The sequence below is a fragment of the Manis javanica genome, chromosome 2 (assembly GCF_040802235.1).
Source record: "Manis javanica isolate MJ-LG chromosome 2, MJ_LKY, whole genome shotgun sequence".
Classification (NCBI taxonomy): Eukaryota; Metazoa; Chordata; class Mammalia; order Pholidota; family Manidae; genus Manis; species Manis javanica.
Genome location: NC_133157.1, coordinates 179,470,953 through 179,595,573, shown reverse-complemented (window position 1 = coordinate 179,595,573; position 124,621 = coordinate 179,470,953). Strand labels below are relative to the sequence as shown.

At 38.3% G+C, this 124,621-nt stretch overlaps 1 protein-coding gene, 2 long non-coding RNA genes and 1 pseudogene across 19 annotated transcripts; 2 read left to right on the top strand and 2 right to left on the bottom strand.

The window, feature by feature from the left end:
* Nucleotides 1-6,994: 6,994 nt before the first annotated feature.
* Nucleotides 6,995-63,938, bottom strand: ESRP1 (epithelial splicing regulatory protein 1). 14 transcript variants are annotated; one of them, XM_017657106.3, is made up of 17 exons: nucleotides 63,601-63,938; nucleotides 62,965-63,093; nucleotides 61,627-61,740; nucleotides 58,816-58,930; nucleotides 47,564-47,662; nucleotides 47,372-47,426; nucleotides 46,058-46,168; nucleotides 45,809-45,941; nucleotides 45,672-45,714; nucleotides 41,504-41,805; nucleotides 38,551-38,769; nucleotides 36,089-36,287; nucleotides 32,615-32,783; nucleotides 31,122-31,174; nucleotides 19,072-19,222; nucleotides 15,229-15,338; nucleotides 6,995-8,508 (listed from the first exon to the last, which is right to left on the bottom strand). In XM_017657106.3, exons 1-16 carry the CDS (start codon nucleotides 63,730-63,732, stop codon nucleotides 15,248-15,250), a joined length of 2,115 nt encoding a protein of 704 aa, XP_017512595.1. In that variant the 5' UTR covers nucleotides 63,733-63,938; the 3' UTR covers nucleotides 6,995-8,508; nucleotides 15,229-15,247. The 14 variants fall into 14 exon arrangements, with proteins under 14 accessions (XP_017512595.1, XP_017512597.1, XP_017512596.1 ...); XM_017657108.3 differs by having other exon boundaries at nucleotides 32,615-32,753; XM_017657107.3 differs by having other exon boundaries at nucleotides 36,101-36,287.
* Nucleotides 19,229-28,770, top strand: LOC140847963 (uncharacterized). Of its 2 annotated transcripts, XR_012128322.1 has the most exons (4): nucleotides 19,229-19,488; nucleotides 24,226-24,384; nucleotides 24,499-24,538; nucleotides 28,712-28,770. It is a non-coding gene; the product is annotated as an uncharacterized lncRNA (long non-coding RNA). The 2 variants fall into 2 exon arrangements; XR_012128321.1 differs by lacking the exon at nucleotides 28,712-28,770 and having other exon boundaries at nucleotides 24,499-25,075.
* A 456-nt stretch (nucleotides 63,939-64,394) lies between the features above and the next one.
* On the top strand, nucleotides 64,395-123,387 carry LOC140847962 (uncharacterized). Of its 3 annotated transcripts, XR_012128319.1 has the most exons (6): nucleotides 64,396-64,521; nucleotides 103,229-103,710; nucleotides 104,602-104,822; nucleotides 105,762-105,900; nucleotides 106,597-106,751; nucleotides 110,122-113,464. It is a non-coding gene; the product is annotated as an uncharacterized lncRNA (long non-coding RNA). The 3 variants fall into 3 exon arrangements; XR_012128320.1 differs by lacking the exons at nucleotides 103,229-103,710; nucleotides 104,602-104,822; nucleotides 110,122-113,464 and adding an exon at nucleotides 119,675-123,387 and having other exon boundaries at nucleotides 64,395-64,521; XR_012128318.1 differs by lacking the exons at nucleotides 103,229-103,710; nucleotides 104,602-104,822 and having other exon boundaries at nucleotides 64,395-64,521.
* LOC140847961 (nuclear distribution protein nudE homolog 1 pseudogene) lies at nucleotides 76,254-84,398 on the bottom strand (annotated as a pseudogene).
* Nucleotides 123,388-124,621: the final 1,234 nt, after the last annotated feature.

Here is a 124,621-nt window from a genome sequence, read left to right as displayed (position 1 = left end):
CCTGAGTCAAAGCAGAGAACAGTGTATGGAACTTGAAAACTGCAAGGTATGGTGGGCCCCTGGACGTGGACAGCAGATGCCACAGTGTCCTTATTAGATGAAGTGCCCTGCAAGAGCTTCACCTCATGGGAGAACAAAGTTCCCCCATGGAGGGAGTCGCAGGGCCACTGTTTCCCAAGTCAAGGGTTTTGATGTCTATTCTCCCTATGGTTCCTTCATGATTACCTTAAGATGACTGATGGACTTAATTGTAAATATACCTGCACTATACAGTAATGAATAGAGTAAAAAAGTAGCTTCTTAAAATGAAATGGAAATATGAAAGAAGAGAGATAATCATTCTGTCTTTAGATATAAATTAGTGGGATGATGTTTGTGTTCCCTAATAGAAACATTGTTGTTCTCTTGAGTCCTAAATAGAACTTCACATAAACCTAATGAGAATAGAGCATTGTGTTACCCTATCTTCCATCTTGTTTTGCTGTAAGAAAAATAGGCCATTTTTATTTCAAAATATATACTGTATCCAAAATACTCCTAACTGCTCAAGATGTTGCAGGCATTATAGCTGAGTCTTCAATTGGTCACTCCATAATTCCCTAAAACCAGCTCCTTCCATATGGTAATGCACATAACTCATTGATGCATGGTGTGAAGATAACTTCCAATGATAGACTATTCTACCGCTGTAAACCATGGGCTGCAGTTTCCTGTTCAAAATTAGAAGGGTCATTTCATTACCTTTGACCAATCCTAAATACCTCCCCTTTCCTCAAATAGTCTTTTATTTACAATCTAAACTCAAAGAACAATACAATTTTCTTCCACCTCTAGAAATTTAAGGACCCTTTTTGTATGCAATGGATATTTTTAGGGAGTGATAGAAAATGTTCTTTGTTTTAAGATTTTAAGTCTTTAGCAAATGTAGGTTAGGAAGGTATTGTGACACACTGGTTAAGGAATAAAGACCTGGAATAAGAAAATGGAAATAAAAATGTTCATAGAGAATGGATTCAAAAGATGTTGGAGACAGCAATTCCACTTCTGGGAATTTACCCAAAGAAAACAAAATTATTAATTTGAAAAGATATGTGCACACCTGTTTATTGCAGCATTATTTACAATAGCCAAAATACAGGAACAACCTAAATGTTCATCTATAAATGAGTGGATAAAGAAGATGTGATGCATCTTTATAATGAAAAATTACTCAGTCATAAGAAAGAATGAAATCTTGTCATTTGTGACAACATGGATGGACCTAGTATTATACAAAGTGAAATAAGTCAGAGAAAGACAAATACCATATGACTTCAGTTACATGTGAAATCTAAAAAACAAAAGAATGAGCAAAACAAATAGATTCATAGAGAACATACTGGAGGTGCCATAGGGGAGGGATGTCAGGGGATGGGTGAAATAGGTGAAGGGGGAAAAAATTAGTGACAATGTTTGGGATCTTGGCCTGGGGAATGGTTACATGAGTGTATACATATGTCAAAATTCATTGAACTGTACACTACATTTTAGTGTATGTACCTTGATTTAAAAAAAAAGATGCTGATGAAATCTAGAGCACCTGATGACAAATTGGATGGGATCAATGGCTGAACTGAAAATGTTTCCTGAGGTTTCTGTCTTGAAATTAATCATGTGCTTCTTTATGCCAAGTACAATGCTCTGCCAGGATATGAGAAGAATATGAAACAAAAGTCCCTGACGACTTACCTACTTGAAACCAAAAAAATACAGGCAAGGCTATTTCAAAAACATTCTTTTATCAAATGCTTCATCTTATTATTTGTAACAGTATTAGTGTGAAATCCTTGTATCAGTTCATCTTTTCTTCTTTTAAAGATAGGAATTTTATTTTATTATATAATAAAATCTTGATTATCCATTGATGAACACTTATTCTCAAACACCATCTCCTTTGTGAAGTCTGTACCTAATGTGTTCAGTTCATCTTTGAAAACACTTAACACCCTTACTGCCATTATATTTTGGCTTGTACTTTGTTCATGTTTTATCCCCATCTCTTCAACTCTTTAAAACACATTGTAGACAAGTATTTTGGTAACTGACTTAAAGGTTGTTGATAATTGCAAGAATTGCCTGTGGGTGTGGCTTAGATGATCATAAATTGTGTATTTTGCACTATCCATGAAAAATATCCCATGATTTGAAGTTGTTCTGGTCACTAGTTCTGATTTGACATTGGATTAAGGTGGGATTTTCCCGCTATACCTTTTCTTTAAAAAGAGGGGTAAGGGGGCCTATTTGTCCATTGCTCCTACAAGCAGGCCTCATTGTCTGAGGCTGTGCTTCTGTGCCTCCTAAAGAGATTTTCCCTATTATCCCTCATCATAAGGATTTGTTGTCTGTTTTTCCCACCTACTGGAAGAGCTACAATCATACAAACCAACAGAGTCAAACTAAACTACATAATTCCCTCAGGGTTGGATACATTAAACAATGTGTATTCTATTTATATATTTTTGATTTGGATATATTAGACATCTGAGGACATTTTCTGAAGTTCGGTTTTTTCTAGTTAAAACTTCTTTAGGAAGAGGTTTTTGACAAAATCGGTCATATAAAACAGTGCTCATAAATAAAGCAAAGCATTATTGGTGCTTAGTGGCCTATTATGGAGATTTTCCCAGGCAACACTTCCACTTTAGTAGACACATGCTGACTTTGTACCAAGATTCCTTTCTCTCTTCTTTCAGATAGTAAGCCTCTCAATATGTGTGAAATCGAATTGAATTGATATTAGGGTTGCCAGATGAAATAGAGGACATTTTAATATAAGTATGTCCTGTGCAATATTTGGGCAGTACTTAAAACTATTTGTTGTTTTTCTGAAATTCCCATTTAACTAAATGTCCTGTTTTTGTTTTGTTGTTTGTTTTTGCTAACTCTGGCAACCCTGTTTACATGGATTGAGACTGCCCCACTAGAAGCCACCTAGCATTGATTGCTCTCAGGCCTCTGGACACCTATAAATAACAGATTAAATTCTTTCTTATGTTCTTATGTAGGGGGAAGTCACTTAGATAGTAGATGGACTCTGAGTACCTCAATTGAAAAAAAAATTCAGAAAAAATCTGCCATCTGTAGAGCCCTGACACATGAAATTGCTTCTGCTGTTATCCCATTTACAAAGGCTCAGGCCAGACCGAGATGGGCCCGGCCCAGTGCAGTCCTGGGGCTGCCACTGAATTATTCCTCAAACAGCCCATGCATGTGATTTACTGGGCATATGTAGACCTACTGTGTTGAGGGCTAATCACTTTTTAAATTATGGGTATCCTAAAACCAAAACAGCCCAGTGATTTGAGGGGAAAAAATATTTCTCTCCAAAATTATGACTTATCACTATAACAGTTCATGTGTAATAGGGAAACTGCCATAAGATTTTTAATGTCATAAAACTGTTCATCAGTTGTATGATTTAAATACAGTATAAATTTTTTTAAAACCTGTTAAAAATCCTAGAGGAGCATTCTGGCTGAGATGCTGAAAAGCCAGATGTGTCCAGTAGGTGGCAGAAACAGTCACAATCATCACCTTTGGGTAAACTTCATACCAAACTCTGGATGTGTATAGTTCAGTGTAAAAATCATACCATTAATAACTGGTTTAATACTTACATTTTAAACGTTTTTAAATGGTGCTAAAGGAAAACAATTTTTGCTGTTTAGCAACATTTATTTATAAAGATTCTTTAAAAACCTGTGTAGAATCCCATTAGTTCCATCTGCAGAAATGAGCATAAATTTGTTCATTCAACACAGTTATTGTATATATCCCAAGCACTGGCTAGTCACTAAGAGTGGGAAGAAGATACACACAGTGCTGAGAACAGTTATGACATAGGGAGCTGATTACAGGGGAGCCCATCTCAGTGAGTCAGGAAAGGCCTTCTTTAGAAAAGTATTTCTAAGCAGCCGTTAGTTAAAAGAGGAGTAACAGAAAAGCAAGTGTTTTAAGCAGAGGAAACGAAGACTAAAGCATGTCACTCTTGCAAAGAACTGAAAAGGTACAACAAAGGGTTGAGCACAAGCAAAGAGTGCCTCGAAAAAAGGGCAGGAGTCAGCTCATGCAATATGCAGTCAGACGTGTGGATTTTTTTCCTGTAGCAAATGGGAAACTTTAATCAAAAGATTAAATGCTTATGTTGTGTTCTTGTCACACACACACACGCAAAGTGGACAGGGTGGGAGGAAATTTTGGGAGGTGATGGATGTTTGTGGCATTGTGATGGTTTTATTGGTGTAAACTTATCTCCAAACTCATCAAGTTGTACACATTATGTACAGCTTTTCATTTCTCAATTATACCTCATAAAGTGTTTTTTTTTTTTAAAAATATGTAATCAGATTTTTTTTTAATCAAAAGGCTTGTTTTTTAAAAACCATTTTGGCAGTAGGGGAACAAATTTGATGCAAGGAGTCCAATATTCTGGGGAAAAAAAGTGAGAGATTCTCATGACTAGGATGGTAAGAAGAGGAATTTAAAGAATGACTTTAAACACTCAGAGGTATATGGAGCTGGCGCCTAAAGTAAAAAGAATGCAAGGAGCAGCAGGTTTTTGATCCCAGAAAGATTAAGTTCTATTTTAAGCATGTTGAATTTGAAATGCCCAAGGGGATGTCCAAACAGAAATGTCTGTTATATTGTTGGGTGTAGTGCCGCAGCAAGTTGGGTGTAGTGTGCAAGTACGTGAATGAATTTGTCTAGAGAATGAATAGATGGAGAAGGTGGCTGAGGAAGGAGCTGAGACACACCATCAGGTAGGGAAGGAGGAATCACAAAGGAGGCTGAGAGCCAGAACAAGTTGACAATTTCACATTCATTTTTTAAAATGTTTCTAGTTGATATCATACAGTGTCAGTTATAAAACACTGGCTCAAATTCCAGTGTGTAACCAGCAATTTTGTTACCCGTTTATCAACAGTCATTTTTAGAACAGCAACAATATGCAGCTACTGAATAATTCAGCAGCCAAATTAATGTCACGCTGGCAATAAAGTTAAAAGGCAGACCAAAGAAAGGAACACTGTGAAGCCCTACTCTGAACCATATTATGTGCAATGCTAGGGAAAGAGCCAGAGCAGATAAAGGAGTAATGGTGAGAGCATTAGCTACATCAGTCTCTAAATCTTGCTTTAAATTCCAGTTCCCTTCCTTTCTGTGCAGATGTGAACAGGTTTCACTTAAGCTATCCTTCCATTTCCTAGTCTATAAAATAATAGTAGTACCTACTGTTAATAGGTTGCTGTGAAGATTCATTTAACCAACATAGTGCTTATTATTGCTGGGCATACATGTTCTCAATGGTTTTGTTGTAGCTTATAGCATATGCTTCCAAGGTAATTACTAGCTTGGGATTTGGCCCCAAGTGTCCCTTCACCTTCTACATGAAGGAATTGCACTGAATTGCATTGAAATAAGGACACTGGCTCTTCAATTTAAATCTCAGGCAGGGGCAAATCAAGCTGTTTGCATCTGAACTTTTTCCCTAGGCCTACACCTTGGGATCTTGGGCTACCAGATTTCTCTTAACACAAAGGAGGCAGCAAAAATGTGTAAAAGCTTTTTTCCTCAGGCACCCACTCAGTGCTTAACTCCTGAATTTCATCCTGGTGGCCTTCCAGTCCTCCAGGTTTAGATCACCTGTCCTGTATGTTTCCTCATATTAGCACATGGACCAGAGAATGGATTATAGAGCACAACTGTAGATTAAACCTTGAACAGAGGACATCCATAAACAGCATTTCTACCAGTTCAGTCCTATTCTCTACTCTTCTCATTAAGAGCATCACCACCTACACTCAATTTCAGACTTGGAGCTCCATTTTAAATCTGATGCAAAGAATTTGTTTCCAACTAATAGAACAGTAGCAAAAGTGGAAAGGAATATAATGGGGAAAGGAATATAAATAAAGCAAAATTGCCTTGGAGTTCATAATTGTTGAAGCTGGGTAAAGAGTACATGGTGTTCATTATTCTACATTTGTGTATGTTAAAAATAAATTTCCCCCCTGAAGAGCTGGATAAAGTGGGGAGAGGATGAGAAATTGTGCAATCAACTATAAACCTGAGAGATGGACTTGAGGTCTTTTATGCATTCTAGTCTTTACTGTCATTCTTCCTCTTGCAAAACCTTTGTTTTTGGTGAAGGCAGGGAAGAGCCTTGGGTAACATTTAATGCCTGCCAGACAGGAAAGCAAAGGGGAACCTGGTCAGAATCTCGGCTTTCTTGGGGATTGCAGGTGATGGCGGAGACCAAAGCTCAAGTACAAATCTGAAAACAATTGCTCTATTTTTGTAAATGATACTGGCAAGGACTGGGACTGAAAAGCTTTCCCAGGAGAATTAAACTTCATTCAGCTTAACAAAGGTAAACTGAGTAACAGAAATGTTCTAGATATTAAAGGAAATACAGGCATACTTCATGCCCTTAGGTTACAATCTAAATTCAGAATTGACACATGAATTCTGGAACAAGATTATGTATGTCAAATGTGACACTGGCAATATATATAGCTCTGAAATGGGAGAAGTCAGCTAAGATTCAACTGTGGTCCTAAAGAATGGATGGAATTTGGATTAGACAATACTGGAGAATTTGGCATGAGCAGAGTAACTGGAATAAAAGCGCGTGTGGGATTCTGAAGCAGAGTTCTTGAACTTTAGTTTTATGTGGCTTTAATAGGTTTTCAAACTGTCAAACAAATAGAACTCCAGTAATAAGATGCAAGGAACAAATATTAGTATCTATGATTGCCATAATGTTCAAAAATGTCAAAATCCAAGTTTCAATGATTTATGCTCAAAGGATGGTTGACTATCTAGAGTACATTTATCACTGACAGCTTTTACACATACTTAGCTTAGGAAAAAAACCTTACCACCTCAGTTAAAAGACAGCTTACCCACACCCTTCCACCACTACCATAACCCAAATAAACACTACCACAAACACTGAGATTAAACAGGCAAATTTTATTATCAAATGTAACAATTCTACAAAAACTCAGTAGTATTGTAGTAAGTATTACTGCCAATCTTAAAGTCTTTCAGAGCTTTGGGCAGACAGCATCATAAGGCATCAAGTATAAAGAACTTTTTTTCTGATCTTAAGTGCCAGTTATCAATTTTCATGCAAAATGTGTTTTTGTTTTTTCCTACTGCAGTTACAGGGCCATTGCTGGTCAGCTGAAGAGGGAATGTTTAGCTCTCCATTCAAGGTGTTAATCAAAGTAATGCTAAGTAAATAAAAATAGCAGCCACATAAATCTGCATGGCATTGCAATCCAAGCACAGGACAATATGAGTAACTTAAACATGTGCACTTAATCAAATCCTGTTTTTCTCTTTGGAGTTACTCAAGGCAGCAGTACTAGCTAGTGTCTAATATTGCACTTCTGTAGCATAAACACAACTAAACACATAGTTCTAAACACTGACAGCATCAGTACCTGCTCTAACCATATCAGTGTTTACCTCTCACTCTAGCATGCTGACTATAATCCTATGCTTTTAAAAGTTTTTATTATTTGACAGTTAAGGCATTAGAGAAAAAGGTTTAAGGCTATATTAATATATACAAGCATTCACTTCAGTTAGTATATTGCTTTCTAGAATATACTGTTCAAATATTCTCATTTTGGTGTTGTTAAAAATGATGAAAATTCTATTAATTAATAAGTCTAAACCATCAATAATGGAAAAGTACAATATAAAATAATACATATGAAGCCACAATATTCAGTATTCGGTACAGTTCAAACTAGAAATTACTAACTACATATAGCTGCTTCATTTTTGGTTTTGCATTTGGCCCCTAGTTCATTCTTATTTACAACTGGTACCTGCTGAGAGAAAAGATCCAACTTTTCAACTATGTATGCTTTGTGGTGGGTGCACTATTTCTTTTAATTTATCCCAAAGTATTTTAAAAATTGTTTTCATTGGTTTTCACCTATAAGATGGCTGACAGACTGGGAATATGTTAGTTTTAAGTCTTAAGTTTGTGATTTAAGTATTCCAAGACCTTATTCTTGAATTACCCAGTAAGAGGGCATGACTGTGCAGAAGACAGGGAGATGGAGAGTCAAGAGTGGGAACACACAAAAATGACACTTCCATAAGAGTTCTTGGTGGAGATGGTAGACACTAGTAAGTTTTTTTTTTCCAAGACTTAAAACTTAGGAAATACCTTTGATGCCATTTTAGCCGGAAGTAATGGAGACATCGGATTTCAAATTCACATTTTAAATGCCTATTTGCAATCAGCAAGGAGCCAGGCATGCTGCTTGCTCTAAGGATTTGGCTTCACTGGCTCAAATTTTTCACTCCACCGTAAGATAGGGCACAGGCCCACTGTCCAATCATGTTAGCTGAAAATACTGCAGCCTGAGTGTAGACAAACTTCACCTGAAGTTGCTAGATGTCTAAAGTCTGATGGTTTCAGGATCACCATACATCTTTCAAACACTGAAAAAAATGAATAAAAGGAAGTATTATAGTTAATAAGTTTTCCACTTTCTTAACAGCCAAAAAAAAAGGAATTCCAAAAGGTCTAAAAAAAGCCTCAAGGTCAGTAGTCCAAACTTTTATTTTACCCAGACACAGTCATTTACACAGCAAATTCAAATTCTCAGGGCGTACAGTGATGGCAAATGAGGTTTTTGTGACAAGTGGCATTTCCACAACTCCCAACTCTTTGTATTATTGTGTGTGGAATTCATCTTCCTAAGTCACTCAATTCCTTTGTGGAGAGACTTTTATTTATTAACTCTGTAGTCCAGATCCCCTAGTTATCACAGCACTCTTCTGATTTTAGCAGTTCAACGCCATTATTAAAATAAAACATTTTCAAAACATTCTGGTTTTAGAAATCACATATCAAACAAGAAGTATTTGAATCAGTGAAAAGCATTATGGCATGACATTACAGCAAATCTGAGCTCTACATGCCAGTGACTAGCTGATTAGCAACCTGTATGTGGGTCATTAATTTATTTCATCCTCACAACCACCCTATAAAATTACCATGATCTTTTCATTATGAAGATGGGGAAACTGAGGAACAAAGCTATTAAACCAGTAATGGGCAGATTCAGGATTTGAATGCAGATTTGTTCCACTATGTACACAAAGGCTTTAGAATGAAAGCTTTAACTAGTCATTGTATGTATTTCCACATGTAAATGAGAAACAGGAATGAAGACAGAAAAAATAGGCCTTCAGAGTTTAGTCTTGTTCATATAATCAATTTGTAATTGTGGCCAAGATTAGATTTGCTTTAGTAATGGAGATCCTAAAATCGATACATATTTAGAATTGGGTATTTAAAAATAGTGAAATACTTGTTTGTTAGAACTCAATTTTTAAAATGTGGTTTACAAATGACCATAATTTAGCACTCAGCATTAAACAGTGTGCATTTAAAGTTTCTCCTTGGATACTTAATACAAATAAGAAAACGTGCCAACAACCTATTCCCCAGTATTTATTTTACTCTTCTTTTGGCAATAGCACCTGGTTTTCCTTAAATAACTCCAATCTTGGAGCCCATAAAAAGGCAGCTTTACCACTGAACCCAACACTAACACCCAGGCATAGCCAGTTTAGAGCTCTGCATATCCCTGGCCACAGTCGTTTCTGAGATAGACTTAAGCCAGGCCAGTGAACTCATTCCTGCCCTCCTTCTGGACTTAAAATTGAAGGGTATAGAATGACTTCACTCAGATCCTTCAAAGCAAAACTGAAGGAACAAACAGCAGCAGACTCACAAAACCTGAGAAGGGGCTAGTGGTTACCAAAGGGGAGGGGCTGGGAACGGTGGGTGGGAGGGGAGAAGGGGATTAATGGGCACTATAATTCGCAATTACAATACAGGCAGCAGGTCCCAGGGAAGGCAGTACAGTGTTGAGAAGACAAGTAATGACTCCATAGCATCTTACTACGTTGATTAAGAGTTGACAGCAGTGGGTGGGGTGAGGACTTGATAATATGGGTGAATGTTGAAACCACAATGTTTATGCGAAACCTTCATGAGATTGTATATCAACGATACTTTAATAAAAATAAATAAATAAATAAAGGAAGGATGTAAGCCAAGAGTTGCTGAGGGTATCTCGCGGACAGTCTGGCTGAGGGTGAGCCCTTACAACTAGCCCAGTAGATCAACCCGGGGCCTGTCTGTTATCAAAATCAATGAATTCCACCCTCCCCATTCCCAGCTCATTATTATTCTAGTAGGCAACTCGTGTAAATGCTGCAAATTATACCTTCACAGTCTGGGAAAATGTAGAAAAGGCTTTAAGAAATTAAAAGTCTTCTTGGACTTGCCTTCTAATCCCAGTGGTATCCAATGGAATTTTAGTGTTTAGCAATGAAATTGCAGACGCCTAGCTGCTAGCAAAAAAAGAGACTCAAACTGATAAGGAGAAAATGTTCCCTATCCCCTTTTAGCTACAGAAAAGTAAACACTATTATGCACAGACAATTTTGAAGTTATGGTTGTAAACATTCACAAATCTCCTTTCTAGTAAGATCTGTGTTAAAACGTACAATGTTTTTTTATTTTGTACTAAAATGCCATTAAAAGTACCATGTAAAAAGAAGTCTTTTAAGATACCTGAATTTCACCAGGTGGTGTTATATCCTATGGAATGAACCTAAACCCCTCAAAAAGCCTGTAATTCTGATTAGTTGAATATATTACTTCCTTATGGCAAAATTTGACATCTCTTTTCTGAAAAGGGTAAGTCATTTGTGAGATTTCTTTGTTAGAACAGAGGAAGTTTCTTCTTCTTTATATAAAAGATTAAAAAATCTGAGTTACAGGTTTTATTTTATCAAAGTTTGATAGCCTTTTTGTTATTTAAATCAATAGAATCAGCATTTATTCAGCTGTTCTGGTCCCACTACAATAAATTCAAGTTGGAAGAGAGAAATCTTGTCTGATTTTGAATGCTGCTTATTTATCTGAGGCACCTTGAATTTTTTAGCCAGAAACTAAAATACCAATCATTCTATTGATTCAGAAAAAGAAGCAATACAAAAGACAGACCACTTTCACTCCACAAAATAATTCAGACTCTACACTAAACAGGCCAGATGTAAAAATATTCGCCAAATATGAGATATTTTTTTCTTTGCATAAAACTTAGCTGTTGGTACAAGATCAGCCTTAACACATTACAAGCGCCGTAAAAAACACCCAGTACAGACACAAGTTTCCCCCTCCAAAATCAAAGGAAACTGTAAACACTTCATCTTGGACTTCTTAGCTTCCAAAACTGTGAGAAATGAAATGTTTGTTGTTCATAAGCCATCCAGTCCATGGGATTTTGTTATGGCAGCCTGAATGGCCTAAGACATTCACCCAATGCTCAAGATTGGCATCACTAGTGATGTCACGTGGGTATGGTATCCCAGGTGTCATGTGATGAGAAGGGCATGTCACCTCTATGGTGTTCAGTCCTAACCCCTACTACCCCAGTCTAATCACAAGAAAAACATCAAACAAATTCAAACAGAAGGACTGCCCATAAAATACCTCAAAAGTAGTATACCTCGAAATTATAAAGGTCATGAAAAACATGGGAAGACTGAGAACCTAACACAGACCAGGGGACACAAAGGAGACAGGCCAACTAAATGCAGCATGGAATCCTAGACTGATCACGGGATAGAAAAAGGATATTAATGGAAAACTCAAGAACTCTGAATAATGCCTGGAATAAAATAGTTAAAAATCTTGCCCCTACAATGATTATTGTAATCATAGCTACAAAATAGTTATACATATGAGAGGGAAAGAACATTATAGACTGTAAAGCTTGATTACATTTCATTACATTCACCTCACCCCACAAAAAGGGTTACATTACATGTTTGGAAGTGATTTTATGCCCATTTTACAGAGCCAGAAAATAACATCTCTAAAGAAATCTCCATATGTATGTAAAATATAATTATATTCAAGCACTTACTGACAGACTTATGAGCTAACCCTGTGAGTTTGAGATCCTAGGAGTATGAGCCTTGGAGCTTGGTGGGATAGGGCAGTGGAGTATGGGTATGGGGATGGGAACTCTGGTCCTCTGAGGATATTTTTTCCAGCCAGCCATCAAACCTCCTTCCATGGAGGGCTTCTTGGGCAACTTCAATAGCTTGTGAGCTGTTGGGGGTAATTTCTGACCAAAAAAAAGAGGTATACCTGTAAAAGTCACAGATTCCAGGGATGAGGATGTGGACATTTGGGGCCATTCAGCTCACTATAAGCACTGACTCTGTCATGCCATTATTTGGTCAATGGAAAAAAGCATCAAGACTGAGGCTGGAAGTTATGTGTCTTTGTCAGCTTGGTCATTAGCTGCATGACTCTGAAAGTTGTCTAACCTCTCTGAGTTTAATTTCCTCCTCTATCAAATGGAGCCGTGGGCACATGCCCTGCTCCCTCACATGGCTGTGGTGAGCTCGAATGACACTGTGAATAGATGGTGCTTTAAAAGCATAAGCCACTCTATTGGTGTAAAAGATGGCTGGTGATTATGAATTTGATATTGATATGGATGGGGGGAAAATATATAAATATATAGTCACAAGGTCCCAAACTGCACAAGGGCCTATCAAATAAAACCTGAAAGGTAATATTCACTATGGTTATTTCTGGATGGTGGGATTGTTAGTGGTTTCTTTGTACCTGTCTATATATTCTAAATTCTTTATAATGAGCCCACAATACTTTTGTGATCCTTATCTCCCAGGTTTGTTGAGATAATTAAATGAGATAACTTATGTCAAGTATTTCACACAGTACTCCTTGTGACTTCTTAAAAATTCTCACATAAAGGCAGATTAATCTAATGTTATTAAATAAGAAAATGCAAACATGGATTTTAACAAAGCACCTTGTTATTCTGTCATGGCCCCAAACACATATACAGAAGGTACAATTAATTAGTGGTATTGAGTAATGGGTAGTCAATCTAGGACATTTCTAATGTAATATCAAAAGGTTCCATTTATAGTTATTTCTTGTTTAATATACTTATTTACATATAGTTTATATTCTATATAGTATGCTTATCAAATTCACAGTACATCTAGGACATTTCTAATGTAGTATCAAAATGTTCCATTTGTAGTTTTTCTTGTTTAATATACTCATTTACATATATAGTTTAAATTATATATAGTATGCTTATCAAATTCACAGTACATCTAGGACATTTCTAATGTAGTATCAAAACGTTCCATTTGTAGTTTTTCTTGTTTAATATACTCATTTACATATATAGTTTAAATTATATACAGTATGCTTATCAAATTCACAGACAGCCTAAAGGGTTGAAAAAAGAACACAGTGAAAGAATGTATGGACCAAAAAGAGTATCAACAGGCTAGAATATTGTGCTCTCACTATTGTGAGCTAGACGAGAAAACACCTCATTCCCCCTATGAAGTGTCTGGGCATGAAGCTCCTTGATACTTTTAAGGCATCTTAAAACCTCACTGAAAATGGCAGAGACTCATCACTTCTCACCCAGAACTGTGGTTTCTACAGCTTCAGAATGAAAGGCTAAGAGTCTAATTGCCATTTCTCAAGGAAAACACAGTACCAGCAACCCATTTCCAATTTAGAATCCATATGGTTGAAGCCCACAGGGTCGCTGGCCATGAAAATGATAACAAAATTTGAAAATGGCAGGCCAGCAGAACATTTTCAACAAACCAAATAAAAAAAGAATAAGCCACACGAATTCCTGACCATGTCTTTATAACTGCATTGCTTGAAGAACCTCACACAGTAAGCTAGTATTCTTTAAGAAAAGATAATGGAGTAACACAAAGAAAGAAAGGAACCTATTATCAGAAACTATCAAGGGTTCCTTCCTCTAGATTTAATTTTAGATGAGGAAAAAGTCATGCAACGCAAGCTTCACAATCATTTTGGAATGAAGCACATTTAACAGTTTACCCAAATAAACCTTAAAAACATTACGTGAAGTGAAATGAGCCAGTCATGAAAGGACAAATACTGTTATTCCACTTATAAGGTACCTAGAATAATTAAATGCACAGAAACAAAGCAGGATGGTGGTTGCCAGGGGTTAAGGGAAGAGGGAAATGGGGACTTACTGTTTAATGTATATATAGTTTCTGCTTGAGAAGATAGAAAAGTTCTAGGGCTAATGGTGATGATGGTTGCCTAATAATGTGAATATACTTATTGCCACTAAACTGTACCCTTAAAAATAGTTAATATAGTAAAGTTTATGCTATGTATAGTTTGCCATAATATTTTTAAAAAGGAAACTGGAAAAAAAAAAGTAAACCCAATTCCATAGAATTAACATATAACTTTGTGATTCTTCCCCTAGATATATACCCAAGGAAATTTTTTTTAAAACAGGTACTCAGTATTTGTACATAAATGTTCACAGCATCACTGTTCAAAATAGCCAGGAAGTATTAACAACTCACGTCCATCAATGGATAAATGAATAAACAAAGGGTGGTATATCCATACAATGGAATATTATTCAGTCATAAAAAGGATTGAAGTATTGATACATGCCATAATATGGATGAACCTCAAAAATATATGAAGTGAAAGAAGCAGATACAACAAAGGTCACATATTGTAGGATTCCATTTATATGAAACATCCAGAATAGGCAAATCCAGACAGGAAGCAGGTTGGTTGGCAAGGTCTATAGGGAAGGAAAGAGGGAGCTACTACTTAATGTGTACAACAGGGTTCTTTTTTGGGATGGTGAAATGTTTTGGAACTAGATAGAAATGGCAGTTGCACAATGTTGTGAATACACTAAATACCACCAAACTATGTACTTTAAAATGATTATTTGATTTTTACCTCAATTAAAAAACAAAACAAACAAAAACATATCCAACCTGTATTCTACATGAAATGCAGCAAATGAATTTCCAAATGTAAAAGGTTCCCCTTACCTCAAAACAACATACAACTGTTATCCAGCCATACAAATGTGGCTTAGATACTATTTACTTAGACGACAAGCTTAATTTCAGTCTCCATTTCTGCCAGGATTTCTGGTACTCTTACATCATACTAAAGAGAGGGAACTTCTCACCTGACTCCTAAAAAATACATTCAGATTCTTGATCTCTGTTGGTTTGGCCCTTTAAAATTTAACTCACATCATAGCACCTTACCTTCTTTTCTGAGGATGGTCTAACTGCTGGGGCCCTTAAATACAAACCCATTCTTTGGGTAGAGTCCTGGCCTGGTCATTTGTGTGTACAAGTCCATCCTCGGTTGCATACTAAAATGCAAGTTAAAACAAACAGGATCAAAAGACGGACAAATGATCACTACGGATGGTTAGTATTGATCTACCAACAGTATTATAGGACATCAGACCATAGGAAACAAATTAATACTGGTATGAGCCATATACCTAACTGCTAATCCCAAGTCTATATCTCTTACTTAATGTGAATTTATTTCTTACTTAATGTAAATACCATAAAAATCCCTTCTAGGAGGGAAGTCAGATTAACACATGGATAAAGAAAGAAAACCTTTTTCTTACAGTGGTATATCACAATAAACACCACTAAATACTTCAGATGTTGCTGATAGGACAGTTTCCATGACACCACTATTTACCACTATTACGCTAGATACCAAATATTTAAACACTAACTATTTGCAAGGTATTGTACAATAAAGCCAGCATCTCCAAACAACTTGGTGAACTTTAAATAGTATTAATGTATTTGTAATATTAATCTAATTCTCCCAGTAGAGCAGCAAGTAGACATCTTAGCAGTGAGGTGTCCAAAGAGATAATTATTAAAGTTAGTACTATGAGGAGAAACAAAAACTAGCATTATTGATAAATCAAAGCCATTGAAAGTAAAGGGTAATACAAAGAACAAATTAAAAAATTATATAAGGACACCAGAATAAGAAGCCCACCAACTAAAATACAGACACAAGTTTATTTTCATGATAAGAATGACATTCTCACTACCCAAAATTTCTATGGTAGTTTATTTTCACAAATTCAGTCACTCTTCTATTAATCTCATTTACCAAAATGGGCCTAACTCAGGTACTTTAACTTTACAAGATTGCAGATTTTGCTTTGGTCATCAGACTTCTTCCCATTTTTGTAAATCCTCCCCTTTTCCAGCTTTATACCTCCCCACCACAAATGAGGCTTGGAAAAGTTAAGCTGGAGTAGTTTTATAGATGGAATTTTGCTGAGAGGGTAGGGGAATCATATATCCAAATATTATATTTAAACATTTATAGAAAATGACATATGCCAATATTACATCAAGGTACATATATGTTTAAAAAGACAGAATCAGAAACCTTAAAGAGATTTCATTCGTTCAACTAATCATTACCAAGTATTTGCTTTATTATGTAAATAAATTATGATTACATGAAAATCATAAATAACCAGAAATCAAATGAAATACACTCCCATTAAGTCAGCAACAACAATAAATAGACTACAGGTAAAAATAGACACAGAATACACTTAAGAGAAGACAGTTTTCAAAAAACCATACACTGCTTTTGTCTTCCAACAAAGCTGTACCTAAGAATCTGGAATCCTAAGTACTTATCAAATTAACCAGGAACAGAAAAAAATAAAAAGGTATGGACTCTTGAGACAATAGAAAATCTGAGCTTTTATGTAATTGATATGAAATTAGGTCAAATACAAAAGATTTTGAATGCATGCACTGTAACTGCTCAAATTACTGAAGGAAGACATTGGAATCTTTAATATACTGAGTTGGATAAATGAAGTTCCTATGTAACCCTAATTCATTGATTGAGTTAATAAATTCCAAGGACTTCAGAAAAGGCCAAATAGCTTTGAGATGAAAAAATTTTGTACAATCTTTGTGCTTCTGATTACATCAGAAAACTACTCCAACCTTGAATGACTCCCTAGAAGCTACTAGAAGATAAATTTACTAAATTTATTCTATCTTGATTTTGAAGCATGTCATTCTTTTAGCTATAAATCTAGAAATAACCACTCTCATTTGTTTGTGATAGGGTAAGTACCCAGAAAAGCCAGCCACAGAACTCTTTGTAAGAACAACTTTGCTTAATCTTATAAACAGCTTATGTGAATGACTGCCTAATTCTATTCGGTGTGAATGTAAAAGTTAATTAGTTCGAACAAACACACATAGTTCAGCTGACCACCAAAACCCAAAACCTTGCTTGTACTTTCTAAGACTGGAAAAGGGAGAAAAATACAAAACTAAAAATGTTTTCTCTGTAAGATTAAGCAACTTTTTCAATAGCCTTCATTAAGATTCTCTATTTGTTTTATTACCTAATGAATCAGATACAAAGTTTGGACAGTAACGTTTTTACCCCTGCAAGGGCTTCCAACAGGCAGCATAATTATTTAGGAAAAAGGCAAAGTCTACAGTAGTATTTACAGTAGTTCCCCTTCATCAGTTTCAGTTACCTGCCATCAACCTCTGTCCAGAAGCAGATGATCCCAGTGCTATCTCACAATGCCTACCATTGTTCACCTCACTTCATCCCACCACATAGGCTTTTTATCATCTCATATCATGACAAGAAGGGTGAGTACGATATACCAAGATATTTTGAGAGCAAGAGAGAACATATTCACGTTTTTATTACAGTATAGTTATAATTTTGTTTTCTTAGTTATTTCTGTTAATCTCTTACTGCACCTAATTGATAAACCAAACTTTATAATAGGTATGTATCTATGTATAGGAAAAAAACACTATATATATATATATATATATATATATATATATATATATGGGGTTTGGTACTATCTGTGCTTTCAGGCATCTACTGGGGTCTTGGAAGTAAATGTATCCCCCAGGGATAAATCTTACTTCTGGTAAGAATGTGCTAAACCAGGCAGTAACAAAACATAACTTTTGTCCACCTTCAACTCAGTTTTTCACTATCAAACATAGACTTTCTTCACTTGCCAGAAAATATCCTTTGCATATTAAAAGTCCTTATGGTAACTTGGTAGGTTTGGGGCATCTCCACTGAGATAATTTTAGCTGAGCTCCACAATCTTGCATGATTCACGGATACCAAGCTTGTAAACCCATTATAATAGTGAAAGAGCATCTGAAGGCACAGCTCTTATGATGCTGAACCACAAATGCTCAAGGGCTATTTTAGAATTTGATGATTATTCCTATAAATGGTTCTCAACTCTGAAGACACAAGTTCAGCTCCAAGAGAAAAGATAATTTTTGCTATTAGTGCAACAAAAAGCCTGCAAGAGACTGATTTTTAGACATTGCAGGAAAGGAGTTCGGGTTCTAGGTAATTATGTGATTTGAGGAAGGAAATGTGTCTGCTCAGATGAGATGGCAAGAAGATTTTGCTCACTGTTAGAGAGCTCTTAAAAAGAAACATCTCATCCTTTAAGTCAGAAAAGATAGACACAGGCAGTGGTGGAAAACACTGGCAAGCATAAATATCAGTTTCACAAGAATTAACAGATAATTTCATAAAAGGTTCACACTGAATTTCTCACAGCTCATTTTAAGTAGTTATCATCTAAAGATTCACAGAGCTTCCTTTTTTTTTTTCCATGTTAGGCAGAAAGACCTCTTTTTAAAGACTCAACTTAAACTCCATGTTTAAGTATATTTTTTGTTAGTCAAGAATTTTGACTTTGAGGAAAATGCCTTGGCCAATCCTATTCCAGATGCAAAGAGCTTTCTTTCCCAAAGTAGCCCAGTTTTTTAAAAAAAAAGCACCAATAGATTATATTGAAATCATTAAAATTGCATGGAAAAGCCCTAACCTTGTCAGAGGGATGAATCTGAAGATAGTCCTTGACAAGTAGCCCTTGACTTTGACTCATTTGTTTTGCCTACAAGGCACATCTATTAGCACATATATACACAGGAATTTCAGAGAATCTGCTTCTTTCCTGGCTGCATTCTTTAGGCAAATCAACTTAAGTAATAAGGGCACTGAGAATTTTTCTTCTTCAAGCTACTGACCTGGTAACCTTGGAAGAAGTTAAGAATTTCCTTAACTCCAGTATTGTAGGCCAGGCCCTGCATTCTGACCACCGTGCCAGGCTGTGGAGGGACACCGCTAAGATTAGCAGCTGTAGGGAAGTAGCCAAGACTATTGGGCGAACCTGGGGGGCTAAAGGGAGAGAAAGCACAGTGAACCAATAGGAATAGACAATGTTGAATATTTACTCTAAAAACATTAGTTACTTAAGGAAACAGTCTTTCTCAAGGTGATCATTCTTAGAATACTCAGAGTTCTCTCTCCCAAAACAGGTAAGACCACCACAGATGTTCTGTCCCACATTTCCACAAAAGCCAAAAGTTGACAGGTAGAAGAAAAGATTAATGAAGAGTGAAACACAGCACTTCCCCAAAGATCCAGTTCTGAGATTCTTAAAGGTAGAGGAAGGAGAGAATTAAGCCTTCACAGTCACTCAACCACAAAGCACCACTTTCAAAGCCCAGCTCACTGATGATTAACTAGCTAGTTACCAGAAATACTAAGGCATGAAAAGGCATGAATTCACAGGCTAATAATAGGAACCGCAGGCACAGAGACCAAAGAGTGATTGCTCCAGACTGTTCTACCTATATATGAAAGCAAATGCACAACAGTGAGTGCAGCACAACACAGCGAAGTACGACAGCGCCCATCAATGATCTCTTCCAACCAGACTGAAAAAAAAAAAAAAAAAGAAAAAGCAGGATATGGGGAGAGAGGTGGCTACATGAGAAGGGGTGCATAACAAATTAAACCCATCACCATTAACATGAAGGAAAACTGATGCATGCGTCCTCTTGGTGTATCTGCAACATCTACCTCCAAGGAACACAAGCCAAGTGATTACTACATTATAAAATTAATTTCACCCTGTGTGCCACCCAATCTGTTTTCCCTTACTATTAATGGCTAGACACACATAACTGAATAATGTGTAGTGAAATATTTTTAAAAAGTTGTTAGTTAAAAGAGCAATAAGGACCAAGCTTTAGATTATTAACCCTTATAAATCTTCCTAAGTAGGTAATTACCCCATTTAAAAGACAAGTAACACATAATGGAAAGGACTGAAAATTCTGGAGATCTATCCTATGTAATCCTAACTGATGGTCTAATAAGAATGGTGCCACGTGTGACTCTAGTCCCAGATTCTATTTTTTCTTTTCTACTAAAGTATCACTGATATATAATATAATCTTATGATAGTTTCACATATACAACACAGTAGTTCAACATTCACCCATATTATCAAGTCACCCCCGCCCATTGCAGGCCCTGTCTATCAGCATAGTTAAGATGCTATAGAGTCATTAGTTGTCTTCTCTGTGCTGTACTGCCTTCCACGTGACCTACCTATATTGTGATTGAGAATTACAGTGCCCCTTAATCTCCTTCTCCCTCCCCAACCTTTCCCCCCACTTTGGTAACCACTAGTCCCTTCTTGGTGTCTATGAGCCCAGATTCCATTTTTTATTAGCACAGTGACCTTTAGCAAGTCACTTAATTTTTCTGAACTTCAATTTCACCCTTTGCTAAATGGAGGTGACAATACCTTTTTAGTTTCACACAATTTTTTTCAGATTCAATGATTTAATATACAGAATTATTACTCCATAAACCATAAAATGCAGTAACATGTATTATTTCATTCTTGCTATTTCTATAACCATCATCCTACTTCATCATTTTAAAACATGGAGCCTTAAAAGGTTACTTGACATCAGTTGCCCTTAACATTTTAAGTCTCTAAAAGCAGTGATCCTCAACTTGTTATATGGTAGTCACTTGGAGAGATTTTTATAGCCTTCTCTGTGGACTAAAAGTCAAGTTAGGTGCAATTGTGAGAGGAGAGAAAGAGGGAATGCTGCATTTTAGGTCTGAGTAGGAATGTAACCATTATTCAGCCACACTCCTCATTCTTACAGTCATGGAAACAGAAACTAAGAGTTAAGTCATTTCCCAAAGGTCACACAACCAGTTAGCTCTTTACCATATCAGAAGAACTACCCAGATACTCAACTCCAGGTTCAGTGCTATCTCCCATCAAACCACCATTCATTCATTCAAAGACAATATTTGCTCATGTCCAAGGCCTAATAGATACTAATTCTCAAAGACCATCAAGAGTTCATGTATTTCATTCAGTTACTCAAATTGTCCACACTGGATATAAAAGTCAGATCACTGACACAGTATAAAACTACTTCCACGACTCTGTCCTGGCATGTTCTATTCCTTTTGCAAAAGATCTCCTTATAGATGCAAGGATGGTACAACATTCGAAAATCCATCAACATCATCCACCACATCAACAAAAAGAAAGACAAAAACCACATGATCATCTCCATAGATGCTGAAAAAAGCATTCGATAAAATTCAACATCCATTCATGATAAAAACTCTCAACAAAATGGGTATAGAGGGCAAGTACCTCAACATAATAAAGACCATATATGATAAACCCACAGCCAACATCATACTGAACAGCGAAAAGCTGAAAGATTTTCCTCTGTGATCAGAAACAAGACAGGGATGCCCACTATCCCAACTGTTATTCAACATAGTACTGGAGGTCCTAGCCACAGCAATTAGACCAAACAAAGAAATACAAGGAATCCAGATTGGTAAAGAAGAAGTTAAACTGTCAGTATTTGCAGATGACATGATATTGTACATAAAAAAACCTAAAGACTCCACTCCAAAACTACTAGAGCTAATATCGGAATTCAGCAAAGTTGCAGGATACAAAATTAACACACAGAAATCTGTGGCTTTCCTATACACTAACAATTAACTAATAGAAAGAGAAATCAGGAAGACAATTCCATTCACAATAGCATCAAAAAGAATAAAATACCTAGGAAGGAATAAACCTAACCAAGGAAGTGAAAGACCTATACCCTGAAAACTATAAGACACGCTTAAGAGAAGTTAAAGAGGTCACTAACAAATGAAAACTCATCCCATGCTCTTGGCTAGGAAGAATTAATATAGTCAAAATGGCCATTCTGCCCAAAACAATATACAGATTCAATGCAATCCCTATCAAATTACCAACAGCTTTCTTCAATGAACTGGAACAAATAGTTCAAAAATTCATATGGAAACACCAAAGACCCCGAATAGCTAAAGCAATCCTGAGAAGGAAGAATAAAGTGGGGGGATCTCACTCCCCAACTTCAAGCTCTACTACAAAGCCATAGTAATCAAGACAATTTGGTACTGGCACAAGAACAGAGCCACAGACCAGTGGAACAGAATAGAGACTCCAGACATTAACCCAAACTTACATGGTCAATTAATGTACAATAAAGGAGCCATGGACATACAATGGGGAAATGACAGTCTCTTCCACAGATGGTCCTGGCAAAACTGGACAGCTACATGTCAGAGAATGAAACTGGATCATTGTCTAACCCCACACACAAAAGTAAATTCAAAATGGATCAAAGATCCGAATGTAAGTCATGAAACCATGAAACTTTAGAAAAAAATATAGGCAAAAATCTCTTGGACATAAACTTGAGTGACTTCTTCATGAACATATCTCCCAGGGCAATGAAAACAAAAGCAAAAATGAGCAAGTGGGACTACATCAAGGTGAAAAGCTTCTGTACAGCAAAGGACACGATCAATAGAACAAAAAGGTACTCTACAGTATGGGAGAATATATTTATAAATGACAGATCCGATAAAGGCTTGACATCCAAAATATATAAGGAGCTCACACAACTCAAAAAACAAAAAGCAAATAATCCAATTAAAAAATGGGCAGAGGAGCCAAATAGACAGTTCTCTAAAGAAGAAATTCAGATGGCCAACAGACACATGAAAAGATGCTCCACATCGCTTGTCATCAGAGAAATGCAAATTAAAACCACAATAAGGTATCACTTCACACCAGTAAGGAAGGCTACCATCCAAAAGACAAACAACAAGAAATGTTGGTGAGGTTGTGGAGAAAGGGGAACCCTCCTACACTGCTGGTGGGAATGTAAATTAGTTCAACCATTGTGGAAAGCAGTATGGAGGTTCCTCAAAATGCTCAAAATAGACACACCATTTGACCTAGGAATTCCACTTCTAGGAATTTACCCTAAGAATGAAGGAGCCCAGTTTGAAAAAGACAGATGCACTCCTATGTTTATCGCAGCACTGTTTACAATAGCCAAGAAATGGAAGCAACCTAAGTGTCCATCAGTAGATAAATGGATAAAGAAGATGTGGTACATATACACAATGGAATATTATTCAGCCATAAGAAGAAAACAAATCTTACCATTTGCAACAACATGGATGGAGCTAGAGGGTATTATGCTCAGTGAAATAAGCCAAGCAGAGAAAGACAAATACCAAATGATTTCACTCATCTGTGGTGTATAATAACAAAGGAAAAACTGAAGGAACAAAACAGCAGCAGACTCACAGAGTCCAGGAATGGACTAACAGTTACCAAAGGGAAAGGGACTGGGGAGAATGGGAGGGAAGGGAGAGATAAGGGCATGGAAGAAGAAAGGGGGTATTACGATTAGCATGTATAATATGGGGAGGGCTGTGCAACACAGAGAAGACAAGTAGTGATTCTACAACATCTTACTATGCTGAAGGACAATGACTGTAATGGGGTTTGTGGGAGGGACTTGGTGATGGGAGGACCCTAGTAAACATAATGTTCTTCATGTAATTGTAGATTAATGATAACGAAAGTAAAATATAATTAACCTTAAAAAAATAAATAAAAGATATATACCCTCCTATGTTTACTGCAACATTATTTACAATGACCAAGATATGGAAACATCCATTGATATAGATTGATAGATAGAAGTGACTCTACCATGCAAACAAGTTGAGGATCACTGTTTTTGGAGACTTAAAATGTTAAGGGCAACTGATGTCAAGTAACCTTTTCAGGCTGCACGTTGTAAAATGATGAAGTAGAATGATGGTCATACAAATACATCATCTACCAAACTTATTGAAAACTACAAGACATTGTTAATAAATTAAATCTCAATACATAAATGGAGACAGCCCATGTTCATAAACAGAAGATGTAATACTGTTAAAATAGCAATACATTCTAAACCCACCGAGAGATTTAATGCAATAGATCTCAAAATCCTTTTTTGCAGATATCAATGAAATGGAGCCTAAAACATATGTGGGAATGCAAAGGAACCAGAATAGCCTGACTCTCTTGAAAGTGACCAAAGAAGGAAGATATACATTTCCTAAATTCAAAACTTACTACAAAACTACAGCAATCAAGATGTTGTAGTACTCCCATACAGGTAGGCAATGATCAATGGAATAGAATTCAAGATCAGAAATAAACTCTCACATTTATTGTCTATTGATTTTTTAAAACTGAAATACACAATTGATATACAATATATTGTTTTCAGGTGTTCTACAGTGATTCAAGAATTACATACATTACTAAATGTAAGTATGGTTACCATCTGTCAACAAAGTTATTACAATACTGAATATATTCCCTACCATACTTTCATCCCCATGACTGACTTACTTTATAATTGGTAGTTTGTACCTCTTTATCCTGTTCACCTATTTTATCCATCCCTCACTCTCTACCCCTATGGCAACCACCAGTCAGTTCTCTGTGTTTAGCAATCTATTTGTTTTGCTTGCTTGTTCACCTGTTTTCTATTTTAGATTCTACATATAAATGAAATTACACAGTATTTGTCTTTCTCTTCTCTCGGCATAATACCCTCTAGGTCCATCCATGTTGTCACAAATGGCAAGATTTCCCTTTTTTTTTTTTTATGGAGTAATATTCTTTTGTATGTATGTATCGTATCTTTTTTATCCATTGATCTATCAATGGGTGTTTCCTTATCTTGGCTATTGTAAATGATGTTGCAATAAACATAGGAGTGTATATATCTTTTCTATACATACATCTATATATATATCTATATATCATCTCTGTGAACTATCTATATATCTTTTCTAACTAGTGATTTTGTTTTCTTTGGGTAAATTCCCAGGAGTGGGTCATATGGTCAGTTGATTTTTGACAAGGGTTCCATGACAATTCAATGAGTAAAGAATAGGCTTCAATAAACCATGCTGGAATGATCAAATACCTACCCCTACTTAGACTTCTACTTCATGCTATATAAAAAAATTTATTCACAATGAATAATATACCTAAACATAAGATCTAAAACTGAAAAATTTTTATAAGAACATATAGTAGCATATCTTCAAGGTGTTAGATTATAATATATTATATTATGTAACAAAAGTGTTAAGTGAGAAAAGAAAAATAGATAAATTGGACTTCATCAAAATTTTTAACTTTTCCTTTAAAGGAAACCCATCAAGAAAATGAAATGACAACCCCTGAATGGGAAAAAATACAAAGAAATTTTACAACTAAAAAGCATTTGCATTATGGTAGTGGTTTAGAGAATAAGGAATTCAAGCAGAAATTTTCTGACTTTACTCCAAATTAGAGCACGAGAAGAGCTGTCCATCAAAACCAGACTATACCAGTAACTCATCCTAATCTTTATGTTCAATCCTTAGGCACTGTTTTTTCATTCTTATCTCCATTATACTTTAGTTTTCAGATTCTCAAATGCCAGTATTTATCAATGTCTCTTGCATACATGGTATCAATAATGTAACTTCTACTCCAAAGTTAAAACTGATAGGATATAAAGGAACCAAAGGGTTAGGGCTAAATAAGCAAGTCAATGTAATACTGAATGCAAAGGTTCTACAGTGTTGGCAAGACTGTACCACAGCACATAAACTAACAAGGAGACTGCATTCGAGCTGTGTAAAAAATGCTGTTGCGATTGCCTGAACAAAGAATGAGGGGAGGTGAGAGGTATCAGGATGAAAAAATTAGCATGAGAGGGGCTTTTTCCTAAGGTTTATGCTCAGAAAACTGCTAGAGCACCATAGCTGTAAAGACATTACTTATGGCTACTTACTAAGGCAAGCTGTCCTGAGATGGTGTTAAGAAACTGCTGAATGAATCACAGGAGTGAATGTATTATAAAGCCATTGAAGACTTCCTCCACTGCAGTACTCCATTGTCCTGTAAGGTTCGGTTGCCAGACTAACCAAACACTTCTTCCTATCTTATGTTTCCCCAGTTCTTAATGTGTATCATTAATTTTATAATATTCAATATATCCTAATAAGTCATAAAAAATTATCTGCAGAACAGGGGAAGATATATGAAAATTCTGGGGGCCAGGAAGCCTACCACATCAGAACTCTCATAAAAAAAACATGATTTTAAACAAGCCTCATAATACCCTTCCTTCATTCAATTGCAAATTACAAAATGTTGGTAACACAAATTAGTGTTATCAGGTGACATTCCAAAATAGAGGTAATCATAATGTGACAATATCGATAATTTAGGAACTTGTATTTTCTCAACAGAAGAGAGGATCAAAGCATTATCTATCTTGTTAGAGCAACAGATTAAGTGAAAAGAAGATTAAAGAACTGTGTTCTCCCTTCTGGATGAGTCATAACACATCACCATAGGGAACACTGAGAAGTCCTGCAAAGATTATCTGGTTTCCACAGCCTTGTAAAATCACCACAGCCTTTTTATGAACCTTCATGAATACCCCTAGTGTTACAAAGATCATACATTTGAAAAATAACTGGGAAAATATGTTTTAATCCTAGCAAGTGTAAAGGCTGAAGTCAATTTTCATGTAGGAAAATTTTTAACTACATATTTTCATCTGAACTCAGCAATATTAAGGTTATTTTCAGTATTATTTGTGAATTTAATACTGTCCATGACTACTACATCTGGATCCTGGATTTCTGCTAGCTCTCTTAAAGGCTAGACGAACTTCTCTGTGCATGTGCATCTACCTACCTCTTAGAGAAAGGTTAAGCAATAGATACAAGAACACTTTGCAATGAATAAAGAAATCTTCCAAGAATCTTTCAGCTAAGTAGTCAGCAAATGTGCATATTGTCAAAAAAGTTTGATAACTAAACCTAAACTTAGCCCAGTTACATCAAAGATTATAAAATATAACCTCCTAAACTACAGTTATGATAATGTTCCAAATACACAGTGACAGACTGCTTACTCAAAACAAAACAAAAACAGCTTCCACAAAGCCCCATTTTTAAGACTGAATCCTGTACTAGCAACTTTGAAGTAATCTTGTTGTCCCATTCAAAGTACAAAATAACAACAGATCCTTATATGTTTAGAAAAAAATGACATTTTTTAAAGTAGCATTTTGATCAAGTATCTAGAAACCACAAGCAAAATGTACTATGATCCATGGACATTTTGTGCTCCCTGGCAAAGGGACAAGACTAACAAAGATAAAATAACAAAAGACAGAACCACATTCACAAGTTATTTTTGAAGATATTTTTTGGTCACTTTTAAAAATGGACTCTTGTCTTGTTGAATAGGAATAGAGAACAACACCGGACAGGACAAATATGAGCAAGCAGTCTGACTCCATCACGCCCTTCCCCACCCCTCAAATCAGAATCTTTCTCTAGAAGTAACCTGGTCCAGCTTCTTGGTTATTATTAAATATTTTTCCAGAGAGAATTCATTGATTATTTTTCATTTAAATGGAAAATATTTCCCAATAAAGCCATTTTGCTCTTGGTGGAAAAAAAAAAAGAGGATGTAGTTGAAAAAACCATATGTTATGTATGTTATATATACAGTAAAGAAAAATCAAAATCAAAAGTCATTAATCTGTATTGTTAAATAAAATCCAGAGAAATGCCTATTCTTTCCTCAGGGATGTAATGTCTTTTTCAATGTAATGTCTTAAAGATATACCAAGGAAACGTTCAAGTAGGGCAATGAGGCAAAATATGGTCATTTTGTTTATTATGTTTGGCATATGTGTTTTATTAAGTTCTTCTGCTTTAACTAAAGTCATTAGTACTATAACATGCTTAATTTAAAGATATATTTGGCATATAAATAGCAGGTGAAAGAAATAGTATCTAGGTTTTATGCTTTAAAATGTTCTGGGTAAAACAAATAGATGAAACAAAACTGGCAAGATATTGATATTGTTACAGTTGGGTAATAGTATTCTCTCAACCTGTATTTGAAAATTTCTTTAATACAGATCTTAAAAAATTATCATTGAAAACAGCATACATAAAATCATCCCAATTTTGAAAAAATTTAAAAAAAAATTCTGCAATGTTAAAAAGAATTTTAAGTATATCTACATTTTAATTCCCTGAACTGCTCATAATATGAATAAGGTCTTTAGCAAACGACTATTTCTTTCATGAAAGCTATACTGAATCCTCACTGAGTGGTAGTAGAGAGTGAACTGCCCCGAGCAGTTCTTGCTTACATCATTTAGAAATATTCAAATTAAAAAACCTGAGAGTTGTAATCATTCTCAACAAGAATTATGACACTCTTCCATTATTGTAACATCACTTGATATTGCATTATTGCAATATTTTAATGTCATTTCATTATTCTTAGTTTGCATTTGTGGAAATATATATTTAAGTCGTAGAAACAACTTTTTTTAAGCCAAGAAAAATATAACTGTATATTAAAGATATTTTATCTTTTTTTTGTGGGTCCTGTCTTTCAACAAGTAAATTACGAAGTAAACTGGTTGCTGCTATTGGGAAATGTTGCTATTGGGAAAAACTAGGTAAAGTGTATATGGGCTCTCTCTACTGTTACAACTGCACCTCTCAAAAAATTCAATTAAAAAAAAGTAAGATGGAACAGGAAAGCTAAGTGTTGAAAATACAAAATACAGGCATCTCTTAAAGGATAGGTATTATTTGGTTCAAGTGAAAAGAATTCCAGAACATATGTAATAACACTATCCAACAAACCAAACACTGTAAAGTGTTTCAATATTATTAAATATACATATTCACTGCTTAGGTAGAAATAAGATGACTTTATAAGAAATGGTTATTCCAAGGAAAAAAGCATTCCCCCCACCATAAACCTTTCACATGGATACACAAGTAAAGCATCATTCATGAATAAAGTAAAAAATCCCTTGCCCTCTTTTAATTCAAGGTGATATTTAAGAATCAGCACGTTTCTCACCTGTGCTACAACTTCGATGCCCAAGAGAATATTCTAAGAAAACTGAGAGGTCAGAATAAAGGATAGAACTTTATGTAGCGGGAAAGAACAGGTATGCTATAACTGAGTTTTGAGTGATTAGTAGGGTGAGCATGAACATACACCTCCTTCTCATTCTTTTGTATCCTAGGCTATGCTCTGGGATACTGGGTAACTCAAACCTTTTTCCAAGGGGGGGCGGGAAGGAAAAAAAAAAAAGGTCCATAAGCAGAAAATCACATATGCTTTTATTCCACTTGCTCTTCAAGCTGCTGTTGTCACAGCTACACATTGACACTGCTAAAAACTCATTTGACGATAACCAAAAATCCATTTTTTGGTTCATGTTTTCTCCCTAAGTGATCCTCATATAACCCACATCCTTATGATGAAATAAACTATATTCTCACAGCACTAACCACTATAGTTTATCTTCAAATTTTTAGATATACCAAGTTAGAAGAGAATGCCCTCCACATGAAGGAGGCCTTTGAATCACAGACTTTGCACAGGGACAAATTCTAAACCAAAAAGCAGGAAGCTCCACGTTTTTGAATCCTAATATTCCCAACAGGTCTCACACAGAATACTAACAGTTTGCTCAGTTAAATTCAAAGTTAAAAACAGTTAAAAACTAATCACCTTTTTCTTGAGGGGCATGATTTTAAAAATCTGCAAAACACATTAGCATCTTAACATTAAACTGAAGTCAAACTGACAAATTTCCTAACAAAGGAGGGAATTAAATTTTTTTAATTTGAGAAGAGACAAATTCCAGAATTTTTTATTAATATCCTTATTTAGCCTCACATATGCTACCTCAGACACTCCTATTTATCAGGTAATAGGCCAAAATATGCTTGAACACTTACAAAACAGTTTCAATAGCTTTAAATGCCTTTAGTCACATCAGGTTAGAAATTAACGGTATTTTACCAAAACTTAAATATTTTCCTGTTTTTGGAATTTGCTTTTTTATATTATTCTAAATTTCACAGTAAAAATAGGAGCATATCCCAATGTTTGGACACTGTGCCTTTGTGGGTAATTTCACCAGCCCTAGGGAAATGCAGATTAAAATAACCATACACTTAGGGGTTATTTAGAGGTACTAATTTACATATAATACATATGAACTTCAATTTAAAAATTCCAATTTAAATATTAGAAAATATTTAAGGATCTGTACAAGCTTTGTTTAATAGAGAAAAAATAGCTATCTAAAAATAAGGGAATTGTTAAATGATGATATATTTTCATTTTGGGGACATAATGTGAAAGTTGTAAGTTGAGGTCAATATATAAATATCCCTTAGGGAAGATGTAAATGACATACTGTCGAGTCAAAAAAAGGAGCAAGTGGGCAGTACATGTTAAGTATGCCACATTACTTAGAAGTACACACATACGTCTATGTTACCAAATAGTGGCTACTTCTGGACTTGGAGGTGTATAAAATGGGAATCTACTTTTACCAACTACATTTCCATGCTCTAAGATTTAATAACGAGGCCTTTATAAACTTTAAAACTACTAGTAGAAAAAAACTAACCAATTCTTCTTGTCTTTGGGGCTTCAATTCAAGACTTGAGTTCCCACCTTACTGTGACAGACACTATTTCTAAGAGATTCCTTCTTTTAAGAGTGTCCAGACAGCAAGTCAATGGTGGAATTGGATACTCTGAAAATGTACTGTAGGCAAGAAAAACTACACCAGGCACCCAGAGGCATAATGCATTCCACCCCTGACATTCTAATGGCGTAAGAAAGGTAGACAAAGATCTTTCTTATAACCAGAGCCCACTACCAGCAAGTGATGGTCACAGGGTCCAGAGAAGGTGACAGGTTGGGAATGGGCTAAGTGCCTGACACAGTACTCAACCATGAACAATTTACTCATGCTTCAGAGCCTTTTCATACCTTCAAAAGATGGCCAGCTGACAATTAGCATGGTTTCCTCCCTATTCTTCTTCCTCAGTAGAATAAAGAATATTTTCAATAGCATTAATGAATGTTAAAAAAATTCCTAATACGATAAAGCAAATGTAATTAACAGTGACTACAAGATTCCAAAGTCTTGCTCTCTACTGAGAAACTATGGATGGGAAGAAAAATACAACAAGACATTGCAATTGTGGGGATCAGATAGGTTACTTCCAGGTCACTCATCAAAAACCTTTCATACTGGTGGATGTAGTCAAAATATTTAATCTAAATATCTTATGAAGAAAAAACAAGGCCTGGTATAATTTTTTAAATTGAGCAATTATGCTTGTGCCAAAATAAAATTTTTGTTTTAATGAAGTGAACTGGTTATGGGCTAGACAATCTTTTTTAAATGTTTAAAAGGAAACCAAGAATGAGAGGTCATTATTATATATTCAAGTTAGAATCACTGGCAATCAGACTGGGAAGGGACTCCAAAAACTTGGCAACTCCCATCACTTTATAAGAACTAGAAAGTTTAAATGACTTGCTCTGGTTAAGCGATGAGACTAAAACTCAGGTCTTCCAACTTCCAGACCAACAACTTTCTCTCCAACTTACCTTGCAGCCTCCCAGAAATTAAGCACAACTACAAAGAATCAGATTTAAAATGCTAGATCTAATAATCTCATTCTAGGCTTGTCAGTACAGATTTAAGAGGGGAGGAAGGCCCTATAAAATTTAAAAATAGTTTTTATTTATTGTGGGACATAGGAATTCATGCTGCCTAAAAATATAAATGTTCTCCAAAGAAAAACTGAAGGAACAAAACAGCAGCACAATCACAGAACCCAAGAATGGACTAACAGTTACCAAAGGGAAAGGGACTGGGGAGGATGGGTGGGAAGGGAGGGAGAAGGGTGGGGTAAAAGAAAGGGAGCCTTACGATCAGCATGTACAATGTGGTGGTGGGGGCACGGGGAGGGCTGTGCAACACAGAGAAGACAAGTAGTGATTCTACAGCACCTTACTACGCTGATGGACAGTGACTGTGATGGGGTTTGTGGGGAGACTTGGTGAAAGGGGAGCCTAGTAAACATAATGTTCTTCATGTAATTGTAGATTAATGATACCAAAATATATATATGTTCTCATTATGGATTTCCCAGTTTTTTAAATCCATTCACATGACACTGCCACACTACTACAACGATTACAATGCTACTTACTTAAGGCCCTGAGATAGAAGGAAAAAAGGATAGTTGTACATACAGGTAATGTAAAAAAAGATCATGCTGTCAGTATACGGTTAAAAGATGAACTTATTTCAGTTTATGTTGAAACAACCTTCTTGGTCAGAGAGATATGACAGAAGCTATTGCCTGCCATGCTAACTTTCAATATGGCAAACAATATTCTTTTGTGAACTCAGACACTGGCTATCAAAGGAGTCCTTTGTTTCTGTCCCTCTTCCACCAGAATCTTACCTGGGATAGTATGCTGTGTAGTTCATGAAGAGCTGAGTGCCTGCTGGGTAGTATGCGGTGGAGGGCTGCAGTGCTCGTGGATTCAAAAGCACAGAGGGCTGATAAATGGCAGCTTCTGTAGGAATAACTGCCGCAGGAGCTGGAAATGTGTAGGAGGGAGGAGACAGGCCTAAATAAGCAGAGAGAGAGACTTTGAGACATTCTAACAGCTGATATGTGTGTGCTAGTACTAAAGCTTTAAGGTTACCACCCCACACACACATTTTAAAGAGAGACCAGTCCTTTATACTGCCCCAAGCAATCTCCTTTTGATTTTACAGATAACACCTAGAAGTAATCTCAAATCTCATACTCCAAATTTAAGAACCATTCTTAATCTGAAATTTGGAAAAACGAGTAACAAATGGACTTTTAAGTCTTCGTAACATGTGACCTTTTCCCCCAACTCCTGAGTCCCAGTTACCATAAACTAACTGCTTTGAGGAAATATGGAACTCACATTTAATAAAACCTCAATGTCAGAGCTGGGTTTTCTGGTTTTTTTTAAAGCTATACTGCTATTTCATCTTGCTACCTACTCTTACAGCAGCAGATGAAAACTGCTATGATAAAACACTAGTCATATATTATGCCAAAGCACAGAGTGTACCAGAATGAACTGACCTAAAAGGAGATTAACTCTGCCATTTCCACCTAAAGGCAACCCAGAAGATGGGCTAATCTACATCTTCAGACCTATAAAAGAAACAATCCAGCCTGGGAAATAACCCAGAAAAAATATATGTGCAAGTCTGAGAATCAGCTGATAAAAAGCTGACTCAGTTTAAATAGAAGTAGAAAGGATGAAATTACCTTGTCTTCTAGTTATTCAACATCTCTCCCAGGCCCAGTAACTCACTTAAATTGGACCAGCTGCTGGACACGAGCTTGCTGGCCACATGTGGAATGAACAACTATACAACCCATTTGCACCCAACAGAAGAGATAACTGAGAGGTTGCCTGAATCTGCAGTCTCTGGCTTTAATTTTCACACCCAGAACCACCTTATATATTTTGCAAATAGCAGAGGCCCAAGGGATAACTTTTCACAAGAAAATCCCTATTTTCTTTTGCTCTTCTTATGAGTTTCTGCATGTCTATGGCGATGAGTAAAAGAGTCAGGAGAATATGGGTATATGAGCCAAAGACCAACATAGTGATCTCATATTCAACTTTTGGGTGCCTCCTTCAACCTCAACCATAAACTGTGCTACATGTTAGATACCTAGTATAGATAAAATTTTAAATTACAGTCCCTGGCCTTTAAAGAACCCATAAAAGGGTGAGCAGGACGAGACACCTCAGTCATATAGAAAATTATAAAGCCTGTGCCCATATCCTGCTTTCAAAACTATCAAGCAATTCATTATACAACAGTGCTTCATGCCAGTAAGACAGGCATATATAGTAGGTATAAGTCTGTTCTGCCTCAAAGAAGGGTAGAAATTTGATGACCGAATAGATTAGGATGCTCAGCTATGGGTACTCCTCAAATGAAAGGACAGCTATTCTTATATTCCTAAAAGAGAATCAGATGTGTATATTCAGATTAGAAAAATGGAGTTAACCTTAAAATGTTCAACTTTTTGAAAACATTAAAATTTCAACAATTTAAAGCTTAAAACTTTAGAACAGACTTATCACCATTTCTTTCTCAAATTCAACAAGAAATTCCTCAGTGAAGAATAACCAATCACTATTTAATAAGTGATATTTATAATTTAAATAGTGATAACTATTTATAATTGGTTATAAGAATAACCAATAACCAAGGATTGCTTCAGTCCTTGAGATTAGGTCAAAAACACATACAACTTCTTTAAGTGTTTCTGGTTGCTGTATAAACAGGCAATCACCTGAAGGAGTTGGCAGGAACCTGTCCAGTAGAACAGGCATAACATGTATATACTGGAATTGATTTTTTTTTTTGGTAATGAGTAAACTCTTCCACTAGTCAAATGACAAGTGGCCAAATCTGAGTTTAATTTTTTGGAAAATATTGAAAGTAAAGATATGGAAACCTATTTTTTACAGGGAAAAATGCATTTTAATTTTTTTCTAATATTTTTAGGGCTTGTGAGAGGAAAGGGGAAGAAATTACAGTCTTATGAAGAAAGTCTGTAATGGTCAGTGTTCTACCAGAAAGAGAAGGAAAAAGCTGTTACAGCAGAAGAATCTGGGTTACACATCGAGAAATTCCCTTATTGCACAATGCTTGACAGATAGATCAACACTAAAGGAAATCGTAAAAGTTACTAACATTATCAGTGGTTTATGGACAGAATACATATGAATAAGATTTAAGATATCCACTTAAACCCAATCATAAATTTTCAAAACTTGATAATCATTAGTGATCAACTCTTATTCACCAATAACAGCAAGCAGCAGATAAATGGAATATTAGCATTTAGGAATTCCAAGGGGAAAAAAAGGATTAAGCCCCACTGAATGTTCTACAAATACTTTAGCAAATAAGTTTATTGGTACAGATCCCTCTTTACTAGGAAGTGACATCCTAACACTCCCCATTTTATTGGAATCAAGCACATAACCCAGTTTACTTTCTTAGTTATCTTTGGACTTTATTCCAGGTATTCCAAGTGCTACCTTCTTTAAACATACTCAACACGCCTCCTAACAAGGTATGTTTTATTCAAGTGGAAACTATATAAAAAAGATCCAAGTTTTAATGAAGATCCCCAAATGTTCCATAGTCACTAACCAGACTTGGTCTTCAGACTAAAGGGCTTATTCCTCTCATATAGGATTCCAGATGGCTTGCACCCAGGTGCCAATGAGCAAGAGAATGGCTTGAAATTAAGCACTGATCCTGCGATCCAATGGGAACGTTGGCTAATTTATTTACGCATTTACATGTACATGTATTTTTTATGAACTTGCTCTTTCCAGATATCCTGGAGAGCAAGAGAATGCTCCCCAAGTTATCCTTTTCAAAAAAGTACTTAATACTCAAAAAATTAAAAATGCAAAATGGGTATCAAATCACCCACGTGAAAAAAGGAAAAAAAAAAGCTTAATGTGTTAAAGAAAGAAGAAAAAAATAAAAGAGAAGAAAAAGGATCCAGCCATACTTATTTTACCTTTAAATGCGTATTAAAATATCTACATAGCCAGGTTGCCTCCCAGAGTCAGTGCTTATCTTGAGTACACTAAGCTTCAGAAATCAAATGCTTACCACTGGAAAAGCAAGAATATAATTTGAAAGGGGGTGTTTGCAGCATCTCTAATTATGGGTGTCCACAACCAGGGACTTAAATGATTACCAGATACTACAGATTTAAGGAGGGAAAGCCTTATATAACCACCTCACCTGCCTCAGAAAGAACCAGGGGCACAGAAAGTTATGAAAGCAGCTTAAGCACCTACCAGCATACAGCGTAGAATAGCGCCAAGACCCAAGAAAAACTTACATGGTAACTTACATGGCGGTGGGGATAAGCCATTTCGATTTAAAGTGCCCCCCATTAACACAAAGTTCATCTCCTCAGCTGAACACTGAAAGACTTCAACATATCTGTCCTTCATGGTTTTTTTATGACACTTCTGTGCAGCCATAAATGCTCTGTCCGCAGACTTCATCTGGATAAAGGCATCTCCTGATGGGCGGCCCTGAGTGTGTGGGGGAAGAATAAAAACAAAAGGAGACTGTCTCCTTCAACAAGGAAATGGTTGCTTACAAAACATGCAAAGTGACAATCACCCATAGTATAGACATTTTAGCCACAAAATCTGGGTGACAGTGTGGTCTACTGAAATCTGACTTGCGTTTCATCACCTAATCACCAGAATGGCCCACAAAACCTTGAAGAAACAGTTTTGAGGGCTCACAGCTGAAAGTGATCCTTTTGGGTTTCTATTAATTAGTATCAGATTTACAGGGTTTTGAAAGGGTCTCCTTGTGATTGTGGTTTTAAAGTATAGGATCATATATTGGGGTTTTTCCTTTCTGAAAAATCCGATTAAATCTTATTTGACTGAGAAAAGCTATTCACAGAACCAGTATCAGAGCTTTACGTATCCTCCTACAGGAAACTGGACGAACCAGTGTTCTCTTTTGGCTCTCAATGCTGCCTATCACTAACCCATCTCATCCCTTTCCCTTCTCCCTGAAGCCTGGATTAGAATGTGGCTTGGGGATTGGGAGAAGGGGTAAGTAATTAGGGGTAAGTAATTAAAGTTGCGATGCACAGTGAAGACTGGTGAGGGTTGTTATCAGTCTTGCTTGGCAGTTTTTCTCTATCTGTTCCCTTGCACCTCCACTTTAAACCTTGGTGAAAAAGGTGTTGATAGACATTTCCTCTATTACTAGTAGCTTGCTAAAAAGCTTATCTTAAACCAAGCTGGCAGATTTCTGTTCCATAAAATTAGAAACACCTTAGTTTTATTTGGCATGGACATTTTACAGGGGACAAAAAGGCACAACCAGCTTATAAGATTCCTTGTTTCACGGACTTCCTTAAAGTCCCTAAGGGACTATTCAGCGCAAATTATGACCATGCAAGTTACCATCAGAGTTATCATACCAGGGAAATTAGGGATACCAGGGAAACCCAGTCCAAGATGAAAACCTAACATCTTCTAGGCAGCTAAGAGCTTGTCCATCATTAAAGAAGCATTTCTCCAAGTGCAATCACCATAAGTCACGTGGGTCAGTGAGAGGCAAATCTGTCTATTGTTGTTAATCAAAGAGTAATATTAGTCCCTAGGTTATTAGAAATGGTGACTCAAAGAGAAACCAAACAGTTCCCTGGTGGTGTTGAATTGTGGGAAATTTTATTCAAAAAGATTCCCACCAATGAAGCATGCTGAGACAGTACCTAGTCAGATAAAAAGTTGCATAGCTTAATACTGATGTAAGAGTCAGGATGAACATGTGCTGGTGAAAAAACCAAGCAGGGGTTCAAGATGTTTTCTGATTCCTCATCCCCAATGACATGCACTCTCCAGCAAGACAGGATGATGGTTATGAATATAACCAAATCTCCATGGGAAAAGAGAAAGTGGGAAGCTAGCAATGTGGGAAAACATTGGTATTTCCAATACAGACATATTCAACCCATAATGCTCAGAAAAATCTTATTTTCAAACTAAATACAACTTTGCTTTTAATAAAGAGCTTCAAAATTATAATTAGAACTACTTGGTTTATGGGATTTTAGAATGCTGCCCTGTTTATGATAGCACAAAATATTGGCAAATTATCCAACAGCTAGTATGATTAATTTTATTTAAACAAAAACCAAGGGATATCAAGCCAGAACTACTTTTAGTATACACAGCATACTTATATACCTTAAGAAGTTGGTTACATTTTGATAGAGGCTTCTCAACAATTAATTAATGCATTTGAGTGGCTGTTATGACCACATACTGTTGTAGGTGGGACAGATCCAAGTCTTCAGTGACTTTACACTACTGAATGTGGTCTGATGCCTAACATATATATATGAAATAAAATAAGCCATTTCGAAACAGTCTATGGATACAGAGTACTCTGCAACACAGACATGCTCATTGGTTTACATGTTGCCTAGGAATGCTTTCACACTGCCTCAGATTTGCAGAGTCCAGTAGGTAATGGCAAAATGTTGTATCAGACTGAATGTATGTCTCTTACCTGATGATACTGATAATTTGATGGATATATGTAATGATGGAATCCGAGCTGAATTTAAATTACCTTGCTAATGAAAGCATTATTTCTGGAGTTCATTTTGAAGACCTCTTAACATTTACAGTTAAATCTTTCCTTAAAGACTATACAGCTGATGAACATTTGTAACATTTCTAATTTTCTTTTTTTACTTGGAAGAGAGACTTTGATAATCAGAAAGAATAAACAAATCAGTTTTCCAATAATCATCTTTCTTACCTGGTGATTCAATACCATGTGAACCCCGTGAGTTCGAATATCTGTGGAAAACTCCCCCAGAAAGTCGAGGATGTCCTCAATTGTGGCAGCATATGGAAGACCTCGAAGGCGTATACAGTCTCTAATGTTTGTAGGGGGCACGAATTGCTGAGGTAGTACCGGAATAATGGGAGGGGTTGGAAGTGGAATAAGAGGGGCCGAAGAGAATCGATTCAGCACCTGTACTCAAAGCAAAACAGAAGTGATTTAGATCCTTGCTATTCCAAGGCTGCCTGCAGCCCAGCACTGGCTGGTCTCTTAGAAATGCACCATCTCAGCTGCACCCCAGGCCTAGTAAATATGAACCCGCATTAACAAGATCCCAGGTGACTGAGAAGCATATTAAAAATTGAGAAGCACTCATGGAGAAAGTCAAATGCATGCTGAGGCACTCACTACATACAACCCAACTGCTTAGATTAAGGACTTGTCTACTGGACAAATGCATCACCATGTGCCTTGACACAAATATCCTTAAAGTCTGCTGCTTTTATAAAAATCTGGACATAATGCTAAATGTGGACTTTCACAGCAATCTATTAGATTTCGTTTCACTAAGTAGAGTGTTCCCTTTAATAATGTCTTTACATTCTACCTCCAAACCCAAGAAATATAATGACCCAGCAAAGAAACCATAGGGCAAACAACGACTCTGGACTATATTAAAATATAATGCACTTTTATAATGTTGCATAAAGCACAAGAAAGTTGGCTGGATAATACAAAACTGAATGAAATCACTGTGACCACACATATAAATCAAGTATAAAAATCAAATGAATAATCATAATTGACCTGATTGTGTATAGTTCATGATGCGTGATAAACGGAAAGTTTCTGTGATGACTGCCCTTGCACTGTTCACCATGTAAGAACTTATTCACTATGTAAGAACTTGTTCACCATGTAAAAACTTGTTCGGATAAAAAAAAAAAAATCACCGTGTCTATAAGAAAAATCTCATTCAGTTTCCATGTGAATTTGAGTTGCAAGACAGAGGATCTTCAGACAACTTTTAAATTTGTGGAATTCAGCTATCTTGCTAATGAATGAGACGTCAGATACATTTTGGAGAAAGGCAAACACATATTACAAGGTTCTTGTCTACTTTTGTCTTAGTTTAGAACATGCCTATCAGTTCGCATTACTGAGGTCCTTGGGCAAACACCACGTGTGGCATCTCTAGGTTTTTTTATCTTAACCTGTAGCCTGTATCATCCCATAAACTGAAAATATACATTGAACCCATCCCCAAATTTGCCCTAACCTCCTCACTCACCTCCTGTTCAGTTGCTACCTAAATAAGAGGTAACAAAAATCAAAGAACCAACATAACAGCCAAAGAAATTGCATGACAGAGACAACAAGACTTCTAAAAAATTATACAATCCAGACACAGCACAAACATCAGGGATGAACACGAATAAAACGTCAATGTGGTTATAGACAAGCTCAGGACAGGAAACGGTTATGCACCTCACAGTACTTGCTAAAGAGCAGACAAATATTTATTGAATGAAGTGATTATTAGTAATGAAAAGACAACAATGCAGAGCCTATGACTAGTTCAACATTTGTTAAATAGAACAGTAGGCATGAGGGGTGCCAAGGAAAATCATCCATATCCTAAACCCCCTTAAGATAAAGTCACATAGAGGCAGTGTGCTCTGCACACAAATAACACAGTTGCTGAGACGGGGCAATCCACTCTAGGCCATGATTCTTTAAAACCATTCTTCTAATTAAAGATCTAAGCTCTTTATTTTTCCCCCCTCTAGTTTGGAATGGATGTATTTCAAGTTTGAAGCTTCAAGCATGTCTGGCATATTCTAGAGATTCTGAATTGATGATACATATTTTTTAAAAGATACAGAATTTAAACTGCAATTACATTTAGGGCTCAAGAGAACCAGTAAAACAGGATGCAAACCTAACTTAAAACCTTGCCTATATTTATTCTAGGTATAAAAATCATCTTAGTATCCTAGCAGGAAAAAGGTTCTTTTTAACTTTGGGCAATTATTTTAAATCACAATATACCATGGGCTTTGCAGCAGCTAGATGAAATCATTTTCTAAACTCATAGAAATAATAGTACAATGTCCTAATTGCCTGTAAATAAGATCGAAGTAATCACTAAAGTGATTGTTCTTCTACAGACCTAAAGTAGAGTTAAGTTGAAGAGTCATGCCCCACAGTCCACATAATCCCAGTTACAAAGGAAATGCAAACTGACCCCTCAAGAAGAGGAATGTTCAGCTGGCTGTGTCAAGAAAAACAGCCAAAAGGGTTGAGACCCTACAGATGGTTCCATGCCTGGATTTTAGGACATTCTGGGGAACTGATTCCCCCATATGTGGTTCAAAATCAACTCTGAATTCTGAAAGGTAGTAACAGGAAAAGAGCACTTTACACTGTCAGAAATAAATTTCGTTAAGACATTAAAACCCTTAAGCGCTCACCCAACTCTAAAGAAATCAACCAGTTCTAAAGAAACAAATCATAAATTGAGAGTTTCATAAGCATGTCTATCTAGAAATTTCTTCTAGTAGGGGGGAAAAAAACTAACCCAAATGTATAATAGAATTTCTAAATAAATTATACTTCTCCATGAGACATAGTATTAAAGTGAAATTTTTTAGAGATGAGGGAACTACATAGCCAAGATATGTAGTTTTTAAACAATATAAAAGTGTGTCTATAGCAGTATTCCAGTTACATAAAAATATATATTTTTTCTGTGTGCATAAAAGATAATAGTGGCTATATTTTAGTTATGGAATGAGATTTTTTAAATGCACTTATACTTTTTGTATTTTTCAAGTTTTACTAGAACACGATGAATAATGTAGGATTCTCTTCAGAAAGAACAGAAATTCATACAAAGCCGCTAACATGCTCTTGAAAAACCAACCTGCTGAACTTCAGCTGCTGTGCTCCTGAAGAGTTCAATATATCTTTTACCCAGCAAGTCCTTGTGCTTCCTCAATGCGTTCTGTGCATATTCCTCACAGGCAAACAGGACAAAAGCATCCCCTGTTGGCCTACCGTCTGGGTAGGTTACAAAGAGGATGCCTTCCTTTCCCCCTGTGATGGGGCAATGCTGTCCAAAGAAGGCCACTACTTCATCAGCTGTGGCTGTGAAAGGGAGGCCCCGCATGCGGACAATGACTTGATTTTCCTTGGACAGAAACTGGGCTACCTCATTGGATGTACCTAGGGAAAGCAAACACCAGGGAACATGGGGAGAAATGGTTAAGATGTCAATTTTCCCAAATTTAAAAATGTAAAATTCTTGGCAATGTCTTGAGTTTACAATTTAAATTCACATTCCCCATGAACTCATAACATCCCAGGGATTGAAATTCTCTTCCCATAAATTTGAGACTTACCCCCTACCACTATCATAAAACACCTCTCTTAATTTAGGAAGATTGCCAGACAATCAAATCATGGACCAACCATGCTATTTCTCTCACAGAGAGGTAGTAAGTCATCAGCGTCATGAAGGGCCTAAGTCCAGGAGCTGGATAGAATGCCTGGGTCCAATCTTGGCTTTACCATTTACTAGAATATGACCTTAGTCAAGTTTAACCTGTGTTAAGTTTCTTGTCCATAAAATGGGGGTAAAATTACCTGTATCTCATAAATTATGTCAGTTAAATAACTTACTACACTGTTGCATTCCTATACATTGATGATGAACTAGCAAAAAGAGAAATCAGGAAAAGAATCCCATTCACAATTGCATGAAAAAGAATAAAACACCTAGGAATAAACCTAACCAAGGAAGTGAAAGATCTATACTCTGAAAACTACAAGACACTCATGAGAGAAATTAAAGAAGATACCAATAAATGGAAATATACCCCGTGCTCAAGGATAGGAAGAATTAATATTGTCAAAATGACCATCTTGCAATCTGCAGATTCAATGCAATCCCTATCAAAATATCAACAGCATTCTTCAATGAACTAGAGCAAATAATCCTACAATTCATACGGAACCACAAAAGACCCTGAAAAGCCAAAGCAATCCTGAGAAGGAATAATAAATCCAAGGGGATTATGCTCCCCAACTACAAGCTCTACTACAAAGCCATGTAATCAAGACAATTTGGTACTGGCACAAGAACAGACCCATAGACCAATGGAACAGACTAGAGAGCCCAGATATAAACCCAACCATATAAGGTCACTTAATATACAATAAAGGAGCCATAGACATACAATGGGGAAATGACAGCCTCTTCAACAGCTGGTGGTGGCAAAACTGGACAGCTACATGTACGAGAATGAAACAGGATTATTGTCTAACCCTATACACAAAAGTAAACTCAAAATGGATCAAAGATGTGAATATAAGACATTAATTAAACCATCAAACTCCTAGAAAAAAATACAGGCAAAAATCTCTTGGACATAAACATGAGCGACTTCTTCATGAACATACCTCCCCGGGCAAGGGAAACAAAAGCAAAAATGAACAAATGGGACTATATCAAGCTGAAAACCTTCTGTACAGCACAAGACACCATCAATAGAACAAAAAGGCACCCCACAGTATGGGAGAATATATTCATAAATGACAGATCCAATAAAGGGTTGACATCCAAAATATATAAAGAGCTCACCCACCTCAACAAACAAAAAGCAAAAAATCCAATTAAAAAATGGGCAGAGGATCTGAACAGACACTTCTCCAACAAAGAAATTCAGATGGCCCACAGACACATGAAAAGATGCTCCACATCACTAGTCATCAGAGAAATGCAAATTAAAACCACAATGAGATATCACCTCACACCAGTAAGGAAGGCTACCATCCAAAAGACAAATAACAACAAATGTTGGTGAGGATGTGGAGAAAGGGAAACCCTCCTACACTGCTGGTGGGAATGTAAATTAGTTCAACCATTGTGGAAAGCAGTACGGAGGTTTCTCAAAATGCTCAAAATAGACACACCATTTGACCTAGGAATTCCACTTCTAGGAATTTACCCTAAGAATGCAGGAGCCCTGTTTGAAAAAGACAGATGCACCCCTATGTTTATCACAGCACTGTTTATAATAGCTAAGAAATGGAAGCAACCTAAGTGTCCATCAGTAGATGAATGGATAAAGAAGATGTGGTACATATACACAATGGAATATTATTCAGCCATAAGAAGAAAACAAATCCTACCATTTGCAACAACATGGATGGAGCTAGAGGGTATTATACTCAGTGAAATAAGCCAGTGGGGAGAAAAACAAGTATCAAATGATTTCACTCACCTGTGGAGTAAGAGCAAAGCAAAAACTGAAGGAACAAAACAGCAGCAGACTCACAGAACCCAAGAATGGACTAACAGTTACCAAAGAGAAAGGGATTGGGGAGGATGGGTGGGAAGGGAGGGATAAGGGGGAAAAAGAGGCATCACAATTAGCACATATAATGTAGTGGGGGGCAGACCCGGGGAAGGCAGTATATACAGAGAAGAGAAGTAGTGATTCTATAGCATCTTACTATGCTGATGGACACAGTGACTGTAATGGGGTATGTGGTGGGGACTTGATAATAGGGGGAGTCTAGTAACTATAATGGTGTTCATGTAATTGTACATTAATGATAGCAAAAAAAAAAAAAACTTACTACATACAAGCCACTTTGATGATTTATTATTTTTCTGATTACTTTTTTACTAAAAAGGTTTCAAACATACTCAAGTAGAGAGAAGAATATAAAGAACATGCTTGGCAGTCAGTTTCATCATTTATTAACATTCTGCCTAACATAAAGCATTTTGTGCAGTATTGCCATGCAGCAAATACTCAAATGCACATCCCTCAACCTCGTCTACTAGTAACATTTTCCCTTAAAAGCAAATTATCATGCTGCCCAGATACCATGAAATCCCATGCATTAATGTATTAGTTAACTTTGCCATCTGCAGTTTACACTGTTATGTACCACAGAACCTCAGAACCACAGCAACTCCACACATACTATATCCCCAACCAATACCAAACACTGCTTTGAAACATTGGAAACACTATCACATTTGAAGCTCTGAATTTGGAATTCTTGGTTTAATCTAAGGAAGTGCCAGAACAGAAATATACCAGCAAATTGTGCAAACTGGATGCTTTTACTGCAAGTTCTACAGCTGCAAAGATTCTCACTAGGGCTACATATAAAGCAGGGATACAAACATTCTCTGTATTTAAGTGAAAGTCACACAACTGTATTTTGGCAATAGCCCCTTAAAAGGCCCACCCACATTCTTTGAGCAGTCCCACTTTTCGAGAGTTATTTTAACAAGTGGCACATACAGAGATAAAAAAATATTCCCTGCAACATACTTGAAGTGAAGAACAGAGATGTTTTTAAAAATGTATGGTACATATATTACCACATCGCAATTTACATTTAACACAATTAAGTAACATAGGAAGATATTAATAATATACTAAAAGGAGAAAGGAAGTCATAAAGCAATATGAACAGAGCAATAGAAACTTACAAGTCATTGTAAGTACAGAAGGAAATCTGCCAGACACAGTCAACTAACCATTTCTTATACATCTGTTACTTTAAGGTTTAACATTATGAATCACGCAAGAATTGGATAAAGGCTGTATCTGTTTCAATTTCTTTCTGACCACATTACTGCAAACACTATATATATGAAAATATTAGAAGCCAGAGAGCTACCATGTTCCTGGCCACTAATGAGTTAAGAAAGTTTAAGAGAAAAACTAGAAGGTATGAACCAATTCCAAATACTCTAATATGGCTATTTCAAAGTGGTTTTCAGACTACTAATTTCTTTCAAGAACTACTATTTCCCTTTGTACATGACTTTATATGCCCCTGCCACCTTTGTATGGTAATATTTAACTATAGTTGGTTGACACAAACCTTAGGGTAAATGTTGTACATTATACTCACTGATACTACTGGATATTTCTTCCTATTAAAAAAGAAATCCTTGCTATGTCTCACTGGGAAATAAAAGTCATTCATCACCCTATTCATCTACCCTTGGTATATAAGGAAATTTTAGTTTCTTATAGCCACATTATATAAAAGGCACTCACCACCAGCAATTTTAAGAAAATCTTCACCTGTTGCTTTGTAAACCTAAGAAAAGAAATGAAAGGGGCATTAAATATAGTTTCCAAACCTTCAAATGTTAATATTCATTCAAGCTGGCAAGGGTCTCATAAAGACATACCTCAATGTACCGGCTCCCCATGTGATGTTTGTGCCTCTGTAGTGCTAGGTCTCGGTGTTCCTCACTTACAAACCTAACTAGAGCTTCTCCATTCCTTCGCCCCTGTGCATTCAGACAAAGTGCTGCACCTCCCCTTTGAAAAGAATAGAACAGATGGCCGTAAGGGGGAAAAAATACAGTGAGGAAAGATGATGTGACACCCATTATCCTTTTGGGGTTGTTAAGTAAAACAGATTCAAGAAAACCAACTTGGCAATATTGAGTCCTTTGAAGAATCTTGCAATATCTTGATCTGAAGACTGCCATGGTAAACCTCGCGCCCTGACGACAGTGTTGTCATCAATAAGTTCCATCTTGCTGCTGTGGATCAAGCAAAATTTCAGGTTACATGATTAATGCTCGTAAGTCTGACCTATTACATGCTGCAAGACCATTTCATTTGCCTAGTTTGGTGTTCAGACAGACTTGAATTACTGACTGATTTACTTCATTACATCAAATATTAACTGAGCATAGTTTTCTTAGTGGTTCACTATCAAAAGGCAGCTGCCTATGCAGCTCCAACACAGCTAGGTGGCCCAGCAAACCACCTAACAGCTGAGCTCCTGCTTGCTTTCCACAAACTCAAAAGGGCCTACAATCAATTCACAGGACATCATCAAGTTCACCCAACACCCTGACGGCCTGTAAGCGCAAGTATCCTGTAAGTTCCAAAGATAGGTTTAAATTCATTCTCAGATCTGACCAGTATACCAGTGGGATTTCAATTCAGTTTGACAGCAAAACTTAAGATTAAGCAGGCAATTAACCCACCTCAGGAAGGTGTGCATATAGTCAGAAATCTGCCATTTAAATCTCTCCCTATCAAACAAGGGAGCCATCACAGGGAGTATTTATGGAAATGCTTGGGAGTTCCCCCCCTTAGTGAGTCATTTGCAAATCACCTATTATCTATTTTGACACCTTTGATGTTCTATTCCTACCACAGTCATACTTTCAGTACTCCCAGACATTTTCCTAGTGAGTCACTTCTACAACTAAAGAGGCCTCCAAGTCTCTCTATGAGTGAAGGTGTCAGGAGTTTCTGTTCCCTCACTTAGCATCAGGCAATCACATGTAATTCACTACAATTATTTACAAACTTGACAGGTCCACCTGCGATCATAAACAGAGGTACCACTATTTCATACTCCTCCCCAGTCATTCCCTTTGTTTCAGAGTAGAGGCTGATAGAACATATTTAAAATTATCTCAGTAAAAATCTTGTGAACTCTTCTAAAGCCTATGATTTTTCTTTTGGAAGTGTTCTAGTGAGAGGGTGGGCAGTTCAGAGAGGCTAAAATGAGAATCACAGACACAAACATATGATGTACTAGGGATTTAAATATTTCATTAAAGTTTAATCCCAAACCCAAGTTTACATTAAGATACAAGTATCTTTTATAAATGACCTAATATTAAAAAGCAGACAGCCAAAAGGTTTAATGAAATTACTAAAATACAAGAGGCGGGAGGTATAATATGAATAAAACACATCAAATGGAATAGTACTCAAATACTTACCAAGTGCCACTTTCAAATTTGTAATTTACTCTCTCTGGATCTGAAAACCTGTGACCTAAAAATGAGAACAGACAAGTCATCATTTTAGCTGTTAGAGGGACAAAGCTGCAGGAGGAAATTTGAAAGAATACATGAGGGAAAGAAGATGGGATCAAAATTCTAGGTCTACGCTGTTACAACAGCAATACTTACTGTAAGGTTCTGAAATCATTGCTAAAATTATATTCCCCATATCTTCAACATGAGAGGCTCCATACCGAGAGACTGAACTAGTCTTCTCAAGATTTAAACCTGGGAGATTAAGTTAAAGAAACATTTTGGGGAGGCAAAATAAGGTTGCTTCTAACCCAAAATTAACCGCTCACGGAGCCAAAAGGCATCCAGATTGACAAGTCTTTGAAATCTCACAATGGCTGCTTCCTGTCAGTCTGGACTTCACCCATACTTCCTGAGTCTCCAATTACCCTCTTGGGTAAAATAGCCAAATCAATCCTGTCCTGAGGTACTGCCACTAATAAAATTTCTGTTTATTGAAGTAGCAAATACATAAATACCGAGCACGTTCATTTAGTTTCAAACCAGTAAGCAATACAACAAAGTAAACAGAACCTTTCATCCTATTTATCTTTACAACATACACAAGGCAATGACCATGCCTACTTATAAGTAACATCAGTCTAAAGAGGCACAATAATTTGCAATCACAATATAAGCTAGTCACAGGGATGGTCCTATAGCACAGAGAATACAGTCAATGACTCTGGAATATCTTACTACGTGTATAGACAATAACCACACTTAGAGGGGCTGAGGATTTAGTATGGTAACTGTTGAACCACTGTTGCATATCTGAACCCAACATAGGACTGTGTATCAATGATACTTTAAAACAAAGTAACATTAGTCAAGACCATGAAGTATCAAATGACTCTTTTTAGCCTAATATTAAAAAAGATATCTCAGAGTACTGATGACACTATTTCTATTATTCTACTTTTACTCAGAACTTCCTTTCTAGAAGATTTTTAGAGCTGCAGAGTATGGCCAGTCTTGGATGGCAGCAAATACTTGTCCTTTTTTTTCTTTTCTAAGGTGTGTACTTTATAAAGGACAAGTATTAAGGTTTTTTGTTTGTTTTGCAACTGCTTGTCCTTTGAGAATAAATTTGTAGGAACAATTCAAGCTCTCACAGCCAAGACTGGCCAATGTGGCTCTACAAGTGAGCACACTAGGCAAGCTTCTAAGAAATCCATTGCTCAAATCAGGTTTTAAACCAGCAGGGATTTCCATCAAGTTTTACAGATTTGAAATCTAAAATAAGCACATAACTTGTCCAAATAATTACCTTAGAAAGCTAATAGGCACTAAAATATTTCTTTGTTTTTAAGTTTTAATGCTATAGTCACATTTTGTATTATGTATAAATCAGCCTAAGTTTTGTAATGTAGTACAACGCATGTAACAGATAATACTATGGGACTCTATTTCAGATTTAAAATGAAAACAGCCACTTGGGTGGTGGTTACTAGAATGTTTGCCTTATTTTATAGTTTTCTGACTAGTATTTTATAATGGAGGTAAAAAATGAAGACAGATGTTAAAAGTCCAAAGTACTACTTTATTGCAAACGAAGAGGATAGAATGTTAAAATAATTACACAGTTCCCTCCCACCAAGAATTACAGCCAGTGATCTGAAGAGTCAGTCAATAAGTAATATCCTTTTCCATTTTCAGTTTAAAATCACTTTCCATTTCAGCTTCCTCTGCCTTTTCTCCAGTAACGAGGCACTGCAATGTGCTAGGCAAATGCACTGGTCCCTCAACCAGCTTAGTTCTCTGTAGTTAAATATACTTCATGTAGAAATGCAGCCGTATGTTCCTTGGCAAATTACTTCACCCGACTAACCTTCAACTCATCTATAAAGCCAAACCTGTAATAATTTTTACCACATTGGTTTTTTTTGTGTGAAGATTAAATGACATAAAACAAACCCAGGGCACAATGCAGCATTTAGTAAGTGAATTACTGCCCCTTCATCCTAGAATCCACAGGTGACAAAATCTCTTATCCCACAATAATCACACTCTGAGGGCTAAAATTTATAACTAAAGAAATCTGAACTCACTATGTGCCTATTTATACACTCACAGGATAATCATCAAGCTAAAATGGTTGAGTTTCTGCAATTCTGCCCTTTACATCACCTAGAAATGAAAACATATGTGTTGCCCACTGAGAGATCAGAAAATCAATCCCATGAGATGTTCTAGCAGCAGAGCAATGACCACCGAGCAGTGTTATTAAAATCATTTTGTCTGCAGAAGGCTGTACTATAAAGTATTCATCCAGTACCATGTTCAAAGACTGAGGACAGAGCAGAAAAGCAAGAGTCAGAGGATGAAGACACACTGGGGAGACAAATGCCCTCAATTTTCTGGGAGAGTCAGGGGTCCTTTACGGGTGTTTACAGGACTCAAAAAAACTAGCTATGACTAGCCTTAGTTTATCATCCAAACTCTGCCACTGAATGATGCAATTCTAATGATTTCAGCCTTCTCAGGGCCTACAACGGAGTAAAGAGAAAAGCATACAAGAAACAGAGACCAACCCCACTGTGTAAGCCACTGTTTCTCAACCGTGGCACTACCAGCATATAGGCCAGGTAATTCTTCGTTGGGAGTGAGTGTCTCCTGCGTACTATGTACTATATAGGATTTTTAGTAACATGCTGTCCTCCATGCACCCCCAGTTATGACAATAAATGCCCCCAGACATTGCCAAATATTCCCAAGTGGGCCAAAATCACCCCAGGGTGAGAACCACTGATGTGAGCTAACAGTTCCCAGTAACTCCAACTTGACCCCTTGCCACACGTGGAATCTTCAGAGCAAGCTCTTACCTTTATGAGACCGTTACTGGAAAGAGATTTTTTCAAGAAAGTTGGCCAAAGAGATGCCACATAAGGACAAGCCCAATGCTGTGTTCAAACCCCTATGATCAGACACACACACCTCCTCTCCCTTAAGTGGAAGAAAAATAGAGCATGAGCCAACTCTTGATCTTCAGCCTGTTTTTGTGCAGTCCCCAGAGAATAGATTATACATTTTTAAAGGATAGTAGAAAAGAAGAACATGAGCAGAGACCATATGTAGTCTGCAAAATTCTAAAATAATGAGTATCTGGCTCTTCACTGCAAGTTTGCTGACCTGGAGGAATGGAGATTGCCAAAAGATGGCCAAAAACAGAGAACGTCACAGGAATGTTTATCACATCATAACTTTCCATCCCAAAACAGAATATTGGGGGAAAAGTTAAACTTTGGAAGAACAGGAGTGGGAAAGTTAATTCCATTCAAACCACTGTTTTCTCTCTTCTATAAATAATAAGAGGTACCTAGCCTTCTCATTTCTGTGTAGCTAACTCCCCTACAAAGCCCTCTTACCTTCCTGTTCCCCTAACCAAATTAGACCATGGGTAACTCCCACCCAACATCAGAACCTTCCATAAGTGCTCTGGACCATGACATTCAGTTTAAGAGATGATTAGATACTATTTCTAGTACTACTCTCTTCTCAAGTATATTATACATTTCCTGGGTGTAGGCCCTACCTTCCTCTGATCACTTTCCATCTATCACAACTCTTATTCCTTCTAAGAATTTGACATAAAAGATGGCTTATTAAATACCATTTTGTGCCAAACACCATCTATTTCCTCCAATTTTTGCAACAACCCTGCCTGGTAGATAATAATAAAACCAAACAGATGAAGAAACTAGGATTTAGAGAAGTTCTATAACTGACCCCATCTCCCAGTCAGTAGGTTTCGGAACTGAAATTATAATACAGCTCTGATCCAACATGTGTAACACCCTGCACAAAGATAAGCTTTGCTTAATTTGTTTCGGGCAATGATAATTTGTGAGATGATTTCTAAAGGTATGTAAAAAAGCCAAGTGAAATAGATTAAAGGAAAATGCAAAGTACCCTGTCTGTGTTGACATGAATTCACAGCTGAAGATTTAAATGAATTGTGCTTTTCAATGAAGAGTATATTCTAGACATCTAAGTTGGCTTCACATAACATGTCCCAACATGTTTCCCTTCAAGTCATCATACACCAAGATCAGCCGCTCTAAATGCCTAATAACTTTTAAAAGTCACCCAACCTCCTGCATGCCCGAATGACAAGCCCCCTCCCACCCACACGCCCCTCTTTGGGAAGTTTGTTCAATCCATAATCTTTACCTGAATTTAACATGAATAACAAAGGGGAATGAGAAAAAAGTTTTAGTACCAAGTCTTTCCTGTATCAATTTACAATTAAATATTGAATTACTTGCTGCACGTCTGATCTTGAGGGAAGGGAAGATGAGTCTATGCCTCCTGATTTATGGCTCATCATGCAATTTACTCATTCTGCCCTTGAGGAAGTCACAACAGCACCAACAGGCTTAGCCAGCTTTACAAACGACAGTGCCATGAGGAAACGAGAGAAGGTGAAGCTAAACATGGTGGGAACAAAACTAACATCTCAGGCTACAATTGAGCTAAGTGCTCCATTTATCTGAAGCTAGGGAAGTCAGGGGATTGGCCTGCATTTAACAGGAGGAATGTTTTCCTTAGCGCCACCTTTAGGGAAACAGATTTCAGGATTTAACCTACACCTACGTTAGCTGAAGGTGGAATTCAGAAATTTTAAAGTCCATCAATATTAGCTTATCCACTCAAAAGAGTTACCTTTTCTGACTGCCTAAAATGGACAAATTAGTTTCCAGATTTTAACTTGTAAATAACATCATTTTAAACTAAAAATTTAATTTTTATCTAAAAGAATCAAACATACAAAGTAACATATTATGGAACAATTAAGTAAAGTTATGTTACAATTACATTCCAATTCAAAATTCCAACTCAAAGCCATTTTTTCCTGCTATAGATCCCTCAGAAGATAAGTTTGTTTCTTCCCCTTCTACTGCTTACTCCCTTATTTATAGCATAGCACAACTGCCTCTACTGCCAGACATATTACAATAAAATACCTATGCTAGTGAACAAAAGAATAACAAACATAAAATATGGCAAAAGAAAAGCTGAATTAGTACTCCAACAGGAACTGAATTTCCTGCAATTACGTAAAGGGAGTCAAAAATGACCCTTAAATGAGTTGCATAATTTAAAAAATAGGTTCTGTAAATAATCTGCTGTATTTTAAAGTGAACTTCAAAAGAAGCAAATCCAGAATGCCACAGTAAAAGAATGTAAGTAGGAGCCATGGCAACAAAATCTTTTATTTATATCAGTAACAAAATGCTTGAAAACAATCTGAAACCATAGTTTTAACTACGCCTCAGAAACTTACTTTTGCCAAGATGAAAAAAATAGCATCCATCCTAACAAGTATTACTTCTAGAAGTATTATTGTTAACAAAACAAAATTGACAAGTCAGTTATATATGTTCAGAGATAAGATGGAACTAAGGACTAATGCAACAAAAGAGATAAAAATTTTTACTTTAGAAAAACACATTTATATGGGTTAAAAAAAATTAAGAAAGGGAGACTCCATGATTAACAAATCTTCTAAAACCTCCTAAAACGAAAAAAGTATCCTGGAATTCCCTAACTCACATTTTAAAAGTAAATTATTTTATAGTTCAAATAAACCACCCAAATTAACATAACAATTCTTAAGTGCCAGCCAAGAATATACAGTATTTCTAGTCACTTAACTTATTACAGACCACAAATCAGAGTATTTGTGAATTTGGCTTACAGCATACCAATGTGGTGCCAAAGATAATTTCTTCCCCCCCTCCAGCTAACAAGGTCAACTACTAACACAGCTTAACTATACTTGATGGTATCTCAAATTCCTTTCATATGCAGGAGGGTACTAAGGAGGATTCAGCATTTCCCTCCACTGTTTAATCAGAGCAATAAGTTTTCCTGATTCCAAAGGACCATTCAGTTAATCAGAACAAGTAAGCACACAAGTACAGAATGGACCACGTTTGTACACAGTATTTTACAAATGGAGAAGCAAAATTAACCTTTAAGTCTACCTGTAATAACATGCAGCCAAAGCTTTAAAAGGACTATAGCCAGTCTCACAGTGTAAAATAGTTTAAGTAAGGTCTTAAATCAATAAGGAAGTCTTTTTCAAAGCTCTTGGCAGGCATTTCTCTTTATCTGAGACACCCAACAACCCAGTGAGGTTCAAAGAATGAGAGTCAACACAGGAGAATGTGTGGCAGGCTATTAACTAAGTGGTCACATATACTATCTCAATTCAATTTCATGCCTATTTTAAGATGGGGGAACTGGACCTGGGAGGTACAATAAATTCACCCCCAATAAATCTGACTCCAGAGTACATTTTCTTAACCACTCTTTCCTCCATCGTCATCAACACATGGGGAAAACAGGTTAGCAGGCAAGAGTGCGTGCGCGTGCACACACACACACCCTATCCCTTGGTTAGGGTTAGGCAGGCAAGAGTGGTTTACTCATTTTTACACACACACACACACACACACACACACACACACACCCCTATCCCTTGGTTAGGGTTAGGCAGGCAAGAGTGGTTTACTCATATTTTTACACACACACACACACACACACACCCCTATACCTTGGTTAGGGTTAGGCAGGCAAGAGTGGTTCACTCATTTTTACACACACACACACACACCCCTATCCCTTGGTTAGGGTTAGGCAGGCAAGAGTGGTTTACTCATATTTTTACACACACACACACCCCTATCCCTTGGTTAGGGTTAGGCAGGCAAGAGTGGTTCACTCATTTTTACACACACACACACACACACACCCCTATCCCTTGGTTAGGGTTAGGCAGGCAAGAGTGGTTTACTCATTTTTTTATCCTGACAGCACATATGGATGCAACTGGATAGAAACTAGAAAATTTACTTTCCCTTGCTAAATAGTTTAGTCAGTATGTGCTCAGGAAACAATAAACATTTGTAAGAGAGAATCTATTTAAACAGCCAACCCCGCCCTCAAATAATCTTTACAAATTCTAGAATATTACCCCCTAATTAATTAACAGGATTTTTGCATCAGACTCAGGATCAAATGCTGGCACTTCTAATCAAAGATAAAACCTCTAAGCCTTAGTTTCCCCAGCTGTAAAAAGGGGGTGGTGATACCTCCTCCACTGGGCTGTTGTGAGGCTGTATTACTATTATGCAATATACGGTAAACACTCAATTGATAGGTCTCTTCTTTCATGTGCTTTTCCTACAAGGCCATACTTTATAAAAAATAAGTTCTTCGAAAGTCTTCGCAAAGTGAGGTAAACACAGTGTTAGAGGTCTTGATTAATGAGAACAAATCAGTTCATGAATAAGAAAGCTAACAAAAAATAGGTGAAGAAACCAAGAGGAAGTAATTCCATCCACTACTGGGGGAGGGAGAAATAGGATTGCTTTTTCTAAAACAAGGATAAAATAAGTCATTTATACAAATAGTCCCATAATCAAAATGCCCTTTCAGCAGGACACAACTAGTAATAATTTCCCCAAGAGATCTAAGATAAGTTCTTCCTCAAAATAAATAAAAAAGTAAAATAATCAGAGGCCCCAATCCCTATAATCATACCCTCACAACCTCACCCGATTAAATAAAAAGCTTATAAAATGCAACCCACAGTTCACCTGCTAAATGAAGTCGTCTCCTCACCTGGGACTGCATAATTTAAAAAGCAGTTAAAATACTGCAACTGGAGTGACTCAGAGACACTCAGCACTAACACTAGCAGTGGTGTTAGAAACACCACAAAGACAAAAGAGGGACATAAGTGTTCAAGTAACAGCCAGAACTACATTCAAGAAATTCCTAACCCTTCCCTTTTATCAAATTGGTCATACCTTTTCATTTACACAGCACATGATGGTTTACAAAGCTTTCACTTGGGAATACCTGAGATAAAAGAGAGGTTTGTAGAAGGCAAGTTACTTTCCCAGGGAAGTCAAGCTGTGTGATTCCCTCACTTGTTCCTTTCCAGGGGTTGACAAGAGCTTCTCCCTTCCCTGCTGGTTTACCTAGTCAAACAGGTAATCCCTCAGGAGCAAATGATTCTCATGTACTTGGCAAAACCATTAAGGATGTGTAATGACCATCTCTATGTTTTCAAATTCAATCTCATTCTATTAGAAAGGAAAATATTTAGTGGTCTGAAAGAACAGAACTCTTCAGACATTGCAGAAATCTTTTGCATAGATAAGGACAAGCTGATAGTAAAATTTGGTATGACTGACTGCCTTTGACCTGAGGAACTGGTTTGGTGGCACAGTCAGAAATAATGATTCTTCTGAATAGTAGTCATAAAGTAATTGATCACAGCAGCAATGTAAAATAAAAATCTCTGTTTAAGTATTTTTTACCTGTTAAGTGGTAAAAAAAAATGCAAATAATAAATTCACCGAAAATTAAAATCCATTTTGATTGGGAATAAACTATAAATCTGAGACTCTTCCAGTGTAAGCCCAAATAAATTAGTTTATAGTTCCACTATTTAAGAATATAAAATTCTCTACTTTTTCCAATGGATGATGCATTTATGGATAGTCATGAGACCCTCCCTCAAATTTCACGTGTGATCTGCCTGAAATGGAGCCCATCTTTATTCACAACGTATCTGTTTACAGTAGTATTTCTGATTTTCATCTCCGTGGCTTGAAAAGGAACCAACAGATAGTTTTAAAGAGAGCATTAAAATGAGTGACAAAAATAGCATACCATTCTATCCATTCACCTGAAGGTCAGATAATTCAACTTTGTATCTTTGTGTGTAGATAACAAAGCACAGAGCAAGTAAAAACCCCAGGTTTCCATATTGAAAATGTTTATTAATAACCCCAAATCTTAACTACATGAAGCTCTTAAGAAAAACCAAGGAGAAAAAAAGGGATGAACTTATTAGCAACTTTTCCCTGAACTATCAACACACTGAGAAACCAAAATACCTACACATTAAGAACCTCTTGTTTATAGCTGCAGAAATTTTTACTAGTATCTCATCTGTAATTACTAGAGAAAGAGGAAACTGAACACAGATGGTCCATGGTCAACAGGCACATGAAAAGATGCTCCACACAGCTAATCACCAGGGAAATGCAAATCAAAACCACAATGAGGTATCACCTCACACCAATCAGAATGGACACTGTCCAAAAGACAAGAAATAACAAGTGTTGGTGAGGATGTAGAGAAAAGGGAACCCTTCTACACTGTTTGGTGGGAATGTCAATTGGTATAGCCACTGTGGAAATGAGTATGGCGGTTCCTCAAAAGACTAAAAATACAAATACCATATGACCCAGTAATTCCACTTCTAGGAATTTACCCAAAGAAAACAAAATCCCTTCTGCGGAAAGACATATGCACCCCTATGTTTATTGCCGCATTATTTACAATAAACAAGATATAGAGAAGCAACCAAAATGTCTATCAATAGATGAATGGATAAATAAGTGGTACATATACACAATGGAATATTATTCAGCCATAAAAAGAAATCCTGCCACTTGCAACAGCATGGATGGATTTAGAGGGTATTACCCTAAGTGATAATCCAGGCGAAGGAAGAAAAATACCATATGATTTCACTTACTTGTGGAATCTAAAAATGAAACAAATCATGGGATGGAAGTGCAGCTTGGAGAATATAGCCAATGGTTCTCTTAACATCTTTCTATGTTGACAGATTGTAACTGCACTAGTAGGCGTAAGGATTTAATAATACGGGTAGCTGGTGAACCACTGTGTTGTATACTTGAAACCAATATTGCATATCAACTTTATTTCAATAAAAAAAGGAGGAAACTGAATAGTCATAAACAATTCTTAATATGCTGCCTTTCCAACTCAAATTGTCTTTTTTCTAAATTAAGATAACTTACACCTTTCCTCTACTATCTCCAATTTTTTTTCTAGATTTTTTTTGTTATTGTTGTTCTGTATTTTGTATCAGTAATTCAAATGGTTTAGCATTTGCTACGAACTGAATTGTGTGCATCCCTCATAAATTCATGTTGAAACCACAACCCCCAATGTGACTATCTAGAGATAGAAGTATTTAGAAAGTAATTAAGGTTAAAAAAGTCATAAGGATGGGGCCCAAATCTGTTAGGCCTGTGGCCTTATTAAAAAAGGAGACCGAGAGAGATATCCCCTACCCCACCTTTCTGCCGTTAAGACACAGTGAGGAAGTGGCTCTCTGCAAGTCTCCAGGAAGTCTCACCAGAACCTGAACAAGCTGGCACCTTGATCTTAGACTTCCCAGACTCCAGAACTGTGAGCAAAAATTAAGCCACCAAGCTGTAGTATTTCTTATGGCAACCCTAACAGATTAATACAGTATTCAAACCAACAAAACAAATCATTAAGAACTTTGACGCTGCCCCAACCTTTTAATGAAATTCTTACAAGAGTTCTCTCCAGATGAACTTATTGTGCTCCTCTTCCAGCACTACTGGTGGGACTAAACCAAAATTAGTTAATTGCTTCCAGGAGGAAGGTAAATAAAATGGGTTTGACCTGCTTAGGAAAAATATGCAAACAACATTTTTTAATCTGGAAAGAAATTTTGAAATAAATAATCAGGCTATAGCTTCTGAACAGGAATGAGAAAATTTGAGAATAGACATCTTTCACCCACAAGTTCCTGAAATTAACTTAAATCTGATTTTGAGATGATTCTCATAATGGCTTTGGGTGAGCCACTTCACCCTTCTGCTACTCAAGTTCACATCTGGTAAGTGAACACAATTGCCTCTTAGTTAGTACTTTAAAGACTTACTGGGTGGAAGATGATGGGTTGATCACTTATTTTTACAGTACATAATGCATCAAATATACTATCTTAGTAATGAAAGAATTTGGGGTAAAATCCCAACCTTATTTTATCATCTCAAAAGATGGTTTATAATAATTAGCATGACCTTATATGTATTTGAGAAACCCAGGGAAGGTTAAAAAGGGTACCAATGAGCAGCCATTTGTAAAGAGCATATACCCACTAATTTAAAAACATTTCTATTAAAAAAAATAAGAACAAGTGGCCTTGGAATCAGCAAAGGAAAGTAGTCTTCCCATTCTTCAATTTATCAACAACCAAACAAACCACTCCCATCATCTGAAATATAATTCTATTGAATTTTATGTTAGATGAATGTAACTAACAAAAAATTCATCTCTAAATCCATCTAACTAAACCACTATTCAAATTCAGTTTTTTACAACTACTCTGAAAGATGTCTATAATTTACTATTAGTTCTTCCTAGCACAGCAAATTTTGCACAAACTAATTTCATCTATACACCAACAAAGTAAAAATATTTTTAAATGTCTTGAATTGCCATTTTTTCTGTAGCTACTTTTCTGAATGATTCATGGGTAATCACTTAAAGGATACACTCTGTCATTGCCGCAACATCCAGTTTATCAATATCAGGTGAACCAGGGCAACACTTCTTAAATTCTTTTCGAAGATCAAAAAAGGAATAGAAGCATTCAGGCAATAACACATTCTGAAGAAGAACAAGGTAGACACCATTAACTATTCAGTTCAATATTTCCCAATTAGGAGCCTAAGAATTTAATTAAGTATATTTTACCACAATTAAAAATGTTTAATTGAATGTAAAAGTGACTTTATTTTCTGTTAATAGCTTTACATCTTATATACAAGTCTCATGGAAAAAATTCATCTTAAGACAATGGATTACAATGTTTGTGGTTCCATTATTTATTCCATTCAAAACTGAAGCCATAATACATTTGGGCTGTTTTCTATTTTCTGGCTGATACAACTACACTCTTTTCCCAGCCATCATGATTTTAGACCATCTTCACTATTAGCTCTCTCTGTTCTCAGATGTATATGTTTACAATGTATACCCAAACATGGAATTCAGTAATAAAACATAATAATTTAAAATTCTGGGTTCTGATAATATGTATTTTCTGTAATAAATCACATTAAGATAGTAAATTCCTGATTACCTGAAAAGCATTATTTTTGTGCCTTCTTATAGACCCATATTAGTTTTCCTGACCAATATTCCAGCTATACACAAGAACTCAAATTAAAGATATCACAAATCTCAAAGGAAAGAAATTGTTACTTATCTTAGATACTGCATCACTCTTGTAGTTATTAAACAAAGCTCAACTATCTGGGCAAATATTACACTACTGTGTTTTTTTTTAATCTGGGTGGAGGGGAACCTCACCAAGTAACATTCAAAGATTAATTTTTTTAAATTGAATTTAGATTTTTCTGAAAATTCCAAACTAGTTTGCATTCACTTACTGGGAATTTCTACCCATTTGTTTATTAGGAAGTCAAGGAAATAGTTTTTAATGTTTGTGACCTGTAACATTTATGTAATAATGTGTCTTTCTATCCCTAGATTCTACTGGATGAGACCTGCTCATTGCTGTATTTGAAAAAGATATCACAGCAGCATGGTCACAACGTTCAAAGTCATTAACCAAAAGAACCACGAATCCTCGAGATAACTACAAAAAATGCTCATTTAAAAGCTGTTATAATGACAATGACTCACACATCCAATAATAAAAATTTAAATAGTTGTATCCATTTAAAATACTGAGTATTTTATTTAGTGCTTACAAAAGATACTTATGTCAAATTATAGAAATAGGCTAAAAGATTTGTATAGTATGAGTGGTCCTTGTAAACAAATAAGGCGTTTCTACAAAAGTCTGGAATATACTCACACATGTTCATATTAGAGAAAAACACTAATATATTGTTGAGTGAGTGGCAGGATTTATTTTCTTTTTTTACCATTTTCGCTATTTTTTCCTTAATAAATAGAATTACTTTCATTATGATACTAAATTAATTGCTTTAGTTTTTTATCAAAATCCTAATAGAAGTGCCTCAAAAATGTCTCAGTTTGTCTCTGGAGGTTTTTCCACATCCAAAGCAGTCCACCTAAAGTAACAAAACCAGCTGCCAACCCAACAGGGAAAGGATTGTTTTACCCTGCTTCATAAGAGTTTGAAGGGGAATAAAAGTCCTTATAGATATCTCTATTTCTGGATCCAGGATATAGCAACTGGTCTAGCATTTAATGAATTAAAAATGTTCTCCTTATCAAATAATTACCAAGGCTGCTATAAAAGGAGTGATTTTCTCAGCTCTCAAAGTATAAGAACTTCAGTTTCCCCATAACATTTAAAATTGTCATTACACATTTAACTTTTTCTTATTCCCTACTAAACTGGAAGAAAATCTGCACTGAATACTCACTAACATGTAACATCAATGCCTGTTTTCTTGAAATATTTTACTTCCATCTTTTCAAGTTCAGTATCTGCCTACTGCAATAAAAAGTTATAGCTCAAACTAATTAAGTTGTTATGATCAACTATATTAGCAATGATTGGCTATACGGCTGTCCATTTGGCTACATTATAAGCTCCATCTTTCCTAGCTCTTCAGCATTCCTTCCAGGAAGAGAAATCACATTATACAGTAAGATTGTATTTTTCTTACTCCATATTCCTTTCCATATCAGAAAGGTAAGAAAAGGTAAAAGATGGGGCTGATCCTAACGATTTGATACAAGACAATCAGTTTTGAACATTTAAGTCAAAGCACAATGTAATTAATGTTTCACCAGTATATTAAGTCTTACTTGACACAGTGCAATCCTTAGAATTACAATTAAGTAGGTTTAAGTGAACTTTTTTTTAGTTTGACCCTTCCTTTCTGGCATAAAGCATCTTCCACGAAGGTGGGAATATTACAGTATATTAATACTGTTCTCTCCTACCTACTTGTAGCTATTTCAAAATGTCAAAAATTCAGCTAATATGCTTTGGAAAAGGGAGAAAGTCAAGTATCTGAGAAACTTGGCATAAACAAAAAGAGAAACTTTTGAGTCACCAAAGTAGAGTTATAAATTACTTCAATTTCCAACATCTGAGTATCACGAATTTTTTTTGTGGTTAAATATACATACCACACTATTTAACACTTTAAGTGTACAGCTCAGTGACATTAAGTACATTCATTTTGTTGTGTAAGCATCACCATCACCCCTTTGTCTTCTCAAACTGAAATTCTGTACCTCTGAACAGTAATTCTCCATAGGCATCTTTTTAAAACAGAAATTTGGATAAACAGTTTTGAAAAAGTCTTCCAGTCACCAAAGATACAGTCGTTTTTTTGAGAAGCCAGCAGTCTTACCTTCTTGGAAGCCTCAGGATGCAGGATTTGCCTGACATGAAGCTGCCCATCAGTACACAGACAGAAGGAGGTTCCTACCCCAATATTTAGTTCATTGCTCACTGACTGGTTAAACTGAAAAGACAAGACACACACAGGGGTGCAACTGATGGAGGATTTACAAACAGCAGAGAGGCCCTGCTGGGTGATAATCATAGAAAAGCACGCTACCTGCCACGAACGGGGACACCAGTGCTGGGGCAGTGTAAGAAACCGTTCCCACAAACTGTCTAGATTCCTTTAGATAGAGAAGCTTTCCAATTAACCCGCATTTTATGCAGAGGTGAATTTAGTAACGTGTAGTTTTCTTTCCCTCCCCCCGTCTACTTTTGCGGTAAACTCATTCAAGGCTTTTAAGTCAGGTCTCGTTTCATGAGCAGGTTGCCTTCTGATTACATCATCCCTGGTGTTACTCTTTTTGTTTAGATGTTCCAAGCTTAAGAAAGATGCCAATTTCTGATAAACAAATGTGGGTAATGGGTATAGACCTCTGTAAGGTCTGATAACACGTTTCCTGGAACACAACCCAGAAATAACTTTCTCCTACGATTCGCAATGCGTGTAGGTCAGGCGCTATGAGAGCACCAGACACTCACCTGTGCACGGGGATTTAGCGCTCCGCCCTTATCCCTAATCCACTACCACTGAGCAGCCGGTTTTTTAGGTCAATTCCAGTAAGGGGATTTCTACCAGTTTCGCGGTGACCCAACGAGCTACACGTTCGGGCTTGCAAACCCTCCCTGGCTCTAGGACCAAGGCCACTAAAGAAGTAATAAGGGCACAGGAACCGACCCTTTAGGAGTTCATAAGCCTGAAACCAGGCAGGCACCTCACGTTGCCTCCAAACTGGGGCCGCCTCTAGCACGCGGCGCGGGGCCTGACGGCTCAACACCACAGCGCCCCCTGCCCCAGGGCCGAGCCACAGACCCAAACCCCCGCAGAGGTCAGGCGTGTCTGGGGTCTAGACGGTCCTTGGGGAGGGGGCGCTAGGATTCAAACTATGCTCATCACTCGATTGGTAAAACCTGGCTGTTTATCTGACTCAAGAATGATTTAGGAAGCAACTCGAAGAATAGCCGAATTTTGGCCCAAGACCCTGGGGGCTAGGAGGCAAAGAGGAGCAACCTCCTCCTCCGGAAAGGTTCCCCCGCGCCTGCAAACCAGGTTTCCACCCACGCGACCCGGCGCTTCGCCACCCCGCCCCGGGGACGCACGTGAACAGCCCGCGTAGGATGGGTGGGCTTGCGGGGACACCTGGGCTGCTCGTACGGGGCGGGAGGAACGGCCCAAGGCTGTCACCTGTCGGAGGGCTTGGTCAAGCTGCGGCGCCGAGGGCAGGCTGTCGGCGTCGATCTTAGTTTCTTCTTTACAATCCTCCGTCAGCTCCAACTGATCCGGTCTAACTAGTACTTCGTGCAACTGTCCCACCTCCAGGGGGTAAAGAAGCAGGAGTCAGTTTCCCCCTTGCTCAGTTTGGAAGCCTCTGCCTTCACCCTCCTCCCTCGTTCCCCTGCTGGGGCGACCGCCGCCTCTCGAGGAGTCTGGTCACAGCATCAACGCTCACCGGTCGCGAGCGGTGGCCGAGAGGTCGGCGCAGCCCTGCCCCCGGCCCCACCCCCATCCGGATCAGATCGGAAAGGCCCTGGAAATGGGCACCGAGGCCCGAGGGATCCCACCCCGGCTCCCCGAGGCGTCCCCCGACAGGCAGAGACCCTGGTTCTGCTGCGCCTGCCCCCTCACCTGAGCCAGATTGCGGAGGACTGAAATGGCTCCAAGGTGGTTGGCCAACAAGTTTGGTTTTACTCCGGATCCTCTAGGCCTCGAGTCCAGCCTCACAAGTGGGCAGGCAAGAGCACTTGTTTACCAACTCCCCAAACTTCTACAACAAACTTCTTGTCCCACTGCTATCATTTGGGTCGAAACGTGGAGAAATACCTTTTCATTGGCCAGATCCACGACTTTCCATAACAGCAGAATCAGCTCCTTCTCATCCGAGCCCAGCTTGGCCCCGGTGGCCCCAGCAGTGATCCCAAAAAGCACCACCAAGTAATCGGGAGACGCCGTCATGATGATAGGTGGGGAGGGGGAGAAGGGGGGTCAGGAGGCGGCGAGGTGGGGTGTAAGCGAGAACAAGAAAACCTGTGCTAAACCCTCTTCTAAGAGAAAAAGAAAGAGCGCCCACCTCCCCCTCCTCGCCGCCGATGGTGCAAAAGGCGGTAACCAACCAACCCAAGCCTACACCTGGCCCGTGCTCCACACCCTGGGCAGGAAAGGGGGTGGGAAAGAGGGCGCAGGAGGCCTGCCCTTTTTGAATTCAATTGCCCGTGCGTCTATGCAAAAAGCCAGGAACAGGGCTGCACCCCCCCGGAGGCGCGCGCAATGGCTGAAAGCTTTTCTGTTTTGGGATGTGGCTCTACCTGCCCGCCCCCTTCCCCTCCCCCACGTGGTGCAGGTAAGAGACACCTGGCGGCGCGGGCCCATTGGCTCCTTCAAACCACGACGTGGCACGGTGGGGGAGGAGGCCTCTTGGGGAAAGGGGAGGAGGGGGCAGAAGACAATGGCTGGATGAATGGAGAGGGGAGGGAGAGAAAGGAGGAGGGGGAGACGCTAGGGGCGGGGAGGAGGCGGTTGCCACCCAGAGGGTAGCCAAGGCCAGACGGGAAAAGGGTGAGGGGTATAGGGAGTGGTGGCGCGGGATGGAGTCGCTTGGAGTGGGGGTGGTGTATACACCCCGTTGGACGTAACCGAGAAGTGGGGTGGGGGGCTTGGAGAAATGCCGGCCGTCGGGAACGAAGCCGGAGGTTCTTAAGGGTCAAGCGAAAAGGCCTGGCGCTGGGAGGCGAAAGGAGGCCAGAGGTGAGGCCCGCGGTGCGGAGCTGCCCAGGGCGCGGCGCCCCAAGAGGGCAAACCGCGGAGGGAGGGACCAGTCAACGGCAGACGGGAGGTGGCAGGGGCAATTGCCAAGCACAGGAAAAGCCGCTCCCGAGCTCTACACACCTTTAAGTGCAAACAGCGGGCGAAACCCTGAGCGACCTCCCCCTCTCGGGGCCCGAGCCCGGCTCTCGCTCCTCCAACACCCCCAGACAGTGCCCACCTCCTGTAGTGAACCTCCGCGGGCGGCAGAGCCAGACACCCAGCCAACTAAGTTACGTCCAAAGATTCAACTGCCGCGCGCAAAGCAGAAGGGGATCCCGGTGAGGAAATTTAGGCACAGTGGACCCCACTCCCTTTCCTCCTGACTACTCCCTTAATTGCTACGACTTGTTTGGCCCTGGCTGCTAGTTTGAGATTAGAATCTCCTCTACGGAGGGGGCCCACTTCCTTTGATTTACCCTGGGCCCGAAATAAAACGGGTCCACACCGCGCGTACTTAAGGTTTTCCTAAATCAGGACAAAGCTATGCTTTTTCCTCAGTTCCCTACTCTGACCCCACACCCCCTACTCGTACCTTTGCTTTTGTACTTCTGTGTCGATTTGGCCAAGTTCCCGAGCAGTGTCTTAACACTAGGTCTGCAAAGAGGCTTGTGCGCCCTCCATCCCCGCCATCCCACCCCACCCCCAGCCACCAAGTTGGACGGCAATGTGGTGGGTCCTGTTGACATTTTAAAGAGAAAAGCGCCAGGGGTGAAGTTTTCTCGGGTTTTATATTTCAAACCGATCTATTCTTGAGAACAGAATTCTCTCTTAAGTATTACTGATTCAGCCCCAGGTGTCCAGCCCTTTATATTATGTGAACTCAGGCCACTATACACCTATCCACTACTGTTACCCACTGCGAATGCAAATTCGAGAACCTTACAGGATGCAAGTCTGGGGAAGCTGGAGATTGCGCTTTCCCGACCTGGAGGAAGGCTAGACGGAGAAGAGAGGAGGCTGAAGCTAAGGGAAGGTTGTCGGGGAGAGGGCTCGACGAGCCCAACGCCGGCGCAGCGGTGTTTCCTGGCAGGAGAGGGTGCGGGCGGAGGCCAGGCCCTGCCGGGGGCAGGCGGCGCTTCAAGGGCCCACGAGGGTTCTCGGTACCACCCTCGTCCGCAGCTCGAGTTTCTGCAGCCGGAGCTTTCCGCTCCCGGACTTAAAGGTGCGGGGTCGGAAGAGCAAATCGGCAGTCCTCGGCTGGCACTGTGCGACAGCCTCGCGTAGCCCCAGTCCTCACATCTCCCAGCCATGCACTCGGGGCCGCAGGCGCCGCGGGGGCAGGGGCCGGGCGCGGAACGGGTCAGGGAGGGACCTGGAAAAGCCACCCAGACTGCATTGCAGTGGGCGAGGCCGCCGGAGGAACCAGTTCGCCTGAGCCTCCAAGCCGCGGGGCTTTCTCCATGCGCGGTTCCCAGGTGCTCGGCCTGCCTGGGACGGGCGGAGTTGCTCGCCGCGGCGCGTGAGTTCGTGCGTGGCTCCGGCCTGGGGACGCGAACGAGTGCAGCGGCGCCCGGAGGTCCATAGCCGGGCTGCTGAGAAAGTGGCTAGAACAGCTCAGAAAGCCCTACCCGCGGGTTCTTGCTGGCCTCTCCTCTTTGGATTAATCATTTATATAGCGTGATTGTACAAACTGAGACCTGTACCCTCAGCGCTATTTGGATTCCGCAGCTTTGTCCGTATTAGAAGCTAATCTCGAGAGTTGCCCCTTTTCACAGAAATTTGCCTTCTTTCTGTTCAAGAAAGTTGGATTCTTGGTTTCTGATTTTCTTAATTTAAGTTTTGTCCAACTAGGTTACAGGGACAGAGACTTTGTTGTTCTGTAAATGTATTCCCAGGGCTTGGAACAGAGCCGGACATACACTAGGTATTCAACAAATATTTGTTGAAAGATTTTAATGAGTAACTCCCACCCATTTTTGCAGCTCTTTTGTTTCCTAGCTAGGGCATAGTTCATTACTGCGAAGGTGAAATTATGAAAATGGAAGTCTACCGTTAATTTAAGTCTCATGATTAAAAGAACAGACAAACCTGCTTCCACAGACAAACCTACTTATGTTTAAAAAATTAAACTCTGGTAAAATGCAGGAATGCAGAGAAAAATGTAGATAAAAAGGAATTGTGTACAACTTACTCTTAAGCTATTCTGACTATATACACCTATTGAGAGAGAAAATGATAAAGCAAATGTGCTAAAACGTTAACATTGGGGAATCTGAGTGAAACAATTCTTTATATTATTCTTTACAACTTTTAAACATTTTTTAAAACGTATCAGAAGACTTTTTGCTCCCAGCAACATTTGATGTCAACAGGACTGTCTTGTGACTTCCTGTGCTAACTCGTTCACACTGTAGAATGAATATTTTCTTTTGGATTTTCCTTAGTGAAAGGAGAGTAACAAGGCCACCATTTTCTGTACAACAATCCTTGTATATCCTTTAAGGTTGTTCTTAACTTTCCTAGACTAAATTACTACAAGCTCTTTAAAGCTTTCATTGTGAATGTTACTTCCCTGCTCTTTAATTATCTTCATTAACCTCATTGGACCCTTTTCCTCTTCCCACTTTTAGAGAGCTGCACTTTAGCTGGACAAAATTCAGATGTATCTGCTATGGCCTAACCATTGACACAGTAGTATCTATGTATAATGTTCTTTTAACCTGTAATGCAGTTTCTTTCCCTTTTGCAGACTACAGTAGAAGCACTGTCTTTGCTGGCTCTAGTTTTATTTGCAATCTCTGGATCTTCTTCGGAGTTGTCCATTGCACATACCTAGTTGTTTCTATTGTACCTAAGTTAAAGACCCTTCAAAAGTGAATCAAAGTATGGAATGTTGTGGAATTAGATAGTGGGGATGGTTGCATGAACATGTGATTATACTAAAAACCACCGAGTTATTTACCTTAAAAGGGTCAATATTACATGAATTATATCGCAGTTTTAAAAAAAAATCAAAAGTAAGAAACTGTGTTCTGTGGCTACCACAAGCCATGGATGTTTATTCTTAGTTATTTGTATTAGATGCAGTTGTAAAAGAGATCACATTTTATATTCCCTAAACAAGTCCAGCCTCTCTGAAGTGGAGAGGTCAGGGGCAAGTGATGGTAAAGATAACCAAATCCATATAATTTTCCATGAATTACTCCATGCATCACATATTTAAACAAATTACTGGTCTGAACCTTTACTATAGCAATTATTATAGATGATCTGTGTGGAAAAAAGTACAGGTTTACTAATCAGCCCTGCCATTTGCTACCTTGTGGCCTTGGGCATATTCTTTAGGCTCACAAAGACTGTGTCTACTTGTAAAAATGGGGATGGTGATAATGTATGCTACATAGGTTTGAAGGTGAATGGGAATGTGTAAGGGTCTTCCTTCTTCCTTAAAACCTGAGAACCAGGAAGGTTACTACCCAAGAGGAATCTCCAGGTGGGGAGGGGTCTCTCCAGACAACCAATCACAAAGGTTGTTAACCTTCTGACCTTAGCTTAAACTAAAGACAGACTATAACATTTAAACAAGACTTGACTGACTGCCATGCCATAGAGAAATAGTGCAGAAAAATTATATATAGGGAAATGCACCATAAATCTGGGTGAGATACACCTTCCCCTTGGGGACCACAGAACTGATCCATTTAACTGAGCATCCAGGGAAATGATGCCACCCTGGGGAATTCCTCCCTGCTTACTTCTGGCGTCATTCCCTTTGCTCAGGTACATCCTGCCTCTCCCAAAATCCAGTAAGAGGGAAGCACAGCAGCAAACCTTTATCTTTAAAGTTAAGGTGGGTTGTTAGGAGTGGCGGTTAAAGGATTCTAGGAAGGAAAAGTTTTCTCTTACTTCCTAAGTTTCTTTGCTTCTCTTAGTATGCCTACACATCCATCCTTTTGGCTAACAAAGGGCCACATTTGTTATTCTGGCAAAAATGTAAATCACTTCCAAAAGTAGAAATTGTTGTTGTCCTGCTTTATATCTGTTTGAAATATTTAAAATGTTATTAAGTTGAATGGTGTACTTGGTGGAAACTGCCATTGGAGACACTGAAGATAATTTTTATGATGGGTCTATATCCCTTTCATTTGCATGTCAGTATATTCTCACAGATTTCTAGTGACTTTACAAAAGTCTATACAGAATGTCAGACCTGAGAAATACATTTAGTCATTTATTTAACACATGTTTGTTGGCACCTTAGTATGCTCCAGGCAAGAAAAGTATTAGGCACTGGAAACACAAGAGTCCATAAACTCATACACAGTTCTTGCCCTTAGAGAGTGGGGGACAAAAATCCTAAAAATGTATCATTACAGTGATAGTGTTCTAAAGTACACAGTGCTCTGGGATTACATAACAAAGGGACATAAATACCACCAAGGAGACCAGAAAGGATTCAATGAGCCATAGTATTTGAATTAAAATTCACAAGGAGAGGTGAAATAAGCAAAGAGGTAGGTGCAGGTAAGGAAGAGGGAGAGTCTTCTTTGTGGTGGATTGGGCACAAGGCAATGGAAATAACTGAAGAAAGGGTCCCAAGATGGAAGATGCTTGAGGAGGAGAATGTGGCCCCTCTGAAATCACCCTTGACATCCCCCTATGTCCAAGTCCTTTGGAGTTTTCTCCAGTGACAGCACACTTGGATCACTTTCCTGCCATTCTTCATTAGGACCCCTGTAAGGCCAGAACTGCAGACTCTTTCCACTGTCCTCCAGTCTATGCACTAACCTTTCCTACTCATCCAGTGGTTTCTAAGAACTCTGGATTTCAGAGATCTTTTAAATTAAACAAAAAGGAAGGAAAAGCAACTACCACAGAAAATATTTCAGTTATTAATTTTGCTAAGAAGCATTTTTCAAGACGAGACAAAACCGATGACTATTGTCCCCTTCGTTTCATAAAAGAAAGACCATTTTAACACCAAAAGAAAAGATAGACTAATCTCAGAATAAAGGACAATTTTTATATTATATGAATCAGCTAATGAAACATTTTCAAAAAAATATTTCTTTTTTGTCTCAACCTGACACTGGAAAAAATCATACACCAGGGGTTGGGGAGTCACCACTTTGATCCCGTCTGAAAATTATCAACAAGTTGATTTTCCTAAAACTGACTTGTGTTTTTTAAATTAATATATATTTAAGTCAAAATAACATGAGTATATCATTTTATAAGTCCAATAGTTCTACATGGTTTGTAATAAAAAACTGCAGTCACCTGTCTCCTATCTACACTGATTCCTGCTTCCCAGAGGCAGCTACTATCCACTTGCAGCTATTTCTCTGTCCTTATAGTTACCTCATTTGTAAATAATATTCACTTACTAATATTGAAAATTATTTTTTAGTCTAAAAACCTACTTCAGTTTTGTTGCTTTTTGAATTAGAGCTATGGAATTAGATACATATTCTTTGGCTTAAATCTCATATCCATCTGTGATGCTTCCCAGAGTCAAGCCCTTAGTGATTACCACTATAGACCAAATACTTAAAAATGCTGCCCTGTCTTATTTATTCCATGTAGGCAATGACTTCTCTTAGAATTCCAGGCTCTCTCAATTCACTTTCTGTATGGGTCCTTGCACTCCCTTTGTGAAATTCTTCTCCTTATGTGCACTTTAGCAACCAGTACAACTTGCTCATGCTTAGAACTTGGGAAAGGGTTTTGGTGAGGGTACCCATCAATTATGCTGGCCTTGGAGGGAAGAATAAGCACTTTTGAAATAGAAGAACTGCTTTCAGTAATAGGATACCCCCTTCTTATCCAATCTGCTTTAGCTAGTAAATATCTGATTTTAATCAGAATCCATTTCTGCAAACAATATTTTGAAGATCATCATTCCAGAAGGCAACATAATTAACTCCCTTTGAGGAGTGGGCCCATGGAGTTGATGGGAAGAGAGCAGAAAGGACATCTTTCTTGCTATTCACAAACAACAACAATAAGATAGCTTTTATTTATTGAATTGACACTGTATACCAAGCAACATTCAAAATGTTTACAAGCATTATCTCATTTAATTCTCACAACAACCAAATGAGGTAAAATTACAATTTTTTATCGCCCACCTTACAACTGAGAAAAACCAGAGGTTTGGTGAAAAGTACTTGGGTGGCACTGACCGAGCTGGGATTCCTACCTAGGGAGTCTGACTCCAGAGACTGCATTTAGCCATACACTATACTGAACATGAACTACTTTTTTTTTTTTTAGCTCAAAAAGTTTCTATTTATTAAATAACTAAATTTGGACAGCATACAATAATTTTACATACATGATTTCATCAGGATGTGACAATAACCAAGTCATTGCCCTCATTTTTTTTTTTGAGAGGGCATCTCTCCTATTTATTGATCAAATGGTTGTTAACAACAATAAAATTCTGTATAGGGGACTCAATGCACAATCATTAATCAACCCCAAGCCTAATTCTCAACAGTCTCCAATCTTCTGAAGCATAACGAACAAGTTCTTACATGGTGAACAAGTTCTTACATAGTGAATAAGTTCTTACATGGTGAACAGTGCAAGGGCAGTCATCACAGAAACTTTCGGTTTTGATCACACATCATGAACTATAAACAATCAAGTCAGATATGATTATTTGTTTGATTTTTATACTTGATTTATATGTGAATCCCACATTTCTCCCTTATTTATTTATTTATTTTTATTTAAATAAAATGAAGTGGTAGGTAGATGCAAGATAAAGGTAGAAAACAATTTAGTGCTGTAAGAGAGCAAATGTAGATGATCAGGTGTGTGCCTATAGACTAAGTATTAATCCAAGCTAGACAAGGGCAACAAAACATCCACGGATGCAGATTTCTCTCAAAACGGGGGGTGACGTTCTAAGCCTCACCTCTGTTGATCCCCAATTTCTCACCCGATGGCCCCCCTGCAACTGTGCCTGTCTTAGGTTGTTCCTCCCTTGAGGAATCTTACCCGTCTCTGGCTAACCAGCCATCTTCCGGGGCCATACAGGGAAATGTAAAGTTGGTAAGTGAGAGAGAAGCAATATTCTTTGAAAAGGTTAGCTTTTTACTTCTTTGCAGATTTATGCCCTGTGGCTTCTATGCCCAGCATTTGTCTTGAGGTATCTTTACCACTTGGAAGAATTATGATACTCAGTAATTTTCGATATGAGGCATGAATTCTACTAAAGGGTTGTAATTAGGAAGGAAGAAGAAAAGCTATAGAAGTAGCAGATGGAAGAAAACATGCAAAGATTGATTATTTCTTTGACATAACTTCTTGTAGAGTAACATAAGCATGTATAGGTTTTAACAAACTACTAATTAAATTGCGTACACACATTAACAGAATAGGAATACAGATACATAACAAAAGCAGACCTACAATTACCAGCCATATCCAGTGAAACCAAGAAAACCAGTTAGGTACCCTAAGCATTTATGGAAACATCAATAATATGATGGATATTGTCTAACTGAATTTGAATAGTTTGAGAAAAATCAGACAAAATAACACATTCCTGGGAACTGTTCACATCCCATATGTTCTTTTAACAGTAAATAGTCTATAGTCGCACGATTTGGGGGCACTGCAACTTGCACTTCTCCTAATTCTTGGTTGAGTTCCGACAATATAGATCCAGTCAAATTTGTTGTTTTACTGTATGCACAGGCCAGCTTAGATATCTCCTTCTTCATTCCAATGGCAAGTCCAGGAACCGGTGGGATGAATGCAGCTGCAACTGCAACAGCGCCAGGATCTTTGTTGAAGTTTTTTCATGATCATCTTCTGTAATGACTCTACCAGAGGATGTTTGTTGGAAGTTCTTCTTCATATCGTATCTTACTTCGTTTTCTGGGTAGAACATGAACTACTTTTATACTTTAGAAATCTTATTAATAAATTAAGCAGACTGTCATAATCTCCCTTTGAGACCTGGGCTACAGCACATACACATAACTCATGCTAAGCCATAAAAGCAGAGCTAAAGTAAGCTAATCTAATATTTAGTAATATCACATCTTACATTTTAAGAAGTATCCTGCATTTTACACTTCAGTTTCTTTACAAGATAACCAAGAATTATTAAATATTCTGGAGAGCCATTAAAGAAATAGTATTCTACAGTAGTTATACATACCATGGTAGTTAGAGTAAGCATTAAATACATCATCAAAGCTTATTTTCATATTTGAAAGACACTTTTGTAAGTTTTATCCCAACTCCTCCCTTTAACAAGAGGTCAAAGATGTTAAATGACTTGCTTAACCAAGGTAACACAGCTAATTAGTGGCAGCTGTGCTCAGGTCTCCTGGCTCCCAACACAGTGCTCTTTCCATGTTGTGTCCATGACTACCCAGAAACTGTGCTCCCTCTGAGAATATGATAGACTTTCTAGATGGACTCAGAGATTTCTGCATAGCTGGTTTTGGTTAATATTACCTCCCTTGTCAAGGTTTTGGTAGGAAAAAGCCAACTTGGTTGAAAAATCTTCATTGTAGTTTAAAGGACAGAAAGAGGACTTGGATGTCTACCCCTGAGGATAACATACCTTTTCTTGCTATCCTGGAGACATTCTGGAGCTACTGCCTGACATGTTTAGAATTTAGAAGAGTCTTAATGGAGGGCAAGCAGCATGTGGGATGGAATTTGAGCCATTGTTTTTTAAAAACTAAAGAAATTTTAATGGGTGCATTCTTTTAATTTTGGCAAGTCTCTCTGTAGAAGATGCAGATACACAGGACATGATCTCTGCAGATAAGGAGCTTGAAATCTGATAAAAGAGGGAAAGCTTAAGAGTGTGATGTGGACCCTTTATGAACATGGCCTGGTCCAAAGCAAGCATAAAAAGGATGCTGCAGCCGATGATCTGTTCAGGAATGCTTTCCTGAACCTCTGGGGCATGAGTATCGCTAACCCATTTTCTACCCTCACTTTGTTACTTCTTCCAACTTGCACCTATTTTATCAGCTCTCCATCTTCTTTATTGGACACTCAGGCTTCAACTACATTCTTCACCCTGAAGTGTTATCTTTAGTGACTGACACTTGGCTGGCAGAATTCCAAAGTGGTTTGGTCAGTAGTTCTATTCGTCTTTGACATAATATCCTCAACTAACCCCTCTACATCCCTTGCCCTCAAAACAGTGGCAACAATGACCCCATAGGAGAAGTAGCAGATTCTGTCTGGTACAGGTCTGGATGAGGCATTCAGTGTCCTGCCTCATCTATTTCTAGCCTGTCTTTCCTGCCCTTTCCTCCTTCTCCATACCCCCCAACATAATAGCCATATAACAAAACTCTTAGTTTTTCCTCTTTTCCCATCTTCCTTCCTCTTCTAGGCAAAGCTGGTCATTTGCTCCTCTAATCTCCCACAATAGTCCACACTTCTTATCATACAGTATTAAAAGAATTTATCAGTCCAGATGGCTTCACTAGTGATACTACCAAATATTTAATGGAGAATTGAAACTAATCCTTGACAAACTTTTCAAAAGAAAGAAAAAAAAGAAAGAGGAAACACTTTGCCAGCTCATCCTATGAGAATGTATTACCCTGATATCAAAACCAAAGACATCACAAGAAAACTACAGACCAATATCCCTTATGAATATAGAAAATAAAGCAAACTGAATCCAGTGCCATATAAAATAGATTATATGTCGTGATCAGTTGGAATATATCCCAGGAATATAAGGTTGGCTCAACATACAGAAATCAATGTAATACCATAGTAATAGAATAAAGGACAAGAACCATGTGGCCATCTCAATTAGCACAGAAAACACATGACAAGAGTCTAACACTCATGATAAAAACACTCATCAAACTAGGAATATAAGGGACTTTCTGAATTTGATAAAGAGTATCTTTAAAAAATCCACAGCTAACCCCATATTAATGGTAAAAGACTGGATGTTTTCTCCCTAAGATTAGGAACAAGCTAAGTATGTCTGCTCTCACCATTTCTAATTCACCACTATACTGGAAGTTCTAGCCCACAAAGTTAGGCAAGAAAATAAAAGGCAACCAGATGAAAAGGAAGATAGAAAAGGCAACCAGATGGAAAGGAAGATAGGAAGATATTATATATATAAAATCCTAAGGAATCCACACAAAAAAATTGAACTAGAAAACTATCAACAAGGTTGAAAGATACAAGATTGATGTGCAAAAATCAATTGTATTTCTATATACTACTAATGAACAATCTGGCAATGAAATATAAAAAAACCAATTCCATTCACAATTATATCACAATAAAACAATTAGGAATTAATTTAACAAAAGAAGTACAAGATTAGTATACTGAAAACTACAAAATATTGTTGGAAGAAATTAAAGAATACCTGAATAAATGTAAGACATCCCATGTTCAGGAATAAAAAATTTAGGAAGTATCTAAATTTGACATGGCATAGAAACAGTATAATTTTCTATGTATTAACATAAGTAATGGCCAAATTCTATTGATAAAAGAAAAGTGCAAGATCAGAGTGTCCATTAATAGAAGAATAGGTGAAGAAATTGTGGTATATATACACAATGGAATATTATTCAGCCATAAAGAAAAGAAATCCTGCCACTTACAACAACACAGATGGACCTGAGGGTATTATGCTAAATGAAATAAACTAGGTGGGGAAAGACAAATACTATATGACTTATTTGTGGAATCTAAAAACAAAGCAAAATGAATAAAATAGCAAAGGACTCATAAACACTGAGAAGTGACTGGTGGCTACCATGAGGAAGGGGCTGGGAAAGATGAGGAGGATAAAGGGGCACGAAGATCTCAATCATAATAGAAGTTGGTCACAGGTGTGGATGGAGAACATAGCCATTGGTTTTGTAACATCTTTCTATGTCGACAGTAACTGCACTAGTTGGGGTGAGGATTTAATAATATAACTGTTAAACCACTGGGTTGTATACTTGAGACCAGTATAATATTGTTTATCAACTATACTTCAATAAAAAAGAAAAAAAAAGGCAGATCACAAAAGGTATGTATGTATAATCTAATTTACATAGAAAAAAGACTGAGGATGTATCTGAAACTTACTAGTGTTTTTCTCTAGTGAGTGAAATTTGAAGACTTCCCTTTACTCAAAACATTTCCAATTGATTTTTTTTACACTGACTAAAATTTTTGGTAAAATCAATAAAAATATTTCTGTTTTGGGGAAAAATGGTCAGTTGGCTCAAAAGACTCTTAGAAGACTTTTTCAAAGTTTCAGAAACTGTACAATCCCCATATTACATTAAATTACTATTTTTTTTAAAGATGAGGACATGTTTTACAATTTTGCTTATTTTATGAGATTAAGGTGTTTTAAAATTTTTTTCTTGCTCTATTGAAGTATGATTGACAAAACTATGGTGTACAATGTGCTGTTTACACATAGGTACACATTTCGTGAAAGGATACAGCAGTCGAGGTAACCAGCATGTCAGTCCCCTCACGTGTTTACCATTGTGTGTATGTGTGTAGTGAGAACACTTGAGATCCAGTCTCTTAGCAAATTTCAAGTATATAGTACATTACTATTGACTATAGTCATGCTGTAAATTAGATCCTCAGAACTTACTCATCTTGTAACTGAACGTTCATACCCTTTGATCACTATGAAGCTAAAGCAATTTTGATTCTAAAAACTTGACAAGAATAACCAGGGAAAAAAAACGTACAGGTTAATCCTGTTTTTGAATGTGGGTGCAACCCAACTCTGCCAAGCAGACACGGTCAAGCCCTCCCCACCCTGTCTGAGCGGGCTGTGTCATCAGCGTCACAAACGGCAAAGGGCCACTGCACTTAATGAGTAAAAATAAATCGGGTCATTATCACGATGCACTCTAAGAAGGCAAGTAATAAAATTCACCATTTGAAAAACTTGAGCAGACGTCATTTTCTTTTTTTTTTAAATTAGTGTCTCTTGATTTTATTGTTCTTTTAAGAAGATAAAAGTGTATCTTTCACCGATAGAAGAAGGTTTCGAGGGTAACAGACCCGGCACCAAAGTTTAAATCTCTGTAAACAGATTTTAGTAGTGCTTGAAAACTTATGATTGGAAGGTCCCCCTGATGATTTCATCACAGCTGTGAATGAAGTCCAGTTCTCAGGGCCCACATTATCAAGGGCACTCCATCCCTAATGACCCTCAGGGTCCTGTAATGGAGGTCATCCTCAGGCCAGGACACATGGCTCAGAAGAACTAATACTTGGGATTGATCTGAAGAGGACACAGATTTTCCACTGACCTGGCCCACACAAAATTTACTCTGAAGCTCCAGCATGCCTCTAAAAGCCTCAGGGAGAGATTTAAAAGTCTCACAGGTACACTGTACCACAGTTTTTAAAAAAGGCATGTGCCTATTTTACTCTTCTCTCCTAGACATGAATTCAGCACACAGATCCTTCCTCTGCCGCAGAACACTGGAAACTTTATTCTGGAAGATAGCTCCAGCTGAGGGGGTGCTGCAGTGAGCCTGAGATGGGCTCTGATGCCGCTTTTAAGGCATTTCCAGGCATTAGAAACACCTCTCAGTACTAATCAGAACTCAGGTCAGCTCAACGTGTTGGGCACCTACACCTTAGAACCCTTTGCAGAGCCGGTTTGTCCCTATTGGTTTCAACACACCAAGGAGGCTGGGGATTATGAGACGGCATTTCACAGACAGAGCCAGCAGGGGCCACATGCAGCAGCCTCCTCAGTCATTGGCTAGTGTGACTGCTTACTCGTATTTCTCAAACTAACTTAAAAAATCAAAAATCCCATTTAAAGACAGGAAGGTAACAAATCCCACACAGACACCAGAGGCTTCTGCTTCCGTGGATTTCCTAAAGCAACATCTTGACTACACCCTGAGCTGACAGCAGCGATGGTGAGGAAATATTTGGTGGCGGCTTCCCAAATCCAGGTGTTTTCCCACCCCTTTATCACTCAGACGCACACTGGTGACTGACAGTACACGAAATTCTGGTAGGATGCAAGTTTGGACTCCAGTGCCCCTACTTTGTGCAGGAGGTCTCCCAGGACGTTGAGGGCTGACATCCCAGCCACAGGCACGAGGGCCCTCCCACCTGTGTAGTCATCCAGAGCACATCTGAATATCCCCCATGTGTCTTAATCTAGATCTGGGTCTTTGATGAGCTATGGGAGTGGACGGCACAGAGTCAGTAGCCTGCACAGCTGCGTTTGTGTTTTTACTTTCCACTGAGCTGGGCATGGGGGGCCTGAGTTTCTCCTGCTTTTGTTGCACAGCCAATTCCTGCCCCAAATCTCTGGCTTTATCCTTTAGTTGCTGAACAGATTCTAGGAGATTCTAATTGTCAAGTTCACTCTCCAAGAAGGCATTTCTTTCAATGGCTTGATTCAAGGGCTGTTCAGTCTTCCAGAGGCATGACTGTGGCCCGTTTTGCTCTTTCCAAGTCATCATTTGCTTGTTCCAGTTCTCTGATATATTTCTGCAGTTGATCTTCAATGGCTTTTGCCTGGGCAAGGTTATCCTTCAAGGCTGAGATCAGCCTGCTGCCTTCAGAATGCTGCATTTCAAACTTCTCCTTGATGGTTTCTAGCTCCATGTAGAGGCACTTATTTTCTGACAGAAGGTCCCTGTTCCTGGTTTAAATTTGTTGCAGCCGCATCTCCAATTCAGCTTCATATTATTGGCTTTCCCCCTGGAATTCTCGTTTCTCTTGTGTATTCTCCGCCCTCTGCCTGTAGGTCATAGCCAGATCTTTCCAATAGTTAGCTGCTTCCTCCTCAGAGCTGAAAGTCTCTCCTGAGTCCTCCATTGTAAAAACAGGGAAAGATATCACTCTTCTGTGGCATGGTGTCCAGGCTTGGTCCTTGAGGACAGGTGGCAGCCCAGATGTCATTTTTTTAAACATAAAATGTGTATATGTATATAAAATGTGGCAAAACATTAAGATAGGACAAAGGTGGGTGGAAGATGTGATGTTCATTACATTACATTATTACACTTTGCAGTATGCTTGAATGATTTCAAAATATGAGATTAGATGATTAAAAATAACATACACATATATTTTTAAAAATTGTATTTTCAAACTTTCCCTCTCAGTAAGGAAACCATTTCTTAGACTAACTAACACCTTAGCTCTTTCCTGCTCTTCCAAGCCACAACCTCAAAAAAATAGCATCTTCCTCCTTCTCCTTTCTCCATACCTCTTTGTACCTGGCAATAATCTTAGCTTTAGGTCCTCACATGTTGCTTAAATTTTCCCTGGGAAAGGTCACCAATAAGAGGTTGCTGCATCCCATGGAAGTCTGCTGTGTTGGCCCTTCCTACATGGTATTTCACAAGGACCTCACTGCCTTCTGCCTGGCTCCTAAGTAAACAGTCTTTTCTGGTTTTCCTTCTACCTCTGACTCAGCCTTCTTGATGGCCTTTGCAGATTTCTTCTCCTCTGAACACCCCTCTCTCTTCATCTTCTTTCTCTCATCCACTGCTGTTGCTCCAGCTATACTTTATTTGTTGATGACTCCCAAGTCTGTAGTCTGCAACACAGAGGCTGGTTCAGACGCTGGGCTTCAATCCAAATTCTACTACCCACTTCAGGAAATTTATTTAGCTTATCAATTAATTCTTTGCCTCACCTGAAAATAAGAGTACCTTCCCCAAAAGAGTTGAAAAAATAAGGTTTACAAAGCGTTTATCATAATATCTATCATATTTGGTCAATAAATGTTAGTGACTTGACACTTCTACTCAGCTATAAATAGATGAAAAAAATTTCACATGTCCCCAACTGTGGATAAAATGGAAGTTCCTATGGACAGGATTCTCACCTGGCCCTGGTTGGCTAGCTCACTACACATGTGTGGGAAATACGTTGTTATTGACTCTATATAAATAGCTCTGCACAATATGGTGGCCCAGCTGCAAGGTGGCAGGACAGCGGAGCAGAGGACAGAGACCCAGAGGCAGAGACCAGTTTGCTGCATGCAGACTCAGTCTGAGTGAATGAGATTTTGGTGACTGACCTGCCACCATGGAAATAAAGTTGAGTATAACCCGTTCACCTGTCATTCTTTTGGTCACATTGAATCCATAGTGAACTTGCCTGGGGCTGAAACCTATTGGCAAGATACCAACTAAACTCATTTTCTTTACCTGTGAACCCATTCATCTCTCTAAACTCTTCTGGGCCACACTGGTTAGAATCTTGCATCATGCAGTTGTTTCTCCTTCCCTGCCACCCCTCACTCAATATATCACAAGGCCCTGTAGATTCTTAATCCTTAAAATCTCCTGCTCAGCACCTCCTGTACATCTCTGCTCCCTCTTCCTGGTTCAGCCCGCCTAATGATCATCTCAACTATTCCAAGAGACTCTGAACAGGTCTCACTGCTTCCAGGCTTGCCTTCTTAAATCCATCCTCCATTCCGCTCCTGTGACCTCGCTACAACACTGCTCTGACAGGGTCCGCTTGTCTAAACCCTACAGTGCTTCTGAGTTAACAACGGAACTGAGCAAAGGGAAAGACTGCCTCTTGGTACAGTTTAATGGCTTCTTGTTCAGCTCCCTTTCCCCCACTGAAAGGCATTTTTATTCCATCTAATAGCAAGTCACTTCTTCGTGATTAACTTCACACTTGTGAATGGTCTCTTTTAAATTGCAAATATTCCAGGGAGAGATAACAGAGTAAACTCATGATGATGTCCTTTATGCAGTTTGAGAGAGAAAGCCACTGAAGAAAACCTTTGCCCAGAGCAGTTCTTTTCTAGCAATGCATAAATTTGTAAGAATTGTTTCTTTCTGACTGGCCCACCTGTTCTAAATATATTGGACTTTATGGTAAAGATGGCCCTTCTGCCTAGTAGTACAATGACATTGGATGCCCACGCAGTGGCACTTACCAGATCCTAGGCACTTTAACCACATCTCCTAACAACTCATTTAACAGGTGAGAAAACCAGGCTTGGAAACCTTTTCTGTTCCTGAGAGTGAATGGTTGGTGAGCCACTCAAGACCTAACCATGATTTCTGGGTGTGGGATTCTAAAACAAGCATTTTTCACCTTTCAGTCTCCTTTGCACTTCCTTGAGGCTCATGTTTCTCCAAGTGTGGCCCCCAGACCATCAGTTTGGGAACTTGTTAGAAATGCAAAGCTCAGGCTCCACCCTTGCCATGGCTGGAGGATAGAGAGGGAAGAAAGGAAGGGATGATAGCTAAAAGTTTGGGAGAAAAGAGAGGCCAAGGCCTGGAAGTCTCAGTAAGATCTAAGAACAGTTTCATTAGAAGGAAAAGAGGCTCTATAGGGTCTTGATTAAAAGGATGCACTACAAAGCCCAAACTGGCTCTGTCCTACTAGCAGCTGTGGGACCTGGAACAAATCACTTAACCTTTCTGAGCCTCAGATTCCTCATCTATAAAATGAAAAACAACCATAGGGTTGTTATGAGGATTAAATGATATTTATCTGTAAAGCAGCATAATGTCCAGGATATGATATGTATTCAATAAAAGTGTTATTTTCATTAAGGAAGATGGAAAACTTAGAGGTTGTCTAAAAAATTTAAGATATCAGATGTAGAATCTGGGGATGGGGCCTAGTGACCTATGGTCTAACACTCCCTCCACGTGATTCTGAAGCATACATAAGTCTTAGAATCACCTGGCGAGTTTGCGGTACTCTCATGCCCAGACTGCACCTTAGACCTATTAAGTCAGAATCTCTGGGGGGTGGAGCCAGACCCAGCCTCAGTGTTTTTAGAGCTCCTCAGGTGATTCCAATGTGCAGCTAAGCTACAGAGCCACAGCTTAGGTTCATGCTAATATAATTAAATAGCTATCATTTAAGCCTTTATAATGTGCTAAGTATTGAGCTTCTCATTTACATTTACAGATAATCCTCACAACAACTCTAGGACTTTGGTGTTATTATTCCCACTTAAAAGAAATTAATATTGAGGCTTAGTGAAGTTTTGCATCTTGCCCACAGGCACCAAAATAGCAGAGTCAGGATTCAAATTGAGGATTTTCTGATTCAGATATGGGCTGACACCTCCCTATTCACTGCCAGATAATACAGCATTCTTAGGCCTGTCTTTAGTGTATGAGCAAGTATGGTCAGTGGCAGGGTGAGACTAGAGACTTCAGTATAGGTGGTGGCTCAACAGCTGCTAAAAAGAGCCTAAAAACAAACATTTGGCTCTCCTGGGGGAAGAGTTCAAGCACAGGACTCAGACAAACCCGGTGTCATGCTGGCTCTGCATATAGTCCTACTTTGTGACTTACCTCCCTGAGCATTAGTTTCCTCGGGTATTAAATGGAGACATTAATATTTTGTACAATTGCTGTGAAGGTTAAGTGAGGTAACGCCCATGAGTGTGCCTGACATAATAAGAGCACAATAAATGTCTGTATATCCCACCCCAAGTGTACATTCTTTCTCCCTTTTGACCCTAACCTGTGAAGGCCCCGGGGGTTGGAGTTATCATTGCCTGGGAATCAGCCTGGGGAATAGCAATTTCTCTTTCCTCAGTGTTTTCCACTGGTTGACTCTGTCTCATTTTCTATTCTTCACTCAGTCCGTAGTGAGAGCCAATTCTTCTTCCTGCCACTCTTTGAATCACTCCACCCAAACTTTGCCCAGGTGCAAGAAATGAGTCACCTCCCTTTTCTAGTTGGACAGTCATTTTGCACAGATTAGATCCCTCCTTCTCTCCAGATGAACTCTCCTCCGTCTATGGCCCAGTGCCTGCAGGCCTCGCCTGCATTAAGGCCTAAGTGTAATTATAGCGTTGGCTCACACAGCCTCGGGTTGATGGCCCATAGTCAGATCACAGCTTCCTGGCCCATAAGAATACCCAACCTCTGGAAAAGTCTTCAAATCCAGTGACCTTCTAAATTCTCTTTCTCCACCTGGATTCACCCTCTTTTTACTCCTGGACAGAAAGGCTTGTTTGTGTAGATGCAGACAAAACTTAAAGGGAGTTTAGAGAGGGAATTTTGAATCCCTTTTGTTTTGTAGGTGAGGAAACAAACTGCTCTAGGTCAGGTGGCAAATTAGTGGTGAAGCCCGGACTGTAACTCGGGTTTTCTTACCCCTAACAAAGTAGTCCTGTGTCAGGAAGCTGTGTCTTAGACTGCTCTGGACTAGGGTTGCAGTCATGTGACCTTTCAGCAAGACCCGAGTTAGGCTTCAGTGACTTTCTTGCTAAGTTTTTGGTTAATATTTGAAAATTATGTATTAATTAAAATGTGGTCATAATGGGAAAATATCACACAAAAGAAGAAAAATCAGAAGAGAAAAAAAGAAGGTGGGGGCGGGGAAGATGGAGGAGAAGCAGCTAAAATTATGTGATGGGAAGAGAAGAGGTGAAGTAAAAGAGCAAAGAACGCCTGAGACATGGAGTGAGTGGACAGCCTGCACTAGCCTTGTTAGTCAGAGGCTGTGCCTCAGCCTCCAATTCTGTTGTGCACATAATCGTTGAGAGAAAATCACCATTCCCACCATCAACAGCCATTGCCCCACCCCACAGATGTGAGACTTTATTACTGTTTTCTCCTCTCCCTACCCTTAACACTGTCTTCCCTCTCAATAGCTGAGCCCAAAAAGCTAGGAAAAACTCAGAGTATGTGTGTTGGAATAGCTGGCTCACAAAAATTTAAATATTGCAATACTTGGCACAGAATTTAGGTTCCCCAGCCTCTCAATGCAGGAAACACTCTGGGAGTTTATTTATTCTAGGGAACAAATTTCCTTGTTGATTTAATAATCAGAGTCAAATTTGGATATACCCCCATTCTAACTCACTCAAAAGGGCACTGAGTCAAACTCAGTGACTTCTAAGGAGCAAGACCATTTCATTACACTATTACACTTGGAGAAGGTAAATAATGTACAGGCAAGACCCAGGAGTCAGAAACACACCCTGCCTCATTCATTTCTTTAAATTGAAGTTTTTATTGAGATAATTATAGATTCATATACAGTCGTAAGAAATTAAACAGATCCCATGTACCCTTTAAACAGTTTCTCCCACTGGTAACATTTTGCAAAACTATAGTACAAAATCATAACCAGGGTGTTGATATTGAGGTAATCTATTTATTCAGATTTCTCCAGTTCTAGTTGTACTTGCATACATGTGTTTAGACCTGTGCACTTTGATCACACGTAACGGTTCATGTATCCACCATCTCAGTACAGATACTGAACGGTTCTTTCATCACGACCCCTTAGTCGTTGGCTTTATTATAACCACACTCACCTCCTTCCTGCCCCACCTCGTTCCACCATACCTAACCCTGTAACCACCAATCACTATTGTGTTTCTAAAATTTCATCTCTTCAAACATTTTGTATAAATGGAATCATAGAATATGTAATCTTTTGAGGTTGGTTTTTTTCACTCAGCACCATTCCCTGGGAAGTCATCCAAATTGTTGCAAGTATCAGTAATTTGTTCCTTTTCATTACTGATTTCATTCACTTTTTTACTCTGGGATTGTGAACAAGTCACTCAGAAGTTGGTATTTTTCTACCTGAAGAATCCTGAATTGTCTGAATGCTTCTACGCCTCCATTTATTCAATCTTTTTTTTAAAGTTAGTAAAAGCATAGTTTCTTCCAAGATTGATGTAAAGATCAAATGAAGTAATAGATGTAATGATGCATTCTGAACTGTAAAGTGATGTACACAGGTAAAACCTTATTCCCTCTTTGAGGGAAGCTCCTGTTTAAAATTTTGTTTTTCCTGTTTCTTCCCACCATATCAAATTACTCCCATTTGGGGATTTTCTTCCAGCCATCTGAACTCAACTCGGGGACAGGGATTAAACTTTCCGGTGTCCCTTGAGGAAACTGCTAACCTGAGCAGAGATAGAGTGGGTGGGGTGGGAGGGAGAACAGGAGAGTAGGAAGCGGGAGGGAAAGAGCAGAGAGAGAGAGGAAGAAAGAAGAGACAAGGAGCAAGAAAAGTGAGGGAAAGAGGAAGGAGAAAGAGCATGAAGCTTTCAGAGCTCTTTCCAAGCATTCTCAAACCTGTTCTGACAGTAGAGTAACTAAAAATCTATGTGCAGTTTGCATAATACTGTCAAAATTGCTAAAAACAACTCCACTATTAAGTACAAAAACCAATTTCAATGGCAGAAAAAACCTACCTCTAATTCCATGTATGCAGTATAGAGTCACAGTCAGGAGCACATATATCCATGATAAAGGGCGGGATGTCCAGGCATGGTAAACTGTTTCTGAGTCTTTCTGTAAATACTCATTTTGTGTTCCACTGAAATACATCAGAACACAAGTGATAACAATCTCTAAAGGTTGAAGAAAACATTTAGGGGGGATAAAATTTGAAAGTTCTACCTATGGACTTTTTTTTTTTTCCAAACTAGGAGAATGTATTTATTCTGTTTTGGTGGGAATATTCCTGCCCAGCTCACCTGTTCTAATCAGCTAAATCAAAATTACCTGAGGAGCTTTAAAAATATATAGATTCAATTAGTAAAAACTAAATTCAAAACTAATGACAGCAAAAACAATAACTTGCAATTCCCACTCCTACTCATTCAGATCTAGTAGGAGACCAGGAAACTCTCCTTTTTTAACATTCCTTGGGGTAATTCTGATATTCAGCCAGGTTGGGAACCTCTTCTATTTGGTATTTGGCATTCATGCCCTTGATGGACTTTTTCTGACATTTCTGGGTATTCTTCTCTCCTAGAAGGTCTGGCCTCACATAAGTTTCCCTTTTTCATCAAGACCTGGTTTCCAGTGGGTTTTCAACCTCCTCACTCCCTGCAGCTACTCTTGTCAAAGTCATAATCATCCTCTTCCTCAAAAGCTAGGCTGTTTTTGACATGATGGCCCACCCTCTCCCTTGGCTTGAAATACTTTCAGCTCTTGACTTCTGCCACCTTGGCTGTCCTACCTCTCAGCTTCTTCCCTCTCAGCTCTTTTGCTGGCTCCATCTCCCCTGCCTCACCCCTCAAGATCCAGTGCCTGGAGCTGGCTGGGCTCCATTTTCTGCCCGGGCAGCCTTCTGTCCCTAGGTGATCCCATTTAAGCGGATGGCTTTAAATACTATCCATAGGCTGTGCCCACTTTGGCAGCACCTACACTATCCATGTACTAAGGGCATTTATAGTTCCACCCTGATGTTCTTTCTGAGCTGCCCACTTGACATCTCGATTGGATATGTAATAGGTATCTCAACCTTATCATGTCCCATATAGAACTCTTGACTCTTCATCAACACCACCAGGTGGTTCTGCAGTCTTCCTCATTTCATTTCACAGCACCACCGCTATGCAGTCATTCAGGCTGGACAACTAGTAGTCATCCGTGCTGCTTTACCTTACTCACCCACCTACAAAACATAGCCACAACCCCTCCCCGTCTCACTACCTCTTAGCTACTTCTCGGGTCCATGCCACTGTCATCTCCTCTCATCAAGAACTCTTGCAAGTGCTCCCTAATTGGCCTCTCTGCTTCTTTAGAGTTGATGCTCCACTGAATACTATTCAAAAAGCAAATGAGGTCAGACCACTCTCCTATTTAAAACTCTCTAATGACTTTTCATTGCAGAGAGGATAAACTCCAACCCCTTATTTTGGAATTTACAAAGTTCATGGCCCTGAGCAACAGAGTCCTGAACCCTTGCACCACTGTCCCCTCTGTCTGGAAGCCTCTTTACGCATCTCACACATCTTTACACTGCAGACTCAGCATTTGGCTCTTGGCTTGAACATCACCCTTAGGGAAACTTTCTTGAGCATCTTATCTGAAGGCCCTCTCAGTCTGCCCAGTCTTTCTCTTTCTTATAGCCTGATTTATTTTTTTATTGCCCTTTTACTATCTGACATTTTAATTTATGTGTTTTTTTTTTCTTGTTTCTTGCTGGTCCAGCCTCACTAGAATACAAGCTCTAGCTCCACAAAGAAGGTGTTCAATTAACGTTTGTTTTATAAATCACTCATTCACTACAGAGTATAAATGACCCATGGGTACTTCAAGTAAGTATTCCATTTTTCTTGGGCATTGCATTTAAACTGGGATCAAAGCTGAATGATCAGGAAAAAGCAAGCTTTTAAGGTTTCAATCATCAATTTACTGACCAAAGAGAATTTCTTCACCACTCCCCTAAAAAATCATACCTTTATTTTTATAGGCCACCCTCATTTTCTGTCTGTACTTGTTTCTGGATCTCCTCCAACTTTCCGGGGAGGTTCCCTCAGGAAACTGTTCTCCCCTAGTTGAACCCCACCACCCCTTAATAAGGCTTGCACATTCTTGTTTGTGGGAACTGCACCATGGGTACCCTCGTCAGAGACAGTCCCAGGTCCGTGGGGTCCACTGAGCCCTTCTCAGCCTGCATCTCAGCAGTTTTTGGCAGCCTACTGCCACCTCAGCGTTTTCTCTGGGCTTTCCACACCCTCATTCCCGCCTTACAGGCTCTGCTGAGCCCGGGTTCCTGTGCCTCTTCTGACCTGCACCTTTTCTTGCTTTTTAATTGGCTAGATGCCTAATTCTGCCTCCAGCCTTCACTTCTGGAAACATTCCATTACTGCTGCCGCAGTTCTGCCCCCTAGCAGCTGAAACTGGAAACACATCTCTGATGTAAACCTCAGCCCTTTTTGGAGAGCAGCTCGCTCTGTCATTGGCTCCCAGCCCTGAAGGACCCAATTGCTGGAGAATTCTGTTTTTGAGACAGAGGGCAGTTGTTTTGGGGGAGCGGGAGACATCAGAAGAACTGGCTTTCTCTGTGGCATGGTGAAGACCAAGGTATTTTTTTTTTTTTAATTGAAGTGTCACTGATAATCTCATGCTGGTTTCAAATGTACAACAGTGGTTCGACAGTTACCCATATTATTAAATCCTCACCCCCTCTAGTGCAGTTACTATCTGTCCACGTAGAAAGATGTTACAGAATCACTGAGTATATTCTCCATGCTGTGCTACCGTCCCTATAAAACAACTTACATTGTGGTTGAAAATTACTGTGCGCCTTTCTCTCTCTCCCCCACCCCCTTCACAACTCGCCTGAACCCCTCCTCCTTGGTAACCACTAGTCACTTCTCAGTGTCTATGAGTCTGCTGCTGTTTGTTCCTTCTGTTGGCCAGGGTATTTCTGTATTCAAGTCATATTCTCCACCTTACTTTCCGTGATATGTCCCCATTCTTCATGTCCCTTGTTCATGACAAAGATGGCAGTTACTCCCAAAGCGGGACTGAGAATTTGATATCCCTTTAAAGTAACAGATATTCTGTGAATGTTCACCATTTATTTGGTGAGGGTGGAGAGAAACTAGTTTTCTATGAAAAATTACTCAAACTAAGGTATTTATAACATATAATTTTCTAAGCCAGAAAACTTCCTGGGAAGAATAGTAATTTTTACCCTCCAGAGATTACCACAGTTTTGACTTCTATTACCATAGAGTAGATTTGCTTGTTGTTGAAATTCATGTAAATGGAATTATAAAATATATAAAAATTTTTTGGTCTGGCTTCTTTAACTCAGCATGTTTATCCATGTATTTCATGTAACAGTTTTCTTTATTGCTCAATAGTATTCCATTGTATAGATATACCAAATCTGTTTATCTATTCCCCTATCAATAGATATTTAGACTGTTTCCTGATCTTTTCGGGCTATTATGAATAAAGCTACTATGAACATTTTTGTACAACTCTTTTCATGGACGTGTGTTTTAATTTCTCTTGGAAAGTTACTTAGAAGCAGAGTTGCTGAGTCATAGAGCATATATTTAAATTTATTAGAAACTGCCAGTTTTCCGAAGCGGTTGTGTCATTTTACATTTTGGGAGACATAAAGCTCTTCAAAATATAGATAATAAAATCACTCACCCTCAGTGACTGGCCCTATACTATTCTTTATTCAGCATGAGAATTTCATTAATTGTGACCAAGACTCCAGGCAACAGTGAGCTGGAGGGTCTTGGGTCTGGAGGCTCATGCTTTAGTTATATCACACAAATTGTACATTCAGGTCACAAAATGCGTCACTCAAGATTGCTCAGTTCTAACAAGCATGGCTTTTTATTTTTCTAAAAAATCCTGTGTGCCTTTGGTCACCTCTGTAAGGAGTCAGGTGAAATTCCAAGTTAACAGGAACAATATTTCAGATTTATTCTAGTAAAATTTTTAGTGCCTTTTATAGATAATTGGAAAACTCAAGACATATGGGTGTGTTTCTTACTGTTCTTGTTTTAGGAGATGTAAAGGGAAACGCCTTTATTGTACCACTAAAACCTAAAATCTCTTTTAGTTACAACAAAAATACTTTTTTTCTTTTGTATATAAAGTTTTCTTAAATACAAAAGAAGTAGAAAAGGTTTTCTTAATGTCAAACTTATTTCTCTTTCTAAAACCTCATAATTTTTTCTGTTCTTTCTACTTTCTACTTTTTTTATGATTAATTTTTTTTTTCAGTATTAACTTTTTTTATTTTCAAAAATACTTTTTAAAGACACAGAATATAGAGCTTAATAAACTATTCCCAGGCAAATACTCTTGTAATCATCCTCCATGATAGAAAACATTCTCTTGCCAGTCACTCCAGAAGCCATTCTTAGGCCCATCTCAAAAACAAACCCTCCCCTTCACACAAAGAATAACCGCTATCCTGATATTTATGTTCAGTGTTCCCTTCTTTTATTATCCAACTATGCATATGGTTTTGGTATTTTGTAAAGTATGTCTTTCAGGTCTCTAACTCTATATGTTCCCCTTTACCTCTTTTTTTCCATTTGCAATTTATTTCTTGGGATCACTTGTACTATAGAGTATCCCAGAATCAGCAAAATTGTGTCGATTGACTGCAACCCTACAATGTAGTGTATTTATCATTATTCTCCACCCTCTTAACTTACTGAAAGTTGATAGTTGAATCTAGAGGCTTTAACAGAGCCACGTTTGATCCTTTGGGGGAAGAAGACTCCTTTGTATACGGTGGTGTCTCTTTCATCAAGAAGCACACACACACAGTGTTGGGTGCCTCTCTTTTTGTGTTGCTAGCATCCACTCAGGCTCAATTCATCAGGGGTTGCAAAATGAAGATATTTCAATTCTATCATCCCTCACTCACTTATTGTTGAAATGCTCTGTAAGGAGAAATTTCCCCTCATCAGTTATTTAGCTAATGGTATATTCATGGAAAAAGCAAGATAAATTCTTGAGTCTTTCTCTTTGTTTACCAGTTTTCAAAATAGTTGGTTCCCAAGCATCCTCCCAAGATACTGACTTTTTCTTTAATATTATTATGAAACATGGATTTAAACATATTTTCATCTTTATTGATACTCAAGATTATCCACCTTTGGCCAATGGCAACCTCTTCAAATTAGTTCCCAAATCCTTTTAACATGACTCTATGAGTTTTTGCTAATTTTTTTTCTCTTGCTGGTATGACATGATTTTCTAGGCACATCTTAAACATTTCCTGTCTTAGTCCTGGAATCAACTTTTTTCCCCCCAAGAAGATTTGGTTACTTTAGTGGGAAATGGTATTTCAAGACCTTATCTGGGTGTTAGAGTTAATTGCTATTGGGATGGTCTTTGTTTCTTTGCTAATCCGTCTGTCAGTCCCTCCCTCCTTCCCTTCCTTCCTACCCCCATTCCCCTTCCTCCCCACTCCCTCCACCCCCTCCCTTCCATGTTTAATAAAATACTTCCTAAGTCATACTGATATTTTCATTTCACATTCAGGATCATAATATTTTTATATAACTTCTGTAACATTTTTATATTATATCCATATCTTATTTTCTCATTTAAAAATTCCTACTTCTCAAAGACACTGGAGATAACACAACCGGTATATCACATAAATTTTCATTTGCTTTATTCTTCCTCTTTATTTTTTTTAAGCTGGTTTCTTGAATTTTATTTGACATACAGTCAAATTCAGACTTTTTAAATATACAATCTGATGAGTTTTGGCAAATGTGTGTAGTTGTGTAGCCATCACCACAGTCAATGCAGAGAACACTGCCAGCTCAGGTTAAGCAGAAGAGGGCCTGAATTCTGGGATGCATGGTTCATTGGGGCCATTTTTGGAGACTTGCTACACATCAAACTTCCATCTGGGGCCTTCTTCTTTCCTTGTCATTCCACATACTCTCCCCAGGCAATTTCATCTATTTCCATTCCTTTAATTACTGGCTCATGATGACTCCCACATCCATATCTCCTGAGCTGTAGACCTGACATGCAGACATAGCTTCTTGGAGGTGCTACATTATCTTTTCCCAAACCTACCAGTGTGCCTTATCTCCATTACTACCAACTACCCAGTGATTTATCCTTCACCTTAGACCAACCACCTCTCCCTCACCTCTTTCTCAGTTCCCCTAGTCAACAGATTTCAAGTCTGTCAATAGCCTTTTCAAATATCTCTGGACTGTCCCTCTCCCTGTAATTTTTTGTGTTTGTGCCCTTGTTATCTCTCATCTAAATAACCTTTATGTTTCATAGCCTCCACTTCTAGTCTAATGCTTCTCTCCTTTTCATCATTCCCCTCTCCTCCACCTCACACCTCCTTCTTCTTCCTCAATAGTCTGCAGTTATATTTCTTTTTTTTAAATTAAAATATCACTGATATACAATCTTATGATGGTTTCATATACACAATGCAGTGGTTCAACATTCATTCTTATTATCAAGCCCTCACCCCCTCCAGTGCAGTCACCATCTATCAACTTAGTAAGATGTTACAGAATCATTAACTGTGTTCTCTGTGCTGTACTACCATCCCTGTGACCAACCTATACTGTGATTGTGATTTATTGTGCCCTTAATCATCTTTTCCCTCCCACCCACCCTTCCTAACCCCTCCCGTTTGGTAACCACTAGTCCCTTCTGGGTGTCTATGAGTCTACTGCTATTTTATTCCTTATGTTTTACTTTGTTTTTATATTTCACAAATAAGTGAAATCATATATTTGTCTTTCTCCACCTGGATTATTTCACTGAGCATAAAACCTCTAGTTCCATCCATGTCATTGCAAATGGCAGGATTTGTTTTCTTTTTATGGATGAATAATATTCCATTGTGTATATGTACCACCTCTTCTTTATCCATTCATCTATTGATGGACACTTAGGTTGCTTCCATGTCTTGCCTATTGTATGATAAACATAGCGGTGCATATGTCTTTTCGAATCAGGGATCTTGTAGTCTTTGGGTAAATTCCTAGGAGAGGAATTATTAGGTCAAATGGTATTTCTATTTTTAGTTTTTTGAGGAACCTCCATATTGCTTTCCACAACGGTTGCACCAATTTACATTCCCACCAACAGTGTAGGAGGGCCCCCATTTCTCTTCATCCTTGGCAGCATTTGTAATTTCTTGTCTTTCGAATGTTGGCCATCCTAACTGGTGTGAGGTGATATCTCATTGTGGTTTTAATTTGCATTTCCCTGATGATTAGTGTAGGAAAGCTTTTCTCTAAAATTGGGAACAAGACAGGAATGTCCACTCTCACCACTTTTATTCAACATAGTACTTTCCATTAATCTATGGGTCTGTTCTTGTGACAGTACCAAATTGTTTTGATTACTGTGGCTTTGTAGTAGAGCTTGAAGTTGGGGAGTATAATGCCCCCAGCTTTGTTCTTCTTTCTCAGGATTGCTTTGGCTATTTGGGGTCTTTTGTGATTCCATATGAATTTTGGAACTATTTGTTTTAATTCATTGGAGAATGCTGTTGGTATTTTGATAGAGATTGCAATGAATCTATAGATTGCTTTGGACAGGATGGCCATTTTGACAATATTAATTCTTCCTATCAGTGAGCATGGGATAGATTTCCATTTATTGGTGTTTTCTTTAATTTCTCTCATAAGTGTCTTATAGTTTCAGAGTAAAGGTCTAACCTCAGTTAGTTTTATTCCTACATATTTTATTCTTTTGATGCAATTGTAAATGGAGCTGTTTTCCTGATTTCTCTTTCTGCTAGCTCATCGTTAGTGTATAGGAATCCCACAGATTTCTGTGTATTAATTTTGTATCCTGCAGCTTTGCTGATTTCAGTTATTAGTTCTAATAGTTTTTTGGTGGAGTCTTTAGGGTTTTCTATGTATAATATGTCATCTGCAAATAGTGACAGTTTAACTTCTTCCTTTCCAATTTGGATGCCTTTTATCTTTTTGTGTTGTTGATTGCTGTGGCTAGGACCTCCAGTACTATGTTGAATAAAAGTGGTGAAAGTGGACATTCCTGTCTTGTTCCCAATTTTAGAGAAAAGCTTTCAGCTTTTCGCTATTAAGTATGATGTTGGCTATGGGTTTGTCATATGTGGATGGCCTTTATTATGTTGAGGTATGTACCCTCTATACCCATTTTGTTAAGAGTTTTTGTCATGAATGGATGTTGAATTTTGTCAAATGCTTTCTCAGCATCTTTGGAGATGATCATGCAGTTTTTGTCCTTTTTGTTGATGTGATGTATGATATTGATTGATTTCTGAATTTGTGTCATCCTTGCATCCCTGGAATAAATCCCACTTAATTATAATGGATGATCTTTTTGAATTTGGTTTGCTTATATTTTGTTGAGGATTTTTACATCTATGTTCATCAGGGATATTGGTCTATATGATTTTCTTTTTTTGTGGTGTCTTTGTCTGGTTTTGGTATTAGAGTGATGCTGCCTCATAGAATGAGTTTGGAAGTATTCCCTCCTCTTCTACTTTTGGAATACTTTAAGAAGGATGGTTATTAGCTCTTCTTTAAATGTTTGATAAGCATAGTTATATTTCTAAATAAAATCAGGCCATATAATTCTGTGGCCTAAAATTCTTGAATGACTTGTCACTGTTTATAGGATAAAATATAAACATATTTGAATCCTATACAAGGTCTTTTTCACATTCTAAAATATATTTGCAGTTCCCCCAAATAAATCATGGTTTTTCCTTCCTGTGTATGGTTCTCTTGGTACGTCCTTCCACTTCTCTATTCATCAATTCCTACCTCTTCTGCAGAAGACAGAGCAAGAACTTCCTCTGTGAAGTCTGCCTTGATTTTCCCAGACAGATTTAGGATTGCTCCCCTTATGCTTTAATTATGTCTTTATATAACTCAATTACATTTGCTTATATAATCCTCACTAGTCTTCTCACACCATTCTGGGAAATATGCTTCTTTAGAATAAGAACCACATCTTTTTTAGTTGTATATTCTCATTGCTAACATGCATTGTTCTGCTAGTAACAATGGAAGCCTGACTCTGAGTAACCTAAACCAAATGAAATTTAGAGGGGGCATATCAGCTCATAGAATTAGTCAGAAAAATGGAGAGCCAGATTGAGAAGTAGGAAGGGCCCGGGGCTGTTCTTGAGAAGTAGGAGACAAGTGGAAAAAGGAGTCTTGTAGCTAAAGAAAACTGGATGGACTTTAACTATTTTCTGTCTCTTTGGCTGGGCAGAGTTCAAGAAAGGAATATTTAATTGTCCTAACTATGCCCATGCCTAACCATAAGAGCAAGGCCCCTTATGATGTCCCATATAACTGGCCAAAGGAGATGAGGTAATTTCTTGTAAGGAATAAGATGATGCTGTTAAGGGAAAATGGGTACCTGGTGGCTAAAAAGACAACAAACATTCTTTATAGTGGCACACAGGGAGCACTTAATAAATAGTTTAATGTGACTCAATGAATGAATATTTGAAAACTTTACTTCCTGCCATACCAAACTGCAGCTATTCACTGGGTCCCTCAAATAACCTTTTATGTCCCCACCTTTACATGGACTGCCAGTGTCATTTGGATGGTCCTCTCTCCTCTTGTCTGCCTGGAAATATGTTTATCCTCTAACCCTCATGTGAAATGAAATAGCATCCTGGAAACTTCCCATGTCTTCCCCATCTTGTGCTCTTATAGTACACTGCTTCACTGACTGCATTCCCTTACATATCAGGCTCCCCCAGAGGCGATTCCTGTTGCTTGTAGCTAAAGCATCCTTGCTGATACACCAAGATAGACACATCTCCTGCTCTCTTATACCTTACATTCTAGAAGGGAGACCTATCTGGTATCAAAATTCAACTTCCAGTGTTGTGGGATTGGGCATTAAACTCCCATTTTTAGCAGTTTGGCCATTGGACCACCAATTCTATAAGCTTCTACTGGAAATTTTGTGCTGAGTTCCTAAAACTAACTAATAATCTATAGAAACACATGGTTCTGTAAGTTGTGGCCTATTTATATATAGCTTGACAAATATTTGCTGTATTATGAGGGATCCATGGAAGAATAAAATTTGCTTTCTGCACAGATTTTACTCCTGTCCTCAGGAATTTACATGTAGATTCTTTTGGGAAAGACAGGCATTTAAATAACTAATTATAACAGAAGGTAAAATGTGCACACACAAACACAGACTACATAGCTCATGTGAAATTGTAAAAAACAAGTCACTTCTCTAAGGACCAAGAACTATGCTTCACATCATTGCTGTCCCTCTGCCAGTGTGATGTTCAAAAAACTCAATAAACAGTGTTTGATTCTTTGGTATAGAGAAACTGGCTGATAGTATAAAACAGGGGCCTGAACAGAGATTAAGAAAGAGAATATGAGTTGTAAACAAATGTTCTCAAAATATCATATAGTAACAGATGTGATAATTTCTACTTGGTGCCTTGAAATTTCAGCCTGAAATTCCTGCTTATGTCTTGTCATTTAAAGTATGAACAGTATTGTCCCAGATGACTCAGAGGAAATTTTGTCTTACCAACTCACCTATATTATGTCTTTGAGAGTATTAGGTTTTTTTGAAGGTCTCCAAAGATATCCAGTTTGTCATGCTTGGAAATCAAATTGGTAGAGTTGCATAATATATCGGTGTTCTATTTAGAATTTTCCTATTTTTCATTTAGTTTTCTTCTATGACAAACATTTTAAAGAGAATTAAAAATATTTCTCAATACTTTTCACAAATATTGCTTTTAATATTAATATTAAAAAAATATCTTTTCACACCACTAAGTTAAAGTGTGAAGTTGAAGAAGTGAGTCATTAGGAATAGGAATAAATTTTTGCAACAAAAAATATTATAAATACTTAAAATGTTTTTATTTGAAGCTTAGGAGTTAATTATTTACAGTTAAAAACTTTTAATCTTCTAAATGTGAAATGTGTTCTTGATCCACAGAATGCTTTTGTGGATTAGAATGGAGTATGAGACAGGCAGGTTTGGTAATTTCCTGTTTGCACACACCCAGGCACACACCTATTTTCAGAAACCAGTGAAAGGAGTTTTACTGCAGATGCCTGAATAATTTTGTGATTATGTAATGCCCAGGTTAACTTCAGAAATCACTTAGAGCAGAGCAGGGATTAGCAAAGCAACCAAAAAAGATAAAAATGTAAAAGGGTCATGTTCAGATATGTTTTTTTAATGCTCAAGTCAGAAGCTTTGACTTTTACCCTCTCCTCTTTCCAACTTGCCAAACTGGCTTTTCTAGAGGCAGGGTTGGTCTGGATGAGTGACAGTTGGTAATATTTCTGTTTGGGTAAGATTTCCTTTGAATTTTTGGTCTCTTGCTCCCTCTCCTTAACTCTTTAATCTCTCCTTCTTTCCTTTTTTCCTTCTTTTATCTCTTTGTCACCTTCTTCTGGCTTTGCTGGGTTTCCTCTGAGCACTGTGCATGCCCTTTCCAGTGGCTCCCTGGGAGCTCTTCCTGCCCTCACTTGCCATCCTTTCCCATGGCCGTCTACTTCCATGCTTATATTCTTACAGTGTTTAGGAGGTGTCTGGGGGTGGGACAGTAAACAGCAAACCTTGTTTCTTAACTGCCCTGGGTCAAATATTAATTAGTGACAAATCTTAGTGAACAAGTATAGTTGTTTGTTAGTAGTGTGCTTGCTACAGATACATAGGACACACAAAATGTGCTTGACTCTCACACCCAGTGGGGCGACTATTATAAAAGGGAAAAAAGCAAATGAAAAATGGAAAATAACGAGTGTTGACAAGGGTGTGGAGAAATTGGAACTCCCGTATGTTGCTAGTGGGAATGTAAAGTGGTGCAGCTGCTGTGGAAAACAGTTTGGCCATTTCTCAACAAGGTACACCTAGAATTACCATATGACCCAAAAGTTCCACTTCTATGTATATATCCCAAAGAATTAAGAGCACAGACTTAAACAGACACTTGTATACCAATGTTCATAGTAGTATTACTCACAATGGACAAAAGATGGAAACCACCCAATGTCAATCAAATGATGAATAAGTGAACAAAATGTGGTATGTATACAAAATGAAATATTATTTAGCCATAAAAAGGAAATTCTGACATGTGCTACCATGTGGATAAACCTTGAAAACATCATGCTAAGGGAAATAAGCCAGACACAAAAGGACAAATATTGTATAATTCCATTTATATGAGGTATGTAGAGTAATCAAATTCATAGAGACAGAGAGTAGAAAAGTGGTTGCCAGGGGCTTGTGGGTAAGGGAAAATGAGGGGTTAGTGTTTAATGGGTATAGAACTTCTGGTTAGGATGATTGAAGAGTCCTGGAAATGGATAGTGGTGATGGTTGCACAATATTGTTAATGTGCTTACTTAATGCCACTAAATTGTATACTGAAAAAATCATTACCATGATAAATTTTGTGTTATGTATATTTCACCACCAACACAAAAATGTAGGTGGTTTGTGGCCAGCCCAGACTAGGTTCAACTAAAGTACATTTTTTTCTTTTTATTGAAGTATCATTGATATACAATCCTTTTTTTTTTTTAGCAGGCACCATTTATACTTTATTAAGATAACAAAACAAGTCTTAGCAACAGGAAATTAAGTAATTAGAGATCTAAAAAAATATATGAATATTCAATGTAAAGAAACATGACAAATCAAAACCAGAAGATATATGTTTTATAAGCAAGAGTTATAAAAGCAGGATGAGAAAATGAAATCATATCTCAAGAACTTCATAAGTAACAAAGAGAACATAGAAATTAACTCTTGGGTTCTCTTGACATTCCTTTCCAACCTGGCTGACTCCTAAATGGGAACCAATTACAGTGGAAAACCAACATTATAATGAAATATCTTTGATAGAATCAATTTGAAAGAGAGATGTAGACTATGTGAAGTTGCTTTTTTTGTTTTTAATTTTGATATCATTAATGTACAATTACATGAGCAACATTATGGTACTAGACTCCCCCCATTATTAAGTCTCCAGCACATACCCAATTACAGTCACTGTTGATCAGCATAGTAAGATGCTATAGAGTCGCTACTTGTCTTCTCTGTGCTGCACTGCCCTCCCCGCCCCCTGCACACTATGTTTGCTAATCATAATGCCCCCTTTTCCCCCTTCTCCCTCCCTTCCCAGCCATCCTCCCCAGTCCCTCTTCCTTTGGTAACTGTTAGTCCATTCTTGGGTTCTGTGAGTCTGCTGCTGTTTTCTTCCTTCAGATTATTCTTTGTTCTTATACTCCACAGATGAGTGAAATCATTTGGTACTTTCATTTTCCACCTGGCTTATTTCACTGAGCATAATACCCTCTAGCTCCATCCATGTTGTTGCAAATGGTAGGATTTGTTTTCTTCTTATGGCTGAATAATATCCCATTGTGTATATGTACCACATCTTCCTTATCCACTCATCTACTGATGGACACTTAGGTTGCTTCCATTTCTTGGCTATTGTAAATAGTGCTACAATAAACATAGGGGTGCATATGTCTTTTTCAAACTGGGCTCCTACATTCTTAGGGTAAATTACTAGGAGTGGAATTTGTGGGTCAAATTGTATTTCTATTTTGAGTTTTTGAGGAACTCTATACTACTTCCCACAATGGTTGAATTAATTTACATTCCCACCAGCAGCGCAGGAGGGCTCCCCTTTCTCCACATCCTCGCCAGCATTTGTTGTTGTTTGTCTTTTCGATGCTGGCCATCCTTACTAGTGTGAGGTGGTATCTCACTGTGGTTTTAATTTGCATTTCTCTGATGATTAACGATGGTGAGCATCTTTTCATGTGCCTATTGGCCATGAATTTCTTCTTTGGAGAAGCATCTGTTCAGATCCTCTGCCCATTTTTTAATTGGATTATTTGCTTTTTGTTTGTTGAGGTGTGTGAGCTCTTTATATATTTTGGATGGCAACCCTTTATTGGATATGTCATTTATGAATATATTCACCCATACTGTGGGATGTCTTTTTGTTCTATTGATGGTTTCCTTTGCTGTACAGAAGCTTTTTAGTTTGATATAGTCCCACTTGTTCATTTTTGCTTTTGTTTCCCTTGCCTGGGGAGGTATGTTCATGAAGAAGTTGCTCATGTTTATGTCCAAGAGATTTTTGCCTGTTTTTTTCTAAGAGTTTTATGGTTTCATGACTTACTGATAGACAATCTTATACTGGTTTCAAGTATACAACACAGTAGTTCAACAGTTACCCATAATATTAAATCATTATCCCCATGAGTGCAGTTACTATTTGTCAACACAGAAAGATGTTACAGAATCATTGGCTATATTCTCCATGCTGCAGTACCATCTCCATGACCAACTTACATTACGATTGAGAATTTTTGTGCCCTTTTATTCCCCTCATCCTCCCCATCTACCCATCACAATTCCTCCCTCATGGTAACCACTAGTCACTTCTCAGTGTGTCTGAGTCTACTGTATTTTTGTTCATTTTGTTTGTTTTGTTTTTATATTCCATAGATAAGTGAAATCACTTACTTGTGATTCACTTATTTATCTTTTTCTGCTTTGATTATTTCACTTAGCATAATATCCTCTAGGTCTATCCATGTTGTCCCAAGTGGCAGAATTTCTTTATTTTCTAATGGCTGAATAATATTCCATTGTGTGTATGTACCACCTCTTTATCCATTCATCTACTGATGGTTGCTTCCATATCTTGGCTATTGTAAACAATGCAGTAATAAACATACAGGTGCATGTATCTTTTCAAGTCAGGGATTTTGTTTTCTTTGGGTAAATTCCTAGAACTGGGATTACTGGGTCATTTGGTATTTCTGTTTTAAGTTTTCTGAGGAACCTCCATACTGCTTTCCACAGTGGCTGCACCAATTGACATTTGCACCAACAGTGCCAGAAGGTTCCCTTTTCTCCACATCTTTGCCAACACTTGTTATTTCTTATCTTTTGGAAGGTGGCCATTCTGACTGGTGTGAGGTGGTATCTCATTGTGGTTTTCATTTGCATTTCCCTGATGATTAGCGATGCAGAGCATCTTTTCATGTGCCTGTTTGCCATCTGTATTTCTTCTTCAGAGAAATGTCTTTTCAGGTCCGCCGCTCATTTTTTTAAATGGGTTGTTTAGTTTTTTGGTACTGAGTTGTATGCGTTTTTTATTTATTTTGGATGTTAACCCCTTATCACATAAATCATTTATGAATATATTCTCCCATACTGTAGGTTGCCCTTTTGTTCTATTGATGGTGTCCTTTGCTGTACAGAAACATTTTAGTTTGATGTAGTCCCATTTGTTCATTTTTTATTTTGTTTCCCTTGCTTAAGGAGATGTGTCCAGGAAAAAATTGCTTATGCTTATGTTCAACAGATTTTTGCTTATGTTTTCTTATGAGAGTTTTATGGTTTCATGTCTAACCATATTTAGGTCTTTAATCAATTTTGAGTTTACTTTTGTGTATGGAGTTAGACTGTAATCCAGTTTCATTCTCTTGCATGTAGCTGTCCAGTTTTCCCAACTAAAGTTTTTCCTTTTCTTAATGGAGGCCATCTTTGGGTTTTCTGAACCAGCTGTGTCTGCTCCTACTCTAGAACTTGAAGAGAGTAAGTCTGTCTTCTCTGACCACTGCCTGGAGTGAGAATTACTGTCATTAAGTGGAGCAGTTCCTAGAAAGTGCTATTTATAAGACTCAGAACTTTGGAGAAAGCCCAGAGCTGTGCACTGTTAGTTGTCATAATAAATGACTATAGAGTTAATATATTAGAGCACACTAAATTAAAAAGAAAAAATCTCATTACCAAATGATATGTTTATTATAGAAAATTTAGAAAATAAAAGAAAGCAGGAAGTAAAAATAATTTATAATTTTATTATCCAAAGAAAGATAAGTGTAACATTTTGGTGTATATCCTTTCAATTATTTACATTTCATCTACATCATCTCTCTCACCTTCTTTCTCTCTCTCTTTTGCTCTCTCTCTCCATATATATATATATTCATACACACACACGCACACACACACACATACATATATATATAAGTAACTTTTGTAAACTCCATTTTTATTTTAACAATTTACTGTAAATATCTTTTGATGGGACACATTTAGATAAAATGTTTGATGGTTCTTTAATTAAAATTTTTTTTGGAAAAAAACAAGTTTTTTTACTTCAAACTTTCATTTTGGAATAATTTTAGATTTAGAGAGAAGTTGCAGAAATTTACTGTATACCCTCTTCTCAGCGTCCTCTAATGTTGACATATTACATTTGTCAAAAACAATAAATTTACCTTGGTACATAGGTGAATTTATTTACATAAGTGTAGACTTAATTCAAATTTCACCAATTTTTCAATTAATTTCTTTTCTCTGTTCCAGAATCCAACCTGGGATACTACATTACATTTAGAACAAGTATTTTTTTGCCATTTAGCACATTGCAGACATTGAAGAGGATGCAAAAATAAATAAGTTGCATTTGTAGAATATAAAATCAAAACAGCTGTAGACTCATAGACATTGAGAAGTGACTAGTAGTTATCAAGGAGGGGCGTTGGGGTGGGTTGGGGTGAGGGTGAGGGAGATAAAGGGGAACAGTAATTCTGAATCACAGTATAAGTTGGTCACAGGGATGGTAGTAAAGCATGGGAAATACAGTCAATGATTTTATAACATCTTTCTATGCTGATAGATAGTAACTGCACTAGATGAGGTGAGAATCTGATAATATGGGTAACTGTTGAACTGTTGAACTGTGTTGTGTATTTGAAACCAACATAAGATTGAATATCAGTGATACTCCAATAAAAATAAATTAATTAATAACAAAAAGTAAATAAATAAATAAGTTGCAGGCTTGTTTCTGAAGAGTTCTCCATCGACTAAAGATGTGATACAGGTACACAACCCCAGTAGGGCAGGTTATAATACCTATGTAAGAAAAGAACAAAGGGCTCTCCTGAGTCCATTTGGGAGGTCAGAAATGTTTAGTGAAAGAAGTGGGTTAGGCTTGGACATTAGACAAAGTTATGGATGTGGGAAAGTTGAGGGTTTTTCAGATTGCAAACATCAATTCAGTGTGTCAGCCGCACAGAAGCATTTCCCTCTCTCAGGTCTATGCATCAAACTCATCTCTATGTTCTCTAAAAATTTGGATGTCTGAGCCCAACTCCACGCCTATGAAATTGGAGTTTAAGAAGGCATGGCTAAACAGCTATTTTGTTTGTTTAAGACTCTATAGGGGATGGGAGCATCAGGAGAGAACCCAGAAGACAGGGTCAAGATAAAAGCAGAGAATCACTATGCTGAATCAACTCTATTAATTTTTGGATAAGTTTTCACATATACCTTTTAGTAGAATTATAGATAGAGACATGAAATAGAGGCACTTATCTATTAGATGGGTTAGATGCTCATTATAAAATGATCTATGTCTCTCCCGCACATGCGGGAATAATTCCTATCAGTGATCTGCAATCCTGGCCAGACATCTGTACATAAGAGTGTCCTCTCAATTCCACACCTCTGGAGCGTAGCACCCAGAATAAGTTGAACTTGTCATTTTATGGTTTAGCACTGCTTTTAGCACGGCTGAGGCACTGTTACCTTTTCAGTATCTGAACCCCTAAGTTCTTTTTTCAGCCACTTTTTTTTTTTTGAGAGGGCATCTCTCATATTTATTGATCAAATGGTTGTTAACAACAATAAAATTCTGTATAGGGGGGTCAATGCTCAATGAACAATCATTAATCCATCTCAAGCCTAATTCTCATCAGTCTCCAATCTTCTGAAGCATAACGAACAAGTTCTTACATGGTGAACGAATTCTTACATAGTGAATAAGTTCTTACATGGTGAACAGTACAAGGGCATTCATCACAGAAACTTTCGGTTTTGATCACGCATTATGGACTATAAATAATCAGGTCAAATATGAATATTCGTTTGATTTTTATACTTGATTTATATGTGGATCCCACATTTCTCCCTTTATTATTACTATTTTTAATAAAATGATGAAGTGGTAGGTAGATGCAAGATAAAGGTAGAAAACATAGTTTAGTGTTGTAAGAGAGCAATTGTAGATGATCATGTGTGTGCCTGTAGACTATGTGCTAATCCGAGCTAGACAAGGGCAATAAAACATCCACAGATGCAGAAGCTTTTCAGCCACTTTTGAGAGTGATCTATTTGAAGTGTAAAAGAAGTGCACATCTGCATGAGATGCTGAGTGAATATCAAAGTTCACTTTGATTCTCTGCTACACGATCTACTGAGGCATGTCTGCACACAAGTAGTGGTTAGAATTAGAATCCTCAGGACCTTACTTTTACTTAGAATACTCACTTTCTCACACTGACCTCTTAGCAACTTTGGTGGAGCAGTAAGTAAATAGAAAAGGCTCCCAGACATTGTATTATATGAGGAAAACAAGACTGGACTGGCTTACACGGTTTTGTCCTCTACTGTAGATCTATGTTTGGGTTGGAGCAAGTCAACGGCAAAGATGTCCCCTAAGGAAAAAGACTGCAGACGTCTGGTGATAGAACAGATGGATCCTCAACGGTGTAATCTCCCCCTGGTGGCCGCATGGAGTCAGTACAGTAATTTTGCAGAATTAAACTGCTCTCCCCCACCTGCTCTTTGTTAAAGTTCCTCAAAATAGACATCCCTACTGAGGAGTTCTTCATACCAAGAGAAAGTAGAGCTTCTTTAAGGCTTCTGTTTTTGACTTCAAGAATTCTGTCCTAAAAGTGGGAATAATATCAACACCTTAATTTGAAAACAGGAAGGACAATAGTAAAAAATGGATTTTAGGTCCCAGTTAACAGTTGGGGCCTTTAGGAACAATGCCAATATTCATCAGTAGATAGAGATACATGAAACAAAAGAGAAACAGCAGTTCTGGAAGAAAAGAAATACTACTCCTATGATGTTATCAAATACCCGACAGGTAAAACTGTGTCTTTTTTATTTAGTTTTTTATTCAGTATATCTGTTTGATTTTGTGTTGGTAGCTCCATGAATCCAAGAGCAGTGTCAATGTGTGTAATAGATTCTTGGCAGACTAGATACTAGTTGCTCTTTAAAAATAAAAGAAATATCTAGCTGTCTAGAATGTTGGATCCCTCTGAACTAATAGGCACGTCAAACTTTCCCCTCCTACATAGAAAAACAGACAGTTGGAAAGCCAAATGCCAAAGCATAGCAACCCGGGCAAGTGAAGAATCAGAGCAAAGGTTATTTCCCTAACATCTTTCTTTGCTAGATGGCACTAATCAAAGGGCATGGCTTGAGCTGGTCATTGGTGAATACAGTCTCACCAATGTACGTCCTCTGTGGGGGAAATGAGTCAGCTGTCTGCAGGGAATCTGTACCCCAAGGAAGCAGTCTGTGGCTGCCACAGCATTCCTTCTCTGACCCGACACTGTATGTGTTCAGTCCAACCCTGGAGCTTTCCTACATGTGGTTCCTTCTCCAATAACATGTGTGCCTGTGCTCCACAGCCTAATTTGAAAGTTCCCTAGCCTTCAAGCCTCAGCATATTACCTTCTCACACAGGGCTTCCCTGACCATCCTATCTGTTGTCTTTCATTAGGACCCTATCTGTTTCGTTCCTCTTCCTTGTAAATTCTATTTATCGGTTTGATTACCTGTTAGTATCTCTCTTCCTCCATAGGCTCTGAACTCCATTATAGCAGGGTCTGTGTCCACTTCCACCAACATTTGTCCAGTACAATACATGGCTCATAGTGAAAACTTTATAAATATGTGTTGAATGACTGGATAAATTTAGCAGTAGATAAACATAGGAATGTAAGTTTTGTCTTTCATGCCGACTCAGGCCTATTGCTATGGAGTGCTGGTGTTGGGTGACGCGGAGAGCAAGTCTGTACTCAGTAAGAACAGAAGATCTACAGCACAGTGGGCTGAATAATGGCTCCTCCAAAAGCCCGCGACCAAACCCCAGAACCGGTGCTTATGTTCCTCTAAGGGCAGCCTGCACTTCGTAGATGTGATCAAGCTACGGATTTAGAGATGGAAATACTATCCTATATTACCTAGGTGAGCCCAAAGTAGGCACAGTGTTCTTATAAGAGGAGAAGCAGAGGTCGGGGACAGAGAGAAAGAGGGGGTGGGGGAAGAGGCGGTGGAAGAGACCCAAGAAAGAAAGAGAAAAAGCAGCAGATGCACAAGCCGCTGCTATGTGGCTGGTTTTGAAGGTGTATCGATAAAGGTAATTTCCACAGCCAAAGAATGGGAAAGACCATGACACAGATTGTCCCTTGGCGTCTCCCTGGGGGAGCTCAGCTGTGATGAGGGGTTTTAGACTTGTAAACACTAGAGCTATAATAAATTTGTAGCATTTTAAAGCACTGAGGTTGTGGCAATTTGTTACAGAAGACGGAAATTAATACTTTCCACACTGTCCCGATATTCCTGACTAATTAGCAATAAGCCTTCATGAGCTGGTACAAGCTGACTCCAACATACCATGCAACTAGACTGAGAATGGCCAATGACTTAAGTGAGGACATAGTGGCCTGTTTTCATGGTATTTATTTCCTACCCACTGGATTCAGGTGTCTTATATGTTAGGCTGGAGGAAGGAAAAACAAGGACATGCAAACAGAACAGAGAGATGCCATAGGGGGAGAACAGACCAGACTCCAAGGTCCATGCCTTATATGGAAAGGGGACAGCTCTTCCTGAATTCCATTCTTCTGATGTGCCAACTAAGACCTGGATGTCAGCCTCCTCCCTCTTGGAAGGAAAAAAAGTTTCTAGTTGTCTATTATGTCACCTTGAGCCAATCATACCTCTCCACGCCCCCTAGGATAGCTTGCCCACTCCTCCCCCTCCTAATCCCTTATAAGCCCCCACCTCCCTGACCGGGTGTGACTTCCTCGGCCTGTCATACCCAGGCTGTGGAACATCACCCGGGAGTTGCACTCAAATAAACTACCTAGCCCTTTTTTGCCTCTCTTCGCCTGCTTATTTCAGCTAAAATTTATCTTACATTTGGTGCCAAAATCTGGGAAGGAGCGTGAGCGCAGGGCCCCAACTGGCCACCAGTGGCCCCGCCCCCGCCTTTGCCGACCCAGGATCTCAGCCTGCTCTCCGCTGCATGGACTATTTTCCGGTGAGTCCCTCAGTTTACCCCAGTCTGTTTCCCTCCCTAACTCCATTTCACCTGGTCCGTTAAAAATCATACTTATGTCCAGGTGGGGCATTCAGCCCATAGGCATTCAGCCCACCCTCTGTGGGCATTCAGCCCGCCCCTGGCTGTGTGGTATGAGAGAGACGTCCCTACTTCAGGCCCCAGGACATCTGCGGGCATCCGGCCCACCCCTGGCCCTGTGGTGGGGGAGACGTCTCTCACCCAGGCTCCCAGGACATCTCCCCTGACTTGGTGCGCTTGGGACACTGGGCACTCCTCTCAGCAGGATTAGTTGGGAAGTGGCACAGACATGGGGAACCAGCCCTCAAAAGCAGAGGCTCAGACCCCACTGTGGTGTCTCATTTCTAATTTGGCTACTCTATATTTGTCCCAGGAAGTTCGCAAATAGAAGCTAGTCTTTCTTAGCTCTGAGGCTGGGCCTCAGTATCCCTCGGACAATCAATCTCACTGGCCCCCTGAGGGAACTTTCAATTTTAGCTTCCTCACCAACTTGATTAATTATTGCCACTGGAGCAGACAGTAGAGTGAAATCCCATATGTGCAGGCTTTTTGGACTTTGCACTCCCATCCAGCCCTTAATGTTAAGTGTTCAATGACTCAGGTTCTCCTAGCCCAATCTCCAGTCTCTTACTCTGCTCAGTCCTTCTTCCTTTTCAGATCCACCAGAAGACTTCAGTCACCAACCTCCCTCAGCTCACAATCCCCTCCCCCTCTCTCCACCACCATCTTTAAGTCCTTTGTCTTCACACGTGTCGCTGCCATCTTAAAGTCCTGCATTCTCAACCATGCCGTTGTCCTGCTGTCCTCTTCCGGTAGGTGCACCACCCCCTCCCCATCCCCTTCCACCTTCACCGCCCTCTTCCCCCACTGGAACATGCTCCTCCAGCCCTCTGGTTCCAGAAGTCACGGACTAAAAGCTGAAGAGAGGGAAGGCAACTGGATATCCATGACTCAAGCCTTTATATCGGTTTGTCTGTTTGTGTATATGTTTTTGTGTGGGGAGTGTTACTGAATGTAGTCATATCTCAGTTTGTATGTTTGTGTGTCTAGGTGTATGGATGAAAAATATTTTCCTACCTCTAGATAGTATTAATAAAATTTGATTTAAAAACAAGCGCTTGTGAAAATTGGGCATTCTAAAACTTCCTGAACATCTGATAAAAAATGTTAAGCATTAATGCTAATTTGGGTTTGGCTGAGGCAGGCATGTCCTTGTGGTTATCAGCTGCCTAAGTTTACTTAAGGTCATTTAAGTTGATGTTATCTGCTAAATCTTTTAAGAATAAAATGCTTAAAGGCTTGGCTTTGTCTAATATTCAGTAAAGGTCTTGTAAGTAATCTAGTATAGTTGTTACGAATAAGTGAACTAAATAAGTGTGGCAAGTGAACACCTTTTTAATTGTGTTACAGTGTGTATACCTACCTGCAGCCTGAGAATCTTTGTGGTAACTTAAAACCTTAAAGTTTTGCTAAGTTAAGAAGATATACTTTATGTTTAGTGAGAAATTGTGCTGTAAAGCTCATAGTTACAGATATTATAAAATGTTCATAAATTTGTCAATCTAAAGAATGCTAGGGTAACAGTTTAACAATAGCCTGCTTCTCAGTGTTCACTAAAAATTAAGGTACCTAATGGTTTTTATTAGTTTTAATTAGAACTACTTAAAGTAATAAGGAAAACATTTCTGCATGCTAAAGAATATATCTTTTGATAAAAGAAAGTAACTTTATTCTAAAGTACAGCTGTTTATTTAGAAAGAGAAATCTAAATGTAAAAAGGTTGTAGAAAGTTTGTGGAAGAATTTAATATGATCATGCTATATAAAATTAGAGCAAATGAGTCTCGGCATCAAGTACACAGCAAAATGAGAATTTGGTTCTCAGTTAAAAAGACAAAGTTTTCTTAACTGTTAGTCTGCTCCTAATATTGAAAGATTGCAAAAAGTTCTCTAATTGTTTTATCAAAGCAGTTTCTCATGCTTAAAGTCTCAATGAGTTGTTGGAGTATTTAAGAAAATAAGATCTTAATATTAAAAAGACTAAAAGCTAAAGTTTGCTAACAATGGTGTAACCTTCTTTATTTGCCTTTGAGGTATTTTGTTGTCATTCTAGTTAAATAGATAAGTATTGCTTCATGGCAACCTATAGTCCTATTTAAGCAAGTGCCAAAGAAACTTTCTTCTGACAACTTCCCAAAATCAAATTCAAAAAGGTACTTTTACCTCTAGTTAACTTTGATATTTTCCAGAGGGTCCCTGGAACATGCCAGAGGAACTTTTTCTCATTGGAGAAAGTATTTGGCCTATTTAGCTTATTTATCTGATATATAATTACCTGCTTAATTACCTAGAAAGCACTGTCAAAAAGAATAATGCTAAACTTTGTTACTAAATGTTTTGTGTTACAGAAATATCAGAATTTCCTTATGTCAACTGTCTTACAGTAAGCTCTCATCAAATCTTTAACCATTGTCATTTGTAAGTCTTTTATTATTTATAGTCACTGTTTCATTACTCTTAAGCTAGTAAAGAACTACATTTCAGCAGAACAGGTATTAGTTACATAGGATTAAGTAAACTAAGAAGATGATTTTGTGGCTTTTTGTTTCAAATGTTGTTGATAAAGTGTTCTAAGCTTTTTCTCTTAAGCTGACAACAGTTTAGTAAATGCCTGCCTTTATAAGCAGAATTGAAACTTTATCTTTCTCTCTACCTGATCCCTCCAGAATTTAAAAACTCTCAGTGACTACTTTTATATTTCATAGCAGTATGTTTATTTGCACAAGCTCAATAAGAATCTGCTTTCCTTGTAAGAGGACCAATTAAAAACACTGGTTATATTACCAAGGCTTTGACTGGAACGTCATACCTGAGAGACATGTGTTTAAACTCAGATATGAACAGACAGCTTTAAGGAACTAAGATTGACTTTATAAAGCCAACAAAGCCCCTTAAAAGAACTGGCCTGGTACCTTGCTTACAGAGTTCCCAGCAGCCTTACCAGGTGAGTAAGGAAGGTCACTGCTTGGCAGGTGCAGGAACCTCAAGAATGTCTTGGGAACCTCATAGAAGAGAGGAATTCACCCAAATATACAGGTACTGCAGGCACAACCTGATGGCAAGTCTGGCTTGGCTTTCTGGCCTCAAGAAGCCTTTAAAAGTCCAATCTGAAATTCCTTACAAAAAGTTCCAGCAAAGCATATTTAAAAGAGCCTATGTAATCAATTGCTCTTCTTTTTTTTTTTGAGAGGGCATCTCTCATATTTATTGATCAAATGGTTGTTAACAACAATAAAATTCTGTATAGGGGAGTCAATGCTCAATGCACAATCATTAATCCACCCCAAGCCTAATTTTCGTCAGTCTCCAATCTTCTGAAGCATAATGAACAAGTTCTTACATTGTGAACAAATTCTTACTAGTGAATAAGTTCTTACATGGTGAACAGTACAAGGGCAGTCATCACAGAAACTTTCAGTTTTGATCACGCATTATGAACTATAAACAATCAGGTCAAATATGAATATTTGTTTGATTTTTATACTTGATTTATATGTGGATCCCACATTTCTCCCTTTATTATTATTATTATTTTTTTTAATAAAGTGCTGAAGTGGTAGGTAGATGCAAGATAAAGGTGAAAAAATAGTTTAGTGTTGTAAGAGAGCAAATGTAGATGATCAGGTGTGTGCCTGTAGACTATGTGTTAATCCGAGCTAGATAAGGGCAATAAAACATCCACAGATGCAGAAGATTTCTCTCAAAACAGGGGGGGGCAGTGAGGTTCTAAGCCTCACCTCTGTTGATCCCCAATTTATCACCTGATGGCCCCCCTGTGACTGTGCCTGTCTTAGGTTGTTCCTCCCTTGAGGAATCTTACCCGTCTCTGGCTAACCAGTCATCTTCCAGGGCTCAATTGCTCTTCTTGCTGCACTTATGCAAATAATCAAGCCAACTGTTAATTATTTTCTTAATCTGGCTACTTCTAATAAAAATGAGGGTGATTTTAGAGAAAACTATTGTTTCAATAATGCAGTCTTATCTATACTAAATCCCAATACTAGTCATTGAGATGTAAACTTGATCCAGAATTCCAGTCCCCCATAATGGCCTGGCTAATGCCCCTACTGGGCCCCTTAATAACAGTTTGTGGTTTACTCTTAGTTGCCCCTTGTGTCCCCAGGTTCCTCCAACAGCAGCTAACCCAGATGACCCGGGTCGCCACCAACCAGATGTTACTTTACCGTTATGCACCTCTTCCCGTGAACCCCCTCCTTTGGCCTAATACCAACCTCAAATCCCCACGACGCCGCTTGTCAGCTGGAAGTAGCCAGATTAAGTCGTCGCCCATTATGACCAAAAGGCTGGAATGTTAGGCTGGAGGAAGGAAAAACAAGGACATGCAAACAGAACAGAGAGATGCCATAGGGGGAGAACAGACCAGACCCCAAGGTCTGTGCCTTATATGGAAAGCGGACAGCTCTTCCTGAATTCCATCCTTCTGATGTGCCAACTAAGACCCAGATGTCAGCCTCCTCCCTCTTGGAAGGAAAAAAAATTTCTAGTTGTCTATTATGTCACCTTGAGCCAATCATACCTCTCCACGCCCCCTATGATAGCTTGCCCACTCCTCCCCCTCCTAATCCCTTAAAGCCCCTACCTCCCTGACTGGGTGTGACTTCCCCGGCCTGTAATACCCAGGCCGTGGAACATCACCCGGGAGTTGCACTCAAATAAACTACCTGGCCCTTTTTTGCCTCTATTCGCCTGCTTATTTTGGCTAAAATTTATCTTACAGTTAGTGAAAATGAACATGAGACCAAATTTCCATCAATTTTACATTTTATTTAAAAAATACAGACTATACACTCCCTGTTTGCAAACAAATATGAATAATAAAATTTCAACTTGTTTGCTTTGTTGTGCAGTTCAGTTTACTATTTATTCCAAAGTTTTTACCAAAGATGTAAGAGGAACCACTAGAAAATAAAGTAGAGAGTATGCGCTACTAGAGAACAAGTTCAACAAAATATCTGAAGTGCACAGTACACACCTACTTACCCAGCTCCTGCTCTGCCTGCTGTGAGCTGAATTGTGTGCCCCCCCCTCCACTGAATTCATATCTTGAAGCCCTAACCCCCGGTGTAGTTGTGTTTAGAGATAGGGCTTTAGGAGTTAGTTAAGGCTAAATAAGGTCATAAGGGTGGAGTCCTAATGGACAGGAGGTGGCCTTATAAAGAAAAGGAAGCCAGGGAGATGGGATGTCTCTGCGAATACAAGCAAAGGAAGGGCATGTGAGGATGTGGCAAGGAGGCGGCTGTCTGCAGGCCAGAAGGAGAGCGCTCACTAGAGACAAACTGACAGGCATCTCGGTCTTGGACTTCCCAACCTCTAGAACTGTGAAAATTAATTTTTGTTATCTTAAGCCACTCAACCTATAGTATTTTGTAGGGGCAGCCTGAGCCAACTAATATAGTGTCTCTTGTAGTGAATTCCACCTTTGCCTCTATGGGAATAGTGAAAAGTGACTCTAATCAAGGGGGTTATTCGGTCCATAGCAAGCAAAGCAAGACCTTCTGGGGCCTTAGAGTGCCCAGACTGGAGATGGCTGTGGACTTGGTGGGCTCCAGGGAAAGGAGGGACACATGAGACTGACTCCTGTGCCTCGATGCCGGCCTTTTCCTTTCACCTCCAGTTCAAGACCAAATCTGTGCATATATGTAGGTGTGTGAGCTTGTGCCCTTGTGCCTATTTTATGATGCTTCCAAAGATCTTTGGAATTAAGACATTTTAATCTTAAGTGAGTGCAAGAATGAAAGGGGAGGCATTAAAGAGAATAACCATAGAAGCAAACAGAGAAAGAAGCAGAACAAGAAGAAAAAGGAGAAAATTAGAAGTTGGGGATATGATGGATGAAACAGATTAAAGAGTGTAAATTCCCTGCATTCACATCAGTTAGCAACACGAGAAGACCAGAAATCAAAAAAGTTACATTGATCATCACTGGGAGAAGTTGAATGAATCGCATATAGGAACTCCCAGTACTGTTTTTGCTTCTTGTGAGTCAACTTATCTCAAAACAAAAAGTATATGGGTATGTAAAAAAAGAAAGGCATTCTAGCTTAGAAAAAAAGCTACATCGAAACACTATGTAAAGCAGACATGTAATGCACTGTCAAATAAGAGTATAGTTAACGTCCATTAACTTGATTTGTTGAATAAATATTCTTTCATGTAGATTTTGTGCCAACCAGTGTGCTAAGTGCTATGAATGTAGAGGTGAAAAGCAAGGTTCCTCTCCTCAAGGAATTAATCGCTTAGTGGAGAAATAGGCACAAAAATATAATACGACCAATATTTCAAAGGAGCTCTGGATGACTTCTATAGTGGATATTTGTTCATTTTGGTTGTCCAGCTTCTAAATACCCTTCCTATTTGGACACTATCTCAAGATCAACAAGAGACAATGCCTCACTGCCCAATTCAGAAACCTAAAGGGGGCCCAGCCACTGTCTCCTGGCAACTAAAGCATGGGCCTGTGATTAAGTACCCACAGCTTTGACTCTTGAGGGAATGACCCAAAGTCTCAGGGTTAGGTAGAGATATTCAAGGTAGCTGCAGTGGAGTCAAGAGTCCACTGGATCAGGGAGGACTGTGCAAAGGTGGTAGACTCCAGCGTCCTGCTGGCAAGTGCCCTCCAACTGTACATCAGCAGTGGTGTCCCCAAAAGATCGTTCCTAGAGCAGCAACTTAGCTATGCTTCCCTTGCCTTTGTTTGAGCCTGAGCCTGGCTCCCCAGCATTCCTGTGTATTCTGTGAGCAACCTCAATAGAATAGCTACATAATAATAAAAAGGTATGAACTATGCTTACATTCAACAGAGATGAATCTCAAAAACATACACTAAACGAAAAATCTCAGAACAAAAGAGTACATACTGCACTAACCATTTATACAAAGTACTAAAATAGAACTAATTGATGGTGATAGAAATCACATGAGTGGTTATTTGGGACAGAAGATGGGAGGGGGGGAGATGGACTACAGAGGGACATGCAAAAACTTTTTTGGTGGTGGAAATGTTCTATATCTTGATTGGGGTAGTGCTTACATGAGCGTAGTCATTTGTCAAATAACCAAACCAAACCAAATACCTATAATGGGTGTATTTTATTGTATTTAAACTATACTTCAACACAGCTGATTTTTAACAAGGTTGGAGAAGAATAAATACAGCTTTTCTTTTGACCTGAGTCATCTGGGGAAAAATATCCAATATATTGAAAAATTGTTATCCTCTGAGTAGACTAACTGGGTGGTTCCCTTTTGCACCTTTTAAATCTTTTAATTTATGTGTGTATATTATCCATTTAAAAAATAAGTTTCCAAATTAAACCCCCACCCCAGAGAATCAGTGAGATTAATAGCATTGTCAATGACTTGACTTGAAAGAGGTGGTGATACCCAGTCTATCTCCATTTAAATCACCAGTGTGGCAGGTACAGAAAATGAATGGATTTTGAAGAATGCCAGTGAATTATCATACCATCAGTCAGGTTTTGACTCCACTTGAGGCTAAAGTTGAGATGTGCTATACTTACAGGAGCAAATCAGTACAGTTCCCAGCACCTGGTATACATCTATTGATGTGGAAAATGCTATTTTTCTCCACCCCAATATTCAAACAATACCAGAAACAATTTAATTTCACCTACTGGGGATAGCAACATAGAGCTTCATGGGAGCTAAATTAACCCTCCACTCCTGACAATCATTTAACCTTTAGGAACCTTGATAATCTCATCTTCTATAAAATATCACACTAATTCATGATATCACCAACTTTATGCTGACAGATATTGGAGGCTAGGAAGTAATAAATATCCTGTTTATAATGTAAGATAAATTTTAGCTGAAATAAGCAGGCGAAGAGAGGCAAAAAAGGCCAGGTAGTTTGAGTGCAACTCATGGGTGATGTTCCGCGGCCTATTACAGGCCGGGGAAGTCACACCCGGTCACGGAGGTGCGGGCTTTAAGGGATTAGGAGGGGGAGGAGTGGGCAAGGTATCATAGGGGGCGTGGAGAGGTATGATTGGCTCAAGGTGACATAATAGACAACTAGAAACTTTTTTTCCTTCCAAGAGGAAGGAAAGGAGGCTGACATCCGGGTCTTAGTTGGCACATCAGAAGGATGGAATTCAGGAAGAGCTGTCCCCTTTCCATATAAGGCATGGACCTTGGGGTCTGGTCTTTTCTCCTCCTATGGCATCTCTCTGTTCTGTTTGCATGTCCTTGTTTTTCCTTCCTCCAGCCTAACACTAACTACTAGTAATTCTGAACAGTGTAAGTGCTAATCCACTCTAAAAAAATCTTTTGTTGCTCTAGGTTCTAAAGACTTTCTGCAGTTACTGGTGAGTGATTTAATAGCTACAAACTGACACATTTTTATTACTTATTTTTTAATAAACCTGCTATTCTACATGGAAGTGAATTGGGAGAACTCTGTTATACTTGGCTCCCAGCACACATGTAATGTGGTTATCTACATTCATTTCAAGGTAAGTTCATAAGAGGCTGGTGCTTGCCGTAGGGGAAGGGATGGGTGAAATGGGTGAATAAGAAAAAAAAATTCCTGAGAATGTTTGATATCTTGATCTGGTTGATAGTTACATGTGTGTGTACACACATCAAAATTCATTGATCTGCACATTAAGATTTGGGTACTTACTGTATGTACCTAGATAAAAATAAATAAAAAGAAAAAACAAAGATATTTTTATAAAAGAGTAACTTCATAAAGCTTCAAAATGAGCTCACTTTGGATACAGATCATATTTCCAACCCTTGTGTCATTACATATTCTTGTGTTTAAATAGATTTGAAATAATGATAGTACTTTGTAGATAGTAGTAACTGTATAGGCAAAGAAACAATTTGAATTACTTCTTTCTGACATTCTGAACTTTTTGTGCTTTAAATTTAAAACAGTGAATTAAGAGTTTAAATTATAAATTGTGATATTTTGTTTGGGTAAGAGCAAGCTTTAGTTCATATGTGAAATATTTTACCAAATTTGAATATAATTTATATTTGAAATGTGTTATTTTAGAATTATTAATTGTTTGTTTTAAATCCAAAGGAGAATCAAGAATATACAAAGTTAGATCAGTGGTACAATTTAGGCAACTATTATTTGGTAGTTTTTATAGGTGGTTTGGTTTTATTTAAGTTTATTAGTTACTGGAGAATTATTTACACAAAATACTATTGTATTAAAGTATAATCAAGGGATGAAAGTTCAAATTAGTAGGTACATATAAAATCTAAAAGAGTTATGCTTTTCACTTATATGTGGAATCTAAAAACAAAACAAAATGAACAAAACAGCAGTAGACTCAGAGAACTGAGAAGTCACTCATGATTACCATGGGGGAGGGGCTGGAGTGTGTGGTTGGGGTGGGCGAGGAGGATAAAGAGACACAAAAATCTCAATCATAACAGAAGTTGGTCATGGGGATGGAAGTGCAGCATGGAGAATATAGTTAGTGGTTTTGCAACATTTTTCTGCATTGACAGATAATAACTGTGTATAACTGTTACTAATTTCTGCAACTGTTGAATCATTGAGTTGCATACATGAAATTAATATAATATTGTATATCAATTATACAATTAAAAAAAATTTTAATTAAAACACTTGTGCCTTTTCCTTTTTGTAGTGTGTATTTATCTTATTTAATTTTTATTTATTTTTTTACAGGCACACATACATATGTATCAAGTTTACTAGAGGAAATTTTTCACAGTTGAGATTTCCTCTCTGGTCATTACTATCATTCATTTAATTTATTGATTATTAAAAAGGATCCACTCATGGTATCATAAAAAATAGATTTATGACACCTTAAAAAAATTAAACAAAAAGAATCCACTCATGGTGTCAAAAAATGCTAGGTACATTTCAGCTCACCCCAACCCCTCTTTCCTGATCTTCTCCTCACTTCTCCCTGGGTCATTTGCCCCTAATTCACTAACTCCTGCCATTTTTTAAGCATAACCATTTAGCTACTTCTGTGAATAAAGGAAAAGCATCTGTAAGTGTTACAGGGAGTTAAGAGGAAGAGAGTGTACCTGTGTGGGGGTCAGAATTTTCAAGGAGTGCATCTGAAGGCCAGCACTCGAGATATCCAAGGGGAAAGTGACTTGGGGTGAATTACACTGAAGGTTATGAGATCCAGCTGCACTTCCTAGTGGTAGTCTCTCTCCTTTGTCAAACCTAGACTGGCTTCTGCCAAGGGGGATAGAACATGATCTGTTCACATAGCTGCCCCTAGAAGGCAAGTGTGCCTTTTGTACTTCCTTGTGTCCTTGGCTCCTCAACTCCTAAGGCATGATATTAAGCTGCAACTGTGGATCAAACTGCTGCAACTTCATGTAGTTCAAGAGTTTCTTTTGTTGATCATGATGATTATGATGAAGATTCTCTCTCATTTCTCTGATACCAAGGTGTTCTTTTACAGATAGGCCCACGGGGCTACTGGCCCTGGCTGCAACGGGCCTCAACCTGTTGGGCCTCAATCTTTGGCAATGGGAATAGTCTCTATAGAGATACATTATTATAATGAAAAGAAGGAATTCATCCTGTAACTTTAAATTGGTGTCCCTGTTACTAATGTCTGCAACTGTTGAATCATTGAGTTGCATACATGAAATTAATATAATATTGTATATCAATTACACAATTAAAAAAATTTTAATTTTAATACAGCCATACAGCCTATGGAATACTATGAATAATTCTTAAATAAATCCTCTTATTATTTTGTGATATAATTTATTAATTATATTGCATTCTATATTTTATATTATAAAGCATTAATGTGTTAAACATAAGCATTTAAAAAAAAAAAAGAATTCTTACAACTCTGTTTTGGAATTTCTTCAATTCTTAACTTATCAGCGGCGTCCCCAAATCTGCATGATGTAGCTCTCTGTTACCTCTGAGAGGCTTCTGGTCAATGTTCATTTTCATGTGTGTGTGTGTGTACACTTAAAGCTCATTTTTCATTGAAAAAATGTTAATTAAACACCAGCTGATTACCTAACTGTACTCTAGGAAAGGAATGCAAAAATTAATTTTCTTAACAAGATTATAGTCTAGTGAAATATAAAGACAAATGTAGAAAGTGACACTCAATAATCCAGGGATAAATTTATCATTTCTGGGTTTTACACATTAGTAAGATAAAAATTTCAGACATAATACTCCTCTCAATGTTTAGACCATGTGTACAGATACTCAGTATTCTGTGAACCTTTCTGGTCAAAATAGCCTATTTATCCTAATGAAGACAGCTGTATTGGAAAAAAAATAAAAGTAAAAACTTAACTAAAAGGAAGTCACATTCTGGTTTTACTAGTGATTCCAGGGAAAAAAGATTAGATCATATCATGCTTACTATATATCTTGAAAGATGTATTTCATATCTATATTTCATCCAGTGTCTTTTTTTTTTTTAATTTTGAAGATCTTATGGGTTTGATGCAGTGATTTGTTGATCAGACAGTATCCCACCTAGCAGACAGAAGGGAGCTCCGAGAAGCTGTACAAAATGAGAGACTTAAAGGCAGAAGGAAGCAGGAACAAGAAAGTGACCCTAGGCCAAAAAGCAGCTTGGTTGTTGCAAGGTTATGTTCCTTTAGGGGATGACAGGACTCTTAGCAGCAGATTGCCTAACTGGTGCTGACCAGGAGATTCCGGACTGGCTGGCTTAAGATTCTATTTCTGGAAGAACCCAAAACTGTACTAAGTTAAATGTCAGTTTGGTGTATTTCATCCAGTTTTGTAATTTGATCAGTCACAAAAAAAAATTCTTTAAAATTTGTCATTTTAATCTTTTTTTTTTTGGATTTTCTGGATTTTTTTTACAAGTCATGAATTTTTAAAAAATTCCAGCATGTTATAGTTATTAAATTCATTAGGTAATTAACATTTTAGTATCTGAAACTGTTCATCAACTTATAGTCATTAATTTTTAAAAGTAATATAAATAAGACTTTATATGTGTTCAAAATGTCAAATAGGTGGCGTCTTCCCAGTCATATTAAACTTCTGTTTGCCATTAACAATATAAAATATTGTGAAAGTTATTTTGTTTTCATTTATAAAATGTTGCAGAAATTTATTTACAGTTATAAAGTATAGAAGGTTGTGTTTTTAGTTATAAAAAGGTATAGAAAGTTGCTTTGTTTACTGTTATGAAATGTTGTATAAGGCTGCTCTGCTGCGAACTATATCATTACTGGAAAGAGTCTATAAACAATATTCTTCTTGTATTAGATAAAACTCCTGGTTGCAAGTGATAGTAACTCAGTTGGATAGCGATTTACCACCTCAGTTTGTGTGCAGCTTCTGTGCCTTACGGAAAGAGGTATTAGTCACGGGAAGGGCTCTGGTTTTTCTAGTTTTGAGTCATGAACTCACCTCTGAAGCAGCTGCTTTTGCTACATGGACAGTTTAATCCGAAGGCATCATTTAGAGGATGGGCTCAATGAATGCTCTCCCACCTGGACCACACAGAGTGGGGATGGGTGGTTCTCAAAGGAAAGCATGCAGGCAGAGAAATCACATTGTTCATTAGAGCTTCCTTTCAAAATGACTGTCATCTGTGAACAGCCTTGTGAGGCTAAGTCTGGATTGTCCTCATCTGGGAAAATGACAGTACTTCTGGATTAGTCATTATTTCATAAAAACAATAAACCTGTAATTTGTACCATTATGGACTTTAGGGTTGTGCTGTGATTGAAGAGATTTTCTTACAGGATTACATTTATATTTGGTTGGAAAACTATCTCCAATCATTGAAAATAGGACATCTGACTTTTTTTTTTAGCAGAAGAAAGCCACAGTAAATGGTATATAATGCTCCATTTTTAAAAATTCTTCTCTAGGACTTGGTAGGTTGCATTAGCTACTATAAAAAGTTACTAGCAACATTTAATTTCAATGAACAAATGTACAATTTAAAGGAGTAATTGTCTTAAAGATTATCAATTCAATTCCATTTTATTCAGTAAACAACAGTTAAGGATGAACTAGGAGCCAGGAGGGAAGAGACATATATATATAATTCCAATATAATATGCTAAGTAAAATGTTAGAGGTATTCCCACACATTATCAGAGAACTTAGATTACCTAGAACATTCAGGAAAGGCTCCATGGAGGAAATTAACTGAACCTTGAAGATAGGATAAAATTGAGCTAAAAGAAGACACTGAGAAAGGAAAGCCTGGCAGAGGCTCAGGCCATGAAAAAAGTCTCAGAGGTGTAAATTAACAGGGCACATGTGCACAAAGCTCAAAGAGTTGGATATAATCAGAGCGTAATTATATGTTAAGGTGAAGAGTGACGGGAGACAGAGAGAGGCACTGTCTTGAAGTCTTAGCTATGAGGCTAAAGAAGTTGGACTTTCTGAAGGTTGGACTTGCATTTTAGATGGGCTGCTGTGCTGCAGTGAGGTGGGTGGCTTAGAGAGGGGCAAGACTGGAGGGAGGGAGTTGAATCAAGAGACTAATGCAACAGTGGTGGAAAGATGATGAAAAGATGAACTAGTTGAGACCAGGGAATATGCTGTATTCATCTTTGTATCCCCTGTGCCTGGTATAATTCCTGGTATATGGAATGTGTTCAAATGATATTTACTAATTGAGCTAAATCTATTTTTTCTCTTCCAGATTACAACAAAATCTTCATCTTCTGGCCTTCAAACCACATTTCTAATAGCTATTGTAATGTGTTCTGGAATTCCAGACAACAATTCCACAAATACATCATGCAAAATATAGCAAGAATATATAAGTAAAACAAACTGAAAAATCTGCTAACATGACTAATTCTTTCTACAAACATTTATCGATCCTTTTCACACTTTGCATTTCCTGGACCACAGGGATGTGGCTAAGAACATAGATTTTAAAGGACTGTTCTGTTACCCTTGCAATAACAAAAACTAAAGCTGGATGGCCTATCAACTATGCTGTGCTTTGTGCAGGAAATAAGCATATCTGCACCTGTTACTGCCTATAAATAAAACCATATACCTTGTTGGGCATTTGCTGATTGTTCTGTTTTTTTGTGTGTGTTTTGAAAAGTCTCTGAAACCAGCGTTTAGTGTGAAATTGGGCGTTTTATATAAATATATAACAGAAGACCAAGCAAGGTATCATGATGGGGAGAATTGGGAAAGCTAAGTGGTAATGACAGGAAGAAAATAAACGGCCATACGAGACCTTAGAGTAGTTTAGATTATTAACCACTATCACACTGGGAATCTGACACCATTGGACTTCTCCACTGGATATTCAGAGGGAATTTTGAATAAATCTGTGCTCACATTTCTTCTGCTTTTTGACAGAGATTCATAGTTTTCACATTACTCACTTTTGGACTTTGTTTCTCCAGGGCCCTCTAAATCAGTGATGTATTTTGGGAGGAAGTTTACAAATGGTAATGGCATATGTCAAAAAAGAGTCAACAGGCCAAAATCGTCACTTGTGCTAAATCCATGTCACCAAACTGAAACATAGTAACTAACCTAACTGCAGTTTCAACCTCCCTGACGAATGTAATCTTAATAGGTCAGTCTGGAATTTCCTGGTCAGCAGTAGTGAGGTAATTCGCTCTATAAAACCCTTTCATCCCCAAAGAAAGATGAGGTAATCTGCTTTTTTGTTGCCCCTGTCCCCTACTTCTTATAAAACTCTCCCATTTTGTATGGCTCTTTGAAATTCCTTTCTGTTTCCTAGATGGACTGTTTCCCTATTCATGAATTGTTCCACAAAGCAAATTTGATCTTTAAATTTACACATTTGAATTTAAAATGATTAATTAAGGAGGGGGCTCAAGATGGTGGCGTGAGTAGGGCAGTGGAAATCTCCTCCCAAAACCATACATGTTTTTGAAAATACAGCAAATACAACTATTCCTAAAAGAGTGACCAGAAGTAAGAGTACACCAGCCAGGTTACATCTACACCTGCGAGAACTCAGCATCTCACGAAAAGGGTAAGATACAAAGCCATGACACGGTGGGACCCGAGCGCCCCCACCCCCACCCCAACTCACTGGTATGAGAAAAAAAGAGTGGGGAGGGAGTGGAAGCACAGGATTGCTAAATAACCAGCCCTAGTAATTTGCACTGGGTACACAGACACGCATTGCATGGTGTACTGGATATTAGAGAAACTGAAAAGTAAAATTTGAGACTGAGAATGCGAGCAGGTCCCCACAGCTAGCTCCCCTGGGACAAAAGAAAAGCAGGCGCTTTTTAAAAGTCTTAAAGGGACAAGGGCTCAACAGCTGGACAAAATCATCCTGGCACACTCAGGCCAGCAGGCTGGGAATCTTGAGGAACTTCAGGCACCCTAAACCCCTGGGGGGTAAAGCAGCCCTGAAGCCCCTGATGGTGATAAGCAGCCTGCCATTCATTCTGCCTGGCCGGCACTGCAAGCAAACTAGCTGACCTGCCACATCGGTGGCAGAGCCCTGCCCACAGCAACCACACAGTCTTCTCCCAGCGCGCAGCTAACTGGAACAGAGGAAGCCAGAGCAAGGTCCAGAAGGCAGGAAGGGGTGCTCTTCTGACAGGAGAACACACCCAGCAAGTCAGCCACCACCCGCAGTGCGCTAGGCTATCCCAAGGGCTTCCCCACCCATGGTAGCTCAATAGATTATCCCAGAGACTGCTATTGGTGTGCGGGTAACCGGCACAGGCAGTGGGGAAGGGCAAGGTGACCAACGAGCAAGAAGGGATTTTGTTCTCCCTGCTGACACATACGCCACCTGCCTGTGACCACTTCTATCACCATGAAAAGGCAGAAGAATCTGGTCCAGTCAAAAATCACTCAGACAACCCCAGAGAGAGGGCCTAGTGAGATAGATATAACCAATCAACCTGAAAAATAATTCAAAATAAAAGTGATAACCATGCTGATGGCTCTGCAGAGAAATATGAAAGAGCTAAGGGATGAAATCCAGAGGGAGGTAACAGAAATGAAACAATCAATAGAGGATCTTAAGAGCAGACTGGATGAGGTGCAAGAGACTGTTAATGGAATAGGAATCAGAGAACAGGAATACAGAGAAGCTGAGACACACAGAGATAAAAGGATCTCTAGGAATGAAAGACTATTAAGAGAACTGTGACCAACCCAAACAGAACAGTATCTATCTGCATTATAGTGATACCAGAAGAAGAAAAGGAGATAAAAAGGGGTAGAAAGTGTCTTTGAAGAAATAATGGCTGAAAACTTCCCCAAACTGGGGGAGAAAATAATCGATTAGACCACGGGAAGTACACAGAATTCCCCACAGAAGGGACCCAAGGAGGACAACACCAATACACATAATAATTAAAATGGCAAAGATCACGGACAAGTTCAGAGTTTTAAAGACAGCCAGAGAGAGGAAAAAGGTCACCTACAAAGGAAAACCCATCAGGCTATCATCAGACTTCTCAACAGAAACCTTACAGGCCAGAAGAGAATGGCATGATATACTTAATGCAGTGAAACAGAAGGGCCTTGAACCAAGAATACTGTATCCAGCATGATTATCATTTAAATTTGAAGGAGGGATTAAACAATCTCCAGATAAGCAAAAGTTGAGGGAATTTGCCTCCCACAAACCAACTTTACAGAATATTTTAAAGGGACTTCTCTAGATGGAAGCACTCCTAAGACTAAATAGATGTCACCAGAGAAAATTAAATCACAGCAAAGAAAGTGGACCAACTGAAAAACAACTAAAGGCAAAAAAAAAATCAACTATCTACAAAAGCAGCCAAAGGAAACACAAAATAAAACACCTAACATATAAAGAAGAGAGGAGGAAGAATAATAAGGGAGAGAAATAAAGAGTCATCACACCGTGTTTATAATAGCTTAATAAGAGAGTCAAATTAGATGGTTAGATAGTAAATAGGCTACCCTTGAACCTTTGGTAACAACAAATCCAAAGCCTGCAATGGCAAAGAGTACATATCTGTCAATACTCATTCTAAATGTAAATGGACTGAAAGCACCAATCAAAAGACACAGAGTAAAAGAATGGATAAAAAAGCAAGACCCATCTATATGCTGACAACAAGAGACTCACCTCAAACCCAAAGATATACACAGACTAAAAGATATTTCATACAAACAATAGGGAGAAAAAAGCAGGTGTTGCAGTACTTGTATCAAATAAAATAGACTTCAAAACAAAGAAAGTAATAAGAGATAAATGACATTATGTAATGATAAAGGGGTCAGTCCAACAAGAGGATATAACCATTATAAATATCTATGCACCCAATGCAGGAACACTGACATACGTGAAACAAATACTAACAGAATTAAAGGAGGAAGTAGAATGCAATGCATTCATTTTAGGAGACTTCAACACACCACTCACTCCAAAGGACAGATCATCCAGACAAAAAATAAGTAGGGACACAGAGGCACTGAATAACACACTAGAACAGATAGACCTGAAAGACATCTACAGAACTATACACCCAAAAGCAGCAGGATAGGTGTGGAGCCAAGATGGCGGCGTGAGTAGAGCAGCGAAAATCTCCTCCCAAGACCACATATATTTTTGAAAATACAACAAAGACAACTCTTCCTAAAAGAGAGACCAGAAGACACAGGACAACATCCAGACCACATCCACACCTGCGAGAACCCGGCGCCTCGCGAAGGGGGTATGATACAAGCCTTGGCCTGGTGGGACCTGAGTGCCCCTCACCCCAGCTCCTGGCAGGAGGAAAGGAGTTGGAGCAGAGAGGGAGAGGGAGCCCAGGACTGCTAAACACCCAGCCCCAGCCATCCGCACCAGAGCGCAGACACAGTGCGTGCGTGGGGTGCTGGAAACTAGGGTAACAAGACAGTAAGACCTGTGAGCGGGTCCCCACAGCTGGCGCCCCTGGGACAAAGAAAAGCCAGTGCTTTTTGAAAGTCTTAAAGGGACAGGGACCCCACAGCTGGATGGAAGCATCCCAGGACACTTAGCCTAGAACGTGGGAATTCCGGGGAACTCTGGGCACCCTAACCCCCTGGACAGCAGAGCAATTCAGAGGCCCCTCACGGAGATAAACAGCCTCCCGGCCATTTCCCCTCTGACACGGCTCCGCCATATCAGAGCAGCAGCCTGAGGCAGGCCACGCTCACAGCAACTGCAGAGCTAAACTCCATAGCAGCTGGGCAAGAATCAGAAGCCCCATCTGCATGCAGCTGCCCAGCACAAACCACTAAAGGTCGCTGTTCTCCCAGGAAAGGAAGGCCACAAACCAGCAAGAAGGAACATTCTCCCAGCCAGCACTTGTGCCAGCTCCACAAACTATCTCTATCGCCATGAAAAGGCAAAAGAATTTGCTACAGACCAAAATCACAACCCCTCAGAAGGAGATAGACCTAACCAGTCTTGCTGAAAAAGAATTCAAAATAAAAATCATAAACATGCTGGGGGCGGGAGCCAAGATGGCGGCGTGAGTAGAGCAGTGGAAATCTCCTCCCAAAAACACATAGAGCTATGAAAATATAACAAAGAAAAATCTTCCTAAAATAGAGACCACAGGACACAGGACAACATCCAGACCACATCCACACCTGCAAGAACCCAGCGCCTTGTGAAGGGGGTAAG

Excerpts from the sequence above, each read along its gene's own strand:
- ESRP1 (XM_017657106.3), bottom strand. The coding sequence starts at position 63,732 with ATGACGGCGTCTCCCGATTACTTGGTGGTGCTTTTTGGGATCACTGCT. Across the intron at positions 47,663-58,815 it reads TGTTGCGGCAATGACAGAGT|GTTTAAATCTTGAGAAGACT; the intron begins GTATCCTTTAAG and ends TTAATCTCCCAG. Across the intron at positions 41,806-45,671 it reads TTTTCTTAAAATTGCTGGTG|GTACATCCAATGAGGTAGCC; the intron begins GTGAGTGCCTTT and ends TGCTTTCCCTAG.